At 29.8% G+C, this 144179-nt stretch overlaps 3 protein-coding genes across 3 annotated transcripts; 2 read left to right on the top strand and 1 right to left on the bottom strand.

Moving 5' to 3' along the window:
• Positions 1-54736: 54736 nt before the first annotated feature.
• On the bottom strand, positions 54737-125202 carry LOC107450765 (neurotrimin). Its single transcript, XM_087169335.1, has 8 exons — positions 124700-125202; positions 88142-88266; positions 84225-84432; positions 76455-76610; positions 72191-72319; positions 62617-62907; positions 60657-60773; positions 54737-57462 (listed from the first exon to the last, which is right to left on the bottom strand). The coding sequence occupies exons 1-8, from the start codon at positions 124785-124787 to the stop codon at positions 57353-57355; spliced, it is 1224 nt and encodes a 407-aa protein (XP_087025461.1). The 5' UTR covers positions 124788-125202; the 3' UTR covers positions 54737-57352.
• A 13545-nt stretch (positions 125203-138747) lies between these two features.
• On the top strand, positions 138748-139116 carry LOC122269501 (major centromere autoantigen B-like). The gene has a single exon (XM_043043033.2). It carries the CDS (start codon positions 138748-138750, stop codon positions 139114-139116), a length of 369 nt encoding a protein of 122 aa, XP_042898967.2.
• Positions 139117-139177: 61 nt separating this feature from the next.
• Positions 139178-140140, top strand: LOC147806532 (uncharacterized). Its single transcript, XM_087149665.1, has 2 exons — positions 139178-139409; positions 139806-140140. Exons 1-2 carry the CDS (start codon positions 139178-139180, stop codon positions 140138-140140), a joined length of 567 nt encoding a protein of 188 aa, XP_087005791.1.
• Positions 140141-144179: the final 4039 nt, after the last annotated feature.

Below are 144179 nucleotides of genomic sequence, written 5' to 3'. Positions count from 1 at the left end.
GCAATGATAAAATTTTATTGTGTGGTAAGTCATCTTAAAGTAATAAAGGGATAATCTATGTATATATTATTTGACAAGAAAATTTTCAAACGAAGAACATTTCATTTCGAATTCTGCGGATTTATAAAATAGGTGAGTGTTGTGATTTTTATAATAAAAAAATTGCTTGTAAATAATTCTTTTTCTTACTTGATTATCGCTCTCTACAGAATGGTTTTTTACGTCCGATTGAGAATTTAAAAAAACATGAAAGTTTATTATTTTAGTTTGAGGAATTTTCAGAATCTTTTTTTTTTGTAAGCATTCCTTATTTTGCGTTGTTTGGTTTATAAATATTGGTTTTTTTTTAAACTTTATTTTTTTTAATAAAAATTGTTGTCAAAAAACTTTTTTTGCGAAAATAAATTATATAAAATTATGGGCATATGCATACGTTTTGACTATTTTAATATTTGAAGTAATATGACACATAAAACTATGGAATGTAAAGTTTAAATAGGCCTTTCATGTTATATCAATAAATTTAGTAAAACTATTTCGCAGGCATTAGGTTTTAACTTGAATAAGAAGATGCATATTTCTTTCTCCTTATTTACAAATATTTTTTCGATGTGTTTTGGATGTTCCTTCTCTAAAAAAAGAGATACCATTTTGTTTTCGCTTGCATAAGAAAGAATATCAAACATTTTTCTTTTTTAAATTTAATATGCCACAGTAAAGAAGGAATGTTACAATGCTACATGCTACATTAAAGCCGCCTCTAGAGTAACTGAATGACTGTTCATATAGAAATCGCAGGTATTCGTCTCATACAACAACGCCCCCTACAGTTCGTTGCGATCGCGAATAAATACAATTGGAGAACATCTAAAAAAGAAGAAACATAGCAAAAAGCAGACGATTTTAAACCAAACGATTTTTTTTTTTTTTTTTTTTAATTTTCTTTTTTTTATTCGCTTGACGAAGTCTGAGTTTGCAGTTAATGTTATTTCATCATAAACCTAGTCATCTGTAAATGAAATTTTACAAGAATATAATTCTTTAATTTTTATCGAATAAGTTGTGAGCGTTAAATGCCTCTTCTTTGATCCATCAATTCCAATAAATGTTATTTGCTTATTGCGGAGTTTGGATAAAATTTAATTATTAAGTTGTAATACATTAATTGGAGAAAAGGAACGAAACACTTCTTAAACTATTCCAATGTTTTACAAAAGGTGGCCTTAAGATTGTTTGTTTAATGGAAAATTGAAGGAATGAAAAGTGAATATTTTGAAAAAAAATTATCCTTTTTGATGAATGTTGTGATTTTAAGAAGTTTTGTGATGGATATTCCGAATGTTGTAAGTGATTACTCACCTTGCCAAGTTCCATTTTACTTTGAAAACAAATGTGCTTCATGGCGATGCAAGAAAAAAAAATTTGCATTGGAAAGGGGTAAGTCCTGCTTATTTTGTTTTTAAAGATATGCATAATGTGTTAAACAAAGTTGTTCAATTTCGGTTTTTCAAGTCGAAGTTATTTCATTGTTGAAAAGTCTTTTCATTTTTAATTGCTTATTTTGATTGCAATGACAATATGTATTCCGCTGTTAACACAATTAAGTATTTTTTCTTAACACTTCAAGTTACACAAATCTGAAACGACAAAAAACAAGTTTTCTTGAATTAAATGCTAACATTTCATAAAAAACACTTAAAGTATTTTTTTAAAATACAGTTTGTCTAGATATATGTATTTTATGAATTTTATTTACAAAAATTACACTAAACTAGTTTTATTTACATTAGATATTAAAATTTTATAAAAGTGCTGCTTTTCACTTTTGATAAACTGTACAAAATTTAGAATATAATCCTAAAGATAACTGAGCTGTTAACACAATTAAGTATTTTTTCTTAACAATTCAATTTACACAAGTCTGAAACGACAAAAAACAAGTTTTCTTGAATTAAAAGCTAACAAACATTTCATAAAAAACGCTTAAAGCATTTTTTTTTAAATACAGTTTGCCTACAAATATGTATTTTAATAATTTTATTTACAAAAATTACGCTAAACTAGTTTTATTTACCTTAGATATTAAAATTTTATAAAAATGTTGCTTTTCACTTTTGTTAAACTGCACAAAATTTTGAATATAATTCTAAAGACAACTGAGCAAAAAAAAATGCATTTTAAGCAAGTTTTCAAAAGAGTAAGATTTTGAGATTGTGTCTGTGCGTCTTTAACGTGTTAATATTCTATTATGAAATGAATTATGAATATAATGAATGTAATGAATCTATTATATTCATTATATTCATAAGAATGTAAGATAATCATCAGATATCAATTTTAAAATATATTCTATAATTATAATTAATCAAATTTCTGTAATGCGAAACCAGTGCTGATTGAAATATTTTATATCTAACAAAAGTTAGTACATTATAGTGAATGAAAATAACATAATTCTAAATTTTTCTGAACATCATTCAGGAAATGCCAGCTTTTTCATTGCATAACTATTCATAACTATTGCATAACTAACGAAAAAAAGCGATAGCCATAGAGATTCATTTGTGAAGGTATATGTGACTTTCGCTAGGTCGATCCGTGAACCTTAAAATGTTACTATTCCCACCTTTGGTGACATTAAATTTTGACTTCACGTCACCTAGACTTCAACATGAGACCACATCGAGACATCTAGTTGTCGCAGTGACAGCACCGTGTGACGAAGATGGGACATATTCACGTCTCAACATGGTCACGGTGTGATAAAACAGGAACATATTTACGTCGCAACAGGGTCACCGTGGGACGAAGATGTGACATATTCACGTCTCAAGTGGGTCACCATGTCACAAAGATGTGTCTTATTCAGGTCTCAAAAGAGTATTAGGTCTCAAAAGAGTATGTGACGACTTGTCAACATTGCGTCACTAAACTGAAATGAGAATATGTCACATTCTTGTCACACAGTGACGTCACTGCGACAATTATATGTCACATTTGGATCTTATTTCACGCTTGGGGGACGTCAAATCATGATGTCACCGAAGGCGGGCACGGTAACTTTTTAAGACCTACGTGTCGACGTCGTAGATGTCACATGTGACTTTACAAATGAGTCTCAGTGACTGTCGTATTTTCGTTGCAATCTGGTAATGGGGCTATCTGAGAACATACGAAATACTATCTAACAAACCCCAAACTGTAAGCGACGAGTTTGCACCAAAGTAAATCAATAAGCATTCCGTACTTTTTCTACACCATCAAAATATAAACAATAATCCTAAGCGCAGCAATTCATGTGCAAATCCACTCGAAAGAGCCGAACACGCGCAGTTTTTCTAGCATCCACGGTTAATCGTCTGTGAAACACTATTTGAAGTTATAGCGAACTTCAAACGTCATAAAGTATTGTTTAATAACTGAAAAATAACGTTTCAAATTGAAATCACGTGCATAGCATCATGGGCTGTTGGTATCGAAAAGGCTTGTCTCATGTATGATATCGTGAATCGTAAAAGTAGAATCGTGTTATCTGGGTCCTGAAGATGTTCATGTTTTATTTGAGACACAAATAATGTACGTCTCAAACGTTAACTCTAACTTAACGTTGCGATATTTGGACCTTAGAATATTTTAATTGTTACTTTTTCTTCTTTTTTTTAAGATTTTATCTTAAGGTAACTATCACTTCTCAGAGAAATGCTGATAAAATCGAAATTGCAAGTAGAAAACTAACACTGTTTGAAGACATTCTAATTCTTTCGTCAATTAATACTCAAACAATAATTCGTCAATTAATACGTCAATAATTTATGTGCCATGAGATGCAAAAAAGCGCCAATTAAAAAAGTGGTTATTGTATTAACTAAATGAATATTTTCTTCTCTTAGTTACTTATTATTGATTTTTGAAAATAATAAAAACCATTTGCTGTATGTGAAAATAGTCCTTTTTCAAATCTGAAGAATTATCATAAAATTAATTCCTACGCATATGTCACACTAGATCAAAATGGGTTTTAACTGCCGAGAATTAATAAAACTGGCTAACTTTAGAAGCTTCCATAAATTGCTCATACACGACATATTTTATACCGTGAATAATCTTATTACGCAGCATTGACGTGGTTGAGCGTTCATCGCGAAAATTGGAATTTATACAATTACGCGTTTATTAGAAGCATGTGACTGAAGGGCTTGCTTATATTAATCAGGAATAAGTTTGCATTAGAAATGTAACGTTTACTTTTAAGAGATCAGTTGCTCAATTGTGTTCATGAATGATATTCGCAAGTAAATCGTTCAAAAGTAACAAATACCTGTACATTGTTTTCGGGAAAATTAAATACATTTTCAATCTTGCCATTGGTTAAAATAATAAAATTGAACTACATGAGTTATTTTTGAAATAGTGTGATTTTTCTTTTTTGATAATGGGCAAAAAGTATCGTTAAACCCTTAACAATCTTATTATTTTCAAGAAAATGGTCGTAAAAGTGCCTATTTTTGTATACAAGAAAATTATTGAAAAAAAAGCGTATATACAATATCTGCATTCATTTTTAAATTTTGGAAATTTCTTTTAGCTCGAAATTTGAAACTCCATATGTACTCCATATTCCCATGTATGACTCCATAATGCTCACAATATTACAAAATACTTTATCGCAGAACGTGCAACCACGTGTATTCGCTAAGAGCAGAAGTAGCTGACCTAAGAGTACGAAATACGTATCACAAATACATATATTTGAATAGTGCTGACATCTAGTTTAAATCTAGTTAATCTCCAATTACAATAAAAATAGTCTGGTCCTGCAATCCAGCGTGTAAAATAGGAAATTAAAAAAAAAATTGGAGCAAGAAATGAATATATTTAAATATTTTTGTTGTATTACTTTTGAATGTTCGAGCCCAGAAATATCACGAGCACGAGAAATAAGAAACAAAAGCTCTTCCCGTGATTTTGAAGCGAGCGAGAGGGAAGCGTTTAATTACATTTGCATTGCGATAAAAACACTTGACTAAAAATTAATTGTAACAACAATTTTTCACAGGATATTCAATTGTTTTGTATGTTTTTAAGTAGCATAATATTTGAAAACCGCAACGTTTTTCACTAACTGATGTATCAGATGTAACAGATGGACATGTCTGTCAGAGGCATTATTTTAAAAACACATGTTACTTGGTTACGCTTCCAACATAACTGTTCACAAAGCCACAGTTATCGTCATATTGGTTTCGGATTGATGTTATATATTTCTAATGCTACTATTTCGAAGGAAACCACGACAATTGTGTTAGATATTTTAAACAATTTCAATTTCGATATTAGAAAAAAAGGGGGATTAAGTAGAGAAGGTTTTTTTCCGTTTATTTATTTATTTTTTCTCATACATATTATATATGTTATAAAATAATAGTCTCATTGTAATATCTCGTACCTTTGATATTTTTTAATTGCTTTTCTTTTTTTTGAGCAGAGTAACTTTTTGTTTTGAAATAAATATATTTGGAACAAAATAGCTAGTATGCAGGAAAGGAATCGATCCTCTCTTGCCATTTCATATGGTACATAATAAATTGAAAACAACAGCATTAATTTTTTTATTCGATTGATGGCTCAAATTTAATAGAAGAATAAGTCCAACCCAGGCAGACCGACAGCATTTTTTTTAATGCATTATAGGTATTATGTTTTTATAAAGTAATTCAAAATGATAATATGCCTATTTGTTAAAATGAATAAGCAAAAAAAATGTCGAAAAGATAATATTTTGAAATATTCCTTTCGTTTTGCGCTGTACTTAGGAATGCAATGTGTTATATACGTAATTGCTAATAGTACATATTATAAGATAGTTGTAAAATTAAACAAATATAATATATTTCCATTCAATTAAGAGATCTTTCCTATTAACGATAACCAATTCAAAATCCCTTTTAAACATAAATGCTATTTTTAACTGTTATCATTTTGAAGTGTTCGGTTTATATTTCTGAAACTTTCTGTAGATATTTATCTCACATTTATGAAATAAAGTATATTTAAATCTTCATATTGTTCGATAATAAATTCATGTTTGCAACTAATCTCCGTGCTTTACGTATACATCAAGTTAATCTATGCTAATCTATTAATAACCCCATTTGCTCGATGTAATATTAAATTGTGCAACAATTAACAGAATTGTCATTGAATTTATATTTGTAATTCAGTATACATAGATAATGAATTCCTTTAAGCGTTACCACTTAGGAAGATGATTCTTTTCCTTATAAGTTCCCTGCCTGAGTTTGTTTCAGCAAAAAATGCTAGGACTTATTTCAAGAATCAAGACTAAATTTGGGTAAATTCCAGTAAATTTCACTTAAGAGGCAATTACCAAAATTACACTGCAGACTTAATGTATCGCAATCTCTATGCTAATAATAAGTGCCTTTTTAAAGGATATTTTACCCAAAACGTGAAATATATTGGGAGTACAAATTAGTTCGGTCCGTTTTTAAGAGATGGCTCTGCTGTTATGAATGTTTCATAGTGACAGCCGGTTTCGGTAGCTTCAGAGAGGTTTATTTCAAGAATCAAGACAAAGTTTGGGTAAATTCCAGTAAATTCCACTTAAGAGCCATTACCAAAATTACATTGCAGACTTAAGAAGATCACTTAATGTAGCGCATCTGTCAATAATATTCAGTTTATATCGCTTTGAGTTTCATACAAAAAATCCGTTTTATACTTTGTTGATTATGTCGCATTTTGTGGTAACTAAGCACCATTTGCGAGAGGTTTTATGCTTCTGCTTTAATTGGAAGAAAAGTGCAGCTGAAGAGCATCGAATGCTTGCAGAAATTTATGGTGACAATGCTCCAACTGATAAATCATGTAGAGAATGGTTTCGACGTTTCAAGAATGGTGAATGGTGAATGAAGAATGGTGAATAGTGCTAAACTATGAGCTGCTACAACCTGGTGATTCCATTACGGGAGATCCATATAGGCTGCAATTTTGTTTGAGCCGTGCATTGCGAGAAAAACGACCGGAATATGAGCAAATATATGACAAAGTTAATCTTCTACATCATAACGGTCGGCCTCATGTCGCAAAAGTCATAAACATTTATTTGGAAAAGCTCAAGTGGGATATTTTACCGCACCCGCTGTATTCGCTGGACATTGCTCCATCCGATTACTGGCTGTTCCGACGGATGCAGCATGATTTGGCTAGTCGCCAGTTCACTTCTTTCGCAGAAATCGAAAATTGGCTCCTAACTTGGATCGCCTCAAAAGACGAGACATTTTTTCGAGATGGAATTCGAAAATTTCCTGACAGGTGGGAAAAAGTAGTAGCCAACGATGGACAATACTTTGGTTAATCTGTTCATTCCTTTTTTATTCTTAAATAAATGCATTTTTGATCTAATTTGTACACCCAATACAAACAGTAAGATATAATAATATTGTTTTGAAAATTCTTAATTTAAGTCTGAAGTAGCACGCAAGAAGTAAAACGAGAAAAAAATCATCACTTTCTTTACGATACATTTTTTTTTTCTTCATAAGAAATTTTTTGCGTGGAAGTTCTTATTCAATTAATATAAATAGCTCAAGAAATATATTTTTTTCTAAACGCAAAGATGTGGAATTTAATGTTCTTTAATTTAAGTGTATGTAAAATTTTGTCAAGCAATATGTGGCCACGAAACGAAAGCCCCCAGACTTGTCCGAACAAAAGTACCTCAGTTGAGCAAATGGGTGAAGGAGACCGGAGAACACCAAACTCAGAATATCATTATTTTTGAAAATATAACAAGTCCGTGGCTTTTAAGAATTAGTGATTAAAAGAACTTAAAAATATTGTTTTAATCAATTCGGCTGATGTTTTTAATATTATAATTTGATGAAGCATCAATGCGCAAGATTGATTATTAAAATTTTTTAAAAAAATATGTAAACGAATTTTGGCTCTTAATAGACACTGTGCTTTCAGTGAATTGGAATTTTTTTTTTTGTAGTGGATGATACACTACAGTACTCTCCCCCCAGAATTATAGCTGCGATAGAATTCGATGAATGGATAGCACTAGTTGATTCATTGCTGTTTTGTGAGAAGCCGAGAGAGCTGTAATAAGATCACCGTACTTTTGAATGCTAATTGTGAGAGCTGTTTTTAAGTTCACGGTCGTGGTCTCTCCTGTGTTGCCTTTAGCAGTCTAGTGAATACGTTGCATGTTGTTTGTGATCAAGACTGAGTAGCAACAGCGCGTGAGGAGAACAATGGCGCAGTCACAAGTAACAAGGCAACTTTTCAATGTGAACCATCCAGCGAAGTAGGCGTGTTCAAATCGTAGTGGGCGTATTTCCTAAGGTAGGCGTATTCACATCACATCCGAAGATCACCAATGTGGGGAGAGTAGATATCGACAATGTCAACCTTCATCTATTAAAAGGAACCTTCATCTATTTTTTTTCTTAATCATTCTAGTTAAATCTCCTTTTATGATTGCAAATTCTAAAAATAAGATAAAAATGATAATACTTAATTGCCTGAATTTTCCTGATAAGCAGAAGTCTTATCTTAAAATAAATTATTCGCGTCAGATAACTATTCATATAACTGCAGATGAGAAAAATGTTCTATTCCAAAGAAAAATCTGGAGTCATTGACAGTTCGCTAACGATTTTTAGTAACCAAAATTTTTATAGCTCAAAATTAAGTTAGAGGACACAAAAACTAAATACAAATAAAACCTCGAAAACTTTCGGTTGAACTCAATTCATATCTAAAGTAGATTTAACTCATCTTTTGTGTCCAAACATTTCTCAGATTTCCTTTGGTTGTATGATTGCAGAAATGATTAATTTGGCGAATCTAGCAAAAAAGGAAAAAGAAAAAAAAAGAATATCGGGTTATTGAAGGCTTAGAAAAGCAACTAGACAACTCAATCTAGATTTTTATTTGGACTTTTTTTTGTCGAACAGGGATTTCCTTTTGTTATGAGTGCTTTTGTGCTTTCAAAGGGACACACAAGAGTTATTTGTGGTCGGTCGTCACACACGTTTGAGCAGAAAAGGAAATATTGTCTTTTTTTCCTTTTGTTTTCGTGCTTTTTTTTTTTCATCAGATATATTCCTTGGTGACAATTTTGATGATAAATGATACCGTGGAGAAATAATAAATTCGTATTTATCAATAATATGCAACTTAATTGATTTTTTTTTTTTACTTTGTGTAAAAATAACAACCAATAATGATGTTTATACGATAAAGTGTTCTAAAATAAATGCATATTTTCAGGACTTTTTCATATTCATTGAATACAATTTTATTATGGTTTTTACAAGTCATCACTGTTGCGAAAAAGGGGTGATTTTTGTCTAAAACGTAAGGACATATGTGTTCCTGATTCAAAAATGGCGTTTTTTTCTTTACCCATTGGCAAAATGGGTCATGTTTTGGGTTTGATGGCGTTCGCACTTCATTTGGACGTTATCACACTTTTCGACTGTGTTCAAAAGTAATAGTAAACAGTGCGCATGCGTTGCTATGGCGACCGCTGCTGTTTGATATTTTTTTAGAATTCCTTTTTTTCTTTTCATTTTCCCCTGCAGTCATTCGTAATGTATTTACGTAATAATAATTTTAAAAAAATTTTATTCTCTTTATTATTAACTTATAATTACTGTCTTGACTGTGATTTTAATATAAATATGAATACTGAAGAAGGAAAAGTCTTTTGTGACGTCTGGACGCACGTATATAGCCATGATTTGAAATACCAATCTGACGACAAACATCAATTGAAACAGATTTTGCAAACCATGATTTGAAATGTTGTGGTGTTTTTTTTTAACTATTAATACCTATACTTAAAGTCTTCATAAAAAATATTAGGAATTTTATTTTGCATAAGAGTATGTTTCCTGTTAGTACTTATAACTTGCATAATAGTAGGCTTTTTTTCTGTTTTCTCTAGTTTGCTTCTCAGATGTATTCAAATATTTTGACACATGATTTTTCTCTTTATAAGACTCCACTATCTTAGAAAACTTTCACTTGGAGTTCGTTTTTTAGAAAAATATTTCAGAAACATTCTGATATTGAAGTGGTCATTAATTTTTGAGTCCATTTACGCCAAAGGGGTAAGTTTTTTGTTTTACGAAATTCAGTTAGCGAAAACTAATAAACGAAAGGAATAATGGTATTTTTGCAGCTACGTGCTCTCATGTTTGAAAGTGAGGAATACTTCCTATGTAGCAACGTAAACTCAGGCACTTTTCTATCTTTTTTTCATTTTGTTACGCTGTTTTAAGTAATAATTTAAGTAGTGGAAAAAATTTAGTTATACATTAAGTCCCTATTTAGCATAATTTGGTATTTTTATAGAGATAAAAGCTTATTTACGAAATAATTATTTAGATTTATTTTTCATGATTCTTAAATGTCTGTGGAAATTTAAGCATAAACAATGCTATATGTTACCATATATTGTCATACCCATTAGTGGTGACAGAGCTTGCCTTTTTTCAAGCAATAGCATCTACGCATAGCATATTATATATATATATATATATATATATATATATATATATATATATATATATATATATATATATATATATATATATATATATATACTGTACTCATTGTTTTTAATATGGCCCCCCAGCATGATTTACATGTGCTCAGATCTGGAGAATATGGCGGTCAAGCGAGTTCCATTCCAGAATGCTGTTCCAAAAATGAACCTTCAGAACAGCAAATATTCTGCGTTCGGGTTACTTCGTATTTACTTACATTGTCGAAATTTTAGGATTCTTATTAAAAATTAAGTAATAATCACACCCATTAGGTTCGCAAATTAATATTCAATAAAGAACAATGAAAACGCTATTGAAATGTAATGAATCGCTACTGAGGAAAGTAGGACTAAAAAAATCGAGAAAATTTAAAACATGATTGGTAGAACAGTCTCAAGTTTCATCAGAAAACTAGTTTTTGCTATTATTTCCGCCTTCCTCTTTAATGATTCTCTACGCTTTGATAGTGCTCTCCTAGATTAGTTTGAGGAAAATAGTGCTGCTTTTTATTTTAGTTTTTTACTTCATTTACATCTGTAAGAAGAAATCTAACAATATTATGTAAGGATGATAGTTGAGAAACCACAAGTATTTTCTTTTTTGTCATAAAAATGATTAAGTGTTTCTTATGTTTTCTAATTCCTTGCTTTTCTTATTCATCAAAAATCTTTTAAGCAGGTTTTTTTTTCTCCAGATAACTAATAATTTCAACCACATCCAGATGTTTCTTTTTTAATTCACTAGTATAATAATTAATATATATCTAAAGAATGAAACAAAGTAACACTTTTTGTTATATGGTCGAATCACATATAACTATTCAAACTATTCCGCTTAAAGGAGAGTAATCAAGTAACTAAAGAATTCCTGAAATATTTGTGGCATTTAAAGTGAATTATTGAACAGTCGACTAAAAAAAATGGAATAGATTTGCATATAAATTGGAAAATCCGTTTCTGTTGAACATTGCTTAGAATCCGAAACATTAAATATAAATGAAATTAATCATAAAATCTATTTGATTTTTTTTTAATAACTTAATGCCCTTTGTTAATAATGTATAGTTTTATTTCATTGTGTTGCCCTGCATAATCCATGTTCTTATTCAAATATGAGTGACTTATTTTAATTATTTAATATTTTAAATAAATGCCGCAACTGAGAAAATTTAAATGACTTCATTTTATAAATAAAGGAGGACATTCCTATTGTATTTAGTAAGGTTTACATTAGTTTTTTTTAAAAATAATTTCTGAATAATATATATATATATATATATATATATATATATATATATATATATATATATATATATATATATATATATATATATATATATATATATATATATATATATATATATATATATATATATATAGATGGATAGATGGATAGATAGATATTACGGAAAAAAATTAAATTCTTATTATAAAAAGTAGTTTCAGTATTCTATTTTATTTTATAACCGTCTTTCAACAGCCGAGCAAAATTCTGGCTGTACGACTACCAATGTTCTACTCTGTAGCCTTGTAATTTTAAACCTAATGCAGAGACAACAAGACCTAACAAGAGAACTGCTGGATCAAGTATTGTGAGAAATTTGCCTTCGTGGTTCGTGGGGGACTTTTTGATTGAACTAACACTCATTTGGGTTAAGTGAAGAGGAAAACCACCAAAATCTCCCTATGGTTAGCAACATAGTAAAAATTATGTTGCAGATAAATGATTTTCCTTTAATCGTAGCAATTTTTTTTTAAAAAGTCTATGGACTTTCAAGAAAAAAATTATGATGCAGATAAATGATATTTTTTTATCATAAATTTTTTTTTACAAAATTCTATGGATTTACAAAAGAAAATGGTGTTACAGATAATGATTTTTTTTTTAATCGTAGAAATTTTATTTCAAAAAATCTATGGATTTACAAGAAAAAATGGTGTTGCAGATAAAAGAGGTTTTTTTAATAGCAGAATTTTTTTTAAAAAAAATCTATGGATTTACAAGAAAAAAATGATGTTGCAGATAAATGATTTTTTTTTTAAAATCGTAGATGAGAAATTCTATTTCACAGATTTGGGATTTATTGTTACTGGTATATAAGTTTGAGAATGCATATACGATAATACCATTAACCGAGGCATATGAGATTCAATTTATCCCTATTTTTTTAGTCAAATTTGGTAGTTTTAATTAATCTATTCTACCCATCACACTGGCTGAGAGGCTATATTCTTATAAATAACAAAGCATTGGAATATTTTGAAGTAAGTCTCTTTAGACAAACACACAAAATAAAATTGTTTGATAACAAAAAAACTAGCTTATAAGCGTTTAAATTAATGTTTTTATATACTGTAACTGAGAATAGTTTTTCTCTGTATTTAAAAAAAAATTAAAGTGTAATGAGAATATAAGAGTTTCTAATCCATAAGCATTGCCCATTGGTAAAATAGTTTCTTCTTGGATCAGAGCTATTTTAACAGCATATTTCAGTGTTTTTTCTCCTTTTTTTTATCAAAAATTACTTGCGTCGCAATTTTAGCTGTCAATGAATGCAAATCATTTAAATTTTCAAACGGATCATAAATTTTCAAATATGTACAATATAAACATATTAAAGTATAGAAGCAGTTTTCATTTCTTTGTAAAAAAAAATACTCGTTTTCAGTGTTACATCCTATTAAACGATATGTTTAACAGTGGCTGAACTTTAAAACATATTCTGATTTAAATGACACGCAGAGCTCAAAGTTTTCATTTGTTTACCTAATTTATATTTGCGATGATTATATATTTTGGCGTAACATAATCTTCCGATTTATGAGGCAAATGTTATAATATTACCCGTCTTCAATATACAATTTCTGACGTGAAATTACAATATTCATGGTCTGAACCATCATCAGAAAGTCTTGTTTTACTCTGATTTCTCTACAAAACTCATTATTTTCACGCGGGCCAGACGTTTCTGTGGCTAAAAGGATTGAGAAGAAGGCGTCATATCGTGACAAGATAATGCCCCGGATGTAAGTCGCGCTGCGTCCCTAGGGATTCGATCTAGCAAAATATAATCCTCTTAAAATTCCAGACACACACAGTGTTAAAATTTACAGAGAAAGCTGTTAAAAGCAAATATTACGTAAGAAACTGTAACCGTTTTCAGAAAGGAGAATCTGAGTTTTATGTATAATTCATATCATTCGCAATGCTTTGTGAATTATTCCCGCGTACAAAATTTATTTAGATATATGCTAGTTGAAGGAAAATTATCTGATAAACTTTGACACGTTATATGCCTAAAATTAATAATGCGACTAAGTTTTGCAGCCTGAAAATATGCAACAATAATTTAAGCGTATCGTCATTTTGAATACTCTATAACGCCACGTTAAAACGCTTAAAATTAATAATCTGACTGATTCACACAAAAATAAATAATAAATTATAATAATAAATTAAGTGTAACATGATTTTAAATACATTATAACGCCACGTTTTAGCTCTTAAAATTAATACTGTGACTAAGTTTTGTGGCCTAAAAATATGCAACAATAAATTAATTGTATCGTCATTTTAAATGCGTTATAACGCCACTTTAAATCGCTTAAAATTAATAATCTGACTGACTTTTGTTACAGAAAAATATGCAACAATAAATTAAGTGTAACATAATTTTAAATACATTATAACGCCCCGTTATAGCTCTTAAAATTAATAATGTGACTAAGTTTTGTGGCCTAAAAATATGCAACAATAAATTAATTATATCGTCATTTTAAATGCGTTATAACGCCACTTTAAATCGCTTAAAATTAATAATCTGACTGACTTTTGTTACAGAAAAATATGCAACAATAAGTTAAGTGTAACATAATTTTAAATACATTATAACGCCACGTTATAGCTCTTAAAATTAATACTGTGACTAAGTTTTGTGGCCTAAAAATATGCAAGAATAAATTAAGTGCATCGTCATTTTAAATACGTTATAACGCCACTTTAAATCGCTTAAAATTAATAATCTAGCAAACTTTTGTTACAGAAAAATATGCAACAAGAAATTAAGTGTAACATAATTTTAAATATATTATAACGCCACGTTATAGCACTTAAAATTAATACTCTGACTAAGTTTTGTGGCCCAAAAATATGCAACAATAAATTAATGTGTAACATGATTTTAAATGCATTATAAAACGCCACGTTAAAACGCTTACAATTAATAATGTGACTGACTTTTGTTGCATAAAAATATACAACAATAAATTAAGTGTATCATGATTTTAAACACGCTATCACGCTTAGAACTAATAATGTAAGTAACTTTTGTTGCATAAAAATATGCAACAATAAATTAAGTGTAACATGATTTTAAATACATTATAGCGCCACGTTATAGTTCTTAAAATTAATCATGTGATTTAGTTTTGTTGCATAAAAATATACAGCAATAAATTAAGTATAACATGATTTTAAATACGCAAGAGACTTTTCGATTGATATTTAAGTTGAAGAAAAAGCAAAAATGTTAACAAAATCTGATGAATTATTATGGGATTTAATAAGAGCGAAGGTAATTTCAGAAGAAAAAAATATATAAATTAACTTTGACACGTTATTACGCCTAAAATTAATAATGTGGCTAAGTACTGCTGCATAAAAGTATACAACAATAAATTAAATGTAACATGATTTAAATTACGTTATAATGCCGAAAATTAATAATGTGGCTAAGTTTCGTTGCAAAAAAATATACAACAATGAATTAAATGAAACATGATTTTAATTATGCTATATCGTCACGTTATAACGCCTTAAATTAATAATGTGACTAAGTTTTGTTGCATTAAGATATACAACAATAAATTGAGAGTATCATGATTTTAAATATGTTATAACTCGTAAAATTAATAATGTGACTGAGTTTTGTTGCATTAAGATATATATATATATATATATATATATATATATATATATATATATATATATATATATATATATATATATATATATATATATATATATATATATATACTGTTGTAAGATAAAATATTTTTAGTGGGGAATCTGAGTCTTTGTATTTAATTTTATTCAACAACTTTAATTATTTGCGAGTAAAAACTAAATTAAAGGAAGACTTCAAAGATACAAAAAATAAACATAGAAAAAAGAAAAAAAGAAATCGATAATGATTTCTTTTGTTTTTATAGCACATATATTTTGTGGAGTTACGAGAGCTCTTATAAAAAGTATTTTCTGTCAGAATTAGGTTAACAAAATTTTTTTGTTCTCACACCACATTAAAAAGACCGAAAACAATATTTTTTTTCTAAAAGCATTACAGCCTCATCTGTTTAACTAACTAAAAAAAAATGCTTTTGCCAAAGTAAACATCGTTCATTTTTAGAATAAATTTAGGAATTAAGAATTTATTTTGCTTCTTATTTTGTCTGAGTGACATTTTTTTTATTCCTTCTTATAATTTGCTATAGACAAACACAAATGATTTTAAAAGCTATAATGGACTTCTCAGAATAAGATTTATCAAGTAATAATAATATAATATATTGCATTTTTTGATATTTATATATTAATATTTATTTTTTCTATTTTTAGTTTAATATTTATATTTTAAAATTTATATTTATTATTTATATGTAACAATTTATTATTTATAAAATGCGAAAAGCGTTTTTTCTTAAATATTACTATTACTATGTGGCAGGGTGGTGCAGTTGGTTAGTCGTCGGCCTTCTGAGCACAAGTCTGCGGGTTCGATCCCCGGCCCAGACACCGGATTTTCGGGATGCAGAAAATTATCAGAGGCCATGTCGCATCATTATGCGGCATGTAAAAGATCCCTGGAGTGCCTTATTGGCTCTTGGCATTTCCGGCAAAATTAAATTCCTAGTGCACTTAAACATCCAAATAGAGTCTCGGTGCTGCCATCTAGAGTGGCAGAAGCTAGACGTTCAAATTAACATGACCAACGGTATGTCACCCATTGTGGTGGTCCTGAAGGAGTGGATACCACTTCTGGAGAACACACTAGGTCTGCTCATCGGCAAAACCGATTGTGCAGCTCATTGGAAATAAAAAATTTATAAATTTAAAAAAAACTATTATTTTGGTATTAATAGATGAATCATTTCACTCCTTATTAAATGAATATCTAGAAAAATAAAAAAATTTTGAAATTTATGTTAATTATTAACATTTTTAAATTGTTAATAATATATTGTTAAATATTAACAATTTAAATTATTTTGTAGGTGTAATTCAAGTAGAGCAGTGAATTAAATTTTTCATATTTCTATTAGCATTTATGATTAAATTTTTCATATTTCTATTAGCATTTATGATTAAATTTTTCATATTTCTATTAGCATTTATGATTAAAATTTTCATATTTCTATTAGCATTTATGATCAAATTTTTCATATTTCTATTAGCATTTACGATTAAATTTTTCATATTTCTATTAGCATTTACGATTAAATTTTTCATATTTCTATAAGCATTTATGATTAAATTTTACAAAAAGCGATATAGTTCATTTATTTACTTTACTGATCGTCTGATCACTGTGAATTCTTGGTAGTTGTACAGCAGCAGTACTTGGTTTCTTCATGGATGAGCTTGTAGAATGCCAAGAATAAAACATAGTCCCTTTTTTTATCAACGCAAGTTCACAAGATTTCCATAAGACTTCCTCTCCTTTTTATATAGAATAATGGCGAAATAAAAAGTGAAAATAATATTAAACGATTTCTTCTAAACTAATAAGCATTAACTACTCTATAAATAACTTACTTGTTGAACTGAATAGCAATGGGGAATCCTATGTGTTGCAGTCGCAGTGGATACAGGCAACAAATAAAATTATGATACACTTATAAAATAAAAATTTGTTTGCTAACTCATTTTGTGTAAAAAAATTTTGTAAAATCTTTTTCTTAAACTCATAGGCTGAAAAGCAATGGTGATTTCTGTGTTTTGCAATGGATGCATACTACACGCAGGATTTCTTATTTTAGAAATTGCTTGCAAACTAACTTTGTGTACATTTGTAAAATCTTTATCTTAAACTCTCTTGTTAGGCTGAAAAGAAATGGGGAATTCTGTGCTTCCAATGAATGCGTGCAACAAGCAGGATTTTTTTTTTTTGAAAAATTATGAAATAAGAAATTGTTTGCAAACTCATTTTGCGTACAACATTTTGTGAAATCTTTTCCTTTAACTCTTAGGTGGAAAAGCAATGGTGATTTCTGTGTTTTGCAATGGATGCATGCTACACGCAGGATTTCTTTTTTTTTTAAATAACTTATGAAATGAGAAATTGTTTTCAAACTCAGTTTGTGTAAGAAATTTTATAAAATATTTTTCTTAAACTCTCTTGTTTGGCTGAAAAGCAATGGAGAATTCTTGGCTTTCAATGGATACATGCAACACGCAGGATTATAAAGCAAGTAACGAAATAAAAAATATTTATAAACTCATTAAGTATATGAAATTATGGGAATCTTTTTCTTTATAGAGATTTTATACTTTTAACAGACTTACTTGAGATCGTCATATATTTAAAATGACTTTTATTAATTTTAAATTTTTATATTAATTTTATTATATTAATTTTAATTTTTATATCGTTAAAATTACTTTTTTTGTATACTTCTATGATTTGATTCCTCATCTGTAGAGCATTTTTTTCTTCTCAATAAATGAATAAACAATGCTTATGAGCTCACATAAAATATAAAATAGCATTATCTTTAACTGAAAGGCGTTATTTTCAATTATTTAAGAATCTTCAAGAGACAGTCTTACAGATGGAAGTTTGATTTAGTTTTTCTGTACCGTTTTTCAGTTTTTATTCCAATTTCGAGATTTTTGAGATCTTTTTATCTATTTCATGCCTATTATCTACCTATTTGAAACAGCTGCAACTGCATCTAACATTGAAAATACAAGACTTTCTAAAGTAGAAAAGAAAGTAACAAAACAGAATATAAAATTGACAAAACACTATTTCCAAGCATTAACTTGCTAGAAACGTGATTTTGATTCGAGTAACTTTTTTAGGCTCAGATATTTTATTTCACTCATACCTTTAAAAAAACTTTTTGAGCAAATAAAAGGTAAGGGTCAAGAGATTTTATCGCATACTAAAAGTTTTTGTTAATAATTTAAATATCTACAAAGTGTCTCAGTTAAGCATTTCAGAACTTATAAGGGACCTGAATCATCATCATAGTTGGCCAGACTGCCCAATGTGGGCCAATGTCTTCCTCTAAAGGTTTCTCCATAACTAATTACTCCATAACTACGCTTATCTTCGATCACCAATTCTTTTCGTTAATTGCAAGAAAATTAGGCTCCACCGAATCAGGCCCTCTCAACCGAGGCTTTCCCCACTTTCTTGTTATTGTTCTATCTGTTCTAACAGCAAATGCAAAACCTTGGCTTTATAGAGAGACAGAACCTTCCAACTTCCAATTCTCAAATCCGAACTTCGTTTTTCAAATCTTTTCCATGAAGTCATCCGGGATTTTTCTTCCAAGGACTTCGTAACAAGAAGTTTTTACAGGGTAGAGGTGTCAACCCTATGCATAACCCAAAACCAGGAGGCAGGGTGCCCGGTTATACCCCCAGACACTTCATACCCATTTTACTCATCTTTTACAACTTGCATGAGCTCCAGTGGGACCATTCTTTCACACCTGGTCACCACACTGTTCAGGGACCTTAATAGTGGCCTGAAATAACATGAGATTGAACAGAGTAATATAATCATGAAAATAAGGAACCAGTATCTCTTATGTCTTAGTTAACTTAAAGAAAGCAGACAGGGGATTATTTATATGTCAGCAATTGCTTTTATCGAGTTGTCATCTACGCAAATATTAACACTCATGACTAATGAATGCACATTTTAATATCACGACGAATTTTTAAAAATATATCATGAAATTTTCCTAATTAATCAAATTTCTGCATAGGAGTCAATATTTTGTCACACAAGTGAAATTTAGTAGCATTCACAATAATAACAAAAATGATATCAATTATAATTATCGCATTGCATTTTAATTACCATATTGTCATATTCAATGCACCTCTGCGCAGAATATGTCTATCAGAGCATAGAATGTGTTATCATGTCTTATCGGTAGCCAGTGACCTATGTAAATCAGTATCTAGCTTTGTTAGCTATAAAGTTACATCGAAAAGTCCTTCACGTAGGCAAAGTTCTCCCAATATTTGAACCAGGAGTTCCCTTGGCTTCTGGATTGGGTTCAAAATTACAAGGCTGCGGAGTTGAACATTGGAAGTCATAAAATTAAAAGTTTGGTCATCTGTTCAACGACGGTTATAATCAAAAATAAAAGTCACAAATTTAAAAATTAGATCATCTGTTCAACGACGGTTATAATCTAAAATAAAAATCATAAAATTAAAAATTAGATCATCTGTTCAACGACGGTTGTAATTTAAAACAAAAGTCATAAATTTAAAAATTAGATCATCTGTTAAACGACGGTTATAATCAAAAATAAAAGTCATAGATTTAAAAATTAGATCATCTGTTCAACGACGGTTATAATCTAAAATAAAAGTCATAAAATTAAAAATTAGATCACCTGTTCAACGGCGGTTATGATCTGAAATAAAAGTCATAAAATTAAAAATTAGATCTTCTGTTCAACGACGTTTATAATCCAAAATAAGAGTCATAAAATTAAAAATTAGATCATCTGTTCAACGACGGTTATAATCTAAAACAAAAGTCATAAAAGGAAAAATTAGATCATCTGTTCAACGACGGTTATAATCTGAAATAAAAGTCATAAAATTAAAAATTAGATCATCTGTTCAACGACGGTTGTAATCTAAAATAAAAAATGCTTGATCTTACCCAATTCGGATGTTGAGATGATAAATCTTAGTTTCTAATTAGTTTTGTTCGAAAAGCTACATATCTTATCAAAATTATCATTTTTATTCAATTATTTTTGTCGGAGCGTACAAGTTTATAAAGAGCGTATAGATTCACTTACAAATGCATACCCTTGTCTTTTCCTTTAAAATCAACACTAAAGACCAAAAAATAAAATAACCTTAAATTATCGCATCATAAACTGAAATGTATATTCAACTATCTACGTAACAGAGATGTGGGGACACATAGTAACCACAGGCGTGGATTTTAAGAAACCCTGTTCAGGAATATAATATTAAAAGGCATGAAAATTGCACTTTGTAGCAGAAAAAGAATTGCAGATTTGAAATCAGTGACAAGAAAGTTCCTAAGATCCATTAAAAAATCTCATGCAACAGAAAACAACAAAAAAATTGTCTCCCCAATATAATTAAAGACTAGCAATAAATTGATATGAACAAAATTATTATTTATTTTTAGAATATTTAGATTTCCATGCTATAAAACTTTCGCAAACTTTCTCTTCATTTGAAATGCTAAGCGACTGAAACACAAAATAAAACTGTAAGTGACATAATCTGAACGAGAGATAAATTTGAATGACAGCTACGAGAATCTTCGAAATTCTGATAAGAGACGAATAACAAGTTGAATAACAAAAATGACACGGTTTATTTTCATGCGAAAGTCTATTATATAGTCGGTGATGCGATAGTTCACGTTTTTGCAAATCGGAAAGGATTTATCGTTTCAGAAGCAACTTAAAAAGTTTTATCTCACGACTTTTTTTTTAAGAATTTTAATTATATATAATTTATTTTAATGCACCGTAGTGATATTAAGAAGAAGAAAAAGAAATCTGCTTAGTAAATTATATTAGAAAACATCTATTTAGAAAATAAAATAAAAACATAATTTGTATTATATTTTTTATATGTATTATATTTGTATTATATTAATTGTATTGATATAACAGAATTTGTAAAATTTGAGTTATTATTATTGTATTTTATTTGTATTATATTCATTGTACTTACACAATTTACATAATTTTTGCTTTCCTCTTTATTTGTTTTCGCATTTATTTAATTTATTCCCGATAACATAATTCGATAATATTATTCTACAATATTTATTTAAGTGAAAAATGTCCCATAGTTGACACTGATAGTAAGACGCATTTCAAAGTAGATAATTCTTTGCTATATTGGCCTGCAGGAAAATTGTGATTCAAATTATAAAACAAACTCCCGAGGACATTTTAGCCCCAGATCAACTGACCCCAGTCATGAACGAACAATAGAACGTGCCATCGTTATTTTATACTGATCAACTTTTAGCCTTACATTTTGAAATTTTATCTACTTGTGATTTTAGACTTCATCGACTTCTATTCAGACTTTTACTTTTAGACATTTACACTTAGGACGTTTAGCTCTCATTGATTTTAGTTTTGAGATTTTATTTTCATCTCTTGTTTCCTTATTATAGTAGTCATTTAATTCTCGACATTTACCCCGGCTCTTCCAGCTTTCATTGCTGTTAAACCATGTTTTTAATTGTCAAAACTTTAAGTTAATTCACTTTTAACTGATTATCATCCCTGTCATTTGGCAGAATTTTACTGTATTTTTAGTTCTTAGCGTAATTTCTCAATGTAATAATTTAAATTTTTATCTCCGTATACCCCCCTGAGGTGGGTCGGAGTTCAACCTATCTTCCCACTTGATAACCGAATTCAAGCATCACTTGTTGGTGACCATTTTAATCAGCCTGAAGGGACAGAGGGTGTGCGGCATCAATCCACATTAAACTATTCCACAGTAAAGGGGACGACTTCGCGCCCAGGTCGTCGGGCCACTAACGCTGTTAAGCCCTTCCCTCTTCAGAGAATGAAATTTGTAATTCTTTGAATCATCATCAGGGATGCTAGTGAGACGTAAATGAACTACTAAAGTACAATCAAATGAAAAATATTTCATGAAGTATTTCATAGTAAATAAAAGTGTCCTTCTTCTTTAAAAGACAAGCAATTAAAGAAAGAATCACTCGTAATAATCAGTTTTCAGTCCGCGGAATCATCTCAATTTTAAGTTAATAGGCATGTCAGGGCCAACGTAGTCAGCACTGTGCACTGCCTGCCTGCCTTTAATTGCCAGATAAGTTTACACCCATTGATCGGAAGCTGGATGAACTTCAAGAATACATCAATGATGGAAGCCCCTCTTACACATTGACTTCTCAGTGCTATAACCAATGTACCATTGTTTCTCCGATGCTCATTATTCAAGCATTTGATTCAAATTGAAACACATCTCCCTTAATAAACTGAATTCGCATTAATAAAACTAAACAGCGTTAATAAAGCACGAATAATGTCACTAAACAGGCACACTTACAAATTTGAAAGAATTGTAATACTACATAAATGTATATCGTTATAAGAGATACATTAGTGCTTTTCAAATGATAGTATAATATACCTCATTTTGCTTCAAGTATTATAAAGGTATTGAGGTTATTATAAAGGTGTATAGTTAAGGTATATTATATTGATATGTTTCGAGCATTCAAATACAGGTGCCTATTCTCAAAATTCATTCAAGTCTGTATTGTTTTCCTTATTCAACATCTGGTGAGTTTTGAGAATGGGTGCTTATTTTTTAATGTTGTAAACATGTCAATTCCCGACCCTCTATATAATTTGGGAAACGAAGTGAAGTATTTACATTATCAACTATATCTTGAGATTGTTTGTGATTCCTTTACGTTGTTAAACTTTCTTTGTATGCAACACAAATTATGCCTTTACATTTGATTTAAAATACGAATTATTTTATTTCATATTTTTTGGTTCCTTACTTAAATCCTTTTTTGCTCATGACATACAAAACCATACAAGACTGGTTTGCAATATTTTTAAGCTCTATAAATTTTTAAGAAATATGTTAGTGGTTATAGATAATATAGTAGTGCAAATATTTTATTAAAATGGATTATTTATTTGAAAATATTGCTCTTAGTGGGTTTTATGAAAATGTATAGTAAAGCAACTGTACAGAGTTTTAGATTATATTTATTTCATTTATTATGTATTATATTTATTTATTTATTATATATTATATTTATTTAATTTATTTTACATTTATATTTGATTAATTAAATATTCTTTGTCTTATTTACTCACTTGTTTATTTCTTTGTTCATAGCATTAAAGCCTAACAGAAATGTTTTACTTTTTACAATAATTTTTACATTTTTCACATTTTAATATTTTATAATCGTCATAAATATTATAAAAGCGCTCTTCTTTTATTGAAAAAGTATTATTTATTTGAAAATATCCCTTTTAATGGCTTATTTAGAAATATATATAAAAGCAACTATTCAGAGTTTTAAGATTAAATTTATTTAAATACATTTCTCTAGTGGGCACTTGAATGCAAATGAAAGTGAAAATTTATTTGCCTGTTATTTTCCTCATTATTTTTCATGTAAAAGCTAATTAGGCTTCCACAACTTTGGTGAACTAAGTAAGATGACAATAATTACAATTTTTAATGTTGCCTATTCGTCTGATAATTGAAGTCAGGACATATTTTATCCTGCAGTTAAGTATGTTTAATTTGATACTTAATCTTCCTGAAGAAGGCATTAATTAGAAATATTCGAGTTGGAAAAAATTTACTTTTTATAAGTAATTCAAAAATACAATATGTTTTGAAAATGAATGCAATATGTTGAAATAAATTGAAAATAAACACAAGGTTTTAAAGAAAATTTTATTGTAAATTGAAAACTCCATTTTAAGCTATTATCCTTTTTTTTTAAGCATTAGAAGTTCATCTCTAGGTATAACTTTTGTTTAAAAAAATGACGATTGAGAGCACGTTTCTGCATCACTAAGGTTCTTGTTGTAGATTTATTGTTCTATTTTTTAAAGAGATTTAAATTTCATTTTCTGACATCTTCTGTTAGAAAGAGATTTGTGATAATTGTGAGCTTATTTCTGTATTGATTCGGCTTTCATTGTAGATTTTTTGCTCTGTTTAACACTGAGATTTAAACGTCTCTTCATTACCGTTTTTGTTTTTTAAAAAAACAGATTATAGGCGATTAAGAGAACATTTCTGTGTCACTAAGGTTTTTCCTGTAGCTGTTTCGTTTAGTTTGTTAAAGGGATTTAAACTTCATTTCATGACATCTTTTGTTGAAAAGAGATTTGTGACGATTGTGAGTACATTTCTGTGTTAATATAGTTCTTATTGAAGATTTATTGTTTAGTTTATTAAAGAGATTTAAGCTCCATTTCAAGTAATATTTTTTAAAAAGAGATTAGTGACGATTGGGAGCACATCTCTATGTTAATATAGTTTTAATTGTAGATTTATTGTTTAGTTTGTTAAAGGGATTTAAACTTCATTTCATGACATCTATTGTTAAAAAGAGATTTGTGACGATTGTGAGTACATTTCTGTGTTAGTATAGTTCTTATTGAAGATTTGTTGCTTAGTTTATTAAAGCGATTTAAGCTCCATTTCAAGTAATATTTTTTAAAAAGAGATTAGTGACGATTGTGAGCACATCTCTATGTTAATATAGTTTTAATTGTTGATTTATTGTTTAGTTTGTTAAAGGGATTTAAACTTCATTTCATGACATCTTTTGTTAAAAAGAGATTTGTGACGATTGTGAGTACATTTCTGTGTTAATATAGTTCTTATTGAAGATTTATTGTTTAGTTTATTAAAGAGATTTAAGCTCCATTTCAAGTAATATTTTTTAAAAAGAGATTAGTGACGATTGTGAGCACATCTCTATGTTAATATAGTTTTAATTGTAGATTTACTGTTTAGTTTGTTAAAGGGATTTAAAATTCATTTCATGACATCTTTTGTTAAAAAGAGATTTGTGATGAATGTGAGTACATTTCTGTGTTAATATAGTTCTTATTGGAGATTTATTATTTAGTTTATAAAAGAGATTTAAACTCCATTTCGTAATTCTGTATTGATTCGGCTTTCATTGTAGATTTTTTGCTCTGTTTAACACTGAGATTTGAATTGTCTCTTCATTACCGTTTTTGTTTAAAAAAAAAGTGGTTGGTGACGATTGCGAGAACATTTCTGTATCACTAAGGCTGTTACTGGAGATTTTCTTGTTTAGTTTATTAAAGGGATTTAAACTTCATTTCATGACATCTTTTGTTAAAAAGAGATTTCTGATGAATGTGAGTACATTTCTGTGTTAATATAGTTCTTATTGGAGATTTATTGTTTAGTTTATTAAAGAGATTTAAACTCCATTTCTTATTTCTGTATTGATTCGGCTTTCATTGTAGATTTTTTACTCTGTTTAACACTGAGAATTGAATTGTCTCTTCATTACCGTTTTTGTTTTAAAAAAAGTGGTTGGTGACGATTGCGAGAGCATTTCTGTATCACTAAGGCTGCTAATGTAGATTTTTTTGTTTAGTTTATTAAAGGGATTTAAACTTCATTTCATGACATTTGTTTAAAAGAGATTAGTAAAGATTGTGTGCACATCTCTGTGTTGGTATAGTTTTAACTGTCGATTTATTGTTCAGTTTATTAAAGAGATTTAAATTTCATGCTATGGCATATTTTGTTAAAAAGAGATTGGAGACGACTGTGAGCTCATTTCTGACTTAATATGATGGTCTTTATTGCAGATTTATTGCTTCGCTTAAGACTAAGATTTAAACTCTCATTTCATCACATCTCATGTTAAAAAGAGATTAGTAAAGATTGTGAGCACATTTCTGCGTTAGTATAGTTTTTATTAAAGATATTTAAGCTTCATTTCGTGATATCTTCTGTTTGAAAAGAAAATAATTACGATTATGAGCACATATCTATACTATTTGTTGTTTCTATATTTTTCATGTAGTTTTATTATTTCCTTTAACATAAAGATTGAAATTTCATTTCATGACATATTTATCTGAAAAGAGATTAGTGACGATTATGGGCACATTTATGTGTTACTAAGATTTCTATTGTAGATTGTTGTTACATTTTATATAGAGATTTAATTTTTTGTGTGAACTATTTCTTAAGTGATAATTGTATGTACATTTTTGTGTTAGTATGATTCATATTGTATATTTATTACTTTGTTTAATATAGAGATTAAATCTTCATTTCTTAACAATGTTTAGCAAAAGATTAATGACGCTTGTTGGAATAGTTTTGTTTATTTTATATATTTTGGCATTGTTTTGTTAATGTATTGTTTGGAGTTCATTGAATTAGATTTTATTGGATTGAGAGTTCATTGAGATCTTTTGTAAATAAAAAAGTATTAAGGATTTTTTGTAACATATCTGTGTTGTTATGGATTTTATTGTAGATTTATTATTTTGCTTATTTTGGCGATTTAAACTTCATTTCATGGCATTTTTTGTTTAAAAAAAAGATTTCATTTCATTTTCGCAACTTATTTCTCTTCATGGATTTCATTTTCAAGCCTGCTGTTATGTTAAGTGCCACAGTATTGATCTTCGATTCCTGAAACACAAATTTTGTTAAAAATACTTTGTGTACTTATTTCTGTGTTATTATGTTTTTCATTTTTTTGTTGGATTTATTAATGTATATACGATTGTAACTATATATATCTCTTAACTACACCTTAGCTAAAACGTAAATGGTAGCTATTGTCTGTCTATGTACTAAGTTTTATGGGCTTTATGAGCTTTTAGACTTATGGTCCGTATAAAAAAAACTTTATTTGCAAACTAAAATAAAGTTTTCATACTATAGCATAAAAATATTATGATGAAAAAAGCGTGTATTGCAAATACATCGTTGCAGTACGAACTGCTTATTAAGTGGACAAATTAGCAAGATGTTCCACAAAAACAAAGAACTAAACTTTAAATTTAAATAATAATGGAGTTATTGCAAGATATTTTTTAAAAAAAACGCTTTAAAATTTATTTTAGTTTATTCTGTATTTACACGATAATTAAGAAACTAAACACGTAACTATTAATAATTCGCTAATTAATTAAAGGATTAATAATCAAATTTCTTAAACCTGTCTGCGTTTACAATAAATTAGGCAATTGCAACCACTGACAATGGCAATAAAAAGTAAATACTTTTCCTAATTTTTTTTAATTTTCACAACACATGTTTTGTATTTAAAAACTAATTAGAAAGGCATAAAAACAGAAATTTTATTAATTACATAGAATTTATGAAAAGCGGCTGCCTTTGGGGCTAATAAAGCGCAAATATGATCACCGATAATGGTAATAAAATAAACAGTTCCTATTTTTTTTTCCTCCGGAAGCTTTCCTTCTCGACTTACTGGCTGATAAGTGGATAAAACAATCTTATTTTCTGCGAGAGGGTTATTTTATTCTTTTGTTACCTTCTTTTTCTCTCACTGATCGAAACACAATTAACTGGAATAATGAACATTCCAGCATTGCTCCTGAACGTGATAAGCCGCTAATGTTTTAGTGAATAAATTCAGTGGTGCAATAGATTAGGGGCAAAAACAATGGCGGAAACTCTCAACAATATCTGTTGCTGAGTTCTGATCTCTGCATTTTACAGACTGAAATCAATGGAGGAACATTTATTTATGCATTTCTATTTTACTGCACCTTCTCTCAGAGATATGTTTGTCTTTATATTGTATTGTGAATTGCCGTACAAAAAATTAACTTTTTAAACAGCTTTTCTTCACAAGATAACAAACAAAAGACGATTGTTTCTTTATTGCACCTAGTTTAAAAGGAAAGGGTTTACATATTTTTCTCAGAAATAATTTTTCAATAATAATAAGTATTTCAATATTTTTTCAATTCCTACTATTAGTTCCCACTCTCCTTATGTCTTGCTCAAATTTTCAATCATCCAATCAACATTTTTTTCATCTTCTCGAAACAAAATATCGACTAAATATCGTCTACTCGGAACTAAATATCGTCTGCCAAGAAGCAATCATCCGATTGCTTCTTGGTGCCAGATTACAGCGGTGCATGGCTCGATCATGCTGGAATGATGCCGAATGGGGACGTATAGTCTCTAGCGACGAATCCCGCTTCCAACTGTGTCCTGACGATCATCGAAGACGTGTTTGGAAACGCACAGGGCAGAGGGGGGATCCTGCATTCACTATTGCACGCCACACCGGCCCTCAACAAGGCATTATGGTCTGGGGTGCCATTTCCTTTGACAGCCGGACCCCTTTGGTCGTCATTAGAGGTACACTTACTGCACAGCGGTACGTCGACGACATCCTAAGGCCTGTTTAGCTACCGTTCCTTTTGCAGCACCCTGGGCTGGTTTTTCAGCCGGGCAATGCCAGACCACATACGGCACGTGCTGCTATGAACTGTCTGCAAGCTTGTCAAACTCTTCCATGGCCTGCCAGATCACCAGATCTCTCTCCCATCGAGCATGTCTGGGATATGATGGGAAGGCGATTGCATCTGGCACGGAATGCTGATGACCTCGTTCGACAATTGGATCGAATTTGGCAGAAAATACCGCAAGAGACCATCCGGGAGATTTATCGGTCTATGTCACGCCGTGTGGCAGCTTGTCTCCAGGCTAGTGGCGGGTCAACACCTTATTGAACTTGTTATTGTAACTCTGCAATAAATTATTCAACTGTTCTGAAATTTCAATCATTTACTATTCTGTGCATTGTCTTCCTATCCACCAGTTTTCGTTTCAATCGGACAACTCCTTCTTGGGGCGTCGATTTTTTTGTTATAGAGTGTATATTTTTTTAAACTTGCAGTGGATGACGCTTGTTGTCAATGCAGTTTTTTCCAAATTATGAATCATTAATTAAATTCAAATAATTAATTTCAGTTTCAGAAATTGTAATTCTTTAGTAAAAAGGAACTAAAATAAAAATTGTCTTTGTTGACATAAGCAAGAACATTACAGACATAATTTTTTTCTCAAATCAAATTATATCTTAAGTGAGTAGGATTGCCTTGAAATTTCAAGTAAAAATGCCTGAATTGCCACGAAATTTAGTTATGTTAAAAGGGTCATTTTTTTATTTTTTTATTAACTTATTCATCTTTTATATATTTTTATTTCTTCAAAACTGACTTTTGATCCTCAAAGCGTAAGTTAGATATCTTTAAGGAAGCAGCAATCGCTCCCCTAGGAATTGAAATGGAAAGTAATAACTGCCAGCAATGCTATCCAAGCGATTTCCCACGTATTGGTAGGTGGTTGAACCTAGAGATCCTCCAAGAGATCCTCAAATACCCCTATCGAACATACCAACTGCATGTAGAACTGGCTGCTTAACAAATGTAAATAGCATTATCCTGGTAACATTTAACATAATTCGGTATTTAAACAGATAATTTAAGCTCTTGCAGATCTTTAGAGGCTAGGGCCCTTTTGGATTCATAGATTCTTTAGAATAGATGACTGTCACTTTAGTTATTTATGTTTCATTTCTGTTCTGAAAGTTCTTTTTTTGCTTTTGAATTATTTTTATTCCATCATTGTCTTTTAATCTGAGTCATCAGAAATCAAATGAATACCCAGTCTAGGGAAATAGGCTCCATTAGTTATTACTGATATCAAAATACTTAGCTTTAGGACCTTTAATATCAATTTATCTAGAATATTTTTCACGTTATCTGTAAGACATTTTGCGCAAAACAAAATATTTTGGAACAAATAAGACACTTTAGCATGAGTTTTTCCTAAAATTAATATAATTTTATTAATTTTTAAATAAATTTTTGCAAATATTTTTTTTTTAATATTTAAGTTACTGATGATCATGAAATATATTTGGCAGTATTACGTAGAACATATTACGTAGAATATAATATATAAGTATTAATAAGTAATAATATGATATAATATGTAAGTATTAATAAGAATAATAGAATAATAAGAAATATATTACGTAGATTAAAATGGTGTAGATATCCAAGTATTTATACCATTTTAATATACGTAACTCTATATCCAAAATGTTAAGGAAATCTGTCAAGCATTTCTCTGGATATGAAAACTTAAAAGTGAGTCTTCGTTAAGATGGAGAAATATGAAAAATGTAAAGTTAGCATTACTGGGGCTAAATATCTTTTTGCGTTAAAATTTGACCATTATCGTTAAAATTTGGATCGTTAGAATAGTTAAAAACGAATCGTCAATCGTTAAAATTTTGATCAGAAGATATTAAGATGTTCTCTTTTTTTCCTTTTATTTTGGATATGCCTTTCAAATACTAAATCCCAATTCTCACTATTATTCAATGCGTGTCAAGTCGTTAATGTTACATAACGTAAAAACCACGTAAAAGCTCAAGCTCTTTCAAGACAACTCGTAAAAACCCTAATATGATCAGTTCCACCGATCTACAGAATCCATGCAATGCTTTTCCATAAGCAAAACAACTGACTTGATTTATATAATATCCAACCAAATCAGAGTTTTGTTTAACTCCGAAATAATACCCGAAATCCAAGCTTTCGGTCGTTTATTCTCTGCAGAGAAGATAGGCTGTAAATAACAAACTTCGCAAAAGAAAATATGGCGAATCGATCGTCCACGGAAAGCATTAAACAAAATCAATATAAAAATATCTCTAAATTCTTTTCTACCAATTCTTATTTTCCCTGCCAGAACCTCAGATAACGTGTTTTCTCGGGTTTCTTTAGTACATTTATTTCTGTAGCATTAACCGAAATATTTTCTTTCGGTCTGGGGAAGAAGCAGAATCAATCGACTTAAAACATAAATTACTACTGCGAGTTGGTAACCTTGACACGCCTTATTACTCCACGTACAAAACTGAGAAGCCGTAAGCATTATCTACGCTTCGATTGATTTCCCCAGAAGACTATGATAGAGGAAGAAAAACGTAAGAGAAAAGAATGAGTGCAATAAAAATGTAGCCAAGTATAAAGAATAAGATAATAATGAGACGAAAAATATATATATACTATTTCTTATTTGCTTAGCGAAGATCTTTAATTCTGCAGCAAATATGATTGCTTAGGAAGTCAGTTTTTGGTGACTGATATTTTTTGCGATGTTCCAAAACAATGTTATGTTCTTGATATGAAAGGGCATTGAAAAGGACGAGAATGGTACTCATTAAAAGTTCACATAATTAAATCTTTTGTATTCACAAACATTCAACAATTAAGTAAAATTAAAAATATCCGAAATTTATTTACTTTTGATAGTTGAATGTTGTTGAACAATGAGCAATTAGTTTGAAAACAATTAATTTTAAAACAGAATGTTGAACAATTAATTTGCAAAATAATTAATGAACATTTAATTTAACAACATAACAATGAGCAATTAATTTGAAAACAATTAATGAACAATTAATTTAATAAAATAACAATGAGCAATTAATTTGAAAACAATTAATGAACAATTAATTTAAAAACATGACAAAGAGCAATTAATTTAAAAACGTAACAATGAAAAATTAATTTGAAAACAATTAATAACCATTTAATTTAAAAATATAACAATGAACAATTAATTTAAAAACATAACAGTGTATAATAAATTTGAAAACAATTAATGAACAATTTATTTAAAAACAGAACAACGAACAATTAATTTGAAAACAGTTAATGAGCAATTTATTTAAAAACATAGCAATGAACAATTAATTTAAAAACGTAACAATGAACAATTAATTTAATAAAATAGCAACGAGCAATCAATTTGAAAATGATTAATTTGAAAACAATTAATGAGCAGTTTATTTAAAAACATAACAGTGAACAATTAATTTTAAAAAAATTAATGGATAATTAATTTAAAAACAAAACAATGAATAATTAATTTAAAAGCATAACAATGAACAATTAATTTAAAAGCGCAACAATTAACAATAACCTTGAGAACAATTAATGAACATTTAATTTAAAAACATAGCGATGAACAATTATTTTAAAAACAATTAATGAACAATTAATTTAAAAAAATAACAATGAACAATTAATTTAAAAAAATAACAATGAACAATTAATTTGAAAACGATTAATTGAAGAACAATTAATTTGAAAACAATTAATGAGCAATTTATTTAAAAGCATAAAAGTGAGCAATTAATTTAAAAACATAACAGCGAACAATTAATTTAAAAACATAATTTCAACGGCGAATCAGTAACCTTGACATGCTTATTGCTCCACATACGAAACTAAGAGCAGGTAAGCATTGATTTCCCTGGAGGAAATATAAGAAGAGGAGGAAAAGAACGAGTACAATAAAAACATAGAACTCGCCGCCTTTCAATACTTTTTATGTACAACATATAAAATTTGAAGGGCAACTGTATTCAAACATTCGAATTCCTCAACTCCTTCCTTCATTCATAACATCTCAATTAGTTTTAAGCAATATATTCATAAAACTTTTCCCCACCTATCTGTCCCCCGAGTGGAAGTACTTTGATTTCAATTTTAACTATTTCGAAGAGATTATTACCAAAGTTTCTTATTGTATCGAATTTCAGTAATAATTTATGTCTGTCAGACATCCATTAAATCACAAAAATCACTGTAAATAGTAGTTCGGAACATTTTAGCACAGTATGCAGCAAAAGTATTAAAATAATTATTCCCCTCTCTGTCATGAAATAAGATCGAAAACTCATTCCAATGCTCCGTTTCATGTTGTATTAATTTATATATATATATAAATTAAGAAATATCGAATGTATTTCTTGAATGAATGAATGAATGATTCTATGAATGTTAAAATTAATAAATACGAATTAATTTCACTAGTTAACAATTTATAACGATAGCGTTATATTGTATAACATTTCAATTTGGAAATAGTTTTTTTTCCCTTGGGACTTTTCGCTAAAAAGATCCGATATAAATGTTGTTGATTTTGACCTAGCAACATCAAATTGCTTTCTCTTATTTTTCTTTTTTCATTTTATTTATTTAGTTTTTGTTACCTATGACATCAAGTTAGGCGCGAACTTAGAATATGAAAAAATCTCGGGAGAGATAAATTTTTCGATGACAATGGACAAATAATCATTATTCAAAGCAAAAATAAATAAATAAATAAATAAAAATTAAAATTAAAAACTATTAAGAGTGCAATAACTTTCAAACAAAAGTGAATTTTGAAAAAAAAAGTCGAGTCAATAAATGAAAATGGCCTTTTAACATGCCAAACTTCAAATCGGTACTTGCATTTCTATGAACTACTGAGAGATTAACCTAGTGCTAATTTAAAAAACCATTTTATTTATTGAATCCAAATTATATTTATTCCATCTGTTTCCTTCTACCTTTTTCCTACACACCTTCGTAATTTCAAGCTTCTACCAAATTCAAGTGGCCACCAAAGCAGTGGAGCCATCACCTCTGCAGAGAATCAAAATTGCCAAGACATGTCTTCAGATCCTTTTCAGGAATGCTTTCCAAACCGTCACCAATAGCCCAATGTGCAGCTCTAGTGAGACGTAAATGAAGTACATACCTCAAGTTTCTATTTAAATCTTATAGGTTTTGTGCTGCAAAACAAATGTAACATAGAGCAATGAAAGTGAGTAAAAAAATGTATTTAAAATTTCAATAATTTTCGAGCAAATTAGAATTTTAAAAACCATCCTTGCTAAGTTGAAGTCATCCTTGTTAGTTAAGTAACCCGCATGCTGTTTTTTATTATAAATTTAGCAGTTAATATCCCATTGCATTTCATTTACAATCCTTAGGGGAGCCTGTATCCCCTTGAGAGTGCATCTCCAGGTGGCGGATATGGAAATGCCTCCCTTGCCTCTTCAGTGAGTGGTAGAAGGGAAATAAAATATGTACCTTCCACGAACCAGCAGGCATAAGTCCAACCTTTCCTATTAACAACCTACTAAATCAGCTGTAATACAGGGGAAAATACTACAAATTTGTACTGCAATGGATACCAGCTCAAGCAAAATTTAGAGGGCAATGAATGTGCTGATCTTTGAACCAAGAAAGAACGTGGCAACAGCCAATTCAATAAAGACATCATCCTCACTGATGCAAAAGCAGTAGTCAAATGCAAACTAATTGTCAGGTCCACCAGGATCACAGACTTTGATTGTCCTAGAGATGTTACACCTACATTAACTAGACTAAGGATAAAACATTATAAGGGCATGAAAATACATCCCAATAATACAAGATGAACTGAAAGAAATGCCCAGATTCCCAACTAACACCAAAACATATCTTTAAATGCCCAATTTTTACTTCAAGTGTCTTAAGGCTCGGTATGCTACCATTTCAAGAAATCCTTTTAAAAGCTCCGAAACGCCAGAGCTGGCAGTTGCACCCAACGCAAAATTCTTGATGGTCCCATCAAAACATTTTGATGGTTCATGTCGGTTTCAGTGTAATTCATGATGGTCCAACATCATTTGATGGTCACCATCGTCCAGCATTTTCCATTATGAGTTCATAGATTTTGATATGCCAACAAACTTCTATCATTAATTGATGGAAAATGCTACTTTAATACTATGATTGTTAACCATCAAGAGAAGTTTAACTCTCATGGACCAACAATCCATGATGATCGGTTAGGTTCCATGATGATTCCAACTATACATTTCTATGATGGTTTAATTGAAATTCATGTTGGTTCTCAGGAATATACCATCAAAGAAATTTGTTTTTTTTGATGTTGAATCTTCATAAATCAGTCCGAATTCCTACATTGGGGTGATGGTTACTGATGTAGGTTGCAATCAAAAATATAATGGTTCAATGATGGAATTATTGATGGTTACAATCATGGTTATGTTATTCCATCAGTTAAAAACCATCAAAAATTTTAACTTGGTCAGTCAACACTACTTTAATGGCATCTAGAGAGCAACCCTCGTCCATGGACACGACAACAACAACTTCTTGTACATTTTACTATAGATCGTTGTAATTTCAAATTTCTAAGTTTTATAGTTTTCGTGTTGTAAAATAAAATGTAACGAAAAGTTTAACACAAAAAACAGCCGCGCCGGCGCTTACAGATTTTTAAGTATTTTTCCACACACATCTCATGAGATGCATCTGATAAAATTGATTTTAATTCCTTTAACTGGAATTAAGATTTTTAAATTAAATGAGAAATATTTGGAAAAAAACTATTAATTCCATTTGTATTAAATTGCTTGATTAATTAGTACAAAACAATAAATAGAAAAAAGAAACAAACAAAGACACATGAATAATTTTGTAGAAATGATAAATGTAGATAACATCATAGCAGATTTTAAAAATACATTTAATAAAAAGAAATGCTTTTAAAGCGATAGAAACTAATTAATTTATCGTAGCACAGCCGTTCTCTCTTACAAATTTAAATAGGAATATTATGATCTTTTACTTTATATAAAATAACAAATATTAAAGTAAATAAAGTTAAAAGGGCTTATTTTAATTACATCTTCGTTTTATGAGAACTAGATTCTAACAAAGTAAGACTATTTTTAATAATTATAAAATTTAAATTGAATTTATAACTTTCATAATATATATCGAACGAAAACATAAAATGGGAAAACAATAATTTCGAAATTTTTACTCAAATACAATATACTTCTAATGTATAAATTAGTTTTCAGGAATACCTTTTCATGTTTATTATTTTATTGATAATATATTTATTTTACGAAAACAAACAGTTTCAAGATATAAGCAATTCTGGAAATTAAACAGTGTAATTAAATAGCTTAAAGTTTGAATACATAGGTTCTTTCACATTTAATTAAATAAGCTTTTATTATTCAACTGCCACTATTAAACAGATGATTTTAAGTTTTGAATGTTTTATCATCTTATTTCAGTTTTTCGATAAATAATAATTAGAAATGGAAGGTTCAAGGCAGCATTGCAATTCAGAATCTAACTCAGAAGACAAGAGAGATCTCGAGTCAAGCACCAGAATCACCTTGTCTTTGTTAATGACTTTTTGAATTAAAAACATTTGAGTGGCATAAACGTAAAAAAAAAAAACAAGGCTATAATATACAAGGCTATATATATATATATATATATATATATATATATATATATATATATATATATATATATATATATATATATATATATATATATATATATATATATATATATATATATATATATATATATATATATATATATATATATATATGTATATATATATATATATATATATATATATATATATATATATGTATATATATATATATATATATATATATATATATATATATACATATATCCTTAGTGATAGACGGTTCATGGGCTAGAGTCGACTTGGCTTCAGGCTAACCGTGAGAGATTTTCGTGTTTTTCTTCTCCATATAACGCAAATGCTGGTTTGTTCCATCAAAAAATTCTCCACGAAGGCAAAATTTCTTGATTCAGGACTTCTCTTGTCTTCTGGATTGGGTTCAAAATTACAATTCCACGAAGTTGAACATTCGTAGTCGTGTTGTTAGCTTAATACAAGAATAAAAAGAATTGTAAACATCAAACTGACGTTTCATAATAGCTCCTGGTATTCTCCTACATTATATAATCAGCCTAGCACTTTTAAGGCAGATTGCAGCGAGTATGCTTGTTGGAAAATATATTATTAATTTCTCAATTAGCATGATCTATATCAGACAGTTAGAAATAAACGCAAAGCAGTGAAAGCCTATTGCAAATAGCATTATTAAAGTTTTATTGCAGAAGTCTTAAAATTTTTTCTGCAAGCAGAAAGGCAATTATGCTGTTCGTAACCTCATGCCCTCACCTAAAGATTTTAACCTAGAATCCAAGAAGGTGAAAAAATAGTAAAGGAATTTTCCATAAGCTTTGCATAACACAAAATTCCGACATTTTCAACTAGTCTTCAGCATGCACATAAATCCAAATTTTCTGTTTTTATTTATTTATTTTGAAGGAAAAAAAACTACAGGAATACCAAGAGTTCTTTATTAAACTTAAACTAACCGGAATAAAAAAATTGAAGAATTGTGAAAAAATTCGGAAATCATCAAGAACTGGCCTTTTTTGACATTTTTCTCTTAAAAGCTATCTGACAAATGTAAATTAAAGCCTGAGGAATCATACCATTTTTTTAGTAACATTAAACAAAACGAAATAAATAATTTTAATAGTTGTGAATAAATATGGCAACCTCCTGCTATTTTGCTGTGGTTAAGTGCCCCCAAAAAAATTATAAATCAAATATATTTTTGTTTCCACTTTCTTAAAGAAAAAAGTAATAAAAGGAAAACGACAAAAAATTTCGATGCATATTTATATTTTGCTCGTCTTTTGCCTCAGAATTCAACGATTTCCAAACAATATTGATCAGTTTCACTTGAAATAAAACTGAAGTAGGAAAAAAAACTAGCTTTAATAAAGATTTCCGGCGTGTGTATTTATACACACCTCACTTCCGTATGCTGCAAATGCTCGCAAACCCATTATTGAAAGATTTTAAAATTCTTCTCCACGTTTAAGTGGTACTGAAGTATCGGATCTTCGTGAAACTTCGTGACGGAAATACGAGAATTTCTTGGACTCAAAACTTACAACTGAATTTTTTTTTTTGCAATCGATTTATTACCAATGCTTTTAAAAGTTTCAGAAATTGTTTTCCAGCCTAAGAAATTGATTAGATTTTCTTTCACTTTACAACAGGTAAGGGTTACTAGTACACTGTAAAAAAAACTCGGTTAATCTTTAATCAGTATTTAGTGCTACGTTTCTCATTATCCCCAAGTTTAGATAAATCAAAGATAATTTTATTTCAGTTACACCATAAATTGAGAAGTGTGATCGAGAAATATTTCCATGGTGCAACTGACTGCACCAAAATTTGGTACGAGACACAAAATTTTGGCTGTGACTGTAAACTGAACGATATTTGTTTACGACGCCACGTTTTCTTCACGACTCGGTCTCGGTGTATCGGGACGACTAATCATGTATCAACATGAATGTTGGTTCATGTTGATACATGATTAGTATCAACTTACTTAGTTAGGTAAATGTTTTATTTGCATTTATTTAAGTTCATTTATTTTGTTTTGAGTTTTAAATTTGGTCGGCGTTATAAAATGGTTAGAGGTATGTCATAAAATGACCTTCTTCTGGTAAATAGTTTTATTACCTTGACCAGCATTTGAGCGCTTTAAAAATACCTAATAGTGGCTCAACCTTCTTTTGCCTTTATAGGAGAAAGAAATAAAAAGTAAAAATAGGTGTTTTGTTTCTTCAAAACACCTACTTTTAGTTCAATCTTCTACCATTCTGCTATATTTGGAACCATTGAAAATACCAAAATATGGTAAAATGGAGCTCCATTTCATGTAGCCAGTAAATGAATACTAATTGCGAAAAAGCAAAAGGCAAACAAAGTTCCCTGGTGTATAAAGCAAAGGGCAAACAGGGTAATGTGTCATACGAATATAAGATTTTCATAATTATAAGATATGTACTCATTCCAATTCATCTAACTTCCACTTTACTAAAATTTTTAGTTTTTGGCCTGATGTATAAAGTCATCACTTTTTATTTTAGGCTAAGGTTCAATAAACCGAAGCTAGGTGTCAAATCGAGCTCTGTTTTCTAAATATCGTCTCGCTCCACTTACCGATTTGATTTGACAAACAAACTACTTGAGCAGTGGTGGCTCAGGAGATAGAGCGCCCGCCTTCCAATGAGGTAAGCTGGGTTCGAATCCCAGAGATGGCTGGTCTATACGAATTCCGCACCCATCTCGCACCAACCTCGGTGCTGACGTAAAATACTCTCAGTGATTGACGGATCAGGGGTGAGAGGCCTCTTACAGTCAGGCTAACCGTTAAAGGTTTTCGTGGTTTTTCTCTCCATGTAACGCAAGTGCGGGTTAGTTCCAAATAAAAGTACTCAATGAAAGCAAATATCTCCCAATACTTTATAAAGGAGTTCCCTTGTCTTCTGGATTGGGTTGAAAATTACAAGGCTACGAAGTTGAACATTAGTAATCGTAAATTTAAAACTGAGTTGACTGTTCAATGACGGTTATAAGAAAAAAATTTAAAAAATTGCTTGAATCTACAAGGTCAAAACCTTAACTAAAGACCTGTTTCAGAGCATAGTAATGTTAATGTACATAATGTAGCAAATTTAAGGGCTGCTATTTTTACTGTTAAGGTAGTAAAGGTACTGTTAAGGCTGTTAAGGTACAGTTAAGGCTTTAGTTCAATCGTCAGTCACTGGAACACTTTTAGCCGTTCATTTACTGTAATGTAAAGATTTTTTTATATAAATTATTCATGAATTCGTTACATTTAAAATATGTAAACTTTTCTATTTATATATTTAATTCTAACCTTAAAAAAGAACCTTTAAAAAAATCACAACGTTATGGTTATTTACGAATATCTGATTTAAGATAATAGTTTTTGAGAGGTCTTTTCTTAATTATTTGGGTTAAATAAATAAACCTTTATACTTATTGCTGTGCCTTGTAGTCACACACACATACACACATTTCAGTTTAAAAACAATTTTTCGTACATAAAAACATAGCTGTGGGTATTATGAAGCAATGTGGATATTATGAAGCAATGAGACACATACAACTCATATTGTATCATGTTGCTTCATAAAACTTAAGAACTGTTTTTTCTAACTTAACTTTTATCTTATTCGCATTATATTATACACATATTTCGTTTAGTAAGGTATAAAATATTGATATTTTTCTGCGTGTATTTTTTTTTCATTCTGTACACAGGTACTACATTTCCTTTATATTACATTTTTTATTCTTCTTTTTCTGAAAACAAACATTATATTTTGTTGTTTTTGCTGGTAGGATACGACAAAGAAAATATTTATAAGACTCTAAAGCATCAAGCTTGAGATTTTTGGCTGTAACTCAGGGGAATAGAGAGAAAAGCATCAACGATGATTTTCGAAAGCTGATTTATTTGACTCATGAAATTCCAATTTTGAGTTTTCGAAACCATTTCTGACAATAAAAGAATAAGTTGACATATTGTGTTTCGCCAAGTTATCAAACAAGTAAAGCAAATTATCGAGAAAAAAAATCAAAGTTCTTTTAAAGGCGAGATGAAACAGCATATAAAGAACATAAAAAATAGAAACCTACGATCTTTTTAGAAAAAAACTTCGACAACTAAAATGACAAGTTTCATGGTTTTCTAACTTTTTTTCTCTAAATTATCCAATTAATTAAAATAATTCGGTAATTATTTAATGAAGGTAAGAAATAATTTATTTTGAAAAAAAATTTATTAATTTGATAAAATTGGAATTGAATCAATTTGAAAAACTTTTTACATTATCATGTGTAAAAACATTGAAACTAAAGCAAGGTAGTTAAAAATTTAAAATTTCATAAGCTAATTCTGATATACTTACGATAATTTCCACACTTTTTTCCTGGAGATTCCTGCTTAATTTCTCAAAGAAAAATACACTAAAGTGGTAAAAAATTGTCACTATTAGAAATTTTACATCAGCTTTCAGTACATTACATGGCACAACATATTGTTGAATAAAAATAATAAAAACAATCGTTCACAACATATTTAGACAAATGACAAAGAAAATGTTCACATCTGACAAAATTGATGCGAATTTCTAATTAACATTTCTCGAGACAAGATATTAAACTTTTACGTTTTCCCATACGTCAGTGTTTCCCAAACTTATGACTTCTGTGTACCCTTTCTAAGTTTCTCGTAACGCTGTGTACTACTCATAAAAAATGAATATATTTTTTTAAAAAATATCTTTATTTTTACTATAAAAAAATTGCATCAAAGTTAAAAATCACAACTGGTTATTGACACCAGTAATTATTAACTGTTAACTCTGCAAAAAATAGCCAATAGAAAAATACGTCATCGTAAATTTTCATGGCTAGCTTTGTTTTTAAGGAAAAATTTTTGAAATTTTCGTTTGTTGCAAGAGAACGCGTACCCCGGTTAAACTGTTCACGTACCCCTGGGGGTACGGGTACCACACTTTGGGAAACACTGCCATACGTGGTGCTGCCAGTAACTTCATCTTGTAGCGCATACTCATTTTACTGTACTTTATTGTAACTATACTATCCTTTATTATAACTACTTAATTTATAACTATAGCTACAGCCGTTCAAAAGTTAAGAGATCATGATGGTTGAGGGGCGGATTGAATTTTATTGCGCTCTCTCTTTCACAGCCGGAACCTATGTTGTGACACCAAAAATTTATAATTTGTGCCACACTGTTAAAAATTTTGAGTCACGTTGCACTAAAAATTGGTGCTCATTAGCTGGCTGCATAAATTGGAGCTCAATTTTACTATATTTTAGTATTTTCACTAGGTCCAAATATCAGTAGAAAGCTGCACCAAACGTAGGTGTTTTGAAGCAGCAAAATATCCATTTTCATTCTTTCTTTTTTTTTCTTTTGTAAAAGCAGAGGAAGATTTCACAATTATTAGGAATTTTTAAAGTGCTCAAATGCAGGCCAAGGTTCTAATAGTAATACCATAAACTATTTACTTGACGTAGGTTATTTTATGATGTACGCCAACTGAATTTAAAAAAGCAGCATAAATTAAATTAACTTTAATTCATGCAAACAAACCATTTACCTACCTAAATAAGTTGATATTTGGAAAAAGATGTATTACTGTTTGTCAACTGTAAGAACTCTCTCCGCCACAATGTCTGGTGCCGCCTGTTGCTATGGAAACAAGAATAGCGCATTTCAGGGAGGGTAGCTTCTCTTTACTCTTAGGGCAGTGTTTCCCAAACTTATGACTTTTGTGTACCCCTTCTATATTTTTGGTAATGCTGTGTACCACTAATAAAAAAATGAATGTATTTTTTTAAAAATATGTTTATTTTTATTTTTTGGTATAAAGTTCTGTTAATAAGTTTATTTTCATCAGTGAGAAGGATTATATTGTTTTTGCTGTGATAATAGTTCATTATAATTTGGTTCTCTTGTGGTCAATTTTAGTCTGAGATGCGATTCCACGCACAATAATCTATCTCTTTTTCTTTTTCGAATCAATGTCCATGAAAACTGAAAAAGCGACTTCCCATAAATATGAAGTAGGAAAAGGCAAAATATGTTTCACAACTTTTTCTGTTAAAACTGGATGCATATTTTGCATTTGCAGCCTGAATGATGTTGAAAAACACCCCTCATATTAATTTTCAAGAAGGATGAGAATTATATTTTATAAAAATAATCAAAATAAGTAGAGTTTATTGCAAACTTTTAATATAAAAAAATTGCACAAAAGTTGAAAATCACAACTGGCTGTTGACACTACTAATTATTAACTGTTAACTCTGCAAAAAATAGCCATTAGAAAAATACGTAATCGTAAATTTTCATGACTTGCTTTGTTTTTAAATAAAATTCTTTGAAATTTTCGTTTGTTGCATAAGAACGCGTACTCCCTTTAAACTGTTCCCGTACCCCTGGGGGTACGCGTACCACACTTTCGAAAACACTGCTCTAGGGCTAACACAATAGACAAAAGAGAAAGATTCCCTTTCTCTCGCCGAAACCTGTACTAAACAATGACCCCACACCCTTAATTGAAATAGTTATACCTCGTTACCATAGTCACCGCCATGGATCCAGACGAATGGCTAGGGGAGTTCTTACTTTAGACAAACTTATTAATCTTCCCGATACTCGGAGACCGAGTTGTAAAAACAAAATGGCGTCGTAAACAATTATAGTTCAGTTTACAATCACCGTCAAAGTTTTGTATCTTTCACGAAATTTTGGTGCAGTCAGTTGCACCATGGAAGTATTTCTCGATCATTCTTCACAATTTATGGTGCAACTGAGATAAAAGGATCTTTCAATTGACTAAATGTTGGTAATAAAAATTTTTGCACCAAATACTGGTTAAAGATTTGCCGAGTTTTTTTTACAGTGTATTCTCTTGTCATTTGGCTATCATGAGCTAACTTGTTGACTGTTTCCAATTTGTTGTTTATTTTTAGAGCTAGTATTTTATGCAAGTGACGATTGTATTTTTTTCGCATATTAAAATTTTAAAGCAATGCAAGGTGTGCTTATCGTAACATCAAGAATATTAATTAATATAAAAAATATTGATTTTGGTGAACGTAGAAAAGCATAAGTTATGACACAAATATTACCTTGCAATAAATAATCTTTCTTCCTATTTTAGCAATGAACTTAAAATTATCACTTAAAAGAACTTGTAAGCACGTACGACAAAAGAATTACCTAGCAACGAATTACTAGAATTAGAATTACGAGAGATAAAAATATAGCCAAATCAGGGTTGCCTAAGAACTTTGTTAGAAATAAATTCATGGTTCAAAATTATGACACAGATTTTTAATTTGTGTTCATCCTTTTCGAGTTTATTGTATCAGTAAAATGCTTATTTCATAAATGAATGCCTTCAAAATCATCCGAAATGAGAAATAATATATCCATTTAAAAGATTGCAGTTTATATAATGTTTATTTGCAAGAATACTAAAGCAATAAAACGGATTAAACAAAACACCGGTTGTCTAACATAATGAAGTAGATAGGTAATTTTAAAACAATCTTTAGTTTAATTAATTAAAAGATACAATTACACCAAGCAATTCAGTTTAATTCCAAATCAGATTAAGTTACCTGTAATAAATAATTCAACTGTTTGAATCGAAATTAATTCCCGCTGTTTAAAAATTTACGCTTTTTAAATGCAGATACGAATTTGTGTTTTTTTTTATAAACTTTAAACAGTTTTATGTAAATCAGTTGGGAAAAAAAAGAGGTTAAAAAAATATTTTTAATTAAGTTTTATAAACTGAACAGTTTTAATCGAGACTTCTGAATACGATTAATGGTTACAGTGAATTTCTTTTGATTAAATTGACTTTTTAATAAGACAAGATTTTTTTTCCTAATCAGATACGGCAAGTCTTATAAAAAATGCCTTTTAAGTTCCATTTTTTTCCATTAAAACAGAGTATTGTAGTTCTCTTTAATCGACTTTAATTTTAAAACTAGAATTCTTTTAATAGTGTACTTGAATTAAAGACGTTATTAAAACAATTCTAAAATTTTTTACGTTAAGCATTAAAAATCCTTACGCATCGACTATTATTTTATAATTTTATTTAATAAATCAAGTGCGCCCTCTGAAAATATAATAATTTAATCGCCTTAAAAGTATGTTATTATATTTTATCTGATTATTTAGAAATGCTTAGGTGGTTCAGCTTAACACTTGTTTACGTTCGTGTATTAATTGGTTAACATTGTAATGCAATACGTTAAAAATAAATGCAAGCAAGAAGTATATAAATCTCCTGAATAAAATCCTATTACATGTACGCTTAAATATAAAAGTATTGCATATAAACTCGTGCAAAACACGTATTATTTTTTTTTATAAAAAATCATATTATTTGTGACCAACTCGATACAATTAATTAGACTTTAAAATGGGAAGCAAATTTAGTTTTAGGGTAGAATTTTATAACTGGACTTGGTGTTCCTTGTAAACTGCAACCATTTCTCATGATGGTTAACCAAACATCATTGAGTTCCAAGATTCCATTAATTACCCCTAGCAACAATTTTACCTTGGCCTTAGTAGGGCCCAAAATTTGCACTATATGGGTCAAGGGACCATTATTATTAGGATGTCTAGGTCATTTTTAATATTGGTCCTACATGGGACCAATATCAGATAATATGAGGCGTATATTGGCTGAATAGTGAATAAAATATCGGGTGAATCTGACAATTCTGTATAAGGCCGATATTAGTTGCAAAATGGCTGTAAAATATCGGGTGAATCTGACAATTCTGTATAAGGCCGATATTAGTTGCAAAATGGCTGTAAAATATCGGGTGAATCTGACAATTCTGTATAAGGCCGATATTAGTTGCAAAATGGCTGTAAAATATCGGGTGAATCTGACAATTCTGTATAAGGCCGATATTAGTTGCAAAATGGCTGTAAAATATCAGGGGAATCGGACCAATATCGGAGAAATATTGGCCTTTTATTGAGCCAAGATTCGTGAATATTGGCCCATTGAGAGCCCAAGTTATTTTGCTGCTAGGAACTAAGAATATTTTCTAGCTAAATGGAGCACCAGTCTGGTGTCGACGAACAACAACAAGTAATGGGATTGATATGATTCAAATCAGAATAATATCTGCCTCAGAGGCGAGTGTGATAGTTCTTGAGTCAACTTTTTTTCTCGGAGAAAAACTTTTTGTTCAAATTACTATGATGTTTGGTAAGAACATTTCTGGAAGAAAAAATAAATAAAAACGTTATTCTGGTTAGTAGAATGAAAATAAATGGTATTTAAACCACTCATTTCGTAATTTCTCCTTTCATATAAAAACGGTTAACTGGAAATTCTAGATTTCAAAATTGTTGTTCTTATTGTCGCATATTTAGTAAAAAGTACAAAACTGGAGGAAAAAAAATTGCCCAAATAAATGTCGTGCTAAAAGGCATCCCGATAAAATTACTAAGTTTTACCACATTTACCAAATTTAATCACGAATTGTAAAAATGTATGTATATATTTTTTCAAGCAAGAGCTTCGGTAAAAATCATCGCGCCTTTTAGTTTTTCTATGGAGCCAGAAACACGGTTAATTGCACCATATTCTGGTAGTTTTTACCGTAATTTTTTCGTGGCGCATATTACACTTTCAGAAAACCTACTTTTCGACCAAAATGTCAGCCTCTTGAGCCATATCGTTGCTCGAATTTCTTGCAAGCATAATTAAATCTTATATTTAAATGCATCTTAATTCATTTTGAACTTTTTTTAAAATCATCATTAATGAGGATAATGACAACTTGCTATTTTATAGTATTTAACTTTTTTAATTTAACCTTTTGGCCTAAGAAGTTTACTTTCCGCAGAAAACAACAGGATTTCTTGAAATAACTCAGGTAAATCTATGTAGTTTATGTTGTTAATGATTTCAAGAAGACAGGAAAATGACAGCATGAAAGCCTACTCACCTTGTAAAGTTTTTCGAAATAGATTTTGAACCAGAAAGTTGTTTCTTTATTCCTGAAATAAGACATGTTCTGATAGGATGGTATTTTAATAAATCTCTTAACCTAAGATATTAATTGCTGGCCCTATCTATTTCGGTTATGACTAAAATGACTAAAAAAAGTGGCCAGGAAAATAACTAATTTTCATGTGGCAAGCAAATTATTGACAGAAAAAAATATTTTGAATGAAGTTTTTGGAAATAATATTTCTCTGCATATGTTCTAGAAATGCTTACAGTTTTTGAGATAAAAAAAAATTAGACATTGAAAAATTTATGGGAAGCTTTGAAGCTAGTTATTATTGGAAATATTGTTTGTGGCATACCAGGAAAAAGACATTTTGAAATTCAATTAAATTTTTCAAATATGCAAAACAGCCAATGGTAATGCAAAGTCATTTTAAAATGCTAACAGCATTGCTATTTATTATTTTTTTAAAAATTCTTTTAGTTGTATAGTATTAGATCTTGGAGCGAGAGACTGTCATTTGTCATATTTCGTGAGAATTACCCATATTTGCCATGCTGTTAGCTATCCCGATTTTTAACGGATTTTCAGAAATTTTTTGCTAAGTTTAACCACATTTACCAAAGTGTATTACATATCATAAAGCCATATTTTATTTCTCATTTGTTCGAAATTGTTATCAAAGAGCTTTGGTAAAAATCTCCGAGCCTTTTGGTATTCCTAAATTGTCAGAAACACTGTGAATTTCACCATATTCAGGTGGTTTTGACCACATATTACATACTCAAAAAGCCTTCTTTTCGACCAAAATATCCGTCTCTTGAACCATATGGTTGTTCGAATTCACTGCAATCGTAATTAAGTTTTATATTTAACCATATAACAATTTTCACCTAACCATAACTATTGAAAAATTTCCAGTTTGAACCACGATATTTTGTAATCGAATTAATAAAGAATTAATGGAAGCATTATTTATTTAAATTTCGGGTCAAATTTAAATCTTTGTGTAGATTTACAGACAGTTAAAAGTTACATTTAGCACATATTTTTTATACTACAGTAAATTTATTTACCCAGAAAATTAAAATTCCTTTCTTATTTATGCTTTAAAAAATAAAACGTATTTTTTAGCCAAATCAAAATAAGCCTAACCCGGAAGACTTAATGATTTGATTTTTTAATTTCACAAAAAAAAAAAAACTGTTACAACAGTAGTATTTTCTTACTGACTTGAAATTTTATTATTTGAAAATAAAGTTTTGGTGGTACACACTGTTGTATAAAGGGGTTCAGATGCATATGGTGTCGACTATTTCTAGATTTCATTTAGGAGCATTCAGATAATTTAATCTTTGTTGAATAGCATTTTTAAAAAAAGAAATTTATTTATTTATCCAATTAATAATATTTTCAAACAAACCGCAAGCTGTACAGAATTTAGTTCTTAATATAAATACTTAAGTTTTATGGTTGCTCAATTTTTTTTCTTTTTACAGTTTGATATTTTTTAATGAAATGCTTCGTTTAAATAAAAAAATATTTATAGAACTTTATCTCCCTTAAAAGGCAAAATATCTTACTGAATTTTTTCCATAAAAAAGTCGATGAATGAAAGCGCAAAATGCATAAATTTTTGTTACAATTAATAGAATTAGCAAACCACAGAGAGTTTATCCTTATAAAACTACATTTGTATAAAATAAAATAATAAAGATAAAAAGCATTTCATAAATAATTACAAAATAAATAAGTTTTAATAATTTTCATTAAATGATGCGTATCTTAATTATAATATAGTCTAGACTATGCAATTAGTTCGCATTGCCCATATTAAAAGCATAATTTTTACATTATGTATTTTTGTATTTATTATTATTATTTTGACATTTATGTATTTATTACGTATTTATATACATAGATTTCAATGAGTGAAACTAAAACAAGTACAAGCCATGCATTAAAGAAACCTTTGTTTAAATTGAAACTAATTACCTCTGCTACTTCAATTGCAATTTTGAAAATAAGCTTCAAAATTTTAATATAAACTTAGATATTTACATTATACTAAACTAGTTATGATTATATTTGTTTAAGCAATTTGTTTTGATGTCTCTCATTTAACATTTCAAATTTGATGTGTGAATATAATATAATTTATAATATAATTTATTTATAATTTGCTAAACCTTGTTAAAAATTAATAGAAAACAAAAGTTTTATTTTTGAATGTGTCGAAAACGAATTGAAATATCAACAAAAAAATCTAACCTTACCGGAAACCTTTAAACAAACTTGAAGAAATAATATTAACAATATTGGAACGATCATTATTGACTAAAAATAATTTTTAATGCAAGCTTTGGAGGAATTATTTTAAAATAATTTTAATAAACCTATATTGTTTTTATTTATTTTTGTAAAACAAATTGAGTTTTCACTTTAGTGTCGTAATTCTACAACTTAGAATCCATGAATAATTTATTTATTCGTTAATTTTAAATTGTTTTTAAAACTGTCACGAACAAAAATATTCAAAATATTACTCCTCAAATAAACTGACATTTCATCTGCCGATGAAATTTGAGAAAAGGAAGTTAAAAATTTTGTCTATTTATCTTTGGATATGGAAATTAAACAAAAATGAAAATAATAAATATAATGAAATATATGTATTTATCTTTGGTAAAGAAAACTAAACAAAAACGAAAATAATTGACACATTTTCATACGAGAAGAGATAACTGTACATACATATAAATTATGATAGAAAAAAATTTTAAATATATAAAAAGACGCTATCAATATTGAAGTTTTATTTTAATAAATGATGAAATAAATGTATTTTTTAATGAAATTAAAAACAATTTTTAAAGCAAATAGTACAATGAATATACTAAATTTAAATTGTATAATTTTTCCCCATGTTATAAAAAGTTAATTTTTTTAAAGGAAAATAAGAAAATACAATGAAATAGTTTAAATCAATTCCTTTTTCTATCTTTAACCTTTTTAAAGCTTATTTTAAAGAATTTAATATTGAAAAAGTTCATAATAATAGTTTGTTAGTGGCGAAAAGTTTCATCACAATTAGCGAATGAAAAAATATAAATAAGTTAAATATTAAAATAAATTTCTTGAGTGATAAATACTATGAATGATAATTGAATATATTTGAATAAAATATTATATTAAAGCAAAGCATCCTTATTCTTGCTTGGAGAGAAATATAAATTGGTATCACATTCAATAAAGAAATGCTTTTTTTAAATTCCATAAATTTTTGTTACTAATTCATATCAGACAAAAAATCACAGATCTTTTCCATAACTTAAAATACATTCGTTATTACTACATATACTCTATAATAAGTTATACAAAAAGCGTAATGTCAAAACAACATAACTACAATTTAAAAACTATAAAAGAAGTTTAAGGTAGTCGTTCATAGGGGGTAATTATTTAGAAGAAACTGTAGTCTAGTGCAGATGTTCCCATTTGTTTTATCTTACGTTCATGTTCCCGTTAAACCATCGTTATAAGATAATTCCACTCTTTCATATGTTCAGAATTAATGTATTTTTTAATTAAATAACAAGAAATATAGAAAATGTATTAAAAAATAGTATTTTTTATGATTAAAGTACTTTATAGTATTCTCAAAATTAAAAAGCAAATGAATGTAATAAATAAGTAAATAACAAGTAAATAAGGTCATTTTCTGATTTTCGTATAAAAATGGTGACCATCAGATGACGTTGGACCATCGTGAATTACACTGAGACCAACATAAACCATCAAAATTTTTTAATGGGACAAACAAGAATTTTGACTTAGTAAATGTCCAGGATTTTTGACTTAGTAGGTCCATGAGAATCAAACTTCTCTTGATGGTTGCCCATCATAGTATTAAAGCAGCATTTTCTATCACGGAATGATGGAAGCTTGTTGACATATCAAAATCCATTAACACAAAATGGAAAATGTTGGACGATGGTGACCATCAGATGACGTTGGACCATCATGAAATACACTGAAACCAATGGGACAAACTTCAATGGGACAAACAAGAATTTTGATGTAGTAAATTTGTTTAGAGTTTAATTTCGATATTATTTTTGTTTTTCGCTTAAATACTTATATACGACTTTTTTAAATTTCTTTTTAGACAAGGATTCTAAAACAATATATTAAAGACGGTGATTAGAAAACACCTTAATCATTCAAATACTATTTTCCTGCATCCTACTTCAACACTTTATCGTTACTGAAAATACATTAATAAAATGAACAGCTGCCGCGTTTACCTCATTCAAAAGAAATTCATTGAAATTCAGTTTGTTAAAGAAAGTAACCCCCATTTACACTCATAAGGAGAAAACAAACAAAGCATATGAGTAGATCATTTCAAACCCACTTATGCAAATTATCGTATTTAAGTAACGAGCATATTTATCATACTATTTCCTTTTTTGGGGACTTTATCTCTTCCTTAAATATGAATTCAATTTTGATCATTGAAATGATGTGAGCAATCATCATCAAAGCAAAATGATCTGGAAAACGATTGTATAACTTTAAAACAAATCTTATTTTAATTCAAATTATGATTGTGTGAAACTTATGTTCTAAGTACATTTGGTAAAATTAGAAATAAGAGATGGTTTTATTATCATGGAATTTCAAGCGAATTGGATAAAATTAGAAATAAATTATGGTTTTATTGTCATTGGGTTTCTTGAAAATTTGTCAAAATTTGAAATAAAATATGGTTTATTGTCATGGTATTTCAAATAAATTTGTTAAAATTGCAAATGAAATATGATTTTATTATTATGATTTTCCAAGTAAATTTGGTAAAATTACAAATAAAATAGGGTTTAATATCATGGTATTTCAAGTAAATTTTGTAAAATTTAAACTAAATTATGGTTTTACTAGCATGATGTTTTAAATAAATTTAGTAAAATTGTAAATAAAATATGATTTTTTTATCTTGATAAAGTAAATTAGGTAAAATTGGAAATAAAATGTGGTTTAATTGGTGTGGAATTTCGTGTAAATTTGGTAAAGTTACAAACAAAATGTGATTTTATGATCATGCCCACTTCGAAATGAACACGCCTATCTTGACAGTAACGCCCACTTCGATCTGAACATGCCTACATCGATGGATGGTCAACATTGAACAGTTTACTTGCTACTTGTGACTGCCACATTATCCACCCCCTCAAGCTGTTGCTACTCAGTCTCGATTAAACACAACGTCGGCCGACATGCACTCGACTGCTAAAGGCAACACAGGAGCGACCACGGCCATAAACTTAATACAGCTCTCACGATCAGGCAAAGAATACGGTGATCTTAATACAGGTCTCCCGGCTTCTCACAAAACTGAAATGAATCAACTAGTGGTATTTATTCATCGAATTCTATCACAGCTATAATTCTGGTGGGGGAGTACTGTAGTGTGTCTACCACTACGAAAATACAATTCCAATTCACTAGTATATAAGACATGTTAACTCGATTCTATGACGGGGTACCTATTCATAAATGAGGGTGACATTGTCGAAAACAACTCACCCCACAAATTAGACCAAACTATTCGACGCAATGTTGTTTTAAAATTGCATGTTTTGCACGAGTTTATATGCAATACTTTTAAATTCAGACATACATGTAATGGGTTTTTATTCAGGAGATTTTTTATATATACTTTCTATTTATATTTATTTTTAACGTATTGCATTACAATGTTAACTAACTGATACACGAGCATAAACAAGTACAAACTGGTTTCAGTTGCGTAAAAACAATAATGCTGTATAGTATCACCAGATAATTCCGATTATACATAGAATCTTTTAGTGCGTCTAATAATACGGCCAGGGACAGTAAGTACGTACTGAACGTAGAAATGTAATGCAAATAACTGGATAAACTGTTGCCAAAACGCAAAGAAAAATAGCCAAGATTGGTCAACAGATCGTCACCCGTCTTATTGCATAGCATTACGAAACGTTATACTATACACAAATAACTATAGCAAAACTGCTGGGAATCGGAACTTCCTAACCCTCCATACTCACTTGACTTAGCACCGACTGACTATCGCTTTTTTTTCTAAAGTTAATTTTTTTATAGAAAAGTAGTTGTATTCCAAAAATCCAATGAACAGGAATTTGTTGACTCTCTTCTATCAAGGTAATCAACTTCAACCATCTGAATGAAATCGCGTAGAGAAATTATGGGTGCATATTTTGAGGAACGGAATAGTTCCTTCTCCCTGTAAAATAGTAACATTTTGAAATTTAACCTTCCATAACCTAAAATATACGGTGATTTGCGAAATAAACCATATATTTCAATTATATAATATCAAAATCATATCAGCATTAGGAGAGATATTAGTTATAACACGTAGTTTTATATAAGTTCAGGCATTCCATTATAGACTTTTTTTTATATATTATGAGCAGTTTTCTTAATTTTATGTATTATAACCGCCGACTTGGTGGCCGAGTGGTTAGCGTGTCTGACTGCGGAGCTATTGGCCGCTGGTTCGAATCCTCCTCAGGGCATGGATGTTTCTTTCTCTCTCGGTTTTCTATGTCCTTTCCTCTTTGTGTGAATGTGTAAATGGGACCCGCCCTATAAACGGGTTTGTTGTTGTGTGACGTAGGCGACGCTGCTCCACCGCTATGGCTTCGCCAAAGCTGCCCACCGGGTAACGAGAAGAGAGTAGCAGTTCTGGCGTTTCTGTGGCCAATGGGACAAACCCCAAGTGTCCGCCATTAAAAAAAAAAAAAAAATATATATATATATATATATATATATATATATATATATATATATATATATATATATATATATATATATATATATATATATATATACACACACACACACACACACATAGACGCCCGGTGGCTGAGCGGTAGCACTTCGCGCTGTCGGGCCACTGGTCCCTGGTTCGATCCTCGAGCCGGGCAAGGTTGACTCTGCCCTTAATCCCTTCAGTGGGTCGATAAATGAGTACCAAGTATGCTTGGGAACTAAACACTGGGGGTTTCGCGTTCGGCTGACCACCTGACCGGAACATCTGCTAGTCCTTGGCCCATGGTTTTCGCCGCTGAGTTTAGTTATATATATATATATATATATATATATATATATATATATATATATATATATATATATATATATATATATATATATATATTATAACCGTCGTTGAACAGCAGATCGAATTTTCAGTTTACGACTACCAATTTTCAACTGCGTAGCCTTGTCGTTTTGAACCCAATCCAGAAGACAAGAGAACTCCTGGATCAAGTATTGGGAGAAATTTGCCTTCGTCGATGACTTTTTGATGGAACTAACCTGCATTTGCGTTACATGGAAAGGAAAATTACGAAAACCTCCCACGATTAGCCTGACGTCAAGGGGACTCTAACGCATTATCCGTCTACCACTGAGGATATTTTACGTCAGCACTGTGGTCAGCGCGAGCCAGGTGCGAAATTTGAATCAACGGATTGAAGTTAGTGGGCGGCAGTAGGGTGAGTGTCTGTTTTCCTAAATTTTGGAAAGCGTTATTTTGGAAATTTAGGGTTTGTGTCTGTTTCGGGGTGACTTGAATTATTGTACAATGGATTTTAGTGGCATCTTGAATGTCTCCTTTTTATTATATTGCTCTTTTAATTTCAAAGAAATGTTATTGAATACGTCGATCGCAAGTTTATTATACGTTTCTGGAAGTATATTCATACTCAGCATCATTATCAATAGCACGACAGCCCAGGGTGGGCCAAAGTTCTTCTTTGAGGAAATTCTCAAGTAACTCTCTCGGTGAATTTGATATACCAGTTTAACTTTTACGATTTAAACTGTTGGATGATCTAAAATTTCTCTTATCTGCATCTATTCATTGCAGTTTGGTTCTACTTCATTTTATGCAGATTAAATTATGCATTTTAAAAACATGTCTTTTTATCTTGATAAATTTTATGACAGTTGGGTTCGTAATACATTTATAAATTTCTGCATTGCATTATCTTTTAAAACAAACTATTTCTTTTATTCCACCTAAAATAGATCTTAAAACCTTTCTATCAAAAGTACCCAAATATTTATTTTAGAAACGAAGAAGAAAAAACAATACAAACACGTCATAACAAAATGCTTTTATTTTAACTCCATAACAATGTTATTTACACAAATGAATATATTTTACAAGATTCATTCCATTTTAAAGATACAAAGTCTCAAAACAAATATGCATCGAATTTCTGAAAACATTCCAAACAAATAATTAGATAAATAACTGATAAAAACACAACTTTTATGTCATAGATCGCAGATGTTGAAATAGTTAATTTAAACTATGCAAATCATAATTTCTAAAGTGGTTTTAAAATTCAATGAGATTTGATATACTAAATTCTCATTACGCAACTCACATTTGATGCTAGCACTCATGAATATATAATATTTCTTTCTTAGGAACTCTGTAAAATAATTAAGTACATTATTTATTTGAAGAGATGATACATTTAGAAACATTTCATATACTTTAATGTTTCATAAAAATAAAAAATAGAAAAGAATTTATTTTTAAACCTCACTTTTTGTAAAATTATTTTGTTCGCAGTGAATCTAGCAATGAGGAATGTAATGCATTGAGCTAAATATTTTCTTTGAATTTTAAGCTATAATTTTGAGAAACTATGCGAGGTGTTCCGTAAAGACCACTCTTATTGGATTATAGGAATCCTTGCCAAAAATAAAACAAAAAAAGCATTGAGCGTCGAAATTATAGCATGAAAAAAATAAAATGTTTCCGAAAATCTAAAAAATACAGTAGAGGAAGCGTTTGTAACAAACATCAAAATAGGTTTATCTTGAAAGTGTTTCAAACAATCAACCACATACCAACTCCTCTTTGTTTCTACTCACAATCGAACCTGTCTCGTTAGTTATTGCATGTGAGCACGATTGCTCACATCCTATTGATTGCTTGCATTTCTATTGCGTTTTTGCTTTTCCTCGATTAAATATTAATTTGAAAATCCCAATGTGTATACTTTTTTTTACTTCAGTTTTGACAGTGATTCTTAAAATTTATGAAATTTTGAATAAAAATTGGAAAAGATTAAAAAAAGCCCATATGATATTTAAAATTTAATCGTAAATTTTCTTGAAACCAAAGAAATGATACCAGAAAAATTTTACACCTAGCTTGCGCAGTTTTAAATTTAAAACTTTTTCCAAATTTTTATTGTTCCACGAAAAATTGTTTTTTCGTCAATTAAATAATAATTTGCAAATCCCAATGTGCATGCTTCTCTTTTACTTCATTTTTAACAATGACTCTTAAAATTTATATTAAGGTAGGTTTTTTTTTGCGGAACACCTTAGATTAAAGATACATTCTGGGAAGCAAGCACTTTTGAAAAAAATAGAAATCAACTAAAAAGTCCCATATGACATATTAAATTTAATCGTACACCTTCTTAAAACCAAAGAAATAATACCATAAAAAAATTTACATCCAGCATGCTCAGTTTTAAATTTAAAATTTTTCCTAAATCTTAAATTTTCACACACAATTTTTATTGATACGATTGAAGAAATTTGTAAAAAGAAATATTAACAATAAAATAAACATTCTCTTTTGAAAAACATCCTATTTACAAATTTAAAGTAGCTTCCGAAAACTGTTAATTCTCAGAATATGAATGTAATACAGACATTCGTATCTTAATGCTCCAGATAGTTTGCAGATTACAGACATTCAGAAATTTCAATTAACCAAACTCTGAAACTTTCAATAAATCAATAACAACATTGAGCTCAGGTTTAATGGATCAAGAATATGAAAAAAGACAATAGTGAATGAAAAATTGTTTAAACATATCGTGAAAAATTTAGATTAATGTTATAATTCACCAATCTTTGTTCATAGAAATTTCAATTTATTCTTTTTTAATTGAAAGGGTATAAAAATAATTGAACTATAAAACATATAATTAAGAACTAAGGAAATTTAATAAAAATAGAAGAGAAGAATTTTAAAAAGATAAATTTACTAAATTGCAAATAAAATGACGATTATATATATATTTTTTTTTTAAAAAAAAAGGAAGTCATAAATTATTGAGCAAAATATCTTTAAAGAATAAAAATGAAAAATGTAGTAAAAATAAAAGAAAGAAGTTCAACGAATAAAATCAAAAACGTTTATAAATCAAAATTGAAACTGGAAATTTTTATTTTAATATCACCATATAATTTGCCATTGCAAATTTGAAATAAATCAAAGAAAAATCTACGCTTATGCTTCATTTTTATCAAAATTTAAACTTAATTATATATATTTGCCAAATATCAAATCAAGAGAAATATATTAATGAATTACATTAACAAACTGAAATAATTTTACCTATTTGTTTTAAAACAGTTTCGATAAAGAACATAGTTATATTAAAACAAATCCACTGTTTTGCTTCTAAAATGTAAATAAAAACTTTCTTAACGTTTAAAAAATATTCTAAAATATTTTTGAGCAAATATTTTAATATTTGACACCAGGAAACACTTGGAATTTTATAAACAAATCCCTACTCCGAAATGTTATACTTCTTATCTAACTGAACTGCTAAGCTTTTGAGTACTGTTTTAGATTTGATCTAATTTGTTATCAATAAAACTTGATAAAAATATTCTTTATTGTCTTAGATTCATGCGCATGATCCACTTTATAACGTAACACCATTTGATTCTTCACATTAGTTATGAATGAATAACATGAAAAGTTTGTGACTGTTTACCATAAATACGCAGAATAAAAATGGCAGATGCCTCATTCCTTCACTTGACATACTCTCACTATCTTCTTCTAGAATGGAAATACACATTAATCAAGGCATCTGTAGTAAAATTTTAGGCAAATAATAATAATAATAACATCTAAAAGGGCCGTTCTTTTAATGGTAAGGTTAATATAAAGTCCTATATTAATATTTTTTAACGCTTATCTCTAGACATTAAACCTAACATGGCTTAACATTATTAAACCTTACCTCTAGGCATTTTATATAGTACGATATAGAATGTTCTGTAAATTTTAGGCAATTGTAGTAAAAATTTAGGCAAATAATAATAATAATAACATCTAAAAGGGCCGTTCTTTTAATGGTAAGGTTAATATAAAGTCCTATATTAATATTTTTTAACGCTTATCTCTAGACATTAAACCTAACATGGCTTAACATTATTAAACCTTACCTCTAGGCATTTTATATAGTACGATATAGAATGTTCTGTAAATTTCAGGCAATTGTAGTAAAAATTTAGGCAAATAATAATAATAATAACATCTAAAAGGGCTGTTCTTTTAATGGTAAGGTTAATATAAAGTCCTATATTAATATTTTTTAACGCTTATCTCCAGACATTAAACCTAACATGGCTTAACATTATTAAACCTTACCTCTAGGCATTTTATATAGTACGATATAGAATGTTCTGTAAATTTTAGGCTATTTTAGTAAAAATTTAGGCAAATAATAATAATAATAATAGAATCTAAAGGGGCTGTTCTTTTAATGTTAAGGCTTAAGAAAATCGTGTGTTAATATTTTTTTAACTTTCACCCAGGCATTCAACTTTACTTGTTTTAACCAAATCAAACCTTACCTCTACTCATTTTATATAGTACGATATGAAATGTTCTGTAAATTTTAGGCATTTGTAGTAAATATTTAGGCAAATAATAATATTAATAATAATAATCGAATCTAAAAGTGCCGTTCTTTTAATGTTAAGGCTTAAGAAAGTCATGTATTAATATTTTTTAAACTCTTATCTCCAGACATTAAACCTTATTTGGTTTAAATAATTAAACCTTACTTCTAGGCATTTTAAATAGTACGATATGTAATGTTGTGTACATTTTAAGCAATTGTAATTAAATTTTAGATAAATAGTAATGATAGAATCTGAAAAGATCGTTCTTTTATTGTTAAGGCTTAAGAAAGTCGTGTATTAATATTCTTTTCATCTCTTATCTCCAAGCATTAAACCTACCTAATCAAACCTTACCTCTAGGCATTTTAATAGTACGATATGGAATGTTCTATCACTATCGAATAATTCCATGGCCGGACCTACCACTAGGCGACCCTATGCAACCACTTTATGGATCAGAGAAAAGGACGGAAAATTCAACTTTGATCCATGTACAAAAAAAATTTTTAAATACTTTTTTAAATATTTTTTTTTGTTTTTAATGTTTTGATTTGAATTTCTAATGATTGATCACATTTTCTCTGCGCTCCTCAATCGTTTGATTTTTTGGCCGTGCGCAGATCTGTTTTTATTGCATCGTGCATAGCGCTCACGCATACCATTCCAAAGGAATTTAGGTTTTGGAATCGCTGAACATTTTACGACGAATAAAGTGGTTGCTGTCATTCGAAAATTTATATTTTCTGTCCTTATAACTTTAATCGTGAACAACACTTTGTTGATGTTTAAGCTCATACTTCTGAATAACTATGTCTGAAATGTCATTTTGATCTGTCTCTAAAAATCCGTAAATATGATGAGTTTTTTTTTAGTGATCACTTTGCATATTAGGTCTCACTCTCTCTATTGGAAAACAATTTGACACCTAGGGCAGCTGAATAAGGTTGAATCGGCCCTGAATAGTTCGCATTAATAAGTTTGAAATCTTACTAACGGAGAAGAGAACAAACAAATACAGATACTGCTGAATCAATAGTTGCAATTATAGTGAATTTAATCAGAAAAAAGTATTAATTTCCGTATTTTAAAAATTCGATTTCTCAGGAACCATTCGACCGATTTCTCTCAAATTTTGTGTTTTGCTATGTTAAATTATATTCCTCAAAACTATATAAAACAATTATAAAAATTTAATAAAAGTTCATTTTTGCATTTAATTATCTTCGGATGAAAGAATTTTATAATTGTGTATTAAAATGTTTAAATTTGTGTAAAAATTTCTGGAGATATGTCGAAATACGCAAGAAGTAAAATCTACATTAAAGTTTCCAAACTTTAGCCCGCTTTTCTGACCAAACAATTGGGACCATATTTCCCAGATTGCGGCTATCCCTAATGTTATGGAGGTCAGAATTCTGAATCCGTTGAAAAATAGATATGTTGATTCAGATTTCTCTGAATTCTGAACGTTCTTGTGTCTAATTTCAGGACTTAATATATAGTCTGCTCTAATTAATTAACATATTTAAGGTCATCCCCTCGATACATTAAGAATGACTCCTAGAACGTGAAGATCCGATCATTATATCAAAAGTTATTAAGTATGGTCCGTTTTATATTTTGCGCACTGTACAATTAGCCAAATTAGTAATAACAAACCTACTTCAAATTTTCAAAATATTATTCGTAATTTATATATTTAAATATGCGAGATTTATAACCGTTATTTTTTTATCAAAAATTTGTTCAACTAAATGCTGCAATTTGGAAATTATTATGTTGCTTTTATCCAAATTATAGATTAATTGAAAACGTTTTATACAGATATTCAAATGGTTTATATAGATATACAGATGTAAAATTAAATAGATATTCATGGATATACACTCAAATTGTTAAAATTTGTCTTGAAATAAGCTCTAAACGGAAACAAAGCAGTAATAAAATCTTTAGAAAACGATACTTTTACCTACATATTTCATATATTTCCTAAATTTTTTATAAACTAAATTCGCAATTGCAGTAAAATAATTTATTTCTCAATTGTAATGATAATGCGTCTTTTGAAATTGAAATTATGAGCACAAAATTTTAAATTTCACGCAATTTCAAAACAAAATTTAATTTATTCTTTCTTTTTTTCATTTTAATAACAGCACAACTCAGTAAACAGTTCTATTTTTAAGTTTCAATTTTTCAATATCAGTTTCGTTTACTTAATATCCTGCATTTTGCGAACGCATTTTAGAAAACTGGTATTTTTAATTAAATGAGTCTTCGATTTTCTTTAAATACACACATTGCGAAAAGTTTCACCCGAAACTAAAAAATCTAATACTTTACCGTTTTCCTCGTGTTTTTTGAATGAATTCTGTTTGTGTCCGTTTCGTAATTTTTCCGATTTGGAAAGGAGGATATCTTTCTCTGCCGTATTTTCAATCGATGTTGGCGGCGGAATTTCTGGAATAAAAAGAAAAAAACAGAGCGATATTGAACTATGAAAACAAAATGCAGACGATGAAAGAAAATAACACTGAATAGGAAGGAATCGAAATGGCACCCCTGGGTGAAAATAAGCTGCGATCTGAATATATCCTTAAAAAGAATTCAATATTCCTGAAAGACTGCAAAGGGAAATGGAAACTGCGAAAATGGGCTCAACTTTAGACAGTAAGAAAAAAAAACAGACTTAGTCTTAGTTTGTGAAGTAGAATTAATTCAGTTCGTTGCTTAAATAATAAGGTACACTATTTTTTAGGTCTCAAACTTTTAACTTGCACTTAAATTAATTCCATCTATGAAGAATGTAATAGATTTTTCCGATTATGTTCTAAGAAACTTACACTATTAATTGTTTTTTGTAATTATGTAATTTAAGCTATGTGTATTTTTATTATTAAATTTCAAAATTTTTCAAATGGACTTTTGAGATTATGTAACTAATGCTATTTTCATTTTTTATTTTTTATTAAAAGTCTAACCGCCTTTAGTAACTACGTAATTAAAAATACGTAGATTTTCTTTATTTAATGTCTACTGGTCTTTTATAGTTATGCTAATATTATTTTGTAGTTTTATATTTAAAATTACTCTTATTTATTTGATTGTTTTATTTATTAAAAGTAAATTTTAAAATTTGACTATTGGCTTTTGTTATATATAACCAAAAGTATGTATTCATAATTATAATTTCGTATAAGGTATTTATGTTGTAAAGTATTTAAAGTATTAATTCGTAATTAACTTTGAAATTTCTCCTAATAGACCTTTGTAACTATGCAATTAGAACTACGCGTATTTTTGTTAAATTGTAACGTTAAATTGTTGTTCAATTGTTAATAGTACGGGTATTTTTGTTATTTTGTAAAATTTAGGATAGTTCTTTATAGATTTTTGTAATTTTGTAATTATAACTATGCTTTATTTTGTTATTAAATTTGAAACTTTGACACAATCTGATAATAAATATATGATACCATATAACTTTCGATATAGGCTACCTGGTATGATATTTTTTACTGTTTATTTTAAACTTTGTGATGTGATAGTTCATGATAATTATTGTTTTTAATATTTTAACTCAGGAAATGAAACATATAAATTAATAACTTCAAAAAATTAAAGAATATATAATTAATAACTTAAAATATTAGCGATTAGCATACATTTATTGGTTGGTTTCCAATTAAGATTCCGCTGTTGAAAATTCTTACCATGTAGTCTTGTAGTTTCTTCTGTTCTGCGATAATTCATGATGATTATTTTTATTACTATTTAACTCAATAAATGAAACATAAAAATTAATAACAACAAGAAATTAATGAATATATGATTAATAGCTTAAAATGCTAACGTTAAGCATACATTTATCGGTGGGTATGCAATTAAGATTCCACTGTTGAAAATTCTTACGATATAGTCTAATAGTATCTTCGGTTCTGCGATAATTCATGATGATTATTTTTATTACTTTTTAACTCAATAAATGAAGCATATAAATTAACAACAAGAAATTAATGAATATATAATTAATAACTTAATACTAACGATAAGCATAAATTTATCGGTGGGTATCCAATTAAGATTCCGCTGCTGCAAATTCTTACCATAGTGTTACAGCTCCATCTGTTCTGTGATAATTTATGATGATGATTATTATTAATATTTAACTCAGTAAATGAAACATATAAATTAACAACTATCAAAAATTAAGAAATATGTGATAAGTAACTTAAAATATTAACGATAAGCATAAATTTATCGGTGGGTATCCAATTAAGATTCCGCTGTTGTAAATTCTTACCATAGAGTCTTATAGTCCCTTCCGTTTCCCCAAGAGAGTTTTTGGCGACGCAAGTATAAGATCCGTAGTCATCTGGTTCTAAATTGTGAATGTAGAGTTTCAGTTGGAATTTGTACAACACACCCGGCTGAACTTCTGTTTTGTACTTGTTATTAGTGAGCACCATAATTCCACCTTCTTTTATCCAATATGTCACAGATTTGGGATGGGATTCCAAGTTGCACTGAAGCAATATGTTGGTGGAAAGAGGAGCTCCAACAAGTTGATTAGGAATCCAAATCATTGGTGTAACTACAGAGATTAAAATTAAACTGTTCAGTTTGATTCAATAGTTTATTAATAATTTTATAGTAATTACCAATTATACTCTAAAATTATTTTAAGAAGTTATTTAGTAGCTATGGAAACGGTAACAATCGAAACACTATATGCATTTCATACTTTAAAAATGTGACCTTTTTCTTAAAATCTCTAAAGATTGAAACGGCATAATCTGTTATTTACAGTATTATTCACAACTATTGAAAGTGAAAAAAAAGGAAAGCGTTTTTATTCAATTTTCATCTTGGATAAATATTAGTAAAAATTATCTTAATTGGATAGTTTCAGCTATGTACAGAATATTTCATCCAATATGTCACATATTTGGGATGGGATTCCAAGTTCCACGGGAGCATTATGTTGGTGGAAAGAGGAGCTTCAACAAGTTGGTTAGGAATCCAAATCATAGGTGTAACTACAGAGATTAAAATTAAACTGTTCAGTTTGATTAAGCAGTTTATTAATAATTTTACAGCAATTACCAATTATTATAACATTATTTTAAAAAGTTATTTAATATCTGTGGAAACGGTAACAATCGAAACAGTATATGCGTTTCATACTTTTCTTAAAATCTCTAAAGATTGAACTGTTACTTAAAGTATTATTCACAAATATTGAAAGTGAAAAAAAAGGGAAAACGTTTTTATTCAATTTTGGTCTTGGATAAATATTAGTAAAAATTATCTTCATTGGATAATTTCAGCTATGTACAAAATCAAACAGCTTACTTTCAAGTTTTGTAACTGTTATTTTCGGCAAATTTCCCACAAATTTATGCAATTTACTAGCACCAATATACTAGTTTACTTACAGAGAAACTGCATGAGTGTGACTATACTACACTAAAGTCAGACTGTAGTAGGTACCCTTAGAAATAAAAATCAATTATTGTTATAAGAAAGAGGACTGACATAAAAACTAAAGAAAATGAGGAAGCAAACAAACTACAAGGGCAGGTTTGGGTTGTGAGCATTGAGTTTGGAGAATAGTTCCACTAAATTTCACAGTATTTCTACTGTACTTCTTTGTCTTGGCAGAGAACACCTCGTTCAATTTTACATTATTTAAGTACGATTTGAACAACTTTAACATTTATTTATCCATCATTAAGCTTAACCAATTTTAATATTTAAAGAAAATAAATGGCGCAAGATAGCTAAATATTGATCACTTTGACATTTCTCGGCGCAGAAATTCAACGACACAACTGATGATAGCAGGGTGGGAACAGTCTGGAAAATGTTTAAAAATGGTGACCACAGTTTAATGAGGTTATCGTAAATTTCATAAGCTATAATTTTACGACATTTTTATGAATTCAGTTGGTTAGTTGCGCCGGTCAGGTGGCTGAGCGGTTAGCGTGCCTGACTGCTGAGCCAGTGGTTGCGGGTTCGATCCCGCTCTGAGCATGGATGTTTCTTTCTCTCTCTTTGTGTCCTTTCCCCTTTGTGTTTGATTCTGTGAATGTGACCCGCCCTATAAACGGGTTTGTGGTTGTGTGACGTGGGCGACGCTGCTCCACCACCGTGGCTTCGCCTCAGATGCCCACTGGGTAACGAGAAGAGGGGCAGTTCTGGCACTTTCTGAGGCCAATGAACAATAGTTCCAAGTGCCCGCCATTAAAAAAAAAAAGTTGGTTAGTTGCAACTTAGACATTTCATTTTCAAATATTCAAACTCCAACTATTATTATTAGTGAAAACATTTTGTATCATCAATATTTTCGACCAGTTTTTGAATTTATCTAGAAAGTGGTCTGCCTCCCCGCGATAAAATTTCCTAAGTCACAATTCTTGATGGCTCCATCAAAAAATTTTGTTGGTTTATGTTGGTTTCAGTGCGATTCATGATGGTCCAGTATCATTTAATGGTCACCATCATCCAACATTTTCCGTGACGTATTCATGGGTTTTGATGTGCCTACAAACTTACATCATTCCATGATGGAGAATGCCACTTTAATACTATGATGGTTAACCCCCAAAAGAAGTTTGACTATCATTGACCAACAATCCATGATGATCCGTGATGGTTTATGATGGTTCCAACGAAACATTTCCATGATGGTTGATTGGGAATTCTTGTTGGCTCTCAGAAATATGCCATCAAAACAATTTGAGTTTTTTTCATGTTGGACCATCCTAAATCAGTCCGAATTCCTAAATTGGGATGATGGTTTTTCATGATCGTTCCAACATTTTATTTCTAAGATACTATATAATGAAAATTCGTGATGGTTCAGCATGAACAAACCATCAAAACAAGTTGCTACTCTTGCATTGGACCATTATAAATGAGTCCGAATTCCTACATTAGGGTGATGGTTATTTATGTTGGCTACCATAAAAAAATATAATGTTTCATAATGGAATCACTGATGGTTACCATCAGGATTATGTTGGTCCATCAATGGAAAACCATCAAAAATTTTGACTTGGATAAAACAGTGTATAAAGAATTATGAAGATTAAGAATTATACAGAATTTTTAGACTAAGAGAATTTTTTTAAAATCAGATTTTTTTTTTTAAATTAAGATATTTTTTTTTTAAATCAGAATTCTCAAATGAGTTTGAAATCTCCTGTTAGTTCGAGATTCTAGGTTAATTTATCCGTTATACAGGACTTAAATAACATGAAACGACTTGTCAAAATACTAATGCACACATAAAAACATATATTGACGTATAAAAGAACCAAAAACAGGTTGAAAATATTTAAAGTGTTTTTAAAGTCCAGAGTGGCACATTGTTATTGTACAATACATTATCCATGCCTTTAAAGATATTTGTTCTGAAAAATCAATTTATACAAAGAAAACTTAAATGTATATTGAATCTTTTCTTAAATATTTACATGAAATCTTCATTCAAAATATATCATAACATTTCTGCAATTGTTAATGCAACTCATACAAGGCGAAAAATATATTTTTAGATAAACTCAGCACAAAACTTATTTCATTTTATTTTATAACCGTCGTTGAACAACAGGCGACCCAATTTTTGGGCTTACGACAACTAATATTCAACTCCGGAGTCTAGTAATTTTGAACCCAATACAGAAGGCAAGGAAACTACAGGATCAAGTACTGGGAGAAATTTGCCTTCTTAGATGATTTTTTGATGGAATTTCCCAGCATTTGAGTTACATTGAGAGGAAAACCACGAAAATTTCTCGCTGTTAGCCTAATGGCAAGGGGACTCTAACCCATGACCAGTCTACCACTGAGGATTTTTTGTGTCAGCACTGTGGATGGTGCAAGCCAGGTGAAAAATTCGTATTGAGCAACCATCGCCGGGATTCAAACCTGGTTACCCTCATTGGTAGGTAAGCGCTCTATCCCCTGGGCCATGACGGTTTAGACTATAACTCATTGACAATATTTATATATAAGAGAGATTTTGGAATCCATCAATTTTGAATTGATTTTAAAACGTCCAAGTGCAACTAAATAGTAAGAGCCTTGAACTTCTTTATCAATTGTATCGGGCTCTTTACTGCTAACTAGAAATAAATGAAACAGAATCCTCCAAATCTGCATTTAATAACTTTTATTACTGTTTTCAAGTATACTAATGTAGCATGTCATACTAAAATACATGGTATAAGATAAATAACACAGCATAAATAAGATAAATAACATAATTTAGTATAGAAAACTAAGTTTTAAACCTACGCTTTCAACGTTAAAGTCTTAAAAGCATTGTCTAAATATTAAATACTTAGAAATGCCACACGCTAAACATTGTTAGCGAAATGTCACAGAAATAATATATTTGCCAAAGAAATATTACATGAAACAAATATATTTCTTTTATCTTCGCTTTTCTACTAACGAGAATAAGTGTTCCTTTTTGTATTTTTGTAACCATTTTGTCCAACAAGAAAGTCAACTTTAATCCCCAACTTTAGGATTTAGTGCAGAAAGTCTAGAGAAACTACGATTAAATGGCTTTTTCATTGGGGTGTAAATCTTATAAACACTAACTAGTAAACTCTTAAGGGGCTGACCAAAAAATTAAAAAAGTTTCTTAAATGGCATTTGAGTGCTTCTTCAAATAAAAGTATTAAAATTAGAAAGTACTGAAAGGAAATAGCTCATAGAAATTGTTTTTTTTTTATTATACTACATTTATCGATATTTCGATAAATGTAGATAAATGTACAACGATGTTCGATAAATGTACAACAAATAAAATATATTTCTCTATATCTTTATAAATTATTTTTTACATGGGTAAGAATGGGATCACATAATAACTATTTCATTCACTTTCTGACAAGTAAGAGTGCTCAAATTTCTACTGAAGCACAATGTCTAATGATGATGATGGATGTTTCAATCTTTCTTCGGGAGTTGTAAGCTGAATTTATTGTAATTATTTATTGATCATAAATTTCCTGCACTTTTTTATTACCTACAGTGCTCAAATCTAATCTGGTGATCTGATTAATCGATGAATTATAGCTTATTAAGTCACAGATAGGAATCCATTAAAAATTTTCTGAATGAATTATAATGATGTAGCGATGCGTTGTATTTGTCTGATTCAAGAATAATGTTAAGAAAAAATTTAACTTTACAATACAATTGTTAAAATTTACTGTTGTATCGTTCAAATAACAATTTTATTTCAAATTTTGAAAAAAACTAATTATTTTTACGAATTCTCAAAACAGCTGAGCCAATCTTAACTTTTGTTTTCCTTGTGAGATATTTAAATTGAAATAAATTAAAATTGAAACAATAATCTCAAATGTAATGTAAAGAAAAGAGAATAGTTCATAGAACAAATTTAACTTTTTAACGATTGTATAATCGTTAAAATTTAGTGCTGCATCGTTCAAACAACAGTTTTATTTCAAAATTTGAAAAACTAATGATTTTTACGAATTCTCAAAACAGTTGGGCCAAACTGAACTTTTGTTTTCTTTGTGGGTTATTTATGTAAATACTAAAATTATAAACAACATTAGAATTGAAATAAATGCCGCAAATTATTACGTCATTTAATAGATTAATGGGTATAATTAAAACAAAAATCAATAACAGTTTGTTTATATGAAATATTCACTTTTAACCTTTATATTTCTGCCCAGCTTATAGCTCAGTCTATTTCAATCCTTCGTTGCCAAAACAAAAAAAGAATTTTAATTTATTTACCTACAACATACGCATCTGCGTTTGATAGAACATAGATTATTTTAAGTAGTATGAATAACACACTTGATACAATAAATAAATATTTCACGTACTTTTATTTCAATATGGAGGCAAATTCATTTTCGGAGCTGTCAAGAATTAATTATTTGATGGATTTTATTATGCAAATAGCATAGCTTTACTTCGAAACATTTCGTTTCCATTTGGGTAAAGACTTTGGATTTCATATCAATTCCCTTGCCCGTTTCAAAAGCGAGATTTTAATAGCTTCATCGTAATTAAACTCAAAACGACTCCGTAAGTTTTGGATTATCTAATGATCGAATAATAGCCGATGCTGTAATTAAGATTACATTTCATCAGCCTGCACTTGACTTGAGAGAATAGCTCAAAGAAAATACCATTTTAACAGTTAATCTAGTTTAAATTTCGCTAACTTTCAAAAAATAATCTTAAGTATGAGATTTTGTTTATTATTGGCACAAAAAATACATTTAGCTTGAGAAGTTCAGTTTCAGCTTCGCGCTCAACTGCAAAGGAAGCTCACCCAAGTCAAAATTCTTGTTAGTTCCATCAAAAAAATTTCATGGTTTATGTTGGTCATGATGGTAAGACATCATTTGATGGTCCCCATCATCCAACATTTTCCGTTATGTATTCATGGTTTTTGATACGCCATCATTCCATGATTGAAAATGATGGTCTTTAATAATATGATGGTTAACCATCAAGAGAAGTTTGACTATCATGAACCAACAATTCGTGATGATCTATGAAGGTTCATGATGGTTCCAACTATACATTTACATGGTGGTTTAATAGGAATTTTAGCTGATTACCAGCAATATAAAATCAAAATAATTTGGGTTTTTAATGTTAGGCCATCATCAATCAGTCCGAATTCCTACATTAGGATGATGGTGGTTCATGATAGTCCCAAAATTTGATTTCTAAGATACTATGATGGAAATTCATGATGATTCAACATGAACAAACCACCAAAACAAGTTGCTATTCTTATATTGGGCCATCATAAATCTGTCCAAATTCCTACATTGAGATGATGGTTACTTATGTTGGTCAACATGAAGATTATGTTGGTCCATCAAAGGAAAACCATCAAAAATTTTGACTTGGATAGGAAAGGTTTGCGGTAAGCTAACTCTGCAGAAGCACAGAATGTAGTTTTGTAAATCTAGTTAAAAATATGTCCGACAAGGTAAGTTTATTAAATATTTTAATTTTCCGTTGCAAGCTAAGCCACATTGTAAAAAATCCATGATCAAATTGCGGCACCTGGAACTTTTTGCCACAAAATCCATTTTTACCGAAACATGCAACGGAACAAAAAAACAAGTAGGTTCACATAGGATAAGTAATTTTTACACTAATTACTGTAAAATCACTGAATCATTCTTAATAAATATTACGATTAAAAATCACGGCATGGTATTTTATAGTAAAAATGGATTTTATGGATCGTGCACCTAAAGTGTACTTTGTGCCGTAATTTGATCAGGAATTTTTTATAGTGCCAAAAATAAAAATATATATGAGATATCCGTTGAAGAAACAATCGGAAGAAAGAAAGTTTGCTGTTTAACCATATCAAAATAAAAAGATTTAAAAAAAAATGGATGTGTAATGATTATGCTTAATGTGTAATGATTATGGATGTGTAATGATTATGCTTAAAATTGTTACAAAAAATAAATAAAATAAAAAACTAGTTTTTAAGATATTTGATTTCAGTTGAAAGTGAAACCAAAGTCAGAATAAACTTTTGAAGCATTAAAAAAATTTTTAAATCAAAAGCAAGCACATTGGTTTGTATTAAGTTTTTGTATTCAAATTTTGAAAAAAACAATTGAGAGATTAACTCTACGGCAATAAAGTTTCGTGAAAACACAACCGACAAACAAGCTTCTACTTCCGCTGTACAGCTTCATTTCAAAACTTAAACAAATAAGCTTATAATTCCAGAAAATTCAATAGTTTTGATTTCAAGCTTATAATACCTCTTAACGTTATAATAGGAAAAGGTATAGTTTTTCGTAGATTATTGTTTTTACTAAATTTCATCCTTTAGCAATTTTATATTACTGTAAAAGCAAAACTGTAAATTAAAAAAAAAGAATTCCTACAATGTTTTTGATTATAATTATTTATTACTGACTTGTAGAAATACGACTTAATAGTAAAAATTCAAAATAAAAAGTAATATTTCTAAAAACCACGTTTTAGTAGTGGAGAATAATAATTAAGAAAAAATTTGAAAAACGAAAAACGTGGGGCGCATGAAATACATAACAGTAATGTTATATTAGTGTGTGTATGTGTGCTCTTGAGAATATGTGTATGTATATCAGTAATTGTAATTGTATCTGAATGTGGAGGTGGAATATGCTTTTGTATATGCATATGTATGTGGATGTATATGTGGCTGTGCATGTGTATGAGTAAGAAAATGTGTATATATATGTGTATAGGTACTGTTATGCATTTCATGCGCCCCACGTTTTTCGTTTTTCAATTTTTTTCTTAATTATTATTCTCCACTACTAAAACGTGGTTTTTAAAAATATTACTTTTTATTTTGAATTTTTTTATTTTGAATTTTTTTATTTTAAACTACGATTTTTTTAATTTTAAATTTTTATTTTATATTTTTAAAAAACTATTATTTTTTAATTATTATTTTTCACTACAAAAAAGTGGTCTTTAAAAATATATATTTTTATTTAGATTATTTTTCTTAGTCAAGAGTAGTCAAGACTACTACAAGACCACTACTAAAGTAATAGAACTTTTATTTTAAATTAGGGATACAAAAATCTTTATAGAAAAACAATACCTTTACGACTTTCATTAGTTTTATGCTGATGACAACCAAAACGGAATTGAATGAGGAAAAACTGGATCCTACCACGTGATTTTTCAGCCAATAAAAATACTCCGACAACAAAAATCTTTTTACCTGACACGTAATAATTTGAAATAATGGAATCGACAACAAAAGACAATCTCGAAAATAATTTTTTTTTTAAATTTTAATTTTATTTTACTTTGCATGTCTTTTTTCTCTTCATTTTCATGCATTGTCATCCAATTCTGAACTGTGTGCTAAATTTGAAGTTTGTAGCTAGTCGGGAAGTTAGTTTAAAATCGATTACAAAATTCCACCCGGACAGGCATACACGAAGGCAAGTTTATATAAACGTGGTAATAAAATAAGGTTATTAATTTATTTTGCAACATAACTTGCCGAAAACGAATACGCACTTAAGCAACGTTGAAAAATAGTTAAACGGCACAAAGTCGAACATTTAAAAATAAAATAAAAACTAGAGTGGCCAATTAAAATGAAATTTTATTTTTGAAATGTAGGAACAAAAATGGAGGCCGTGGTAATCCAGCGGTTAGAGAATCGGACTTCGGTCTGATGGGGTCGGGATTCGATCCTCGACTCCCCGAAGACTTACCGAATTCACGCATCATGCGTGCTCTTAAAATCTGTGGATTCAAAAGTCTTGTGGTCGTTTGCAGAGCTGTACGATTTGGACAGGAATCTGGAGAAAATGTCTAAATTGAGGAAATGACCTCACGAATGAATACTGCTGCCATCTATACCTGGAAATCTGAACTAAGAAGTAATTTGAACTTTAGGGTGCTCTCGTGCCAAACGAGAGGCACACCTTCCTGACTTAATTCGCAATAGGACGATTCCTGACAATCTTATCTTGTCTACGTGTCGTTCGAAACAACCATTATAGCAACAGGAACGAAAAATATTTCGATAATACAATCGAAAAATCTAATTTTTAAGTCTTTTCTTATTTCCTTATAAATATCACAAATTTTATATACTCCTTTTAAAATAAAAACAACTAAACGCGTTTTATTAATTTTTTCAACTCTTGTTTAACTTAACTTTAATAATTTCGAATTGGAAAAAATGTAAGACTTTGAAAATATCATAAGCTAATTTTAAGGAAGTGTTAGAAAAATGCATGTTTTAATTTTGATTAACTTAATAATTATCAATTAATTTAAGTGATCGACTTAAAAAAACGAAATCATCTTACATGTGACACCAAGCATGATTCTTTTGCTTAAAGACGGTGGTACACCATTGTGGAAGATGCATAGGTAGGCACCCATATGTAGACGGCTTACTTTAGTGATGTTCAAGTAATTTCCCCGAACAGATGTCACTGAAAAAAATAGAAAAATTATGAATGTTGCTAAGCTAATACTTTTTTAGAAACATGAACTGACCCAATCCAGAAGACAAGGGAACTCCTGGACCGAGTATTGGGAGAATTTTGCCTTCGTGGAGGACTTTTTTATGGAGCTAACCCAGGGCTAAAGAGAATACAAGGGCTAGTTCACTCCGCTCTTAGAGCTGAAGCTACGATTTCCCTCCTCATGACGTCACTGTGTCTACAGATCTCGGAGATCGCAAGCAAAGATATGATAACTTTGCATCTTTGTAAAAATAAGTTAGACTTTTTCTGGTTATTAGCCTTCAAACTTTACGTAATTAACACATTATTTCCGTTCATAAACATAGTTCAAAAAAAACTTTCTTGGTTATTATATTAAAAAAATACCATTTTAAACTTATAAAAATGTTTTGCTAGTTGGTGAAAATGACACGACAAATACTTTATTTTAAAAAGTTCACTTTTAACTTTAACTATTAAGAAAAATGAAGGCATATATCGACGCTTTTTTTTATCTACATATTCTTTTATAAAGATAAGTTAAGTTAAATTTAGAATCCCTGATTTTAAAATATGTCGTTAATAGCAATTTGTTCATACTTCATCATTAGGAAACATCAACCTTAAATGCTAATTACTGAAACAAAATAATAATTTAGGTTCATAATGACATTAGAAATTTTACAATTGTTTATAGACATTTAAATTTACGATGATATAATACATAGATATTTAAATTGAAGAGAATATAATTTTTAAAAAAAATCATAAATAATTAGAATAACTACATTAAAAAATATGTTATGAAATTAGGAGAATTTCAACTATATACTATACATTTTATTTATACTTTTGACTTACATTTTAGTTTTCTTTGACTTTATCTATTTTTTAATTCTTTTCACCTGCCTTTCTTTATGAAGTAGCGAGGCGGTTTCTATTTAGATAATGAATTTTTATAAAAGTTCTTTACGACAGAATAAACGTATTGCGGTTTTATATTAACTGTGTCATTTCGGAATCCATTCTTTACATAGTTGTTCATTTACTTTAGGGAACACGCGAAAAATTATACTTTTTCCTTTTGTTTTTATATCAGAATTTTTGCAAGTTGCAATCGCGCAAACTGGCATTTAGATAATAGTTTTAAATTCTTGTAAATTCACTGCAAAAACTGAGGAAAGTCATTATAGAAAATAACAAATGTCTTAGAATATCTCGCAAAAAGAAATGATCCAATATTAGTTAGAGCTAGTAAGGCCAAACGCTCCGTTCTTGAAGTAAAAGTGCGAGCTTTGCGCCAAAGTGACGTCACTAGAGTGACGTCAGAGGATCGGCGCGGCAAGAGATACTTCAAAGGAGTGAACCAGCCCTTCTATTCTCTTTAGCCCTGGAGCTAACCCGCATTTTCTCTACATGGCGAGGAAGACCATGAGAACCTACCACGCTTAGCCTAACGGCAATGGGAATCTAACCCATAATCCGTCTACCACTGAGGATATTTCATGTCAGCACTGTGGTCTGTGCAAGCCGGATGCGGAATTCGTATCGACTGCGATTCGAATCCGGTTCGCCTCATTGGAAGGCGAACGCTCTATCTCCTGAGCCATTGCGGCTCTACTTCACTTTATTAAATTAATACTTCTGACTCCATTTTACAAAAAAAGCGAAACATAAAACTTTTTATTTACGCAAAAATATGTTCTATAATATCGCCAAAGCGATACTTGTTCTAGCTTACAACTCACATATGCTGAAATATCAAACGAATAGTGTCTAGTACTTTTAACACATGGAATGGAGTTTAAGGTTCCACAATTTCATAAACATCAGTATAATTGTGGAAATCTTTTTACTGAGCACAGAACATTTGATCAATAATGAAAAATAAGGACCAAATCAAGTGTTTGCAAATGATGTGACTTTTCATCTAAGTTTTGTCACATTTGTGGCTTTTTAAGAACTTTTTTGTCAAGCAGACGAATGATCCTGTCTGCACTTGTTAGAATGAAAACTTTGGTGCTGAATAAAATACTCTTGTACAATAATTCTTCAAAACATGTGCCTTTTTTTCTATTGCTCATTTTTGGCATATTTTTTGTCGGGGGACTTAGAAAAATTTGAATAAGTATTCCCATGTCCAGCAATACTTCTTTATAGAACAGCATAGTAGAAAACGATTTTTTGCGAAAAATAAAGTGAATTTTTATTTTCAGTGCAATTGAATACAATATACATACAATACTACAATAAGAACACATTTTTATAAACTTTCTGTTTGCTTGAATAAATTTTTAAATCAATGGTAAAATGGTCTGTGATGATGGTCTGTGATGATGACAATGCCCTCAAGCTTTAACCTTTCAGCATTTACCTAAATTTAGAATGTTACTTTCGTGACGGTGCCTCTAGTTTTTTTAACTGCGACCGTGAGCTTTGCTAAGTCGGTTGCCCGGATGGACGCTAACATTCGATTTGTGTTGGTGCTCAAAGTACGAGAGCGGAAACCTAAAAGATTCGCTTTCCTTCTATGCATGCTCAGGAGATAAAAATTTATTCTCTATTTCTAATTATTTATGTGTTACTGATATTGCGCATTTGTGCGAATATAGAAATTCGAACAGATTTACCAATTTTATACATTGATTTTTGGAGATTAACGGCAGAGCATGCAGAGAAGGGGACACGTGTTCTCTTCGAGAGCAGAGTTTTTTTTTATGGAATAGTTCCAGTGCTTCCTGAGCTATCATCGTGCCTTTAATTTGTGATGTTCCCATAAAATAAAAATAAAAATGATCCAGAAGATGTTAGTCATCATTTCCATTTTGGACCAGTGAACCTGACACTATACCACGTGCCTGATGCAGCCGATGCGATACGGTCATTTAAATTTGGCGAGAATCAGGTTGTAGGATGCGGGGAAAAAATGGTAGATATATAAAACTCGTAACCACCTCAATGCAAGCAATTATAAACTTTTTGATAGTTCCCATTAACAAGACTCGGTTACTGGTACGTTGAAGGAAGCAAAGGGCATGGACTGGGTACCAATTAGGACGCATGCACATTTAGCGTTTAAACTTTCCTTTAATATTATATCCAAAGATATATTGCTGTAAATTCTTATGAGATTATCAAATTCAAGTACTATTAGTTGTAGGAACAAGAGTAAAATGAGAGAGGTGCAGCATGTAACGGTTGCGAAACTTTACTTCGTGCATTGAAAAAAATAATTACTGAAAAATCTAATTTTTTTTTTACTGCTATGTTTTCTTTTAATGACGGGATCTTAAAAGAACAAAACTGATGGTCAAATACAAAGAGGAAATTCATTTATAGGTAATTTAAAACGCAAATAAACAACAATTACATCATAAGGTGCTCTTATTAAAGCACAGGTACCTTCACTTAGCCTATTCTTTCGATTCCTGTGAGTTTACAAAAAGGAGATTTCGAACTTTAGCGTTAGCTGCCGTACGTAAAATTTGAATAAACTGCGCATGCTCCTGTTTCTTTAGATGGTACGTAGCTTTACGTTATGCTGGCGTGATTCACGCTACAATGACAAAACTACAAACACGATGTTTTCAGTTTTTAAATGTTGCTTTCTTTTTAAGCTTACCTTCAAACTTAAAACATGGACATGGAATGCAAGTTTGAAAAAATATATTGATGCAATTTACAAATAAATAGTGTGAATCATGTTGGTTGAACTCAAAAATCGTTTACGTGCATTGTAAATGTTTTGTTTTTTTTATTTTGTAGTCAAATTTCAAACGATATTTCTCAGCGTTAGCGTTTTTAACTTGCAGATTTTTGCGAAATCTCTTATTTTCACTTACGTAAATTTAATACTTTCCACGGGCGCATGCGCAATAAGAATTATTAGGTGATATCAGTCGGAAAAAAATCAGTCTCGCGATTACGGCTTTCACCAGTTTCCAGAAGTTTCAGGAAACAAAATGGTGCAGAACTATCATTACTCCGTAAGGTAGCTTTCAACTCACTAGATATAATTCTTGTAATTACTTAAACTAAACTTTGCAATATCATGGAAACTTTTATTACAATATTTAAAGAAATGCATGCAGGTAGATTTGAGCTAAAATACTATGATATTTACCTTTAGTTTTTCCAAGATTTATTTCTTCTCCATTTTCTCGTCTCCACGTGTTTTCAGGTTCTGGTGAGCCTTTGGCAACACATCTCAGGCTGACGTCACTTCCTTCTTTCACATCTGTGTCGGAACTTGTGAGTTTCTCATCAAGGTAGGGAGGAACTGTAAACAAGACTCTGAAATTAAAAGTTTCTTCAACAAGTAAAGACAAAAATACTGTAAAGTTATTGATTAAAACTTGTTTTCGTTTTAAAAAAAACTTTTTATGAAGTTAAAAATTTATAGCTTCTCCATTGTAGTGACGTGTTAAGTGCATAGTAAGAAAGAAAAAAACATCACAGCAGATGAAGCAATTTTTTCGTAATCTCAAAAAACACAATTTTTCAGTTTAAACTCCATGTGCAGCATGTGCTTAGATTGTAGAAGCAAAAATGAACAACTATCTAGCAACTTTATAAATGAAAAATGTAAGGAAACAAGCGTAAAAATACAATTCATTGTAAATTTAATATTCACCATAGAAATTTATTAGGATAGAAAATAATGAAAAAAATAAAAGCAAATTCACAATTAGCTATCTTTGAGATTTGACTCTATAAATGAGGATTAATAGATATCCAATGACAAGATAGTAAATAGTTACTCCGTTAATAGTTTCAAGTAACAAGAGTCGAATACTATGAATTATGTTAAAAGCCGATACAAAATATACTTTTTTTAAATGTGTTTTCTCGGTATTTTCTGGCTGGAGTGCTTTATTTTAGGGGTTAAACACTCTTAAGGTATACGATTTTTTTTGTCGTATGGCTGTTTAGGCAGAGGGGGTGCGATTGTTCTTGTTTTTCAGTGGCGCCATCTATGGCCAAGAATTCGACCTCTGCCACACCATTCACACAACCACAATCCCGTTTATAGGGCGGGTCACATTCACACAACCAAAAGAGAGAGGACATAGAACACACAGAGAGAGGGAAAGAAACATCCATGCCTTGCCTGGGATTCGAACCCAGGACCTTTCTGATGCAAGGACAGTTCTCTGCCCCCTACACACGCTGGTCGGCAAGGTATACGATGAATTTAATTAATAAATTTTAATCCTCAACTAAATTCTCATTTCATATGTCGTGGCCAATTGAATTTCATATGAGATTTTCACTTCATTACGCCATGCAACTGATAATCGACTATTTTCAGCCGTGTAAAAAGTCATGCCCTAAACAGCTCTCAAATGAAAAAAAAATAAGGAACAGCTTTGTAGCTCGTGATCAAATGATCAGACTTTCTCGAACTGATCTGTAATAGGCTCACGGAGTAAAATTTTAATTAACTAGTTCATTTGTAAACACTAAATTTCAAATTGCGAAATTAAGACGTAGATGAGGCCTTTTTTCCATAAACGTACATTTCTGCAAAAGGAGTCGGATTTTTGACCTTCAAATTATGGGGAGGAGCTTCAATCTGGAAGATAGGGTCCCAAAAATTGACCACAACAGCTGTTAAAATTTTGGTTTCTTTAATGTTAATATCACTTTTTTCCCCATTTTCTTATATCCGCAAAGAAAAAGTTTTATGCAAAACCAATTTCAACGGAAATGTAGTTTTTTCGATTAGTTTATTATTTTATTTGTTTTTAAAAAATTGAATCTTACACAATATTATATAATACAAAAATATGCAATCCTAAATGAAGGCACCCAAAATGTAGACAAAATCTACCAAATTATTCCTAAGCAGTAAAATTTTAAAAAAAGAAGTTTTTTAATTAGTCGTTAGTTAGAATTTGAATTTTCCAGAAACTATTCTTCCGATTTGGTTCTATACTTTAAAACCGTGTAAAAATCAGCGAATACATTGACATTTAATTTTTGTCCAATTAAAAAATAAATAAATCATTTAACAAAAACCTTATCTTTGCATGAAGTTATATTTGGAAAAACGAGTTTGATCATTGTGGGCAACAGGGTTTTAATTTGCTGCAATAGTAGTAATATGCAAGAAGTGAAAAGTCATTAAGAGGTCACAGTACTTACAGAACGAAGAAAGATATCGAATTTTAATTGCTTATAATAAAACGTCAAACGATTTCGAAACAGTGAAAAAATCATCTCTCTATCTGAATTTATAAAAAAGTTACGAACTATTTCAGATTGCCCTAAAAAGAAAAATTGATCAGTAGACAACTTTTCAGATGGTTTCGGTTTCGTCTCTGCTTATCCAAATGCACAAATTCCTATATTATATACATGTTTGATTGTAAAAAAATAATACTTTGAAACAATACATAGATTTTTTTATTATTTTGATATTGCTATTTAAAAATTTAAGATTTTGATCATATTGTAATAAGCATTCCAAATGAAAGAGTCCCGTGGTTCCCAGTAAAAAACCGAAGTCAATCATCACTGGCTGTGCTCAGTAAGCTGGTGAATGACCACTTTACTCAACATGCGTAGTGACCAAAGGTGCGCGTTATCGTAATAATATACATAAACATTACGTAAGTGGGTTTTTGGCAAATTTGAATCCTTCCTTCTTCTTAGCGTAAATGTACAAGTCACAAACACCACTACTAAGAACTTATAAGAGTCGTGGTGGCTCAGGGGATAGAGCATTCGTCTTCCGATGACATGACTCAGCTTCATATCCCAGCGGTGGCCAATTGATACGAATTATGCTCTCGCCGCGCACCGACCACCGTGCTGACGTAAAATATAATCAGTGGTAGACGGATCATAGGTTAGACTCCCCTAGGCATTGGACTAACTGAGGGAAGTTTTCATCTCCATATGATGTGTGGCTCATCTCCATATGACGCCATATGACGTGGTTTTCATCTCTAAATGATGGTTAGTTCTATCAATAAATCCTCCATGAAGGCTAGTTTCTCCCAAAACTTGATACAAAGTTACCTTGTTTTCTGGGTTTAGTTAAAAATTACAAGACCACGAATTTGGACATCGGAAGCCGTAAACTAAGAATTGGGTCAGCTGCTCCACGCCGGTTATGAAATTATGTAATTTAATCTTATAAATAAGTAAGTCAAATCGCCTACTCCTCCCTTTTCGCTTTAACACTGAATTTTATTATAGCTCTTAAATTTTAATATACAAATAAAAGATGTAACTTTCCAGAAAATAAAATTTACTATCCATTTCACTTCATAAAGTTTTCAGTAGAGTATTCCCACGAAAATGTTGGTGATTTTCTTCTGTTGTCTTGATCTCTGAAACTTTTTGCAGAAATTTTTTTCTAATTTCTTTATTTCCTAAATTTAACATTTGTTTCAAATTTTAAATATTTCCAAGAGTAATTTGCTTTAAAAATTTTGCAACATTTTGTGCAAGAATAAAAATAATTAAAATAAATGTATTTTAGGGTATTTTGTAATATTTGCTCTTATCCCTCCTTTCCCCTTTCAGTAGCAATAAGCGAATCCTAAACCAATCTAATTAAATACTGAATTAGTAGCTAAATATCGAAATACCGAAGGAGTAAAAACACATATAATTTTTAAAATACATAGCTTTAGAATCTGTCCACGGGTATTATTATTTATTTATTGATATTTTGGTATCCGTATTGATTTTTTTTACCCATTGGCAAAATGAGTCTTGGTTTTGATTTGATGGCGTCCACACACTTTTCAACTGTGTTCTGGTGTAATAGTAAACAGTGCGCATGCGTCGTCACATCATGCGTTACTATGACGACCGCTGCCGTTTTTCTTTTTCTTTTCACTAGCAGGTATTTTTAATGTATTTACATAATAATAATTAAGAATATTTTTACATTCTTTTATTATTAACGTATAATTACTGGCTTGACAGTGATTTCAATATAAATATGAATGCTGAAGAAGGAAAAGTATTTTGTGACTTATTGAAACACGTACATAGGCAGGATTTGAAAACCAATCCGACGACAAACATCAATGGAGACAGTTTTTGCAACCCATGATTTGAAATGTTGTGGCGTTTAACGGAGTCCATCCAGAAAGAAAAAGCATTTGACCAATGGGTAGCCAGTGATTATAATGAGGCGATTAAAACTTTTTTTTTTTTGCTATATTTATTTAACTTGTGTTTATGATCAATTTACTTTCTCAATTTTTTATATTTTTGTGAATAATTTATATTTGTATTTAGTTCTAATTGTATATTCATGTTTTTAATTTAGTAATTACCATAACAAAGTGCTATTCTCTCTTTTAACTCTCAATTTTGTCGTTTGTGTTCCTACTATGTAACCATTTTTTTTTTTAAAAATTGTTGTCAAAATGCATAAAAATGTGTAAATTCCTGAATTTGTATAAGAATAACTAGTTTTAGCATTTGCAAAAATACTCTTTAAAAATCCACTGAAAATATTTTGAATATATCGTAATATGATCATTTTTTTTCATTCATAATTCTTCAATATTCTCTCGAAAATATCACAAAAAATATCTTTGCTTTTATCTCTGAAATCATTCTCTGTACTTCTACTTAAATATAAAACATTTTTTTAGAATAGAACATGAAGTATAAATTTATTCCACAATCCCTTTTCTTTTAAGTACTTAGTTATTTGATTTAAAATAAGTTCTTAGCGAGAATTCGAATTTCTCAGAAGGATTCAAATTTTAAATTCAGACAAATTCTTTACTGCATGAAGCAGAAATAAAATAAAAAATATCCGTGTTTTCGTCAAAATTTAATTTTTTTTTCCACATTAAATATTAAAGTTAAGTAATATTTCATATGATCGAATTCAGCAAAATCCAATACCGAAGAAAAGGTTCCATTACATTAGAAATAGTTTTATTTTTAAATGAATTTTTCTTATCGCAGCGAAATTTTCAGTGGGAGAAAGGCTTAAAAAACGAACGTTTCAAACCTTAATCCGTGATTGCTTTTTAATGGATTTTATGCTGAAATGCATTACATTGTCCCGTTCAATATAAATACAAAATTTAAAGTTTAAATATTATGTATGTTACAGGATTGAAGAGCGTAAAATATGCAATAATGTGCATTTCTTAGAATTTGCATCCAAGCAATTCCCTAAATGTTTTTTTAAAAAAAACTCACTGCGCATATTCACTATATTTTAAAATGCGTTCGTTTGTTTTTGAATGTATCTATAATAGGTTTTTCTGCAAACTTCTACGATTTCACTTTTCTTTGGCATGTTAAAATTGGTTTGAATAAAAAATTTAAATCAAATTATATACTTCAAATATCTTGAATTAAAAAATGACATTGGATAAAAAAGAGGTTTTTTTTTGTTATAAGCTTTGCTTGTTACGGTAAAGATTTAATTTATTTTCTACATTAGAAAGTCATAATGGCTGCCAATGTTTTGCCTGTTCAAAATAACGTAGCATTTTGTTTTACAGCGCAAACACTATAAAACATACATATTTGAAATTACGATATATTGTGGAAAAATATACATGCAGTATGGTGAAATATATAAAATTATTGTTCGAAAATTAGTTCAAGATTCAATCGTGAAATCTGATGTAAATATTAGAATTCGGACCGCTCTGCATCCAACGGGAATGCAATAACAGAATTGGAATTTGAAACACGAAATGACCAGTTTTGTTTATCAATTTAACAGGAACTTTTATTTTAATTCAAATTTGTTCTAAAATTATTGCAATTTTAAGTACTTTTTCTCTCTATGTTGCACTTTATTTTGACAGGTAAAAACTATGAAATTTAAAAATTCGAAATTAGAATGGGCCGTAGAAAAGCATATAAGAAGTTCGAGAAATATTAACTGTTAAACTTGCTGGTCAATCTGCAGCCCTCGGAAATGCAACTACAGAGTTAAAATTTGGCGTGATAAAGAGTCGCTTATTCGTAAAGTTTTACTTCAAAATTCTAATTTGCTCAAAATTTATTTCAAATTTAAATGCTTTTTTGTATTTTTTTTTCAGATCTTTTGCTTTAAATATTGATGATTTATCCATTGTTGTAGAAATTTTATTTTCACTCACGATATTTTTATTTTATAAGCTTGCGCTCAAGTAGATGATCAAAAGCAGCAAAAAGAGAAAGACATTGCCAGACATAAATCTTAACATTTATAGTAATTTTTTTAAATAAAAAAAAAACTAAATGAATAACGATTAAAAAAATTCCTATTTGAATTGTTTTAAGTCTCTTCCACGAGTAAAATTACTTCACATTTAATTTTTCGTATTGAATCTCACAATCTGTATTTCTTAATTTTTATTTTCAAGTTCAGATGACTATTTTTCATGTCCAAGTAATCGTAAATTTCGTTACGATTAATGTATTAACAAAACGTTCTTACATAAAGCTGCAATAATTGCATATTTAAAAAAAATATTCCATGTTTTGTGAAAAATATTGACTTTTCTGAGAGAAAAAAACAATGATAAGTGATAAGGAATTAACGGGTTGGTGAGCGGAGCGAGCAAGGGATGGAGCGTCCTAGTCGATGTAAAATCACGTAGACTAATAATATCACGTAGACTAACAGAAGAAAAGAATTGCGTATTTTTGTTATACTTCTCGGTAAATAAACAGAATATATATTATATCTTTCGAACATATAAAAAAAACGTATTTAAGAGAACTATAATTATTCTGAGGTTAAAACAGAAATGGTATACTTTGGTAGACTTTTCTCCAATAATCACGATGTACCATGTGCTCCATAAATTTCAGAACCTTAAAATTCAATAAGATTAACAGCTAAAATTATAGAATTTGCTGTTACAAAGGGTGTTTCAAAACGGACATCAGACAAGTAAAGACATGAAGTGAAAAAAAAACACTGCCGCATCATATGTCAGAACAATAGAATATACAGAGCATATGGTCGCAGACAACATTAAGATGATGAAAATCTCAACCCTCTTCATATAAACTTGTAAACAATATATATTATTTTCTTACTTTTATGACAGTCGTTGAACAGCCTACCCAAGTTTTGGGTTTACGACTACTGATATTCAACTACGTAGCTTTTGAATTTCGAACTCAATCCGGAAGACAAGGAAACTCCTGGATCAGGTAGTGGGAGGAATTTGCCTTCGTGAGGGACTCTTTGATGAAACTAACCCGCATTTGCGCTAGATGGGGAGGAAGACCACGACAAACTACCACAGTGAATCTGGCGGAAAGGGGCCTTTAACCTATGATCCCTCTACCACTGAGGATATTTCACGTCAGCACTGTGGTTGGTGCAAGCCGGATGCGGAATTCGTATCGACCAGCTATGGCTGGGATTCGAACCCGGTTCAAATCATTGGAAGGCGAACGTTATTATTGGGCCGGGATGGCCTGGTTGGTAGGACACTGGACTCGTGTTCGTGAGAACGGGAGTTCGAATCCTGTCGGTTTAAACTCCCCGTGTATTAAATCGTGACTAGTTCACGTTAAATCTGTCGGATCAAATTATACCTCTGGAGGTACTGAATTTGAGATTGAACTGAACCGAAGAATAATCAAACTTACAATCTGTGGATGAATGAATGGGTCCGCCCTATAAATGGGTGTGGCAGAAGTCGAATTCTTGGCCATAGATGGATACTAGAACAATCGCACTCTATAGAAAACTAGAACAATCTCACCTTCAATGCCTTTATTACTCACGACAACAACATAAGTTTAAGTCTGCTACCACAACAGAGTTACCATTAATCAGGTCCTTATTGGTTTTGAGATCGTCTTTTCTTACGTGTTTTGATCACATTTTTTTCACCCTGTAGTTTAATTGTCGTGGGGGATACAAGTTAACTGTACAAAGTTCACTTACCAACTACTTCTAAATATCCATTTTGAGTCATCATAGGGACTGTGTTTATTTGGCACATGTATTCTCCCCTGTCTCTTTCTTGAACATTGTATATGTGCAAAAACCATGTTCTGTGGCTGTTGTTGCTTACTTTGAATCGAGAGCTCCTTGTTATGACGCGGTTTTGCAGTGTCAAAAGTGTGTATTTGTTCGTGTGTATCCAGGCAACCTGCCAATGACATAATCTATCATCAATAAATAAATTTAAAACTTACGAATGATAAAATACTGAGCATAAGATATGGTCAAAAAATTGTTCATTTTTCTTTTCATTTTTAAACTTTTACACTATTCACTCAAGCATGGAACGTTCAATCATCATCGTTTACAAATAAGCGTCATGCATACCGCATCGTAAAAAAAGGATTGTTTTTTTTAATGAAGTTTAAGAAAAACACTTGATTTTAACAACAACAGCAAAAACATCTAACCATCATTAAGCTGTTTTACACAAACTCTCCATCTCAAAGAGTTTGGTCACATGATTCATGATTGTCCTCTTACGCTAATAAGACTTTCAGTACCAGAATTAAACATTATAAAAGATCATGACCATTTTTAAAGTCTGCCTATTCATTTGGCTTTTTCAAAATTACTAAACCACTATCTTGGCCACTCTGAGTTTAAAACTGAGCTTGAACTTGAATGCAAACATACTGAGTGCCTGGTGTGTACCTTCTATCTGAGCTGAATTATATTTACATAATTATAAGAAACATAAGACTAATTAATATTTAAATTAAAGTTAAGAAATTTTAATAAAACTAAAAATATAATTAACAATAAAATAATTTAAATATTTGATATAGATATCTATAACAGGAAACAAATTCCCTCCCAGGAGAGCGTAAGGGGTGATCATAATACTTTATGTAGACTGGGGGCACACATACCCTCGATTTCTCTCCCTAAATGAACTAGAGCATCATCTTCCTTACATTACTACTACTCACAAACAAGAAGAAAACGCGCTTAACCACCATACGTGATCATGTGACAAGTTTGTGTATCTAATGTAGTTCTAGTTACGCTTAACATTCTCGGGATGGTTGTGGGCCAAAATTTATCGAAAAGAAACGAAACAATAATTTTTCTCTCAGACTTAACATGAAGTCCTCGACAAGGTCTCTTTTACTATTTTAATCTTAAAATTATAGATGGGAAAACCTTGCTCTTAATATCAAAATTAATCTTAACTAATAATGTTAAATGTACAGCTAATATTTTCTTAAAAGGTTAGTCTCCTTGCTAAGAAGCCTTCTAATCTGAGCAATTCTTGCTTCTTTTATTTCCCTTTTTCATTCAGTGATTTTCAGTATTTCTCTTGTAACTTCGGAAGTTTTTTTGGGTATTATCTGTTGAAAGTGCTAGATTTTATTTATTTGTTATTTGAATATATGTAAGTTGTAAGATAGAATTTGTATCATCTGTTGCTATGGTGACATTACAGAACAAATTTTTGTGTGAAATTAAAATTCTTACTTCATTTTACAAAAAACAATAAACATTAAAAACATAATACTTTTACTTTACACAGAAATTTCTTCAATAATAACACCATAGCAATTGATGGCACAAATTCTATCTTACAGCTTACATATACTCAAATAACAAACAAATAAAATCTAGTACTTTTAACATTATCTTATACTTGGGGCTAAATTGTTCAGAATAAAACAGCTCTCATAACATATATTGTTTTCAAAAAATCGAAAATTTAGTAAGGAAGAACCTTCTAAACCCCTTCTAGAACTGAATTAGCTAATCAATCATTTGCAAAACTTTTACGAAGTTTCGTATGTTTGAAGGAAATAATAAAACATAAGCGTAGCTAAATACTACTTGCATCACTACAAAGAATATTCTCCAAGAGGTGCTGTTTATGTTTATAATTTTAATTAAAGAATAATCATCGTTTAAATCACAGCATGATTAAATACAGCACAACGTATTAACGATAGGATTAAAACAACGATAATAAAAGAACGATAAAAAAATAAAACAGCAAGAGAAAAGTTTCCAACTCAGCGGAAATAATAAGTCAGATTTAAAGAACATTTTGACATGTGTGGTAACCGACTGTTTCTATTTTGTAAACTTCAATCGCAAATAATTTTGAAGCTCTCCTAACCGTTTCTTTCTGATTAAGTTGGATACAGGGCTTCTACCTTGAGGGACTAAAAACAATTTTTGAGGCTTATACATGAAGACCTTATTTGAATATTGGATCTGCTTTGTTTCAAATACGAATGAGTGTCTGTCATCTAATTTACAGAGCCCTCTGATGGCAACAGAAATAAGCTGAAGCTGTACGAGTTTTAAAATATAGTCAAATTATTCGCATGAACATGAAACATGCTGACTCCAATTTAAATGAAGTTGGCTCATTATATAAACAAGCTCTTCAAATGAAAGTCGTCTATATTCTTACGATATCGAATATAAAAATTGATACCTAATGCCCATTAATGCAAACCCTCAACTTCTTGGTACAATCGCAAAAGCTAAACTCTAAGTCTTTTCGGAAGTTTAAATACCGTGAATTTTGAAATAAAATCCAATTGAAAAACTACATCAGCTTAACGTCATCTTCAGGGATGGAATGTATTTCCATAGTGGTGACGAGGCTTGAATGAAAAGTTTTAAAAGATAAAAGCTTAATCTGGAGAGTGAGGTCCATGTGGACCCCCCTATAATTATTGCTTAGTTCTCTCGAGGACCAATTCCAATATGGGAATTCTTTCTAATATCCGTTGAAAGTTTCCATGGTCGAAAAGTTTTGAGATACTCAGCATGTTTCCTAGCATCTGCAATTTTAAGGATAAATTAATTAAAATTTGGCGAGTGCGTTAAGCAATATATGCTATACAATGATCAACCGTAAAAGGTGTAATGGTAATTTAGGTTATTTAAACAAGACAAGAATTATAATGAAGTGTTTAATAACGGTATAAAGAGTTTTTTTTATTTATACAGTATTTTGAATGAAGTATGACTGGTCACATAACTTATTGTTAGTGTGCAAAAGCAACATGACTAGAATTTTCTCCAAAGTAGACCGAAGTGTCCGGAAGTATTATATCCGGTGCCCAAAGAAAAAAAAACATTTTGACAAACAACAAAAGGAAACGCATTTAGTTGATTTTCTAAAAGAGGACACAACGATGAATTTCTTAAAACCCAATTCGAAGCTATAATTTACGACAAATCAAATTAGTAGTGTTTTAGAAGCTATATTATGGAATGCAAAATCAATTAATATTAATAATTTAATTTTTTCTTTGGTATTAGGCGGGGAAATTTTAGTCATAGAGAACAATTTTAGGTGATATTTGAAAATTGTGAACATTTTTGATAGTAATGGAATTAAAGCTTGAGGTTGTCTGGTTCCAATGTTTGGTTCCTTCAGATTGATTTTATATCCCTGATCATGCGAAATGCCCTGATCATGCGAATAAATCGAATGGAATGCTTCTTGGCATTCTTTGCATAAATTAAAATCTGCTATGATTAACAAATAAGAGTTTCTTTCAGGTGCGTAACTTTACAACAATAATTATTTCCCTTCTCGTTCAAAAATCCACAGAATTGATATGGATATTTTTGGTTTGAAATGATAACACGGATATATTTGGCCAGCTAGTGTATAAGCAAAACTTACCAGATACATCTGAAGACTCAACTACCTGTCTAAAGTATAGAAATATTTTAAAACAAAGGGACAAATGATCTTATAATTCAGTTGCAATCATATTAGGTTAAATAAGCACGGACTGTTACCAATAAGGCTTAATTTGATTGATGTAGGCAAACAGAACACAGAGAGCTATACCGTTCTTTTTTTACTTAAGAACATTTTTTGAGTGAATAAAACATACCCTATAGTTTTGAAGATTGTCTACTACGCAAGCTAAGCTCACATTTCTTCCTGCTGTGACTGTGATGTTTCGAATTGGCTCGGCAAACACTGGATTATTGGTCACGATCTCCGGATTAGTGAGAACTAAAAAAAATACAAAGCATTATTTGACATTTGACCATACCTATGATCATCATTTTATACATGACCAAATTTGACCGATTTATTAAATATATATATATATATATATATATATATATATATATATATATATATATATATATATATATATATATATATATATATATATATATATATATATATATATATATATATATATATATAATAAATAAATACAAGAAAACACGAAGAAAGTTAAGAAAATGTTACTTATTTTTACTTTTTGTAATCTATTTTATTTGTTGCTATTTTCATAAAAAAAAATTTTGAGTGCTCCTCACACTATTGTATTAATATATTTTGCTTTGGGTTTACTGATACAATATCAGAAAGCACTCTGTTTTGCGGATATAATCGTGTGGGCTGAAGAAAGGATTATATATTTTTTTTTTCGTTTTTTTTCCGGTTTTTTAAATAAAATTTCACCTTTTTTTTTTTTTTTTTAACTGTTTGTTATTTTTTCACTTATTATTTCCCCACCTTTTTTTTCATTTGCCTATTATTATTTTTTTGTTTTACTCTTCATTTTGAACATATATATATATATATATATATATATATATATATATATATATATATATATATATATATATATATATATATAGATAGATAGATAGATAGATAGATAGATAGATAGATAGATAGATAGATAGATAGATATATATATAGATATAGATATATATATTTATATAGATATATAGATATATATATATATATATATATATATATATATATATATATATAGATAGATAGATATATATTTACTTCGATTGCACTTTTATTTTTAGATATAGTATGGTAAAAGCGATATTTTGAAATATCGCTTTTACCATTGTAAAGGAATGCGTCTTGAAAAGAACATTCTCCCATTAAAAAATATTTATTGTATTTTACTTTATAATTCTTCTCTGTATATATATATATATATATATATATATATATATATATATATATATATATATATATATATATATATATATATATATATATATATATATATATATATATATATATACACAAGGACTTCTCAAACATGCCATGCTCTTCATAAACAAACTACGACCCAAAACACATTTAAAATACATGCGTACAATACATATACAGTTTAAATAAGTTTATAGTACTATCAAGAAATATTTAAAGCATGCCTAAACTATTCACCAATAATAACAGCATATATAACAATAACTATTTCTAATGCTATTACAATAACTATTGTTTTGATCTCAGAAAATTTGCAAATAACACTTTAAGCTGATTTACAGTATAGAATAGTTGAATAAAATATATGGTATCAGAAAATAATATTTAATTTTTAGTTTAAGTTAGAAGTAAGAAGCCAAACTTTAGGAAAAGATTACTTTACCTATCAACCATGTTTACAAATTTTAATGAAATGGCGAAGCATTACAGTTACATAGAAGGAGATAGAAGTAATCTTTCACTTTCAAGATATTTTTAAGAAAGATTCATATGCATGCAATCTAAATCTATCGTAACAAAATATTCTTTTTGTTATTTAAACCATGAACACCAATTAAAATTCCATTAACGCAATTTTAAACTTTAACCTCAAACTAAAAGGAAAAGTTTTATAAGACTCTAAAAAAGTTTGGCAAAGATTGTACCTCAAGTATACGCTAAAACGTTCTAGCAAATGATTATATTAAATACAGTGAGTTCTAAATTAGACTGAATGTTGTAGTATATATAAAAAAACGATTGAGGTTAAATAATCAATTTTTGTGGTAAATTCTTGTAACAGTACATAACTTTTTATACCTTGATAGTGAAAGTGTCATATCGATATTGATAGTGAAAGTGTCAAACAAAGAGAAACAATTAAAAATCGCATCCCAACTTTTTTTCAAATCTTTTGATTGCTTAAAATCATATTTTCTTAGTTTAGTGTTTTTTTTTTCTTTTTTTAGCCTATTGGCAAAATGGACGTTGTTTTAGATTTCATGGCTTGTGCAACGTGTTTGAACAACTTCACACTTTTCAACTTTGCTCAAGAGTAATAGTAAACAGCGCGCATGCGCAGGGCCGTTTTATCCATTAGGCACTGTAGGCAACTGCCTAGGGGCCCCGTCACGTTCAGGGGCCCTGTGCTACAGAGAAAAAATTGACTATGTTTCTTAAACAGTAATTATAAACAGTGGTGGATTGGAAAAGGTTAACTTTCAGGATGTCTTGAACGATTTTGTAACAAAAAAAGTTAGAAGAGTTAATATTTAAGCTTATTGTATGATTTTTTTAAAATGCATATATTAATTACTTATATTCTTTTCGTTTGATTCAATATTTTTATTGAATAATGTGATAACATACCTATGTAGTAAAAGACAGCGTAATTATGAATAAAGTGTTGTGTTTGCGAAAAAATTTATTAGGAAGTTAGAAGACGGTAGGGGGGAGGCGAAACGAGCATTGCCTAGGGGCCGCGACATGCATAAGCCGGCCCTGCGCATGCGCAACCATTGCATGTGTTGCTATGGCGACCGCTGCTTTTTTCTTTTTCTTTTCACTAGCAGACATTTTTAATGCATTTACATAATAATAATTTAAAGTATTTTTATATCATTTTTATTATTAATTTATAATTACTGGTTTAACGGTGATTTCAATATAAATATGAATGCTGAAGAAGGAAAAGTATTTTGTGACATCTTGAAACACATACATAGGGAAGGATTTGAAATTCAATCCGAAGACAAACATCAATTGAGATAGTTTTTGCAACCCATGATTTGAAATGTTGTGGCGTTTAACGGAATCAATCCAGAAAGAAAAAGCATTTGACCAATGGGCAACCAGTGATCGCAATAAGGCGATCACAATTTTTTCCTTTTTTAATTTTTTATTTGTTTTTTAAGAAAAAAGGAAAAAGAACTTCAATTTATTTTAGAATACTACGTAATTTCTCCTAAAATGTGAAAATGGTGTGCATAAATTATTTAAAAACATTCCCCAGTGATAAGACCTAATTTAGGCTCCTCCAACCTAAATTTTAGAAATCTAATGCGTCTGCAGTGTGTAGAGTGTCTTCTATTATTGTCTTCAAATTGGCACTAAGGTTGAATCTTAGTTCGTCGTTAATAGCTCAATAGTGCAATTTTAGTGTGATGATAAATAAAATAAAATCGTGAAGTTTTAAAAAATATTCACCACTATTGTTTTTGAGGTGTAAATTTAGTTATATTTTTTCAAATGACGTGAGAGTGCATTTGTAGATTTTGAACTTATTTGTTAACAATTAAAGAAACATTAACCTAATCATTCATTACTTACAGTAAAGGGATAGCATGCTAAATAATTTAACAGTAAGTTGATGGAAGGTCTTTGATATATTTAAAGTTAATTTATCGAAATATTTGAAAATACGAAAGCGAAAAAAGTATGAGAATAAATGCATATCTTATACCCCTCACTGGTTGCATAATTTTGAAAAAAAATAGCGGTAATGAAAGTGCCCATTTTTTATTCCAGAAAATTACATAAAACAAAGTGTATATACAATGTATGTTTTCATTTTTAGTTTTTAGGTTAACTTAGCTTACATGCTTGATGAGTGCTGACATTTAGTTTAAAATAAACTATCTCTAAACACATGACAAATAGTCTAGCACTGCCATCTGGTACATAGATTGAGAAACTAATATGACTCTGGGCATAAGACATTGATTGCTTTAACGTTTCTGGATGTGTTACTTCATAACACAACAGCCCGGAAATATCATGGGCACGAGAAATAGAGGGTAAAACTTCACCCCGTCATTTTGACGAGAGTGAGAAGGAAGGATTTAAGAAAATGCTTCCTATATATTTATGTTGTATGAGTAACCAGAAGTGAAAAAATATTACTCATTTCACTATTGAAAGTTCTAGAATGGAAAGCATTCGCATGGTGAGCAATTGACTAATGACAAGCAAAGCCTTCTTTGTAAATTTTCAATTTTAAAATTTTATAGTAAGATCTGTCAAAATGAAGCTAAAATGATCCCATACACATTTACGTTAAAAAATATATTAATTTGTTAAAGTAAATATTTATTTTCTTAAAAAAAACTAAGAAAAAATACGAATTTATATTTATTTATTCTTCCTTACATTATATATATTAAGTATTTATTAATTTAATGTTTATCAACTCATAGCACTTTAAGCTGTGAGCTTGTGAGAGGTTTTAAAGTAAGATCTGTTAAATAAAGCAAAAATGATCCTCATACACATTTACTTTAAAAAATATATTGATTTATTAAAATAAATATTTATTTTTTTTTAAAAATAACTTCTTTGAAAAAATACGAATTTATATTTATTTATTTTTTTTACATTATATGCATTTATTTAAGTATTTGTTAATATAAAGTTTATCACCTCTAGCACTTTAAGCTGTGAGCTTGACTGAAAATTCAACCTATACACAATCTAATTACAAAATTTACATTTTATTTTATTTAATCGAAGATTTGCACTTAGCCTATTTTTTCGATTCATTTAACACCCACAAAAGCCGTGATAATTGAACAGTATCCTTAAATAGATTAATTCAACAAATTATGACAAATCAGTGAATCTCTTGTCGATTCATTGTTTTAAACCTTTAATGGCATTAGATTGATTAGCTGCAGAATATATTTCATGGAAACTAATTTTAAAGGCTTGCAAATCACGTACATATAAACAACACTCGGTTTATTCCTGATAACGCATTCTAGAATTAAAAAAATTTCAAATTGGAAGAAATTAATAAAATTAAACAATTCTTCAAGGTTTAACGAAATAATCTCTAATTCTCTTAGATAAAGAAATATGTTAATATCGAAACTCTTTTTAATGCCTCGTCCTCGGTGCAAACTATGTTTATAATTTTTGTTTGCGAATATTGTGGTTTGAAGAAGGTGGTGGGATTTGTTTTATTTTGTCGTATGCATGAAGATTTAAATATTTCATCACAAAACAAAAATAAAATTTTGTTTTATTTGCGTATTTTAATTTACTTAATAAGATTACTGGGTTTTAGAAAAGATTTAATTCAATTAGCAGAACTTTAACCTTTAAACTTTTATCTTCCTCTATTTTTTTCAATTCCTTTTAGTCATAACGCATTTAACATTTATTTAATAAGCCTTAATGTAATTATTATTATTTTATTAAATTGCTTTGTATTATAAATTTTATTTATTTTTTTAAATTTATTTATTATTTAAACCATATAAACCAGGGAAATAACATTTATTCATTTTGTTGCTGCAGCTGCAGAACCTATACATTCTTTCTTGTAAAACTTTAGAGATCAATTAATGATATTAATAATCTTTTTAGTCTATGTTTATTTATTTTGAAAACATATAAAGGAATATTTCGAAACTCATTTAATATTTCTTTGTTAAAAAAATTGAGCAAATATATTTAACAGTTTGAACTGTTTTTAGTTAGAAAATATATTTTCTAACTAAATTATGTCCGAAAAAGTGTCATGATAGCTAATCATATTCAATGCTGATTGCACATAAAACCAATTTCACTTCTCATTTGCAAAGCATCAATTTCTAATATCTCATGCAAATTAAACCCCTCCTTTAATTATAATTTTTTTTTATAGAAGTAGAAGTTTTTATGAAATAAAATGTTTTTTAATGTAGTAAGCCAACTCATCTGAATTTATTAATAAGCTCATAATGCAAGAATTTGGCAGTAACAAATTGTTTTGTCCTCTAATGGACCCATCTAAAAGTTTTTTCATTTAATGTATTTAAAAATCACATTTTTTAAATCCATATTTCAAAGTAAAAAGCAATTCTAAACATGACTTTATTGTTTTAATCACTTTGTAATAATTTTCGTTATATCACTCGTATGAAAAAATCATTCGAGTTCTGTAACTTATGAAGTTTCGATGTACGGCTATCGTACTTCATATAATGAGAAAAAAGTATGGTCGAAACTATCAATACATGGTCAAATTTACTGTGTGTTTGGCTCTATGGGAACACCAAAAAGCTTGGTAATTTTTATCAATGGAAATAATTTTGGTACAATGAACAAGAAAATATGGTTTTAAAATATGAGATAAAATTTAATAAATGTGGTTAAAAATCGGTAATTTTATTATAATACCGCAGAGAATGGCGCATGAACTTTCTATTCCGTTAAATTATACTTTTCAGTTTTGTATTTCTTACTAAATGTGTGGTAATAAAAGCTAAAATTTTGAAAAACTGATTTTCTGTCAAACTGTTTCAATATGAACGGAAAAATTACCGAATCAATTGCTATTAAATCGCATATTTTAGTTTAATGAACCAAAATTCCTTTTTTTTTTCAAAATTAGAAATGTTATTTAAATACGCACGCTGATTCGCTCCACGTACTATAACATAAACATCTGCAGAAAAAATTATTCCCAAGAAACTGTTTTACACATGATGCATTTTTTATGAAAAAAAAGTGCAAGTTATATTAAAATTTGGTCCTGCATATTACAGACTGCTACAGAAGGAACGTTTTTATATACCGTTGGTAAAAATCTGTTACATGAAAAACTATACTTCAGGAAACTGGTGAACAGGAAAACTTACATAAAAACTGATACAAGAAAAAAATCATACTAAGTTATATATTTAAGTGGTTTTAAAAGAGAATTCCCAGTTGTAAAAATTGCAAAAAAAGCGAACCACCCTGAATAACTTTTGATCTAATGATAAGATCTTCACGTTCTATATCTAAATGGCTCGAGGGTATAACCTCAAATAAGCTAATTAATAAGTGCAGACGATATTTTAAGTTACAAAATCAGACATAAAAAAGTACTTTCTCTGAATAAACATACCTTTTTTTGATGGATTTGGATGATTGATCCCCAAAATATAGGGGGTAGCAGGGATCTGGGAAATATGATCCCAATAGTTTGGTCAGGAGAGCGTTCCAAAGTTTGGATCATTTTATGTTAATTTTTACTTTTTGCGTATATCGCTGCATCTCGAGAACTTTTTAATGGAATTTAAAATTTTTGAGCACAGTTATAAAATCCGGTTAAAAAGGGTAATTTCATGCAAAAAAATATTTATATATTATTTTTTATTATTTTACTTAATAACGGTCAAAAAAATTCTGAATTGTAAGGTTAAATAATACAATCATCATTTAAAAGAATATAATGTTACAAGGCAAAATACGAAATTTGAGCGAAATCGGTCAAAAAGTTCCTGAGGAATTGAATTTTCAACACTTTTTAGTGAATTTTAAACTAGCTTTTTTGAAATTCAATTTCTCAGAAACTATTCAACCGATTTTGCTCAAAATTTGCCCTAAAGCCATTAAGATTGAGTCCTAGAACGTGAAGATCGGATCATTAGATCAAAAGTCATTCAGGGTGATCCGTTTTTTTTCCGCAATGTACATAATACGGACTAGTACAATGTACATAAAACAAACAGTGATTGTTACTGAAAAATTATTACACATTTCATGGTTGGTACCTCGAAAACTACATTGAATACAATTTAATGATTGTTACATAAAAACTACATCTATAATAATCGATCCAGGTAATTAATTTCTGTAATTACCTCTATAATAACATATAAACTATTTTTCTTATGTGTTCTCCAATACAAAAAAAACTACTTTAAACAAATTGTTTAATGTATTTAAGGGAAATAAGAGTATCGTGAAAAAACATTGAGCTAACTGATAAACTACTTTTTTCTTATCATGAAAGCTTCTTAATTATAAAACAGAAATCAAAGAAAGATATTAAAAGAGTTCTGTAGTTTGGTACTCAAAATAAACTGGTGATCTTCGTTCAACTGTAGTTGTGGAACTATGACAGCTGGTTGTCAAAACTTAGCCAAAAAAAGAATTCCTTGGCATTGTTGTTGGCGGAGTTGGAGCAGGAGAGCAACACTTCAACAGAGCGACAAACATTGTGGTGGGGAGAGTGAAATATAGCCATATCCCCGATGCCATAGCACATTGGTCAGATGGTTCATGACAGATGGTTTCCCTTTCCGGCATCGATTTTTCTGTTCCAGAATTTCATTTTCGGTTGCTTAGTTCTTTCTCTTCACCACTCTTTTACGCTTAATGACTTATCGGAAAACCATGTTCCCCCATTACGCTTTGGAGTAACTGGAGCTACCGTTAATGGAGTAACAGCAGTTCATAGAGTTAAATTGATAATGATGCGATTAAGTGAGAGATAGAGTTAAAAGTGGCAGGGAGTTTTGTTTTAAGAAGTGGCAACGTCATAAAGTTTGGAAAAGAAAGTGCCACGGATTAGAAGAAGTGTTTAACTAATGACTTCACCAGCTTTTAATCACCAGTTTTGTTTGTTTTTAATGCGCGCAGGCGTCATGCAAAGTCTCATAAAGTCTTTATTTCCCGATAATGATTTCAAAGGGAAATTTTACGAATAAGTCAGTTAAAGTAAGAATGAGTCAGTTCTAAAATGTATAATTAAACTTTTGTATGGCTATAGATTCATGACACTTAACAAACTTCAAGATTTGTTGCAAAAGCATGTAACGTATTTTAAGATGATGTTAGTACTAGCATTTTTGTTACTATTACAGTTACATTTTGAGCATTACATTGCAATTTCATTCATTCAGTTTTCCATTCAGCTTTATATTACATTTTCACTCAGTTGAAATTCTTAATACGTTTTTATTAACTAGTTTTCAAGACTGGGATAGTAAAATTTTGAAAGCGAAATTCCGACTGAATTTTGTTTTCAAAATTGAACTGAAGCACAATTCACCAGAACTGATTTACAAGCTTTTGCAAATTTTCCCACATTTTCTGACTAGCTACAGTTCTCAAATCCATACTGGAACACGCCGCTGCTGGAAGATGATGAAGAGCCATTTCTTTATTTGCCGTTGCAAAGGTAAACTTCAAGCTTAATTGTTGGTAACATCAATGACCATTTGTGTAACTTTGAACACGATTTTATTAATTACTGTGGGAAACTGGAATTTTGAAAACGGAATACCGATTAGCACTTGCAAATTCAGTGGCATTATCCGAATTGTTAAGGTTCTCAAATCTCTACCGAATTTCCCATTCCTAAAAATAATTGAAGATTCAATCTTTTTTTTTTTATCGTTACAAATTTAACTATAACTATCAGACCAAAATCATTAGATGTAAATGTTTATAACATTAAAGACCATTACAAATGTAATTTTCAGAACGCTTTCATTAACTTGGCTGTAGCCATTCGAAAGTGAATTTTGCTAACGAAATTCTAGCGAGCACATGCAAATTTGACAATGCAAATTGAGTTCACTTGCCAGCTCTCTCATGAGCGACTTTTCATAGTTTACTGCTATTGCAGCAGCCGCTATAATTTTCTTCGTGTATACAGTTTATTTGTTTTATTAATTTTTGCTTAATAAATGTATAATCAAAACAATACAGTTCACTTCATATGCACACTATCAATGTAATGTTACTGATCATTATAAATGTAATTTTCAATACGTTTTTGTTAATTCCCATTCAGGTCTGCAAGGTTGGAATTTCAAAAGCTTAATTCCCTGCAAATTGGAAATTTGCAAATTTGAAAATGTTTTACGATCAGTTAAATTTATACAACAGCTACCTGCTTGAAGATCACGGAGATTTAATCCATTGAAAACAGTATTTGCAGCCGTACTAATGCAATAAAAAACAATCATGTTTCAGGCAAGTTATAAGTACATTAGATAATATAAATTACACACATTAGATAAATTTATCGAAACAATAGATAAATACCTGAAAGAAAATTTGGTAAATGACGAGATAATTAATAAACTGCATTTAGTCTAATAATAAAATTCAAAAATGTAATAATAGAGATATTTTTCAGAAATCATAATAAAATTCAATCATTCATTTCAGAATCATGATAAAAAATCAGAAGTAATACTTATTTGAAATAAATCTAATATGCTTGAGAAACTTTAAAAAAATGTAAATGTGACGATGCATTTTTCACGAGACATTGACACATTTGGCACCAAAAATAGTAATATAATAATTTTTATAATAATCATATTTTCCTTGTTTGTAAGTGAATAAAAGTACTACTATGCCCAACAGGTATTGGCAGGTTTTATACCTTCTAACTACATGCTGGGGAAAAAATATGGACAAAGCTACCAGAATGTTATAAAATTTACTATGTTTCTAGCTTTATGGAAACAACAAAAAAGCTCTACTGTAAATTTTACCAAAATAAAAATAAAATATGGCTTTTATAATATGTGATGAAATTTGGTAATTGTAAAATTTAATAATTATATCATGATACCAAATAAATGAATGAAAAAGAATAAAATCGATATAAAAATGTTATTAATACTTCTTTTAAATTAAAATGTTTTTAAAATTTTTAAAGGTAGGTACTTTATTTACGTCGCACTAGAGCTGCACAATGGATTTTTGGTATGGTCTAGGAAATATCCCTGAGGATGATCCGAATATATGCCATTACAAATCTGATCCTTTACAGAGGATCCCCTGTTTTGGTAGTCCAACGACCTGTACGCAAAGTCGAGCACTTTACGGTAGAGCAGTTTAACGAAACCTCACACCCTCGGTCCCTTTACAGGCTGATCAAAGTGGTCACCCAGCCGCTGACTGATCACACCCAGTGATGCTTGACTTCTGTGTTCTTCTGGGAACCGTGTCTTTACGATCAGTCTACTGCGGGAGTAAAATTTTATATAAATAACATTACTTACATATTTTTAATATCATTTCTTTCATATTTTTAATATCATTTCACATTCTTTTTTTTATCCTAAGAAAAATAAGTTTTCCATAAAATAGTAATTATCTGTTTTAGTGATATCCAGGGTGGGTGTTTTGACATCTCAGAATTAAATATTTTTAGAATACAAATCAAAAATAAGTGTCTGAAGTTCAATTCTGGTAACGTCTTAGCCTTTAGTATGTACACTGGTTATCATAAATTAAGGAAAATTCACAAAAATCGCGATAACTCAAGAAATTACACATGGAATTTTATGAAACTTACCCACAATATACAACACATAGTAAGGTATTAAACAACATAAAAAGAAATTATCAGACATTAATAGTAGTATAGAAATTAGCACATGTATAAAATAAACAAATTGGAAGTATCGGTTTGCAATAGAAAAAGTACCTTTAATATGGAATATGATTGCCTCTAGAAGCAATACAGCACAAACAGCGATGTGTGATGCTTTCAATTATGCGGTCTATCAGTTCAATAGGAAGTGAGAGCCATTGCTCTTGTAAAGCAGTTGCAAGCGTGGCAAGGGTCTGAGGGGGCGGATTGATGGCAGATACACGCCTCCCTAGAGCATCCCAAACGTGCTCGATAGGATTCAAGTCCGGGGATCGAGCTGGCCACTCCATGCGAGTAATTGTTTCCTGTTGAAGATAATCATCAACAATGCGAGCTCTGTGTGGTCTTGCATTATCGTCCTGTAACAGGAAGCAATCACCAATTGCCCCGGCATATGGGCGCACATAAGCATCAAGGATGTTGTCTCGATAAACCTGAGCATTCACGGTTCCCCTTGGAAAGACATGGAGGTATGTGCGCCCTCCTAAGGATATGCCTCCCCAAACACAGACACTGCCTCTTCCGTATGCATCTCTTTCACGGATGTTTGATGGATGATAACGGGTCCCAGGTTCTCTCCATATCAAATAACGTCTACTGTCACTTTCTAGACTAAACCTGGACTCATCCGTAAAGAGAACAGGCCTCCATTGATCTGACGTCCAGTGGACATGTTGTCGGGCCCACTGCAAACGGTCTCTCCTATGGCGTGATGTGAGCGGCACGCAAATGGCTGGTCGTCTCGCATACAGACCACCTTCGTGGAGCCTTCTGCGCACAGTTGACGTTGACACCAACCTTCCGGTGGCTGCAGCAAGAGAGGATCTAAGATGTGTCGGAGTAGCGGTTCTATTCCTGCGTGCACTTAATGTCAAATATCGGTCATCGGCACTGGTCGTAACAGTTGGCCGTCCTTGACTGAACCTCCTAGATGCCGAATCTGTGGTTTGAAATTGCCTCCAAAGTCTATGAACCACAGATGGACTCACATTTAGCCATCTGGCCACTTCTGATTGACTCTGCCCTGCCTCTAGTCTCCCGATGGCTCTCCATCGTAGTTCTTCAGGCAAATGATGCCTAGAGGTCATTATTACGAATTGGCTATCTCAGATTTTCAATGTCGCAATCACAGTAAAATTTGTGTGCTTTCTCTCAAACTTGGACTTTTATGCTCCAGGCAGATGACGTAAGCCGAGTGCAGCGCCACTAATTTGCATATTGCAATTTTACTCAGCTACTCTTAGTGGACAACATATGCAAATTTTGCACGGTTTGGCTTACTTTTGAAAGAGTTATCGCTATTTTTGTGATTTTTCCTTAATTTATGATAACCAGTGTAGTTGGTCATGAAAAAATGAAGACTTTGATCCCATGATCTCCTGACTCACAGTAGTTTGTACCGGAAATGATGCGCATTAACGTTTCTTAACTTATTATTTAAGCTCGGACATTAGCATATTATTAAGCATTAAAGCAAAATACACGAACGAAAACTTAAGTAAATATTAAGCATGGATTAAAAACATTAAAATATCAATTTTAAGTTTGATTGCATGATTGAAGGTTGATTACTGGAAAAGTTTCAATCTGCAGTGAAACGGGATTTTAATATTCCTACACCCATCTACCTCTTAAGTGATTTGATAAATATCGATAGCGTTCTTGCCTTTTTCGTTGCCTAAAAGAAAATTTTTGACAGCCAATATGCTTCCTTCTTTTAATTTATTTCTCGAAATAAATCAGGCCAGAATCCTAAAAATTTAAAGGATGATGAATTACATTTTATTTGAGATGCATAATATACATTTACAAAGGAACCCTCCACGCTGTTTAGATTAATTTTCACAAATAATGCACAATTCAGAGATACTAATAAAATTTTAATAAAGTTCTTTTGATTTACGCTGAAATCAGATTTCGTTAACAGGGTATCTAAGAAACGAACTTATTTAAGAAGAAATTTCTCCAATGAATCCAAAATGAGTAATTATTAAAGACCGATCAATGAACTGTCAGTGAAACTTGTTTTTGATTAAATAGATTAGTAATTTAGCAAACATATTTTAATAGTTAATTAAAAAATGGTGTCCAGTTTAGTTTACAATAGTTCGTAATACATTTTTGTTGTTTCTAATGACACCTGGACAAGCCGAGCTCACCAGCCATTGACTTTTTGCGAATTAAGTCAAAAAGATGCACCTTTCGCTTAACAAGAGAGAACTGCAAGGGTGAGAGTTCATCTTCGTCCAGAACCCCACGGATAGATGGCATCACCACTCCTTGAGGCTACTTCCTCAATTTGGACAAAGATCTGAAGGGGAAGGGACTCGAGGCGTAATGCTCAGCGACTGACCACAGGACTTTCGATTCCACAGATTTTACAAATACCTCGGTGGGTCTTAGCGGAGTCGACAATCGGACCCTGACTCATCCGGACTGGAGTCCGACTATATATCAGTTGAAAAAAAATATTTGTAGGTCACAGTACCCCCAAAAAATACCCAAAATACCGAAAAAAAATTTATTACTTATGATAAAACTTCAAACTATTTCAAATGCACTGAAAAAAAAATCATCTCTATATCGACATTTTTAAAAAAGGTATGAATGATTTTAGATTATCCTAATACAGAAACTTGCTCAGCAGACAGACTTGAAAGTGCTTTTTCTCATAGCTGATAATTTTGTGTTTTAATCTTAATTAAATCCCTAAGGAATTTTTTCTATTTAAAATAAAGCTTTGAAGTAAACTTTTTTATCATAAGTATGATACACTTATTCAAACTGTGCATTGAATAAGCATTTTATGAGGTATAACAATTTTTTACAGCATGTTACATGTACCTAACAGGAATTTTTTACTTTTTTTTCTACTTTTTTGAAAAATAATCTATAAAAAATATTCTAATTGATATATCAACAAATGAATGCACAAAATTGTTAAGATGAATATTGTAAGCACAAAGAAAAAAATTTTTTTTGAAAATATGTTTAAAAAAAAAAGCCTTAAGGATCTAAAAATGTTAAATTGTTTCAATTTTTTTTTAAATTTAAAAAAAATTAAACAGCTTAATTATTTTTTGAAGATAAATTATTGATTAGAAGTTAAATTAGCATGTAAAACATCCACAAAATGAATGATTATACCTTTGTATAAAAAAATTGTTGCAAAGGTAATGTGACCCCTTAAATACAAAAAATATTAAGAAAAGGAAAAAGATCGTAGTACATTCCTATACAACTGAAAAGAGGAGAAGAGGGAGGGGTCAAAGGCATGGAACCTATCATCTCCCCAGATGGCGCATTCGAGCATTGCGATCAAGAATAAGGATTGCTAACTCATTGTTTAAAATTAAAAATAAAACACTTCATTACAATTGCATACAAAATTTGCCTATAAATTTCAAATAACTATCAAAAACTAATTTTATATAGACAAAACAACTTCATTCACCGTTTAGGCTTATCAATTTCTTTGAAATAAACATTTATTTTTGAGTCACTTATTCCAAATGACTTACTATGTTTGCTGAAAGTTTTCCAACTATTTAACTCTTAACCGAACGTGAAAGCTTTCTTCTTTATCTTACTACTCTGTCAAGATTGGCGACAATGAGTATAAAAAAGAATGCCAAAATGACACTGTCGCTTCGAAAAACTAAAACCAATATTAGACAGAAGTATATTTCAGGCGTGACATTTCGTATAAGAATCGTATCTCATTACATGCATTATTCATGTTATTGTAAACATCTGTTTGATTCTGATAGCTTTTTTTTTCCGCACCACAAATGTATTTTTATTTTATTTTTTTCTTGCGCTCATGAATACTTAGAATGTTCAGTTTTTAAAAAAATGGCGTAGTCTCTCTCCTAATCTCGATCAACCATGAATGAAAGGGAAATCTATTTTGTTAAAAATGTTTTGTGAGTTTTTCACGCCCTCAAATATACAAACGCTGAATGTGTCAGAATCAAATATCTCCTTAAGACATTAGGAATTCTGAAAAGTGTTGCTTTCAAAGTATTATGCTTTCTTTCTTTTTGTTTTTTTCAATTATACTTAAAAATAGTTTTCAAATAGAGAGTTTTAACACTTACTTAATAATTATTAATTGAATGCTTATTTATTAGATTTGAATGCTCTTTTAATACACAATGCGAAGTGTTAATCCACTATACCAGGGGAAAAAGTAAAATATTTCATTTGCATTTAAGTACCTGCAAGCGACGTCATGCGCACTATAGCTTGAGGAACTTAATTGCAAACCTGCAGGTACTTAATTCCCTGTTGTGTTGAACTAGATTGAATGACGAACCGTGACATTAATTGTTTGTTATTTAAGTTAGGTACCCAATAAAATCTGACCCGAAAATTAATTAAATTTGATTAATAAACCAAGCCTAAAAGCTGCAACTGTCTTGTTTAAATACAACCATCTGATTTCAACAGTCTGCTTCTTTTCGACTTTCAGGTTCCCACTTACGCCAATTTTAATTATCGTTGTAATTTCAAGTATTTTAAAAGTGTTTTTTCTACCTATATCAGTAAACACGCATTTAGATGCCTGCTAGAGACGTCATGCGTCAGTAAAACATGGCATTTGTTTTGGCAGCGATACAGCAAACAATCAAGCTTAATTCACACGCGTGACGTCGCTTGTAGGTACCCAATTTAATGTTATCCGGGAATTGATTCAACGTGATAATATACCAAGACTAATAGTTTTAACGTTAACACGGCATACATACATATATATATATATATATATATATATATATATATATATATACACACCAGGTTCACTCATTCATGGCAACAGTTTTTCCAGCGGGGGATGGTGGTGTTTACCAACAGGATAATGCACCATATCATAAGGGTCGAATCGTCATGGATTGGTTCGAGGAACATTCCAGTGACTTTCAAGTCATGTCTTGGCCCCCAAATTCACCTGACCTTAATCCAATAGAGCATTTGTGGTTCAATTTGAAAAACCAAATTCGTGCTGCCACGCTACCCCCTCGTAATGTGAGGGAATTGCAAGACCAGTTGGTGAGCGCTTGGTACGAGATACCTCAGACTACCTATCAGCAGCTTGTGGAATCAATACCATGGCGCGTGCTAGCAGTTTTGAGGTCTAAAGGTGGTCCTACATGTTATTAGCAGGGTGGTCATAATGTAATGGCTCTTCGGTGTATATATCTCCTGTATCTGCTTCATATTTTATACATACTGAGTTTTTATGGTCTACTTCCTAGTCAACCTAATTTACAAATGACGCTTTCAACACTTTCCCTTGTACTTGATTTTCTTGACGCTCCACAGTTTTCTAATAGTTAGTCACGCTTTTCAGTAGATCACTGAAGTCAAGAATCAGTGGCAGCAGTCAGTGTGCGGGTGGGTGACCATTTTGATCAGACTGCAAAGGAACCGGTGAAGCGTGATATCAGTCCTAGTAAAAACGTTCTACAGTTCAGGGGAGGCATTCCCTCTGCAGAGGATCGAAATTCTGACGGCATGTATTCAGGTCATCCTCAGGAATGTTTCCCAGATCGTCGTCAATAGCCCATTCTGCAGCTCTTGTACGACGTAAATAAAGTACTGTAACTCATACTATTAATTTTCTTGGCGAAACGAGCAAACTAATTTATTTACCATATAATAATACATTGTAAACGAATTAACATTGAATCATTTTAAGTTTATATTAGAGAGTATTTTGAATTTCTGATTAATAAAGATGCTCGGAAAATCATTTTAAATGCAGATTACTATACTGTTTTGTTATATCTGTCGATAGAATAAAAGAAAATTTCCTAAGTAAAAAGTCACAATTATGTGCCGATTTGAATTAAATTCGGTGAGCATTAGTTTGAAGGCATGATGGTTTGAGCATGAGCTACTTGCTCCTTTAAATCCTTTTAACTTCCGATTCGCGCTACAACTCAAAGAAAATTTTTCGCAATACTAAGTAAATATTACATAATATTAGTGATTTGCTAGTTTGCTGCTCAATTTGAGTAAAAATGGTTTTCATTAGAGGTTTGTAACACTTCTTTATTAATTATACTTTGCGTTATCTGAAATAAAATCAACATCGATAATTTCGAGGCTTAATTGAGAACTTCTCCGAATTTGTATTTTTAAGGATTTGTATTTTCTCGTGTTTCATTTGTCAATATTTATGCTTCTAGAACATATTTTGTTAAGCCTAAGTTGAAGAAAGTAATTAAAAAATAATAAAATATAACTAAATTTATGATTTAATTTCCAATTAAATAGTGAAGTTGTAATGCTTGCAAATTTTATATGTCGCAGATTGAATCGTATTATATGCTTTAATAAACTCAGTTTCAGTGAGTTGAACTTCTAAATTATTTTTTGCAAAATCAAATATTGTAAGGCCACTTATGTGAGCAAAGAATATGAAAAAAAGTAAGTTGTAAGAGTCAAATTAGCTATATAATTAGTAACAGGGTAAAAAAAATGTCTCGTAATATTAGGTTGCCGAAAATAAACATGAAAGTGGTGACGAAAATGAATAATAGTAGCTTAACTATTTTGATACAATAATAATTTTTCCATTTTGCACTTCGAATCAGAATTCGTTAATGATGTCAATGTTCTTCTTTATTCCATAAACAACTTACAATACACAAAATGATTTATTTATTACTTTTTACAAAAATATTAAATGCTAGTTTCATCAATAAAACTTGAAACACCCAACGATATTAGAAGGTGTAAATATAAATAGAATTGTTAAAGAATAAAAAAATATAAACTGGAAGCCATTTTAATTCTTCTCCACAAGAAAAGAACGAACAATCTTAACAAAAAAAAAACTGTTACCATAGCAACTTTTATGAACTAGATCAAAGTTAAAAATTAAGCAGACGATAATTCTCAACAAAAATAACGCTAAAGTTTGACTCTCACAAGTGCGTATTGTGAAGAGAAAAAAATTCTATAAACTAAGTGACTGTTCAACGAGAAAATTTACAGCATTCTACATCATGGTATGCACTGTACTATTTCGATTTTTTATCCAATAGTGTTCTAACTGAAAATTTTATCATGCTCATTCTGACTTAAATAAATTGCCTTTTTAATCCAATCAGGGCCTCGTGAAGTTGCAGATTATATATTAAATAATAATTATTTTCTGTTTAACAATCGAAAAACGTTACTAAAATAACAAATAAAAGAACATTCACTTACAGAAGTAATCATCGTAGTACATATATTGAACACAGCATTTAGTTTCTTAATAACATCTTAACCACGATGTTCTAAATACGATTAAATATTTTGTGAAATAAAATATATTTAAAGAAGCTTGTTTTGTGTAATTTAAATTCTGTGCATTGATAGTCTCATGTAGTCGAGTTTAATCTATTTCTTCCAAGTTTATGCATAAAAGATCATTTTTCCAAGAATCCTTTTCGAATACTACTTCAAATTCAAATATTCTATTGAATACAATGATTTCTGGGCTTTAAAAGATTTAAAGTTTCTTTTTCCGCGAAACCAAGTAACAATTTCCAATACAAGGCAATATTTTACTGTTGAGTTGCTGCTTCCATGTTGCCATAGAGATGTTTCGTATCTAAATCTTAAAATAATGATAAGTATTTCGCCATTCCCTTGAGTAAGAATTATAGCTTAAATTTCTTCATAAAAGTAACATTGATAGTCTAGGGAACTATGTAGTATAACATTTATATATAAATTTTATTGAGAAGTAATATTTTTTTTTATCAAACAGTTCTTTAGTATTGTTTCCACTTGGGTATTTAACATAATATCTGAATTTCCTCTGGGTAACATTACATTGGGTAGATTTAATTGTCTGAAAAAATTTTGTGTTTTTATTCAACAAAAATCTAAATCTGAACAAATTAAAAATGCGGTTTGCTTTTGCTTTTTCCAGAATTGCGTAAGATAAAAGCAACTTTAGCATACTTAATACAGCTTTAATTATATAGTCTGAATTTTAAAATTTGCATACACTAAGAAAGAAAACGTACGGTCAAAACTTCCGGATTATGGTAAATATGATAAAATTTGATGATTTTATCATGATTTTCTAGAGCATGTCATAAAAACTATCGATTAGGTTAAATTTGCTTTTCAGTTTTTTTTTAAAATTATTTTACTAAATGTGTGGTAAAGAGAACTATAATTTTGAAAACCAGTATTTCAGACTAAGAGTTACCATATAATCAGGAAAATTTTCAAGTGAATGGCTTAAATGCCGTATATTTAAGTTTTATTATTAACCAGATTTTTGTTTTTTTTTTAACAGAAAAGTTATTAACATACACTACGTTAATTTTATCAAAATTTTTTCTCCCCTTACAAATACTTTATTTCATTTTTTTAAATAAGGAAATTACTTAAAAATAATTTAAACATATTTTTTTTTTAAAAAATGAAGATTATTAATATAGAAGATTTCGCCCCCAATTTAAATAGTTCCATTTTTTTACAAGATCAAACTAAGTAAATACGCAGTAAAAGTAAAACAAAAATGTTTCTAAAAAACCTATTATTCAGTTGTTTAACTTATACTTTTATTCGCAATACTAAATTAAGAATTACTAAAAGAAAACATATGAAATATGCTTTGTAAATATAAAAAATTTTGTAAAACATTCCCCCAGAACATGACTCCTTTACCGGCCTATTTGCTTAATTATTTGAAATGTAATTTCAGATAGTGACACTTCATTTCAAAGCATGGGCTCAAATATATTAAGGATAATAAAGAAGCTTCCACAGTTATGGTTATAGCTAAAAAACATTTAAAATTTTCTAATGGTAACTCCTTTTTTTCCATCTAAGTAAGTTTAGTTCACAGGGTAAAACATAAAATGAGTAGAAAAAAAAGCGAAATACAACATTTAAAACAAGGTTTTTTTAATTTTCTATCATGTTTTTGTTAAACCTCGTTTAGTTGAGCTGAATCTTTCAGCAAATATAGTTGGGCTTATTGTTGAGCAAATTCTAGTTCTAAAATTATTCAATTGCTACTACATACAACTAAAGTTACAGACAACGTTTTTTTTAAGTAATTATACTAAATGTATAAATAGATACAAGTAAAACATGTATTCCTAATAGCTTTAAAACTTTTAGTACAATCATCTTTGATTATATTTGATTCAGTGTATAAAACTACTATGTATCACTCGCCTAAATAGCTAGCCTCACTTCGCCTTGACCCACTTCGCCTAAAACCCTTCCCACTATTTACCAACACCCGATCTGCTGTTGTTGTTGTAGTTCATTTAAGTCGCACTAGAGCTGCACAATAGGCTATTGGCGACGGTCTGGAAACATTCCTGAGGATGATCCGAAGACATGCCATCACAATTTTGATCCTCTGCGGAGGGGGTGGCACCTCCGCTTCGGTAGCCCGACGACCTGCACGCGAAGTCGAGCACTTAACGTTAGCACAGTTTAACGAGGACCAATACCGCGCATCCTCGGCCCCTACGCAGACTGATCCAAGTGGTCACCCACCCGCACACTGACCGCAGCTAGTGATGCTTGACTTCGGTGATCTGCTGGGAACCGCGTCTTAACGATCAGTCCACTGCGGGCCACCCGATCTGCAATGCCGTTTAAATTTTTACTACCAATTAAGAGTACACGTAATAGCGTTTTACCTTTTACCAAGAGGAAGACCATGAAATAAAAAAAAAAAACTTTTTTTGAGACTTTACGTAATATTTCCTTATAAACTGAGAATCAGTAGAAACTTGCAAATAAAAAAATATATAAAATAAGACATCTAAATAAAATTGGTATTTAAAGAAATAGTTGCAAAGGAACGTAAAATATTAACTGCCCGGAACAAAAACTTATTCTTTAAAACTAGATTTTAGATTACTTCGTATTTTATAATTGTGTTAAATACTGTATATTGCATTCAAAATGTTTATAATGAAGAATTATCAAAATATAAGCTTTTGCATAATTAAATACGGTGTTTCACATATTAATGGCACATATCACACACTTATTTACAATTTTTAAAGAACACAATTGGAATTTTTCATTTTTTCATCTATATCAAAACTTTTTTTTTGTTTAGCACTGAAGAATGCTTAGAAAAGAAAAGTAAGTTCCTATTTCGAATGCTCTATTTTTGGTTAATAAAGCACAAGCCTTTTAATACTAAGTGCTGCTTTACTATGTCATGCATGTTACCATCATTAGTAGTTTGTAAATACTTATATGGCTTTTAGATTTTAATCGTATTTTAATAGTATTAGCTTATTAGAATTTTATAATAAAAAAAATGGAATTTGAATATTATTTAGAACAATTTAGCTGTTAATTTTTTTTTACCCTATATGGTAACACATGACAAATTTGGCAAAAAACATGACATTATTTGCAATGTTTTCTTTTAAAAACAAAAATTTACGCAATATTTATAAGTTTAAAGAAAGATAGGAGAAATAATTTTGTCGAGAGTATAGAATGGAGATTATTGCAATTTTCATTTTATTTAGAAGAAGAAAAAATATGAACTAAAAATAATTTAAAGGAAAGAAATATATGAAAAACATTTAAGCATTATTGAAGAAATGTTTGTTTTTCATATATTTTTAAAAACTAAATATTTTCATTTAAAATAAGCTTTTTGTTTTTAAATTTCCACTCAAATTTGAAAACAGCCTTTTAATCACAAATTGAAAGCACAAACATTTACTTTTTTTTGCATAAAATTTGAATATTTGTTTTATTTTTAAAGCGTTACCTGAACATCTAGAGTATATTTTCGAAAGATTAAAATAAACAGTACCTTCTTTCTCAAAACAAGCACTTAAAAAAAGGTTAATAAACCTTTTGCATTTCATGTGTACTTTATATTTTAAAGAATAAAATGTTCCAAAACTCTTCTTACATATTCGGAAATTCAAATACCGCTCCAGATGAAATGAGAAACTACGACAAGGCAAGGAAATGAAAAAACTGCATTACTGATTTTAGAAAAAGAGAAAAAAAATATGTTAAACAATCGATAAAGAAAGTTTAGAAAGAAGTTTCAAATCGATCTAAATTGTGAATTTGTTCTTTAGTGACCTACCCCAAGGCAAAAGAACAGAAACTTCTACATGCATATACGCACCCACTAATACTTTCGTTTTTCTTTTTTTTTAGTAAAAACGTTTACATTCGAAATGATAGTCGATTTAATGCTATTTTCACAGTTGGATAATTTAACTCAGCTGTATTAAATGATTCCGCCTTAATTTTATCATCGTCTGAAAAGAAACTTTTTATAATAATAATTTTTTTATTAAGTCATGAATTTGTTACTTTAAAAATAGATGAATTGCAATTATTAATTCCTATGATTGATTTCCTTTGTCAAAATAATTAAATACAATTGTTGTTTAAAGTCGTTGTTTTCCAATTTAGGTTGTTTCTGGCATAGATATACAGTCCGCAAAAAAATAAGCGGACCGCCCTGAATAACTTTTGATCTAATGAATGGTTCTTCACGCGCTAGGACTCAATCATTATGGTTCGAGGGGGGACCTCAAATATGCAAATTAGTTAGTGCAGACGATATTTTAAGTTTCGAAATCCGACACACAAATGTACTTTCTCTGAATAAACATGCCTTGTTTTTTAACGGATTTGGATTTCTGACCCCCGAAATATAGGGGGTAGCAGCAATTTGGAAAATGTGGTCCCTGTAGTTTGGTCAGGAGAGCACTCCAAAGTTTGGATCCCTTAATGTTAATTCTACTTTTGGCGTATTTCGTCAGATCTAGAGAAATTTAAAAGCGAATTGAAAACTTTTTACGCACAATTATAAAATTCATTTATCCAAGGATAATTTTATACATAAAATTATTTTTAATAAATATTTATTATTTTTTATTATTTTATTTAATATTAGTTAAAAAAAATTTGAATTGCAAGGTACACAATTTTTTTACTTTATTTTAAAGAATATAATTTTACATGGCAAAATACAAAATTTGAATGAAATTGTTTAAATAGTTCCTGACAAATCGAATTTTTAAAATACTACTTTTTGAAATTCGATTTCTCAGGAACTATTCGACCGAATTCGCGCAAATTTTGCATTGTTCCAGGTAAAATTATATTCTTTAAAACGATGTAAAAATGTATTTACCAAACAGCTCAAAACATTTTCGACTAATATTAAATAAAATATTAAAAAATGGTAAATATTTGCTGAAAATTAATTTTTGCATGGAATTTTCCTTGGATAAATGAATTTTATAATTGTGTGCAAGCTATTTTAATTCTCTTAAGAAGTTCTCGAGCGAAAAAGTAAAGGGTCCAAACTTTGGACGGCTCTCCTGGTGAAACTATGGTGACCATATTTCCCAACTTTGTTGGTCAGTCCCTATATTTTGTTGGTCAGAAATCTGAATCCGTTGAAAAAGGGGAATGCTTATTCAGAGGAAGTACGTCTTTGTGTCTGATTTCGTAATTAAAATATCGTCTGCGCTAATTAATTAGCATATTTGAGGTTACCCTTTTGAACCATTAAGAATGAGTCCTGATGTTTGTATTATCAAAAGTTATTTAGGGTGATCCGTTCTTTATTTTGCGCGCTGTACAAACCTAGGTATAAATTGATAAAACACATATTTGCCACCATGAGATTTTCAGTTGAATGGCCTATTTTTAGAATTAACTTTTTCATCTCATTTAGTTTCGAGTAAATGAATAAAAGTTATTGATACAAATTTAACATATTTTGTAACATGTACAGGTTATTACTTTTGCAGAAGTGCAAACCTTGAAATTTATAGAATATTTCCAAACAAGTCTCTGGTCCTTCATACTGACAGCTTAGTACCTTATCCACTGCGCTATCGGTTAACATGGTGCAATTATTGTATTCGTTAAAGAAAATAGATATTTTGTTTTGCTTTATAAAATAAAGGGAAATATTAATTGTGTAAACAAATCTTAAAATTAATCTATTTCTTTTTTCATAATTGTAATTTAACAAATTAGCATAATAGAAATCATTGATACTTTATATTGTAGTCATTAATGATTTAAGACATTGGGGAAAACCTAAAAAAGTACTAATTACAATGGACTATTTTATTCGTCCTTATTCAGAAAAAAAAATATTTTAACTGTTTCAATCATTAACAAAGCAAGTTCAAGATTAAATTTCTTATACTTAAGTTACATTAAGAATTTTTTTAAAAAAAGCTATAAATACTGGTTTTGCTAAAAACTTCGTTTGAAGACAAGTGTTTAAGCAAAAAATATTGTTAAATTACTTGGGCAAAAAATAAAGCATCAATTAACCGCTTTGTAAGTTTTTTTTTAAACGGTAATTATAATTAACGATTTTCTTAGACACATGAAAACACATGTGAATGGCTTTAGTTTAAAAAAAAGGTGTATTTAATTATCAAAATGACTTTTCCATGCTCTTGAGTTTTTTAATATGTTTTAATGGATGAAAAAAAAGTTATCTATTAAAAAAAAAATGAAATGAAAAAATGAGAAAGATTTGTGGATAAGAAATGTTCGTCGCACCTTTGGTAAGGTGAATATGCTTTAGTTATATAATAAGCTTAAAGTTTTGTTGGAAAAAAAAACAAATTTGATTAAATGCTTTGTTTCTTTCCTGTGAACTTAAAACTTTTTTTTTCCACTTTTTAATTTTTGAAATTAGTTTGCCGGGGAAAATGATTTAATCAAATTTCTTTTTCTAACAACGATTATCTACATATTTTGAAAAAGAAATAATAAAAAGAACTTAATTTTTTTGATGCATGAAAGTTTTAATTTGTATTGAAAAACAAAATTAAATTATAACTTTATATTTAAATATATTTTCAGCTTAAAATATTCATCGTTATAAAAGAAGCAGAAATAATGGAAATTTAGTTAATAATATGAGCCAAATATATAAATTTATGCAATTCTGTCACATATTTTTTGCTAAAAAATGTGATTTCTTATTGATTTGTAAAATATATCAAGTATAGGGTTATGCATGAAATACACATTTAAAAAACCAGATTAAATTACAGTAAAAATTACTGACCCTCAGGGTGTCGGTCCTTTTTACCGTAAAATCCATTTTTAAAATATGCTACGGAACAAAAAAATCTGACGCACCTTAATTTTTACGATAAAAATTACCGTAATAATCACGCTAATAAACTAAATACTACGTTAAAAAGTAGGGTGTTATATATAACGGTAAAAATAGATTTTATGATGAAAATGATCGTACGGATGATGCACCACGAGAGTTGGTATTTTATACCTAAATATGATCAGGATTTTTTTTACAGTGTAGCAATATATCAAGTAAAAGAACTTAACAGCTTTACTTGTATATTGCTTAAAAAAGAGCAAACACTTTCAATAATTTTTGACCTAAGGATCATATTTTCGCGTACAAGGACACATACGATTAGAGATTTTATCACTTAAAATTCTGCAAAAGCTTTCGTACCTTGAAATTCAAATTTTTTTCGATCATTAGTCAATTATATATTTTTAAATGGCAAAAAATTACATAAAAATATAATTTTCAACAATGGAATAATCTTGTCTGCGAAAATTCTTCGATTCGCTTCAATAGTTCCGGGAATACGGGCAAAATTATCAGAAGTGGACTTAATGGACATAACTTTCGACCGCTGCACTGCCTAAACTGTTGGGACTATATTATCCAGATTACGGTCAATATCAAAACTTAACGACAAATAGATACGTTTTTTCAGAAAAAATTAGTTACTGTAACTCTGATTTCGTAAGAAGAAATCTGCATCACAAATTACATTGCATGTTTAAGGTTGTGCCCTGAAACTATCAAGATTGATTCCTAGTACGTGAAAATACGATTTTTTGATCAAAAGTTATAAAAGTTGTTCGCCTTTTTTATCCCTGTTTGCTCACCGTTTTCCGTATATATAGAATTTCGTTGAACAGTACTCATTTTTTTTAAAGTAATAAGTAGATATAAACTTGGTAGCATATATTTTATATTTAAAATAATAACAAAATAAAGGAGACAGCGGTGTCAAATTGGATGATTTGGGGGAACAACACAGAATTGCTCAAAAGTCATCAACAATAAGAATATCAAAAATAAAAACGTGTTCTTTCGCGTAACGCCTCCATGAACTCTGAATTGTTAGCTTTCTCTTTTTTTCCGTTGAAAGTATTTATTTGAAAAGTAAGCAGAATTCAACTTTTGTATGTTTTGGAGATAGCTTAACTTGGAGGCAAGATTAAAAAAAATCAGGCAACATTTCTCTAAACCCGATTTTTCTTATAGAATAAGTAGTGCCACTTACGAAAATTATTGATGTGCTTTATAAGAATCAATAGACATTCTAAATTTTAATAATAAATTCAATAGATCTTCCATAACTGACTTATTTTATATCGTTATCAAACATTCACTAAATATTCCATATTTTACTTATTCTATATTGTAACAAAACATTTAATGTAAGTTTTTTATTCAACTTATTCGATATATATTCGAAATCTTAAATATTCTAAATCTAATTTGTTTTTTACAGCTACAAGACATTCGACAGATATTCCACCATTTTAAATCAAAGATATTCTCTGTGTCTCAATATAAATTCAGAAATTATTCTTTGACTTAGATATTTTATATAGTAACAATAAATTCCAAAATTATGCTATTTCTTAGATATTCTATAGCTTAATTAAGAGTTCCCGCAAAGTGAAAAATGTCAAAAAGTTCGAAATTCGTTTTTTTATTTAATTGAATAATTTGAAGTTTCATTTTTCCAACGATTTAAAGTTAATATTTCTCCGCTTAGTAGAAGTATTTTAAATTATTTATCGAAGCGCTCATTATTACATAAAATTCGAGCAGACGAAATGGTTTTGGTTTCGCAGCAGACGACATTTGATAACGCTTCGATTTAATTTCGCTTCAAATTGTATAATAAGAAGGTAGCTTGTAATTTTTACGTTATTTAGCTTTTAGCTTTATCAGATCATCATTTAAGTTAAAGACTATTATACTTTAACTTTCGTTTTTTTTTAACATTAGTTAATTTTAAATATCTTTTTTATTAATGTTACATTATTTTTGTTTCGTTTTATAATATCTTTGTTACTTTTTTTTTAAATTTTTCTACATTTTAAAGCTCTATTTTTGTTAAAAAGATCTTTATATTTGTTTTTGTTGATGTTTTTGTTTTGAAGCGTGAGTTTTGATTTTCTGATTCAGTTTTTGGCTATGGGTTCAACTGGAAATTTTTTCAAAAAGCGCAAGGCTTTTAATTTTACTGGAAGTAAAACAAAAGTACAACGTAATCTTGTTAATGTTTTATTAGATAATTCTGCTTCTAACCGTAACTTTAACTGTAATTTGTTGGAGAGTCTAAAGTGTGGCAATGATTATTGCCCTGGCTATTAACTGTTAATTTTTAGTTTATGAATTTCTTTTTATTACTTTTTTGATATATAAATAGGAATGTTAATGCATGAATTTGTTACAATTATAATTAATATATTTTTCTAACATTTTTTTTATTTTAAATTTGAGTATTTTTGGAAAAAAAATTACTTTTATATTTGAGACATTTAAGACATTAAAACCTTAAACTAACTAACTTAATAAATCATGTTCTGAGTAATAACTGTAGACATGTATAAATTCAAGAGAAATGTTTAAAAGCTTATGATTCAAAGTTTTCAATTGTTTTAGTAAAATTCTACGTTTATGTAAAAAAAAGTTTTATGTGAAATTCTACGTTTTGCCTCATATCTCAAAATAAGCATTTTTTTCAACTTGATGTACTTTTTCTCGCAAATTTATAAAGTTACAGAGTTAAAAAAAATTACGCAATGTGTATGTATATTAGTTTACTTTTCCATGAACTTTTGCAGAAATATTGATTGGGTATTATTTAAAGATTACTGTTTACATTTTTCTACTTAAAATTTACTGTTTTTGGCTTTTTTTTTTAAATTGCTCCACTAAATAATTTTTTTTAAAAGTTTAAAATAAATATTTCATAAAAGCTCATGTTGAAACATAACTGTCATGAAAAGATGTGTAAAAATTCTCAAGCAAATATCTCTGTAAACTTCTAACAAATGGAACAGGAAAAATTACCTTTTTAACATGGGGGTATAGGAGATTTTATGTGATTTCGTGTCCCGTTACAATTAATTTTAAACCATTCAAAGTTAGAATTCCTATTCTAAAATTTCGGTAAAATAACAAGGTAGCAATCAGACCATCTAGATAACCGTTAAGTTTATGACTAGAAACATTTCTTTACTTTCTACGGGTTTGAAATCGTTTGCAACTGGTATCGTTTACAACTGGTTTACCAATTATCGTTGATAATCGTTGCATCATTGATAATCGTTTGCAACTGGTACACCATGAATGACTTTACTGTTTTGTAACCATTTACCACCAACATGACCACTAGCAAATTCGCATGAAGGCTTATATAAATTCGTCGAATGTAATAAATAGATTTTTTTTTAATCTCTGCCTGCTTCGGTTTAGCTAAGCCTAGATCGAATTCATATTAATATTCTTATTGTGCTTTGTGTATATTTGATTTACGTACCAATTTTATTTTAAGAAACATTGTGTATATGCATCCTAAGTTATTCTTTCTTTATATTGTAACCAGAAAATAACTTTGCTGACTATTATGCATTTTCTATTTTACTGTAATTATACATTTTGGAGCTGTTGAACGAAATAAAATGGTGGCAGCTACTTTATACCATGTTGTGTAAAAGAACATTCTTGATTTTTCATTACACTGGGAATCATCCTTGGTTCTTGGTTTATTGAAACATTCAGATTCATATGAGATAGATATGGCGCTTCGCTGCACATCTTTGATGGAAAGTAGGGCCGGGAAAGGATAAGACTCAATACACTAAAATCTTTCCGAGTATCTAAACACTAAAAATGGTGGCAATTACTTGACACCAAAGAGATGTTTCACTAAGTCTTCCACTACAACGAAAACCAAGGATAGTTCCAGATATAGTGAAGCACCTAATATGTTATTTTCCACCGCTTGGTGCAAAGTAGCCATTACATTGCTTGTTATTCAGCAACACTAAAATTTATAATTACATTAAGTTGCTGTAGTAGTTTATTTACGTCTCACTAGAGCTACACAATGGGCTATTGGCGACGGTTAAATAACAAAATTTTGACGGTTAATTGAGCAAAACCGAAGTTAAAAGAACATGGGCCGCCCATAGAGGAAAAAAAAATCTTGTGAAACTACCGGTTATAATCTAGTAATATCAATTATAATATTACATAATGTACGGAGAAAAAAGTTTGGTAAAACTACTGTATTGTATGTTAATGACATTTCAGGAAAAAGAAGTCATGTTTCTTGTTAATAAAATTATATATGCTATTTAAACCCTTCATTTTGTGATTTTTCCGATCATTTGTCAATGGTTTACAAGAAACTTTGGTTTTTCGAAATTATAATTACCACACATGTAGCAAAAATATACAAAACTGAAAAGTTAATATAAGCGAATAACGGGTTTTTACGCCATGGTCTAAGATATCATGATAAAATTACAAAATTTTATTGCACATTATAAAACACTATTATGTTGTTGATTTTACCGAAATTCTGAAGAGCTTCGTTAAAATTACCGAGCTTTTTAGAGTTCCCATAGAACTGAACCAGGTACACGGTATAGTTTTCAAAATATAGTTTTATTAATACTTTTTTTTCCTCAGTGCACAATCAAAACATTTTGTTTAGCATTAAATCTTAATAACGGTATTTTTTAACACAACATGGTGCAATTTGCCGCAACGGGAATTGGATGTTAAAATTAACCATGTTTTCTATGCCAAATTGAACCATAGCATTGTGTAATCATGAAAATATGTGCAATACGAGAAAAAAAATTGAACACTGATTAATTTCTGATATTCCTCTTTACAGAATAATCACGTTTTTTTTTATCCCTATTATTTTGAGAATCTTAACTTAAATATGCTAATTAATTAGTGCACGTTTTTAGTCACGAAATTGGACTCAATAGTTAATTTTTAGAGAAAATACATTTTTATTAAACACACACGTGGTTCGTCGAATTCGGATTACTTATCCTTATGTTATGGAAGCTAACTCCTATAATTTGAAGGTTGAATATAAAATCCATCGAGAAAAAAAGGTATGAGCGTTTTTATGTCTACGTGCTTACTTGTGAACATCTTCCAAACGAATATTATAACATCTTTAAAAAAAAATAATCCCAAGAAATTGTTGTAAACTTGACTTTCTTCAGAAAATTACAAATTACGCACTAAAATACATGATAGATATGTCATCAAAAAAGCAAAAACTCATCACTTTCTGCACATTGTCAGAACCTTGAGTTTAAATTCAATTTGGACATAGTCAAAATTATTTCTACCCCAGTCACATTAGCTTATCTTGATGCCTTGGTATCGTTTTTTATTCTTATCAATGCTTATTTCCTTCTGTTAACGACATTAGTTCCTCTCCACCTCTCCATATAGCGCGGAAATGCATTTTACCCTAATTTGCCCTTCTCAGTCATTGTGGATATTTTTATTCTGTTTTTCATCTTTTTTTCTCTCTCTGCTACTGTGGTTTAGTCTAGTTTTGTTTCTCCTCTGTATTTTTCCATTTTTCGTTGGCAACTTTAAGTTTTTATTCCTAATCATTTCTGTTTCTTGTCATTCACTTCTGGCAAATTTTCAAAATAGGCGCATATTTTTGAGCACTTTAAACATGTCGACTGAAATTTCCAATTTTGTAAATTTTTTTTAAAGGTAATGCAGTTTTTAATCAAGTTTTAACTTTAAGATTAGTTCCTCGAATCATTAAAACTGCATCTTAAAACATGTAAAAGCAATCATTAGATTAAAAGTTAATACGGCGTTCTATTTTTCTTATTTTTAGCCTGTGCCCTTTCGCAATACATTTTTATAAATAAATACAATTTTCAATTTTAAAATTTTCTGTGCAAAACTGTTACGAAAATTCCATTAAAGATAAGAGAAAATCATCAGAAGTTTTAGTCTACATAAAACATCAAAAATAATTTTTTTTCCGCATCATACTTATTTTCAGAATGAGCATCTGGCAACACCCTTAAGGTTAGAAGAAGTATTTATTTTCCCAAACATACATTTTCCCCAATCATTCTTCCGCCCAAAAGTATAACTTCGTAAAATACATCTTCTTACGACGGTAGTAATACGTAATTTTATATATGTGCAATGTTTTTAATACCAACGCGAGAGTAAATATTTTCCCACGTCGTTTAGTTACAACTTAAACTGGAAATAAGATTTGTCGAACTCCAGTTATTTTTTTTTTAAGAAGTTAAGTTTTTTTTTTTTTTTACGACGCAGAATTTCGCCCGAAGTTAAAAAAAAACCTAAAAATAAAATTATTTGGGGAAAAAAAATATTAAGAAGTAAACATATTTGATGTTGATTTAGAAATAGATTTTCACAAGAGCGGAAACATTTTTTTTCCTTCCAAATATATATATTAGAAGGTAATTTTTTTGTGAAATCGTCCGCCACTCGTTTTCTAAATCACAAGTTTTGCTTTCCTTAGAAGTTTTGTGATACTGGAAAAATAAAATCCGTTACCTAACTTTATAAATCCTTACACAACTACAATAACAGCTGTTGAAAATGTAAGTAATGCATTTTAATAGCTGCAATATTAGTAATATTTTTAATAATATAAGAAATAAAAATTTACACATATGTTTAATACGATTTTAATTTTATGTATGTTAGCAGTAATGAGATATCGGTATTGTATACATTGTCAAGGATATTTAAACAATATCCAAGGTATTTATTTATGCATGGTAGTTAGTGAAAAAAATCCCGGGTCAAATTAAGGTAAAAAGTAGCGGAACTCTGGTTGCCAGTGTGGTTACAGTAAAATTCATTTTAACCGGAATATGTTACGGAATAAAAAATCTGCTGCATCCTAATTCTCACAGTAATAATTACCGTTAAACCATTGCATCACTCTAATTAACAAATATTACTGTAAATGTCACTGTATAATATTTAACGGTAAAAATGTATTTTACGGATGATGCATCCTAAGTACCGGTATTTACTTAGGTGCCGATATTTCTTACCGTAAAACTAATTTTAACGTGACATTTACATTTTAACGAAAAATTCATATAACATTGCGTCTCTGTACGCAATGCCAAATGGTAAAAAATGGTAATTAGAAAAAATAGTTATTCCATAATTTATTAGTGCAATTATGGTAAGTTTTAATTAGTTTTTTTTTTTTCAAAATATTGGTTAACACATTAAGGTTCACATTTTATTTTGTTTTCTTTAATAAGAAAAAACATGCATTTTCAGTAATCGCTATGCATCAATAATAATAATAAACCTTTAAAACGCAATACTAATCAATGGACAATGGGATGGCTCAGTGAAATAAATTAGCTCAATTTTTATTTAACTGATGTGCTTTTTCTTTCTCTTTTTACGGTAACGAAAAACTGGCCAGTATTTTTTTGACCGTTATGTCTTACTCAAATGTTTTTTTCTTTTTTTAATCTAACAAACATTTCCCAGTAATCCATAAGCTAATGTTTTCGTCCTAATCCAATAATTTTAACAGTAACCAAAGAAAGTTAAAAAAAAAATTTCGTTTCTTGAATTAATAAATGTATTGTGAAAATATTTTTAATGTATTTTCTATTTATTGTTGTTATTGTAACATTCCCCTTTCCTATATCAGCAAGCCTGCTTTTGAATAAGGCGAATTTTTAAGGCAGAGGGTCTGTTTTTCTGTGGCGCCATCTACAGCCAAGAATACGACTTAGTCCACACACACACGTCATAGCCTATTTTATAAGTAAGACCCAATTATACTCCATTCATTCATCCACTGATCGTAATTTTGAACTTAACCATCGAACGATCAATTTCCAATTCAATACCCCTAGAGTCATCGATTTGTTATGAGAACTTGGAGGACTGTGTGACCCCGACAGATTTAATCTGCGCCAATCATCATTTAATGCACGAGATTTCTTCGACCGGAGGAATTCAAACTCACGTTCTCACGAACACGAGTTCAACTTCCTACCAACCGGGCTACCCCGGCCCTATTTATTGCAAATAATATTAATTATATCCAGAAAATATTACTTTAAATAATATTATAATTACAAAATATTACTCTTTAATTTTTTTTAAAGAAAGTGGTGCAAAAAAATAATACGCCGTTTCTTTCACCGTGTGTTCATAACTTGCATAAAAGACATTCAATAATACAATGCCAAAATCGACATAAAATTAATTCTAGCACTTCATTCCTCGATTAAAAACACCAGGCATTTTATACAATATCTAGATAGTGTAGGCGTTATGGCCATTTTTTACATCGCCTATAGCATAAACACAATGATTTAAAAAAATACAGACAAAATTGCCAGAATATGGTAAAATTTAACATGTTTCTGGCTCTATGGAAATAGCAAAAAATTCGGGATTTTTTTACAGCAGAATTTTGATATTGATTTTGGTAAAATTAGCAATATATATGGTTCTATATAGGTAATAAAGTTTGGCAAATGTTGTAAAATTCGGTAATTTTACATGATACGTTTTAACATGGGATATTAACCTTTCATTTATTTAAATTTACTTTTCAGTTTTATATTTTTTACTAAATATGAGCTAATAGGAAATATAATTTTAAAAACTAGAATTTCCGGTAAACCCTTACCATATGAACGGATAAATTACTAAATGAATGGCTTGAATACCGTATATTTTGGTTTTAGTAACCAGAATTAAGTTTTTTCCCCAAAGATAGCATTATCATGTACGACAATATTTACCGGAATTTTTATCATTTTTTTTACGCTCGGCAAATATTTTTATAACTTCGAGTAAGTTAAAATCATACTATTATTTCTACACTTTTCCTAGAATTTTTAATTTTGAACTGTTAAAAAACCAACATTTTTTTTTAAAAAATGTGAATCTTTTTTTACATTTTAAGTAAAAAAGCAGTATTTTTAAATCTGCAAAGAATTACGAATATGATTTTAACAAGTAATCATAAAATTATTGGAAAGCTTTTAAAGGAAAAGTTTTATTATAAAGGAAAAGTTATAATTTAAGAAAAGATTTTTTTGGTTTGATTAGAAAAATTTTTGTAAAATTATTCTAAAAAGGACAACATAATTAAAAATGTTGCTCTTTTTTGCAAGCTATCAAACTAAAACGAAACTTGTTTACTAAAATATTTCATTCCAAATGTTAGCCTTCTGTCTTTTAATTGTTCGAAAACGTTAAATCAAATCGACTTATGTCATTTAATGTTTCAATCAATTTGGAGCGATATTATTTAATGTTTTTTGCTTGATAATTTTGCATAAAATTTGAGTTTATTAACAAAAGAAACGTGGTTTGCTCAAATTTTAATTTGTCTTTTGCATTTCAATTTCGACTTATTTTCCTTACTTTTTCAAATACTTTAAAATGGTTATGAAATATTAAAAGAAATTCCTTCATTAAAATGGTAATTACGTAACTTTCATCAAAAATTTTATAATTACTGGATAGAAACACACTGTTAGAAGTGTGCTGGATTAAATTGGTTAAATATTAAATTATTTAAGTTTATTTTACCATTTTCCAAAAAAATAATAAAATAACCCTAAATAAGCTGGTATTCTAATTGTCAACTGATAGATAAAACGTTTATTAACTACTTTCAACTAATACGACTAAACAGTCCAAATTTTATCGCACCAACTACGTACTTCTAATTAACTCACTTAGATCCTTGCAGCTAAGTACATATTATAGCTGAGAGTTCAATCTCATGACTAACGGAGAGGGGGTTTGCCTCCAACACTCGTTTCTAGTGCTCTGCATTCCCCAATTGGTGACTCTGGACTATACGATTCTCTCATTCACGCATAGAAGGCAACCACATAAAACTGCTTAATACAAAAAAATTCTTGTATTTCGCATCTTTTTCAATAGGGGAAACAATTAGATTAACTAATTAAACCATAGTTTCCGGTTCATTTGATAAAACACAACAAAACCACAACGTATGTTCGTCACCTAACTCAAAGCATATTGCTTCAATTAAATTTCTTTTAACGGCTTGGAAACCAAGCTAGTTAAACCGTATAGCTTTGTATTCATGCTTTTACAACTATGCTAGTAACATAATGCCAAAAAGTTAATAATTATTTTCATTTTATGCATTTTTGCTATTTAGATCAAACAAAATAAGTTTTGCCTCTGGTACGCAATATTATGAATTCTATTTTTTGAAACTAAATACATTACATGCATGCAAGATATTAAAACCTGATACAATATGCTAAACTGAAAAAAATTTTATGCATAATTTATCCTTCGAAAAGAATTATTTATGTCTAATAGGGAACATATTTTGTTTTAATATAAACAATTTTTTACTAGCAAAAACTTTAAGTTTTGAGCTACAATAAAATTTGATTATTTGCGAAAAACTTTTCTACATTTATGATTAAAACGTGTGACATAATTTAGACCAAATAAAACTACTTTAAATTGGCCTATATATATATATATATATATTATTTGTTAAAGAGTTCTTCATTAAAGTGTAACTTAAGAGTTTTTAATTGCTTCATTTGCAGTAATCTTCATTCATAATAAAAAAAATCACATAGAAGTATTAGAATTCATAATAATAACCCGTGAATTACTTGTAAAATAATATGTTTGTTAATAAAACGAGAATGTTTTTATAAATATTGAAATTATAAATATTTCTATAAATAAATTAAACTTGTTTTTAATTATCTTGAATACTGTTTATTCCATTAACCGTTTTTTAATTGATTTCCCTCTGCTTCTACATCCAAACTCTTTACTATTCTGAAACTGGAATAGAAGCACAAACAATTCAGAATTAAAAAACTTTATATAAATGCAAAAAAAACTTTGATCTATTTTAATTCTCTCAATTTTTTTTTACTTGTAATGAAGATAACAATGAATAAGATAAGATTTTAAACAATAAATAAGGCTATAAAACCATACTTTTTTCTAAGCAAATATTTTATTTCTTTAAAGATTTTATTCAATTTTTAAAACGTTATGTGCCGAGTTTTTTCAGCTATTAAATTTATTACAAATTGGCACAAAAACGTTCAAAAAACGTTTCCCAACAAAAAATTTAAAAATATGTCTAAGCTTACCGCTTGTGAAAACTCCAAATAGCATTACGACGCACATATAGGGTAGTCCACAATTTTGATGCCAAATATCAAGAATCATCTTGAACATATATTACTTAATAACGTCCAAACTCAATATTCTTAGTCTTTGTTAACAGAACTGTGCACATATTAACTGCATTAATTATTCGAAAGTCAAATATACTTTCACATCAAAACATGTTTAATCCTTATTCTCTCTTAGGAACATCAAAACATATTCTTCTCAATGCTAACCCATCACAAATATATCATCAATTAAAATTAAATATGAAATATTTTTATAATAATTTTAAAAAAACACTGTTTTAGAAATGAAATTAAACTATAGAATAAATCAGCAAAAATCTTTGATGAGTATTTCAGATAGCAATATTTAAGATGCGGGTGGGAAAATGTTAAAAGTGACGATAATTGTTCGGGATGTTCGAAACTTGATGCTGAAGAGCACGGCCTGGACGTTCGATATCGTCCGATAAGTGAATGAGGATGCTGCAATCGCACGTGCTTATATGTTCCCCGCCAGGAAAAGATGCGTCTGCGCAGTTGAACGAAAACGTTTCTTTGCCTTTCGCGGGGTTTTGTTATGGGACAATTCTTTCATTTTCAAAAGGTATAATTAACTCTTATTTTTTAATATGTATGTAAGGAATAAAGAGATAAAGAAAATTGTGATTTAAAAAGTTCTTAAAACGCATGGGAATAAGGAAAAGAATAAAAAATAAAAAGGATATAAGGAATAAGGAAAAGTTATTGTTTGAAATATTTGTTATTAAATTATAGTTAATAAAATTTTTAAAAAAATCATAATAATTAAAGGCAAATTTAATTTATTTATGCAAATATTTAATAGAATTATTTGTTGTCTATAAAAAATGAGCTCATTATTTTTTTTCCTTTTAGATTATTTTTTTCATTCTGAATGTTTTTCATTCAGATTTTTCAATCAAAAAGATTAAAAAAATTTGAATTTTTAATGGCAAAAAATACATTAAAAAGATGAAAATATAGTTTTATAATCGGATATTTCTTTCATTGCATGAAACACTCAATCTTCTTCGCAATTTCTTCTTACAAAAAGGTTTAATTTTTTAACATGCAACAAATAAAATGTAGAAGTGATAAAAATAGTCTTTATTTGAAATTATTATTGCCAGGATAGCCTGATGGTTGGCATGCCGCTGGAGCTCAAATCCAGCTGGTTGAAGACTCCCCGTGTAATAAATGGTGACTGGCGCACTTTAAATCTGACAAGTCACATAGTCCTCCATAACAAATTATACCTTTTAGGGTACTGAATTGGAGATTGGTCTTTCTGTGTTTCAGGACAAAATTATGATCTGTGGATGATTGAATGAATGTATGAATGCATCCGCTCTATAAACGGGTGTGACATATGGGTGAGGTAAAAGTCGAATTCTTGGCCATAGATGGCACCACTGCAAAACAATAACAATCTTACCCTTTGCTTTAATGGCCCTACGGCGACAACAATAAATAAACTTTTTAGGCTGCCCCTATATTTTTTAAATTGTTGTACATAGAATAATGCAATGAAATGTAATTAAGTGGAATAAAGAATAACTAAATGTGCCGAAGCTTGTGTCTATAGTACAGAATATATTTTTTCTTTTAGCTAAAGTGTTTCCTAGCTAATATTTTTCAAAATTTAACAATTCAGAAAGAAATTTTCGGTAAAATGGATGAATGATGAAATTCAATGTCTGTTTCCATAAGCGTCGAAAGTTAGCGGTCTTGTTAAAAATAGTAAGAATTCCATTCACAACCTAAAAAAACCAACTTTAAATGAAATAGTTTTGCTGTCAGTCTTATTTTCACTCCAGCCTCAAAAGCGCAGAGGATAACGCTTCTTCGTCATCTTGTATTCAGATCAGGAATGTCCGGGAATCTGTCTAGTACTCTGCTGTCTACCGTAGAGGAAAAGAAAAGGCCAGTACTGGTCCTACTAATTGTTTACCTATTTTCAACGCAATTGCTTATGCAAATCCACTCTCGCCGTACAAGTCATAGCTTACGTATGTGATTGGTTTCGAGCAGCGAGTCCCTTTTCGTTCCGCTATATAAAATACTTAGCAGTTCTGTACAGGGACCACGGTATTTTCCGGGCTCCCTAACAAAATATTTTGAAATCAAATTTCAGAAGAGTAGTCCAACAATAAAAAGAATCTACTGAACTGCATGATTCAAGAGAAGCATTCTAAAAAATTTTGAAAACAGACAATAGAAGATTATTTTTCTAAGATAAAGTTTACGCATCTAAGCATTAAAGCAAAATATAAAATAACAAAACAATGTTAAAATAGAAATAGTTTGGTGACCACAAACAATTAAAATCAGTGATTTTTGCTAAAAGTCACAGATTAGCTGAATTATTTTAAAGATTGTAGCTTTCCATCTGCAGCTTTACATATTTGTTAAGAATAAGCTTTTAGTTCTTGTTGACAATAATCATTCATAAGAGACTTTCTCAGATGTGCATTCTCGTTGCATTTGCTAAAGCCGTTGGAGTAAAAATAGCACTAATTAAGAATTCAGCTGTACTTTCGAATTTGATTAGTGCAATGTTTGCACAAGTTTGGTTTATCACAAAATAAAGAAATTTTGAAATTTATGCCTTTTTTGAGAAAAACTGTTTCTTTCTGTATTTAAAAAGACAATAATGTTGTGGACTTTTTACTAAATTTTGAGGCTCCCCCGGATAGTTTGGACCATAGGCCCATGCCTATTGGGCCTAGGTGATAATCAGACCCTTTTTCTGTACCACTATTCGACCAAATAATATTCTGATTATATTATGTTGAAATTTCAATTTTTGATTGTAAATGATACTTTTTTTATTTATTTTACAAGATGAGTAAGCATGTCATATCCACCGCAATAGAGACTTACTTCAATAGAGATAAAGAAAGACGTCAAACATGCTTAACTGCACGGAGAAAAAAATCTCCAAAAGTCACCGAACTGTACAGTAATGACATTTCAGATAAAGAAAAAAAACATAATTACAGTTCATAAAATCAAAATATGCTTATTTAAATTTATCATTTTGTAATTTTTCCGTTAATATGGTAACGGTTTACCGGAAATTCAAATTTTTCAAAATTGTAGTTCTTTTTATCACACATTTAGTAAAGTATACAAAACTGAAAAGTCAATTTAGCAGAATAAATAGTTTTTATGCCATGCTCTAAAGTATCATGATAAAATTACTAATTTTATCGCACATTATAAAAACATATTTTATTGTTAATTTTACCAAAGCGCAGGGGCGTATTAAGCGCACACTGGGCCCTAGGCCATTCAAATATTTAGGGCCCTTGGATTAAATTTTTTTCTCGTAAATTTTTCATTTATTCAAATATAAAAGTATTTATACATCTTTTCATTTAAGAAAGCATATTTAAAATTAAAATAAATAATATACTGGACCTCTTAAACAGTGTCAATTTCAATGTATAAAATTTCATTGAAAGTGACCAGTTGTATGAGTTTTTTCTGGAGTATATAAAACAACAAACAAACACCTAGCTTTTAGTAAAATATTTTGCACTTATTTATTGATCAAATAGAATTACGGACACTGAATAATTATAAAACACTAAAAAAATTATGAGACACTTCAGTTGAGGCACTAAATAACTTCTTTTTCATTTAAAACGTCTCAATAATGTCAACAACATTTAATTCTTTGCTTCTTGTTTAAACAAGTCTCAGCTCGCTATAGTACTGCTTTCAATTTTTTCACACGCAAATCAAAAGGACAAATTTGAACTTGAAAAACATTGATGAATATTATAATACATAAACTATAATAATACTTATAAATAATAACTAAAATAAGTAATAAATAAATACGTAAGAAATTATGTAATAATTATGTAAAAAAATTATCGTATTTTATTAATATATATTTGAAATTGATTTTTTTAAATCATTGTTTTTCTTAATTTTTTAAAATTTATTTTCAAAAAAATTTTTAAGGGGGCTCTTAATCATTGGAGGCCCCAGGCCATGGCCTAGTCTAGCCCAATGGGCACTGCCAAAGCGCTTCGTTAAAAATAGGTGAGTTTTTTGGTGTTCTCATAGAGCTAGAAAAGGGAAAATTTTAACATATTCTTGTAGTTTGGATAATGCTCTTTTTTCTCAGTGTGGTTAAAGGGCTATAAGGATAAGGATATATCCTCTAATCTACTGAAGTACTAAGTTCTCTCTCACTAAATCTTATATTCTAACAACAAGTTTTATCTCCTACTCATTGTGCTTTTATGACAATTTTACAATGTATCAGTGGCTCAACACTTCAACCACGGATTTACATTTTTGAATTCACTGGGTTGTGTTGAAAGTTGGAACACATCATGTGATTTATACATTTTTAAAATACATAACCGACATTCAATTAATTCCTCATGGACAGTTTTAAGTTACGATATATGACACAAAAATGTACTTTCTATGAGTAAACCTAATTTTATGAAAGATTCAACGATTAAGCAGAAGAGCGTTTAAAAATTTGGACCCCTTAATGTTTGCTTCATTTTTTTTCTTCATCCGAACAAAAACTTCACTTTCGTCTGAAAGAGTCATATTTTTTTAAATTTTAAATTAGTAAGAACTATTTAAAAAACTCTTTTCAAATTTTTCCTTAATTTTTCTTTTCAAATTTTTCCTTATTATTCGCATTTTTTCGAACTTTAGTTAGATAAATAATATAAATAATGTAATGCAAATAATGTGATATAAATATTATAATTTAAATAATATAGCATAAAAATATTATTTAAATAAGATAATTAAATTAACATAAAATAAATAAGTATAAAACATAATTGTTACTTTGAATTATCTATGAATAAGCAATTTTTATAGTTTTATATAATTAATTTTGGCGAAATACGCATAAATTGAAATTAACATTAAGGAATTCAAATTTTTGACCACTTTCCTGACCGAATTGTTTAAACCATATTTTCCAAATTGCTGTTACCAGGCCGGGATAGCCTGTTTGGTAGGGCACTGGTCACATGTCCAAGAGGTCGTGGGTTTGATCCCCGCCTGTAGAAGACTTCCCATGTAGTAACTAATGATTGATGCACGTTAAATCTGTCGTCAAATCTGTCACGAAGTCCTCCATATTTTCATAACAAATCATACCTTTGGGGATATTGATTCAGGAGTTTCCTTGTCTTCCGAATTGGGTTCAAAATTTCAAGGCTACAGAGTTGATCATTAATAATCGTAAACCCAAAATTGGGTTGGCTGTTCAACGACGGATATAAAATGGAATAAAATTGCGGTTACCCTACCACCTATTTTGGGAGTCAAGAATCCATATCTATCGGTAAATAAGTATGTTAATTCAGAGAAAGTACATTTTTGCTTCTGGTTTCACAACTTAAAACATTTTCTGCATTAAATACTTTATTATATTTAAGGTTTGGCTTTCGAACCATTAAAACTAAATCTTAGCGCAAGAACAGGTCAAATAGGTCAAACCGTATTCAGGACGCTCACTATTTTGTTTGTGCACTTTGCCATAATTAGCTGAAAATTTTAAATAAATTATAGCTCTTTCTCAAACTTACAGTCCCTGGCCAAATTGTTAGACGCACTATAAGATTCTATTTAAAATTTTAATTATCAGGTGATAGTATACAGCTGTATTGCTTTTACGCGGATGAAACCGGTTAGCACTTGTTTACCCTCATTGGTTAACATTGGAACAATTGGTTAACATTGTAATAAAATACGTTAAAAATAAATACAAATGGGAAGTATATGAAAAATCTCCGTAATAAAAACCCATTACATGCATTTTTAAATATAAAAGTATTGCATATAAACTCGTGCAAAACATGTAATTATTAAAAAACTACAGCGCGTCTGATAATTTGGGCTAATTATTATAATATACTAATATAATACCTGATATAATAAATAGTCTATATTTATATAATATATCGTTTAATTCATTCTATCGTCGAATTTATATTGTACATCGTCTAATTTAACCAATAGATACACGAACGTAAACAAGTGCAAACCGGTTTCAGTCGCGTAAAAATAATAAAGCTGTATAGTAGCACCTGATAATTAAGATTTTACTAAGGCTCTAAAAGTGCGTCTAATAATTTGGCCAGTGACCGTATGTGTTTATCAATACATCGATGCACAGAGCAATCACGATGCCCATCCCAGCGAATCCTGTAATTACCACGGTCAATTCCCCACAAAAACTTCACTTCAGAACGAATAGGTTGACTGAGCCAAAAAATAAGTTATCTATTGGACTCTCTAAGATTCGGATTAAAAGAACATGAAATGGGCCATCTACTGGGAAGATTCCCAGTGGACTCGTGTTCTCCGGGAACAGTACTGACACGGAGCAAATTCTTCTACCAGTGTTCCATGACCTCCATCCCTTGCTTTTAATGTTGCCTCATTTGTCAAGAGCCAAATCTCCCGGGACAATCCGGCTTCCTGACCACTTTCCAAAGAAGATAAGCAATCGTATTTCTTCTGATGGACTCTGTTAACTTTGTGTGTGTAACTTTAGCTGGAAGTCGAAACCGGACAGGAAGCCATATGTAACTCAGAGGGTTGCGCTCCTCTGTTTACCTGACACGTTTTATGGCTCTCTTTGAAACTGTGATTAAAATAGATTCCAAATGGACTAAACGATATTTCTGTAACTGATATTATCTATCCATGGCTCTTTTAAACTATTATTAGAATATATCTCTAATAATAAAGAAAAGAACAATGACTTTCAGTTACGCAGTCCTTTTTGATTTTCTAACAAAAAGTTGAGTACTTATGGAAAATATAGAATTTTTGTAAAATATAGAAAATAGGATTCCAAGTGATATTTAAGAGATCAATGGTATTTTTGAACTCATTTATAAAACGTTTTTTTAGATTTTCAAATAAATAAATAATAATAATAATAAATAAATAAATGAAAATAAAATCCATCGAGTCTTAGTAAAACATTTTATTATCATTTCATTCATCTTTGATTTGAAAATCATTTATCATTTATCTTTGATTTGAAAATCATTTATCATTTATCTTTGATTTGAAAATCATTTATCATTTATCTTTGATTTGAAAATCATTTATCATTTTTCTTTAATTTGAATACCTTTTATCTTTGATTTGAAAATCATTTATCATTTTTCTTTAATTTGAATACCATTTATCTTTGATTTGAAAATCATTTATCATTCATCTTTGATTTGAAAATCATTTATCATTTTTCTTTAGTTTGAATACCATTTATCTTTGATTTGAAAATCATTTATCATTTTTCTTTAATTTGAATACCATTTTTCTTTAATTTGAATGCCATTTATCTTTGATTTGAAAATCATTTATCATTTTTCTTTAATTTGAATACCATTTATCTTTGATTTGAAAATCATTTATCATTCATCTTTGATTTGAAAATCATTTATCATTTTTCTTTAGTTTGAATACCATTTATCTTTGATTTGAAAATCATCTATCATTTATCTTTGATTTGAAAATCATTTATCATTTTTCTTTAATTTGAATACCATTTATCTTTGATTTGAAAATCATTTATCATTTTTTTTAATTTGAATACCATATATCTTTGATTTGAAAATCATTTATCATTCATCTTTGATTTGAAAATCATTTATCATTTTTCTTTAGTTTGAATACCATTTATCTTTGATTTGAAAATCATTTATCATTTATCTTTGATTTGAAAATCATTTATCATTTTTCTTTAATTTGAATACCATTTATCTTTGATTTGAAAATCATTTATCATTTTTCTTTAATTTGAATACCATATATCTTTGATTTGAAAATCATTTATCATTTATCTTTGATTTGAAAATCATTTATCATTTTTCTTTAGTTTGAATACCATTTATCTTTGATTTGAAAATCATTTATCATTCATCTTTGATTTGAAAATCATTTATCATTTTTCTTTAGTTTGAATACCATGTATTATGATTTGAAAATCATTTATCATTTATCTTTGATTTGAAAATCATTTATCATTCATCTTTGATTGAAAATGGTACACTTGTAAGAAATTAAGAGAATTTGCAGACTAGGTCGATTATCTCTTCAACTACCGGATCGATTTTAATGAAATTTGATATGTACATACATTGGTGCAATACACAAAAATAACCATTCTGCAATTGTAATATACACGCATGATCGTGCGTAACACTTGTTGGAGTCAGAAGGTATAAAATTACCACAGGACAATTCAGACCAATTGTCACAGGAAATGATGAACTGCCTTATTTCAAGTATGAAATCACGCTGCAAGGCATATATATATATATATATATATATATATATATATATATATATATATATATATATATATATACGTCGTTGAACATTTTGGATTTACGACTACTAATGTTCAACTCCGTAGCCTTGTAATTTTGAACCAATCCAGAAGACAAGGAAACTCCTGGATCAGTATCCCCAGAGGTATTGACATGTCATGGGAACATGGAGGACTTAGCGACTCGACAGATTTAACGTGCATCAGCCACCATTTACTTCACGGGGAGTCTTCGACCGTTTTGGGATCGAACCGACAAACACTTGGACATGGGCCCAGTGCCCTACGAAGAAGAGATGGAAATTTAAAGATTGCTATCAAGATAAATGAGAGATTGTATCTGATGCCTTTTAACTTCAGACGAACAAAACCATGTTTGAGATTATAGGACAAACAAATTGGAAGCATAGTTAACTTGGACCTATTTACACTTGTCAATTTGTCATTCAGACAAATGAAGTATTATATCATAAGTATTTTTCACGCTAAGTTGAATGAGAAAAAACACTTGTCAATAAGACTAATAGTTTTGAAGTTGCATAGGTTTTTATGCATAAAAAGTGCTTTTTTGACTTAGAGCATGGTCTCATAAATTTGTCATAAAAACACATACAAAACAATACTTCATTTGTCTAGCTGGCAATATCAGATGCGTATAAATAGGTATAAGTAAACAAAGATACAAAATTCATAGTGATAAGATAGTGATAGAAAACATTAATATTTTATTTGTCTTGATAGCTGTTGTTGTTGTTCATTTACGTCACACTAGAGCTGCACAATGGGCTATTGGCGACGGTATGGGAAACATACCTGAGGATGATCCGAAGACATGCCATTACAATTTTGATCCTCTGCAGAGGGGATGGCACCCCCGCTTCGGTAGCCCGACGACCTGCACGCGAGCTCGAGCACTTTACGGTAGAACAGTTTAACGCGGACCAATACCGCACACCCTCGATCCCTACGCAGACTGATCCAAGTGGTCACCCACCCGCACTCTGACCGCAGCCAGTGATGCTTGACTTCGGTGATCTGCTGGGAACCGCGTCTTAACGATAAGTCCACTGCGGGACTTTTCTCGATAGCAATACCATTTGTGTTAATATGTATTGCACTTTTTGTACATAAAATCATTAATATTTCTAAGCAGCTAGTCCTATAGACTTGAACCTTTTTTTTATTTGATTCAACATAAAAAAAACATTTTTTGTGTGTAAGTTTGGTTTCCTGAATGGGTTTCATGAAAGTCCCTCATATATTTATCCCTTTTTCTCCTCCTCACGAGGTTGTAGTTTTTTACCACTTACTAAGAGGAGAGTACATAGTTTTTCTCTGGATTTAACTTTTTTTTAAATATAGGATTAAATTTTGTTCTTATAATATTATTTCTATTTTTAATTTAAAAATTCATGATGTGATTATACTTACATCAAGTAATAAATATATATTTGAACCATTTTAAAACTTAGTATTTCAATAATAAAACTCAAGCATTTTATCAGTGAATTTGCGAAATAATTTCTTCGATTAAGCATTTGGATTTTTGTTTCAATTTGTAAGCATTTTCATAGCATTCATCAAAATATAAAAATATTAGCTTTATTTAAAGAAGAAGTTGTATAATGTAAAGAAATGATTGGCAAAATAATAAATATTTATGCCAACTTAGCTTCCTTTTTGTAATAATTGTTTATCACTTATATTTTACATTCTATCTCTTGGCAGTATTTTAAGTTATAACTGACATGATTTTTGTGTATTGTTTTCTTTTTTTAACAGACTTGCTTATATTTTTTAAGATATAAACTTAAACATATATTATTCTCATTAAATTAGTTTTAATCTGATTTAATTTTATTTTATTTTTAAAATCATTTGCGACAAAGGGATTACTATGTAAAAAAATTATTATTAGAAAAATGAGTAAATAAAATTCAATCTTTTAAATTAAACGTATTTTTAAAACCATTATGAAAGCTAACCATTCTTTTTTTTAAAAATTCCTTATTCTCTAAAATAGTTTCCACTAATAAAAGTACAAACTTAACAACATTATGAAGCTTAATTATTCTTCTTTAAAATGTGTAATGTTAAAAATATTAAAAAATTAGGAAAAATAAATGAAGAAAACCTAGTAGAAGCAATTTTAAAATGATTATATTCGTTTAAAAAATGCTTTTTTATAAACAAGGACAGTTTTTTTTAAAGAAAAGAAACATATTATACGAACGCAGTCATTAAAAATGGACCCTTAATGAGCAAGAAAAAGGAGAATGCAACGTGAGAAATATGAAAGACTTAATTGCATTGTCATCGGGGGGTTATCAATAAAGCATCTTCGAAGATTAAAGAAATCATTTACAGCTATTGAATGGCATATTTCAGTTGAGCAGTTAGTCGTAAAGTACTTTTGCAAAGCGGTAATGGAGTAAGTAATTACTTAACAAAATATTTACTTTATAGATTCGCTAAATGATACAACTTGAAGATTCTAGATAATTAATCATTTATTTACTAAATAATTTAATTTATTTTTTTTAAATAGACAACATAATTATACTATTTTTGTTATTTGTTTTTTTTTTTAATATATATTTAATATGCATTGTCGATGAGATTGTAAATCGGGGCACAGCTCGAAATTCTTGTTTACGAGAGTGGAAGCAGCACGAAATGCGTGTTAAAGGAAATGGACACAGCTCGAAATGCGTGTTTAAAGTAATGGACACAACTCGAAGTGCATGTTTAAAGAAATGGACACAGCTCGAAATACGTGTTTAAGGAAATGGACATAGTTCGAAATGCGTGTTTATGAAATTGGACACAGCTCGTAATGCGTGTTTAAGGAAATGAACACAGCTCGAAATGCGTGTTTAAGAAATTGGACACAGTACGAATTGAGTGTTTAAAGAAATGGACATAGCTCGGAGTGCGCGTTTAAGGAAATAGACACAGCTTTAAATGCGTGTTTATAAGAAAATGGACACAGCTTAAAATGCGTGTCTAAGGAAATGGACTCAACACGAAAAAAATAAAAGTGATGTTATTGTTATATTTTTCATCGTAATATGATAATTAAATAACACTTTCTTTCCCTTGGTATGTGACGCGTATGGAAATTTTCGCGATTATCGACAGTTTAGGAAAAATTAAATAATTCTCTTACCTCACTTTTGAACATGGAATTTATTATTGTTGAGAACAAAACTTACCTTTTAGAGCATTTCTTATTGATTTCAGAAGGAAAGAAGCTTTCTTCATCGCGTACTTCGATACAATTGTATCAATTTATCAACATTTCTTATGATTTCGTTGGCAGCATGTAAACGAATTGTGGACAGATGATATTGATTGTAGTAAATGATATCGAAAAGACTTGCAGGGGGATATGAAAAGGTAAAGAAAATACGAATGAGGTGACCACTCAGAGGTTTGATGCATTTCTACATTACCTTTTGAATCAGAAAAAAAATTTAAACATACACCAGATAGTATAAATAATATATCATTCCTATCCAAAAAAAATCAAATATTTTGGTGATCGTTTTGGATTAACATTATTTCTACTAGCAATATTTATCAAAACTTTAAATACATAAATATCACATTTATTTCATTTTAATGAAATACAAATACATTTGCTTAATAACCAAAATTATGTACCGTTGGAGCACCAGATGTTAGATACATAAATAATTTCGAAAACCTGAAGCCATGAGATATTATTTGATTAAAAACTTCATTCAAATAAAAATTATACAAATTGGAAATAATAGTAAATATGTTTCAAGCGCGCAAACGTAGACTCCCATTTTCAAGACCAGCTAAACGTGAATGAGAAGAAGTGTATAAAAATGTAAAACGTAAAGTTTCCAACGAAAAATTTAAAAATAAAGGTGAGAAACAAGACTAGGAGAACCACAGTAGCCGAGAGAGGATAAAAGAGTAAAAACAGAACAAGAAAAGCCACAGTGGCCGATAGGGACAAATCAGGATAAAATGCATTTCTATACGCTATGAAGAGGTAGTGAGGAATTAATGCCATTAGCATTTATTCAACATTCATATGAATTAATCAAGATTCCAGGACATCAAGATGAGCTGATGTGACTGGGATGGAAATAATTTTAGTATTGTAGAAATTGAATTTGTGCCCAAGATTCCACCAATATGCAGCAATTGATAATTTTTATTTTCTTGATAAGGGACGTATTTATCATGTTCGTTAAGTTTTAATTTAAAAGCGCATCTAGTTTTACCGATGTAGCCAAAATCGCACTGACAAGGAGTTTTGTAATTGCCCTGGTGATTATCAAAACTAATAAGATATTTAAGAGCCTTAAAATTAATTTTGTTAATAAGCCTAAGAACGACTTTAACACGAAAACGGGAAAAGTACCAATTTCATAGCAAATGTCAGAAAAAACATGGCAAAGTAACAAGTTCTGTGCTGAGATTAGAGGCAGAGGGACGTTTAGATCTAGTGAGATTTGCTAGAACTGAATCAACTGTAGAAAGGTTGAATCCATGGTCAGCAACAAGAGAACAAAGGAAGTTACGTTCGGATTTTAAAGAAGAGTCAAAGCAGACGTTAAGTGTGTGGAAACGAAAGTATGAACTGCAAAATTTTCTGACATGGAAATAACAGTCCACACGTTTCAAACGCTCAAAAATAGGTTCCCATTTTCAAGACTTGCCAGTCGTGAATGACAAGATGAAGATGTAGGCCATGGGTATCCAAAGTGGAAGCTGAAGTCTAAGTCGGCTTTTGGACTTTCTGAAAAACAAGTTAAAGAAGAAATTATTGCAAAATAATGATTTTCATTACAATATTCATATCATTTCTACGGAAGAATCATTTACAATTTTACCTCTACACATACTGTATGATACGACATTTAATTTGCAGTTTATTGAGTAAATATTGCTTTCGTAATTTTTTTTACGTAAGCAAACTAATTAATTTTGCAAAATAAATCAGTTATATTACGAAAAAAGTACTAGTTAGAGCAAACTAGTTTGTTAGTTTTCTCTCTTCATTTAACATTGGGTTAGATGGAAAGCATTTTTTATTTATTACTTATTTTATTTTATTTTTTTGTGGCAGAGGACTTTGTAAGTATTTTCTTTCTCAGTTAACTTGTTTTCAAGTTGCATAACCATTATCTATATATTTTGATTTAGCTTTTAGTTGGTGCTCTTTTAATATATATATATATATATACAATATATATATATATATATATATATATATACAATATATATATATATATATATATATATATATATATATATATATATATATATATATATATATATATATATATATATATATATACAGTGGAACCCCGATTTTACGTAGTCCGTTTCGTACGTTATCCCTCTTCTTACGTCATTTTCTGCTGATCCGTGAAAATTGCCTATACCGATAATGTTAAAAAATCCCGGATTTTGCGTTACCCCTTTTATGAAAATCCCGCTTGATGCGTTTTTCTACAAACAGATCAAAAATTTTTTTCTATTCTATTCAAAATGGTTTCACTCATTTTTCCGTGCTAGCATACCAAATGAGATTTTCAGTCGGTTTTGTTTGAGTTTGAAAGCTATAGCATTTGTACTCATTTTCGAAACCCCAGTCATCGTGTTCTTTTCTCGAAAGAAGATGTCGAAACGAAAATGCTTTTCTCTGGCCGAAAAGGCTGAAATCGTCGAAAAAGCTAAAGAATTTCATGACACTAAAGTTGATCTTGCTGAATCTTTGGGTACTGCTTATTCAACTTTGCAAATGATTTTAAAGCTAGAAGCTTCAGTAGAACTAAACGCTGAAAAACTCGGAAAAATTGCCAAGAAGAGAAAAACGTTAAAAACATCTCCGTATGATGAGTTAGAAAAAATTTTAATGAACTGGTTCAAGGAAAACAGAGCAGCAAAGATTCCTATAAATGGATCCATCCTGAGAGAAAAGGCGCTTGAAATTGCTGAAAGGCTTAAACTCCAAGGCTTCAGTGCATCAAATGGCTGGATCGATTGATTAAAAAAAAAGGAACAATTTATGCTTCAAATCTATCTGTTGCGAATCCGATAGTGTGGATATGACAACTGTGCAACAGTGGAAAGAAGAAACTCTTCCAAATTTATTAAAGGGCTATAATTCAAGTGACATGTTTAATAACGAAACGGGATTGTTTTTCAACCTATTGCCAAAAAAGACATTGACAATTAAAGGTGAAAATTGCCATGGAGGAAAGCTTTTAAAAATTAGCTTGACTGTTTTGCTCTGTGCAAATGCCGATGGAAGCCAAACGTTAGCGTCTCTTGTGATCGGTAGAGCAGAGAAACTACGGTGTTTCAAAAATATCAAAAGTTTTCCTACCGATTACGATTAAAACAAAAACGCATGGATGACGCAAGCATTATTTAAAAATTTTCTTCGAAAACTGGATAAGAAAATGAGTTTTCAAAAGCGCAACATAATTTTATTCCTAGACCAATGCACTGCTTATTTAAACCTTAAATTGAAAAACGTGCGAATAGAGTTTTTTCCAGCTAACTGTACGAGCTAACTTCAACCACTGGATTTAGGAACTATACGATCATTTAAAGAGAGTTACCGGAAGCAACTGGTTTGAAAATCTCTAATGCTTCTTGATTCTGGTGACTTTCAGAAAGCTTCTAAGGCAAAAATTTATGTTCTTGAAGCTCTTTATTTGATATCTTCAGCTTGGGACAGTGTCGACCGAAAGTGCATTATCAATGGATTCAATAAAGCAGGATTTTCAATATCGGAGGAGGAGAGCGCTGTTGTTTTGGAAGAAGAAGAAGGTAGCGTGTCTGAAGTTGAGGATCTTCCGGAAGTCGATGATGCATACATCGACTGTGACACAGACATCATTACTTCAGAAATCCCTTCCATAAGTGATTTAATGCCTGATTCCGACGATAGAGCTGATGACGATGAAGATGAAATAACAAAAGACGTGCCAACAGCTGATCAAGCGATACAAAGCATAAAAACTTTAAAAAATTTTTTACTTGCAAATCAAGAAGCAAATTAGCAAAACATTGTTAGTATTGAGCGAGCTGTATACGAAATTGTAGCTAAAAACGAAAAGCAAGTAAAGATTACTCATTTTTTCCATTAATTTAACTGGTAGGTGTCAATTTTTAAAAATATCCATAGATTTTTTTTAACCCCGATTTTACGTTATTCCGCTTCGAGCGTTTTTTATCGCTAGTCCGACAGAAAACGTAAAATCGGGGTTTCACTGTATATATACAATATATATATATATATATATATATATATATATATATATATATATATATATATATATATATATATATATATATATATATATATATATATATATATATATATATATATACAATATATATATATATATATATATATATATATATATATATATATATATATATATATATATATATATATATATATATATATATATATATATATAGTTTTTAGTTGGTGCTCTTTCAAAATAAGAAAAGGGAAAAGCATATTTGAATTTTTAGCTGTCTGTATTGGCTGAGCTAAAACTGGTTTGCGAAATTCCAGTATGAAAAAAGTACAATTAAGATAAACGAAGATGCACTATGCCACTTTAAGCAAATGAAAACACAATAAAAGCATGATGCAAACTGGCAAATAACTAACTCGTGAGATCGCTGAAAGGATATATCATATTTAACTGTCCTTGATCACTCGAAAAGTCTAAAAGTTTAGTCTCAAAGCTCTTAAGGAAAAAATTTGCTCCGTTACGTAGACGTCTGTGATTTGCTTTTCAAACATCTGAAAAAAGCATCCTTTTTCCTTAATCCCTTCATGACTGGGGGACGAGAACTTTTGCCTGAGGACTTTTTGCCTGAAAAGTACAAACATTTTGTGAGGATGGAATCATGCTGCTGCCAGAAAGATGGCAGAAAGTATTGGATTAGAATGGACAATCATTGATTCAATAAAATATTTATTCACGATAAGGTCTATCTGAGCCGTGATGGCTCAGGGGATAGAGTATTCGCCTTCCCATGAGGTGAACCGGGTTCGAATTCCAACGATTGCTGATCGGAACGAATTTCGCATCTGGCTTGCACCGACCACACTGCTGACTTAAAATATCCTCAGTAGTAGACATATTAAGGGTCAGAGTCTCCTTTCCGCCAGGATAACCGTGATAGGTTTTCCTCACAATGTAACGCAAATGTGGGTTAGTTCCATCAAAAAGTCTTCCACGAAGATAAATTTCTCCCATTACTTGATCCAGCAGTTCCCTTGTCTTCTCGATTGGGTTTAAAATGACAAGGCTACGGAGTTACACATTGGCCGTCGTAAACCCCAAAATTTGGGTCGGCTGTTCAACGACGGTTATAAAATAAAATAAAATTGTTTTGATTATAACGATTTGATTGCTTTGATTGTAATTGATTATAACGCTGACGAAATCTTCTAAAAACGAAATCTTCAAAAAATAAAAAAAAATTACTTTCCGAGCGACCCAATAGGAGACCTGTGGTTGATATTTTTTTACTATAACTCTTGGATACATGGAATAGCAGCTCTCAAAATCATGTGATCTTAATACAGCTATACCAGCTTCTCAAAAAACATCAATGAATCAACTAGTGGTATCTGTTCATCGAATTCCATCACAGATATAATTCTGGTAGGGGAGTACTGTAGCGTGTCTACCACTACAAATATACAATTCCAATTCACTAGTAAATAAGACATGTTAACTCGATTCTATGTTGGTGTACCTTTTCGTAGATGTCATTGTTGACATTGTCCATAAATATATTCCCACAACTCTATTTGAAACATGTTTATAAAATATTTCGGAAATATAAATGAATAATTCCAAAAAAGATGTACTTTTAATGAAAAAGACTCAAAGGCAAGATAAAAATAAAACTGAAATGTTTCAAATACTGAAATGTTGTATTGCAGGGAAAATTTATTTTACGTAGAATGCCATCTTAAATAAGAATACTAAATTCCAAAATGATTAAAAATAAATCATTTCAAAAACTTCAAATACATTTCCGTCGTACTATGTAATCACCTAGTCCAGATTTCAACAAGATTTAACAATCGTAACTAATACTAAAATCTCAAACGAATGCTAAAATCTCAAGACTTGAAACAAAAGATCCAATCTAAGATTTTTGTTTTTCATTCTACGCCGTCTTTTTTTCCAATTCATTTTGAAACTCAATTTTAAACATTGTGTTGACAAAAAAAAAAAAAGATAAATAAACACCCAAGATAAGTAAGATCTACAAATCCTTCGGAAAAGACATCATTTGAGCAAGGTCATTGCTTTCTGGAAGGAAAAGTAATTTAACCTTGATTCAAGAGGAACTTCGTTTGCTCAAATCTTCTGTAGTTGGATTAAAACTCAGAACTGTTTTTAGTGTCTTATAACCCTTTCTGAAACTTCTTTGATCTCATCGTGTAAAAGTTTGTTTCGTCGAAACATTTTATTAATATACTTATTTAGTTATTTTAGTTTTTCTAGTGCACTTGGTTTTTATTGTTTTCGGATCTCAAAATATCCATGGATGGATCGTGCATAAAAGGTAGTAAAAATCTATCATTAAAAAAATAAGATAAAATTTATTAGTAAGTCATAATTTTTCAATTTTTTTTAAATATGTACTTTGAGAACATCATGTTTTAATAATTTTTTCAAATAATTTTCATGATTTAAATCTTATTGTGGTCTGCTTTACAAATTTTGATTTCTCTCTTCCTGTTTGTGGTTCATCACTTGGATTAAAATTGAGACCTGCATCTAGTATCTCATAACCCTTTCTGAAACTTCGTTAATATCATCGTCTGAAAGTTTGTCTCGATCAAGCCTTTTATTATTATATTCTATTTTATGTTTCCTACTGCATTCAGCTTTTATTTAAAATGTTTGTAGATTGTAGATATATCTTATCTCAAAGTGATAAATATCTATGAATGAAGAATAAAGTTAAAATATATGTTTAAATTTTATATATTACTGTGAATGACAGAAATAGGTGGTTGTTGACTTCCACCGGTCAATGTTGACAATCACATAGTCGCTTTGGTAAATGTCCGAAATACATACTAGGTCTAGTTAAGTCCCACTACCCGGTATACCCTGCACTGATAATTGTCTAAGATTCAGTGCCACTGCCCGGAACACATTTAACCGGTACTCCGAACACTGATGTTTCTCCCGATATCTATTCTCAGCAGATATTTAAATATCGAATAGATATCGTAATATGAGTCGCGATGGCTCAGGGGATAGAGCGTTAGCCTTCCAATGTGGTGAACCGGGATTCGATCCCGGCGATGGCTGGTTGATACGAATTCCGCATCTGGCTTGCACCGACCATAGTGCTGATGTGAAAGATCCTCAGTGGTAGACGGATTATGGGTTAGAGTCCCCTTGCAGCCAGGCTAACCGTGAGAGGTTCTCGTGGTCTTCCTCTCCATGTAACGCAAATTCGGGTTAGTTCCATCAAAAAGTCCTCCACGAAGGCAAATTTCTCCCAATACTTCATCCAGGAGTTCCCTTGTGTTCTGGATTGGGTTCAAAATTACAAGGCTACGGAGTAGAACATTAGTAGTCGTAAACCCAAAAATTGGATCTGCCGTTCAACGTCGCAGGTGTGACCGTTTTGAATTGTCTCGAGATATATGATCTGATGTTACTCTGTCTTGTGATATCACATAAAAGTCTCCATTTATTGCGACTTTTGTTACATGGTAGTCGCAAATATGCTATACTAAGACTAAGTTCGTTTGGAAGCTTTGTTGCAACTTTGATTCCTTGAAACATTGTTCAATCACATGGACACCATTTTACGACTTGCCTTACTTGTTGCAGTGTAGCAATTTATCTCGTTTTGTTCTCATATTTACTTTTTATCGAATTTGCTTCTTTGAAGACACGTTCGACTTGTCTCATTAAAGTTTTAATTCCACTTTATACAAAACAGTCATTTAACAACATTTACAATTCTTGTAAGCATTTTTTGCTACTAATCTCTCGCAATCAGACATGTGAATTCCAACGTCGTCTCAGATGGTGA

The sequence above is a fragment of the Parasteatoda tepidariorum genome, chromosome 8, assembly GCF_982258835.1.
Source record: "Parasteatoda tepidariorum strain Cologne lab strain chromosome 8, Ptep-v5.0, whole genome shotgun sequence".
In the NCBI taxonomy this organism is placed as follows: Eukaryota; Metazoa; Arthropoda; class Arachnida; order Araneae; family Theridiidae; genus Parasteatoda; species Parasteatoda tepidariorum.
The sequence above is the reverse complement of the archived record's forward strand: the minus strand, read 5'-3'. Positions and strand labels throughout refer to the sequence as shown.

Bases quoted from the DNA above. Each gene is read 5' to 3' on its own strand.
- LOC107450765 (XM_087169335.1), bottom strand. From the start codon at position 124,787: ATGTTCAAGATGATTCTTGATATTTGGCATCAAAATTGTGGACTACCC. The intron at 88,267-124,699 runs GTAAGCTTAGAC...TATTTTTTTTAG, and splicing joins ATTTGGAGTTTTCACAAGCG to TTCTCACTAATCCGGAGATC. The intron at 84,433-88,141 runs GTATGTTTTATT...TGTCATTGGCAG, and splicing joins ACAATCTTCAAAACTATAGG to GTTGCCTGGATACACACGAA.
- LOC147806532 (XM_087149665.1), top strand. From the start codon at position 139,178: ATGACAACTGTGCAACAGTGGAAAGAAGAAACTCTTCCAAATTTATTA. The intron at 139,410-139,805 runs GTAGAGCAGAGA...TGATATCTTCAG, and splicing joins GTTAGCGTCTCTTGTGATCG to CTTGGGACAGTGTCGACCGA.
- LOC122269501 (XM_043043033.2), top strand. From the start codon at position 138,748: ATGTCGAAACGAAAATGCTTTTCTCTGGCCGAAAAGGCTGAAATCGTC.